Consider the following 144179-nt stretch of genomic DNA (forward strand, 5'->3'; position numbering starts at 1 on the left):
GCCCCTCTCCTGCCCGGCCCCCTCCCCTCTCCCTGCCAGCTCCCCAGGGGACCTAATGGGCTTCTCCCACAGGTCTCAGCCTGGACACCCTCTCCTCCTTGGAGCCTTCCCTGGAGTGCTGAGGTCTGGGCCAGGTGCCCCCATGGCCAGGGGACTTACCCCTCGGCCATCACGCCACCCTGACAGCTCACTGAGCGCTCTCGGGGCGTGCACCTGGCCTAACCCATCCCAGCACTGCCGACAGCGCGGTCAACACCTGTATGCCTGTCCCTTTCACTTGCCAAGCTGGGAGGCACTTTTGATTAACCCGCTTAATAAAGGAGAACCTGGGCCTTGCAGGGGCGGGGGCCAGCTCCAGAGGCACCAGCAGGTAAGTGGCAGATCCCAGCCCAGAGCTCAAGGCCCCGATGCTGTCCCGCCTCCAGCTCTGCAGCCTGCCCTTGGTCTCGCCCAGGTGGCTCGCTGGGGGCTGCTTCGAGTTCTGGCTGGATGTCCGCCCTGCTCAGCTGGACTTGGCCTGAGACCGGCCCTCCCTGCTGTCCTGGGCCCCCCCGGCCCATGCGGTCCTGAGAGGCTCCCCTGTGGGGGATTGGAGGGGCTACGTCCCTCTGTGCAGCCCAGAATTCACAGCCCTCTCCTCTCTGGTTCTCGCGACCCCATTTCTGCAGCCCCTCCTGCTGACCCAGTCTGACAACCCAGTTGTGACCTGGGCTTGGTGGCCAGGAGAGGGGGCTCCCTCTCCACCCGCCCCCAAAGCGGGAGCTCGGCGCTCTGGCCCACCCTCCTCTCCCCACCATCGCCTAGGGGCTGGGGGCTGGGCACGATGAAGTCGTCTCTGACAGAGGAAGCTAGAGATGTAAGCGAGCCCGTGAAATCCCCGGCGACAGCCGTGACCACTGTGGCTCCAGCCATTAAACACGGAGCTTTAACAGCCCCGAAATATACCTGGGGCACTTGTCACAGCCCTCCTCATCACACGTGCGCAGCTGTCAGTGTGCACGCATGCTCGCACACACAGGCCCCACGAGCAGCCCAGAAGGGCAGGACGGGGCCCCTGGAGATGGTGCCTGCCGCCCCTGGGCTTAAGAATGGGGACGCTGGGGCCTGGGGTGGGGACTGGGCGTCCTGCAGCTCGTCCGCCGGAGCCCCCGCCGTCTTTCAGCTCACGCTCCATGTCTGCAGAGCCCGGCTCATCCCCTGCATCCCTCCACAAGGCTTTGACGTGGGGCAGATGCTCTCCAGCACCGCCCTCCGCCCAGCGGGCAGCCTGGCACCTGGCCCGCAGCAGCACCTGAGTGCCGTGTGTTCACGGGTGGCCTCGGCCGTCAAGGAGAGTCCTGACCGAGAGTCCCCCTGCTCGGCCCCAGGCCCCGTGGCCTGGCTGAAAGCCCTGGATGGGGGTCTGGGCTCTGAGTTCTGGTCCCTCCACTAACTCAGACCCTGAACAAAGCATCCGCTCTTTGGGCCTCAGTTTCCTTCTCTGAAAAGCCCCTGCCTGCCTCGGTCACAGGAGCATTCCGAGGCGATCTGACAATGTGAGAGGGTTTGGTGGCCCATGGTCCCTGCAGCCCGGCCGCGGCTGTGGGACTGCAGAGCCTGCTGGGTGCTCAGGGCGAGGGGACCTGTTTGGGGTGCTTCCTCTGGGGGCGTCACTCCTGTTCACGCAGTACTAAGCCCAAGGTACCTGGTGGAGACTCAGGGCATGTTTGTTAGTGCAGGTCAAACGGAGCCCCCCAATTCTCTAAGAGTGAGTTTTCAGGAATCCCGTCTCCTGTGTCAACTCCCCAACAAGAGAGTCCTTTGTCCCGGGTCTTGCTTCACCTCTTCAGCTGTGGGTCTCATCACTCCTGCTTCCCAAACTCTAAGTAATTAAGCAATAACTACTCTGATCTTCCAGTCTCCCACAATCCTGGTGTCTCCCTGGTTCCCTCGGCCAGTCCCTCGGCCTGGTGTACTTGTCCTCCTCCTGCTCTGCCACTTGGCCGGGTGAGCTCCTACCCCACCCCAGGTCTCCAAAAAGCCTTCCCTGGCTCCCCAAGTCTGGGTCAGGGGCCTCTACTGGGCTGCCTCACCCCTGAATGTCCCTGTCCTAGAGCTCAGCTGGCAGATGACCTCTCTTCTCCAGGTGCAGAGGCCTGGGTGGTGTCTTCTCCAAGGCTTGGCTCATGCAGGCATCGGCGCAGGCTTACCCAGCGAGTGAATGATCCAAGGACAGCTCAAAACCGGCAGGTTGCCTGTGTGCTCCTGGGGTGCCCACCAGCCTGGCTCCGTAGCACATTCTGGGGCTGAGCCTCCTCTGCTGGGCGCCCCCTCCCACTTCAAAGCCATGGGAGCAGCCAGAAGCTGGAAGTCAATGGAACCGGGGAGAGAAAGGAGAAGGTGCTGCCGTGCGCAGTGCCATGTGATGGAAAAGCCAAAAACCCCAGAGAGAGCTGGACAGCCAGCAGATACCAATCCCAAGGGAAGCAAGCCTAGCCTCTGAACCCGGGAGCCCAAAAATTCCTATTGTGAAGCCAACCCTTTGTATGGTATTTGCTTTAGCAGCCAGGAAACTGAAACAAGGGGTGATGTCTTGTGCCCCAGATCACGCAGGGAGGAGATGGAGCCCAGAGCCTAACCCAGGCCCCAGGCTCTCTGTTGGGGCTCTTGACTCAGTTCCTGGCCTCTCTTTCCCCATTAGCCCATGGTTTTGGGGGGGGTGCCCTGGGGAGAGGGTGCTGTGGGGCCACGGGATCTAGGCCTGCTGAGACTGGGGGCTGCACCAGGTAGCATGCTCCAGGGGAGCCCCCAAATCAGTCCCACTGGTCACTGGGCCTGTGAGGAGGCTGTGGTTGGGGTAGAGGGTCCCCCATCGGCAGGCGCCGGGCTGGTGGCCCTGCCCAGTCCTTCTGCCACCCTCTCATTTCCAGCAGGGACTCATTTAAGAGCTCTGGCCAGCTTGCTAGCGGACTTCAAAGATAGTATTTGATGAGTTTTAGCAGCTTCAGCAAAACTCTAATTTGAATTCCAGGCGCTGGTGTGTGATTTCCTCGGTGACAGCTCCGAGGGATGCTTGGGCTCGGCTGTCATCCAGTGGGGCCTCTAGCTGGCTGCCGCCGCAGCCGCCCGCCTTCCCCGGGAGGAGACAGTGGAGGCTGAGAGGAGCTGGGCTGCGCTGAAGCTCAGGGAGGAGAGGCATAAACAAGCGACAGGAGAGGGGGCTGGGGGGGACATGAAAGCAGAGACAGAGGAGCGGAGAGAGATGCTGAGACTCAGAGAGGAGGAAGAGGCTGGAAAGGAGAGCTAGAGATGTGGGGGGTGTCAGGGGGGACTGAGCCGGAGCTGCAGGAAGGGGGTGGGAACCATGGGAGGACCCAGAGGGAAGGAGGGAAAGAGGGAAGGGGGAGAAGGAGGGGAGGAAGGGAGGGAGGAGGGAGACAGAGGGACAGGGCAAAGTGACCCAAAGGCCAGATGGAGGAGAGGGCAAGAGAGGCCCAGAGGGACAGAGGGAGGCAGGACCCCAGCCGAGGTGGAGAGCGATGCCAGGACCACGGAGAGCAGGAGGCTGCAGCCAAGGCTGACCTGGAGAGACGAGCCGAGGGCGCTGGAGAGGCCAGAGGGGGGACCTGCCTCCAGCCAGCCCCCACGGACTCCGGGGCGCTGATGCCCAATCCCAAGGCTGTGAGCGGGGAGGGAGTTGACTCCCCACACAGCCGCTCCACCTACACACATGCACACACCTGCACACGCGCACACACCTGCACACGCGCACACACCTGCACACGCGCACACACCTGCACACACCTGCACACGCGCACACCTGCACACGCGCACACACCTGCACACGCGCACACACCTGCACACACCTGCACATGCGCACACACCTGCACACACCTGCGCATGCTCGCTAGCTAGGAAGACGGGAGGAGAAGGAATGAAAGGGATCCAGGAGTAAGGGAAAGGGCCACTTCACCCCTCTGAGCCTCGGTTTCCCCTCTGCAACACCAGGGTAAGAATGTTACACCCTTCTCCTGGCTCTTGGGAGGGCAAAATGCATGGAAAAGGCTTAGCCCAGGCCCCATCTGGCCAGGGGAAGCTGAGCTGAGGGACAGCCCCCCAAAAACAATGGAACCCCAGTTCTGAGATCAAGTTCCCCCTTGACGCTGCCTCCCGGGGAGGGATGGGGGGCTGGTAGTGCCCTGCCCTCCTGCCTTCCTCTCCCAAGCTGGCCGGGGAGGGGAGCCTTACCGTGGCCGTGCGGACCTTCAGCGCCAGCCAGGACCCCGCCAGCCTCGGCTGTGGAGCCCTTGGCGTCCCGGGCCCCGGTAACTGCAGTCCAGGCTGGGCCTCAGCCGGTGGGGAGGGGGGTGGGAGAGACAGCGCGGCCCCCTGCCCCAGGAAGGAGTGTCAGCTGTCCTGCAGGGGTGAGGTAAAGACATGTATTCACCAAGTGCAATGAATGTCTCATGATGATGGAGGAGGTGGTTGTTATGGGGGCAGGAGTGGGGTGAGGGGGTGGGGGGTATATGGGGACCTCATATTTTTTTATTGTAACGTTAAAAAAATAAATGAAGACCAAAAAAAAAAAACCACTCTCTGTACACTTCAGATGAATTTTATGCTTTATTAATATGTAGCAATAAAGTTGATTTGTTTTAAACAAACAAACCAAAAAAGACATGGGCAGGACGAGAAGAGGATTCTAGAACTGTTGTGTTGAATCCAGCAGCCACACGTGGCCGTGGAGCACTTGAACTATGGCTAGTCAGAACTGAGATGATTTCGGGTGAAAAATGTGTCGTATTTTTACATTGGTTCCATGTTCCAGAACACCTGGAAGAACCCTTGGACGTCAGAGACTCCCAACGTTGGGGGAACCCAGAAGGGAAGGGACTGACCAGGTGCCTTGGCCAGAAAGGAACGATCTGGAGCCTGACTTAGGGCTGGGGGCAGAGTCGGCAAGACAGGGACTTGTGAGCTCCGGCGTCAGCCTGGCACACCGTTCACTAGAAGGAGACGGGAAGGCGGCGTTTCTGAGAGTTCCAACTGCTTCTGGGCAGATGAGCAGCTGCAAAGGCTCTTGCCGCAGATCTCAGAGGTCGGGGCTTGAGCCCCTCACCAAGGACGGGGGTGGAGCACTGGCGCGCCGCAGCTCCTGGAGAAGTGCACTCGTTTAAAAAGCCAAATGGGGGGAAGGCAGGCGAAGCTGAACTGTGGACAGTTAGGAGGGCTGCAGAGCCCTTGTGCGGCTTATGAAAGACAGAAGGCAGTACTGCACTCGAGACCTGCTCCACGCCGGGGCCCTCGGGGGCCACAGCCGAGGCCTGTGCCGAGAACAAAGCGGCGGGGAAGTGCCGTCCCCTGCGCAGGCTGGCTGGGTGGCCGCGGGCACGTCTTCCCTCTCCGGGAGCCTGCTTCCTCACGTGTGGCGGGCGATGTGGCCAAGGGCTTTGGAATCGGTCTCTGCCACTACCCATGACCCTGGCCATCCTCTCCGGGGGCCCGTTTCCTTTCCTGGAAAATGCACGTAACTCCTGCCTCAGCGGATTGCTGGCAGGATCCACTGATTGACAGATGCAAACGGCTTAGCACACGGCTTGGCACAGGGCGAGCACTCATCCGCGCAGCAACGATTTACTGGGCACCGACGAGGCTGTCTTAGGCCCTGGGAATCTAAAAAGGACCAGATATCCAGGGTCCCAGGCCCCCCAGGGTCCCAGTCCCCCAGGGTCCCAGCTCCCCAGGGTCCCAGCCCCCCAGGGTCCCAGCCCCCAGGGTCCCAGCCTGGTGGTGCTTACAGTACAGGTGAGGAATCAGACCCAGGAGGAAAGAAATTTATAAAATGTTAGGTCGTGGCAATGGCTATGAAAAAAAAATGCAAGGAGGGTCAAAAGAGGGAAAGGGACGGGTGCAGTTGGAGGCAGTGAGGACGGGGAAGGTGCTGGGAGAAGGCACATGGGAGCTGTGATCTCCACGGTCAGAGCCCGGGAGTCCTGTGCCGGGAAGGCCAGAAAGACCCCTCCTCTTGCTGCGCGTCTCATGGTGCGCCCCCCTGCCCCCTGGGCGCTCTCCCCGCTAGCTCAGGGTTGCAGACCCGGGTGCCACCTCCCGACAGGGCTGGGGCCTCGGGCGAGTTGGTTCTCATCCGTGTAACGGAGCTCAGAGCACCAGGGGGGCTGCCAGTGGACTCGGAGAGTCTCAGGACCACTTAAGGTCCAGGACCGAGGAACGGCTGAGGGGCAGCAGCAGCGCACAGTGGGGCATCAGGGTCAGCGGAGCAGGCCAGGGAGGGAGGAGGGAGGGGGCAGCACAAGCGGGGGCCCAGGGAGCAGGGAGCCACTCTTCCTTCTTGCCCAAGAAGTGGGCCCAGCAGAGGGGAGGGGCGGCTGCTGGCGTCTGCTCCTTCTGGAAGGAGACGTTTGAGGAAGGGCCTGGCAAGTGATGAGGAGGGGAGGCCAGCCAAGGCGCATCCCCAAGGGCCGCCAGGGCCTCAGGCGCTGCGGGGGCTTGGGGCCAGGGCACGGTGAGGGCGGACGCGAGCTCCCAGCCGTCCCGCTGACAGCTGAAACGTCTGGGAAGACAGCTCCGGGGCCCCTGGGCCGTTTCAAGCTTGGGGTCCCCAGGGCCTCCCGCCGCCCGGAGCCCCTCTCTCAGCACGTGCGCTGCTTGTCAATGGCCCCAGGAGGGGGAGAGAGCGGGGGTCTCTGACAGACAGCCCAGGGCCACCACGGGGAAGCCAGAGACCACCCCCGTCCCTGCAGCTTCACCCCATCGGGGCCTGCTTTCAGCCGTGAAGTTCAAACCCTGGCTCCGCACTTACCTGTGTGACCTTGAGCAACTGTCCACCTTCTCTGTGCTTTGGCCAGGTGCCTGTGCGTGTGGGGATGAGCTCACCCCTCGTGGCTGCGGCATCCAACGCCACGGGAAGGGGGCAGGAAGGCATGGGCTTAGCTCCCATTTTAGAGATGGGGAAGTTGGGGAGGCCAGTCGCACGTCAGCACGCTGGGACCAGGACCCAGATGCTTGGGCACCTGGTCTAGAACCCTTGCCGCTCTAGTCGTCTGCCATCAAGACCGAAGCCTCAAGCTGAGAGACGCCGCTGTCACCGGGGCCTCGGGCATCTTCCAGTGGAGAGAAGCTATTGGGAGCCGAGGATGGGGAAGAAGGAAATGCGAGCGTTCCTTCCCCTCTCCTCCCCCACTCTGCACCCCGACCCCCACCGGCTCAGTCCCCCGGGAGGGAGCTGGGACCCCGCAGGCCGGGCTGGCCCCGGCTGTGCTCCCCCAGCCCTGCTTGGCCCAGGCGTGGCACCTTCACGGGCCCCCCCCATGGCGCTGGTGCGGCTCCTGGCGCCGGCGTGACGAGGCCTCGCTTCTAGCTGCCCCCGCCAGTCGGTGCTTCGAGGGCAGTGCTCTGCGCGCTCCGTCCCCGCCCCGGGGCAGAGCCTGCCGTCATTTTTGGCTGAAGGATGTGCTCCAAGCACTGACACTTCTCCCTCCCTTAAATCTTTTGAATCTTCTTTTCATGATCACCCCCCTTTAAGAGCCTTTTTAGATATTTTCCCTCCTAATTTCTACCCCCATGAAGTTTTCATACTGTGGATATACTGTGTATCTGTGCATGTTACTACACACACACACGTATATACGCACATCCATATCCAGTGTACACAGTGTGTGCGTATGTGCGTGTGCTTTGTCTGTGCAAAGAGAGTTGAGGGAAGCGGACTTGGCCCAGTGGTTAGGGCGTCCGTCTACCACATGGGAGGTCCGCAGTTCAAACCCCAGGCCTCCTTGACCCGTGTGGAGCTGGCCCATGCACAGTGCTGATGCACGCAGGGAGTGCCCTGCCACGCAGGGGTGTCCCCCGCATAGGGGAGCCCCACGCGCAAGGAGTGCGCCCCGTAAGGAGAGCCGCCCAGCGCAAAGGAAAGGCAGCCTGCTCAGGAATGGCGCCGCCCACATGGAGAGCTGACACAGCAAGGTGACGCAAGAAAAAGAAACAGATTCCCGTGCCGCTGACAACAACAGAAGCAGACAAAGAAGAACACGCAGCAAATAGACACAGAGAGCAGACAAATGGGGTGGGGCAGGGAGAGGGGAGAGAAATAAATAAATAAATAAACAAATCTTTAAAGAAAAAGAGAGAGCGTTGAGAATGCACGCCTTAACCCTGTCACCTGAGCTCTGGAGGGTGCACGTTTGCTAGGCTGACTTTATTGCTTCACAGGTCACCACTTATTGTGCCACACGAAGGCGGTGAAGGTGGCATCAGGGCACATTGCTGGTCAGGTCAGTGTTGGGAGCAGGCAGGCGGTCGGGACCCCACCCTGCTTCACCCAGGCCACACGAGGTTACGGGAGGTCCCGGTTCATGGGGCCCTTAAAGATGGTCTGGCCCGAACTCCTCATTTTACTGATGGGGAGACTGAGGCTGACGGAGACCCAGAGTGGAGAAGCCTGGGGGGGAGGGAGGACTCGAGAGTGGACTGTGAGCCTGTGGGGAGGCTGCGCCTGCCCACCCGTGTCCCAGCGCTGGCCCCGCGCCGGGCGTGAGGTGGATGTGGAGGGCATGCTGAGGAGTGGGTGGAAGGATGGCAGGAGGGATGGATGGAAGGGAGGCTGACTGTGGCTGGCTGGATAGATAGACGGACAGACGATGGAAAAAGGCAAGGCAGACCATGATGTCTGGTCTCCTCCCCACAGAGATGTGCTGGGACTGAGCTGTTCCCCGGGTCTCCGGGAAAGCTCCAGTGGCACCCAGAAAACAGAATACCGTGCTGGACGCGATGCTCTCCAACATCCGCCTGACTCCAGGCTCGTAGCGCAGCTGTCTGTTGGACAGCTGTCCTTGGATGTTTAAGGGGCACCTCGAACTCAGCGCGCCCCCAGTGAACCCCTCATCTTCCCCCCACGACCAGCCTTCTTGGGGCCCCCTCACAGCACGTGGCAACTTTGGTCATCCACTTTCAGGCCTAAATCCCTGGCAGCTATCTGCGAGTCCTCTCTTTCCCTTGAAGGCCACGTCCAATCCACCAGCAACTCCTGTTGGCTCAGCTTTTGGAACCTGACCTCTTCTCACCGCCACCTTGGCCCGAGCCATGGTCATTTTCCTTGCTTGGCTAAGAAATGAGCCACTAGGAAATGTATTGCGTATTTTATTTTTGTTCATTTTAATGTTGTATTTTTGTGTAATTCTGCTGTGATATTGTGATAGCCCCTTAAGTAATATCCCAGCATCCAACTCTGTCCCCTATATTTATTCTCTCCACAGAAGCCATAGCAATTCTCTGCTCAAAACTCTCCACTGGGGAACTCAAGCAGTTGAGCGCCTGCTTCCCACACACGAGGCCCCAGATCTGATCCCCATTACCTCCTAAAATAAACAAAACAAAAACCAAGAAACCAACTCAGGGGAACCGATGGAGCTGAGTGGTTGAGTGTCAGCTCACCACATACAAGGTTCTGGGTTCACTCCCCAGCCCCAGTACCTCAGGAAAAAAAAAAAGACCTCTTCACTGGCCAAACCCTTAAAATGACCTGGAAGGGGAGTAGGTGTGGCTCAGTGGTTGAGCACACGCTTTGCACATATGAGGTCCTGGGTTCAATCCCCTGTACCTACTTTAAAAAAAAAAAAAAAGAAAATGACCTGGAAGGTTCTGCGTAATCTGGGCATCTGGGCATAATCTAACTTTCCTCCTACTCCTCTTTTCCATTGCCCACTCTGCTCCAGCCACACACGCCCCCTCAGGAGTCCTCAAGCAGGCCATGCATACTCCTGCCTCAGGGCTCTTGCACTGGCCCTTCCTCTGCCAGGAATGGTCTCCCCAGACTCTCCCACTGCCTGCTCCCTCGAAGCCACCAGGACTTGGCTCAGATGTCATTCATCAGCGAGGCCGCTCCTGGCTACCCTGACTGAAACTGCAACATTGCCAGACCCTTCCACCGCCACCCCACTTTTTAAAATTTTTTTATTCATTTTTAAAAAATATTACATTAAAAAAATATGAGGTCCCATTCAACCCCACCGTCCCCACCCCAACACTCCCCCCACAGCAACACTCTCTCCCATCATCATGACACATCCATTGCATTTGGTAAGTACATCTCTGGACATCGCTGAACCTCATGGTCAATGGTCCACATCATAGCCCATACTCTCCCACGTTCCATCCAGTGGGCCCTGGGAGGACATACAATGTCCGGTAATTGTCCCTGAAGCACCACCCAGGACAACTCCAAGTCTTGAAAACGCCTCCGCATCTCATTGCTTCCTCCCATTCCCCGCACCCTGCAGCCACCATGGCCACTTTTCCCACACCAATGCCACATTTTCTCCGTGGACCTTGGATTGGTTGTGTCCATTGCACATCTCTGTCAAGAGGAGGCTTAGATTCCACATGGATATTGGATGCAATCCTCCTGCTTTCAGTTGTAGGCACTCTAGGCTCCATGGTGTGGTGGTTGACATTCTTCAACTCCATGTTAGCTGAGTGGGGTAAGGCCAATAAATCAGAGTGTAGGAGCTAAAGTCTGTTGAGGCTCAGGGCCTGGCTATCATATTGTCAGTCCAGAGATTCAAATCCCCTAGATATATCTTAAACCCCAGCACCAACTACAATTCCAGTAAAGTAGCATGAAAGTCTTGTGAAAAGAGATCTCATCTGTGTCCAGCTCCATCACGCAGAAACACCCGCTCCAAAGAAGGGCCATCTGACATGGCAGTGAACCCCATCTGCCATGACCATAGAACCTGTGGGTCTCTTTAGCCCTCAAAAGAACCAATACCTGGGGTTGTATCTACTTTATCTGTCTCTGAGACTCTGCTCAGGTGTGTATAAGGGCAATCCTTCTGACAACCTCCGGACTCTTTTTTAGAGACTCATAGCAATATAAACTCATTTCTCCTTTCCATTTCCCCCTTACATTAGGTCAAACAGCATTTTAAACTTCTGTTATTATATGTAGACAGGGATATTCTGCTGGTCCGCGTTGAACCTTTAATTCAAGGTCATTTTCTAGTTGCATCATCAGCTGGAACTTGGTAGTGATCCCTCGGTGCCAGGGAGGCTCATCCCCGGCCACCCCACTTTTTAGAGATGTGAGTGGCGTGGCGGGGCCAGCGCCTGTCTCAGGAAGCTTGGGGCCTGGCATTTTCTTGGTTCTTCTGCCTCTTCGTTCACAGTTTTCTCTGTCACTCACAAGAGCACGGGGCTCTGCTGAGACTAGGACATCAACACAAATTCTACCAAGTATCCGAGGAGTCCTGGGGAAGAAGCCACTCTCAGCTGGGCTGCCTAGAGGCCACTTCCTGGAGCGGAAAACGCTTGGGCTGGGCCATGAAGGATGGAGAGAAGCAGGACGGGGAGAGGCTGCCAGGGGGCGGGTGGGGCGCGGGAGCACAGCCTGGGTACGGTCTGGGGCGGGCGAGGGTGGCCCTGGCGTGTGCGCTAGGCTGGGGTGTACGTGGCCCCACAGCTGGGGCCTGAAGCCCAGTTGCCTCCTCCCACCCTTGGTGGTCTGGGTCAGAGCCCCCAGGGGGACCCCTGGGGAAGCTTCTGCCTAGGAGACAGGGGCAGCCCGCGGTATTAGGGGAGTCCCGGCCCCTCAGGCCCCTGAGAGGTGGGTTTAGCAAGTCCCCCCAAGCCTGGGCGTCTGGCCTCGCTAAAGCGTCCTGGGCTGTACCATGACAAGGCCCAGGGGGTCAGCCCACCCTGAAGGACTCGCAGCCCCGCCTGCCAGCCGCAGGCCTTGCCGCTCACGGTCGGTGCTAAGGGCACGGCCTCCCCGAGGCCAGGGCGGGGCTCCTGGTACACTCCCTCCGCCCTGTTGTCCCACAGGGACATGCTACCGCGACAGCTGGCTTTCTGGGGCCCAGCCCAGGGAAGTTACTACCAACCACTTCCGGAGCCCCACCCCCGCTGTCCCGGCACCACAAGAAGGGCTTCGTGGGTATCATTTTATACTCCTAAGACGTAGGCAAGTACTAGCATCCTCCCCATTTCACAGATAAGGAAAATAAGGCTTAGAGAGGTTAGGGGGCGTGCTCAAAGTCACGGCACAAGGTAGTAGCCGGGTTGACGTCTTTTTTCCCAGGAGTTACCAGGGATTGAAGCCAGGACCTCGCACATGGGAGGCAGGCACTCAACCACTTGAGCTACACCCGCTCCCCTGCATGGCATTTGACATCCCTGACTCTGTCCTCGGGCTCTCCTGGGCTCCAGGTTGACTTTGACCAGGGCACACAGGGATAGCCTCTGGCCCCATGCCCCACTCTTCTCCTAGGCCAGCCCCTTCCCTCCCACCTCTGGGAAGCTTCCCTTTTCCACGCCTAGATGCTTCTGTTGCCTGGCCCTGCCAGCTCCTCCACTGGACCCCTTCCCAGGCCTCCCTGGGGCAGAACTTGAGCTGTGCCAGCGGTGGGCACAGCCACCAAGGCCCCAGGCCCTTAAGGTGAGGGGGGCAGTGCTGCGCCGAGATGAGAGCCGCCTGAGAGAGGCCAGTCCTGCTCTCAGCACCTGGGCCAGATGCTCAGCCCAGAGGCCATGGCCCCCTCCCCTCCCCCCCAAGGACAGGGGCTTCTTCCAGCATCTCTGCCCTGAGAGTGGGGTGGTGGGGTGTCCTGGAAAGCTGCCCACAGCACGAAAGCATCCCAGGGCTTTCACTGCATACCCACCACACAGCAGCCTCATGCCAAGCCCTTCCCGTGCAAGCCCCCGCGTGGTCCTCCCAATGCTGTGGGGTGGCACCACTCCTTCCGCAGAGGGAAAGCAGAGGCCCAAGGTCAGCGCACGCAGGGGCGTGGTGGTGGCCCAGAATCCTGGTTTCTCGACGACCCACGCTCTATGGAGGCAGTGTATCGGAGCAGGGTCCTGAGAGGTCACCTAGTCCTCTTGCTGAGGGGCAGGGGGAGGTAAAGAGACTTGTCCACAGTCACACTGCTGATGAGTGACAACAAATTTAGTTCTCATGGCTTCCAATGTAAGTGTGCTGGCATGTTGCCACAAACCCGGCTAGCTTTCAAGACGAAGCACAAATCACACATAGGATCACATGGTTTTTTGTTTTAAACGTGTTTAATTGAGGCAAGTACCTTCTAACAGTTGTCAGAAAGTCACAGTGTCCAGTGAGAGCAGCCACCTGAGCCCTGCTGCCTGTGTGGACAATGGCTTGTGCCCTGGAGGCACGTTCAGTGTGATGCTGTCTTCCAAAAGATGGTGGAAGAGGGGCTTCCTGCCTACCTCTGTGGCATCTTCTGATTTTCAGTTCTGGTGTGGAGTTAGAAACAGGAGCAATAGGGGTTAAGGCCATTCTGCTTATATACCAGTGTGATCCTTCCAGCAAAATCTGGGCAATTTAGGACACGCTTCTTAACTTTCTGGCTTCAGGTGACCTACCTGTGCAATGGATGACAGTCCCAGTGTTGCAGAGTATCGGGAAGTCACGAGGCAGCAGAGCCCCTGCACACTGCCTGGGGGTGACAGGAGCTCAGGCGGTGGCATCGGTGGTGAGGATGCAGGTGAGCGGCGCAGAGCCGGGACTGCACTCACCGAACGCACGTAAAGCAAGGGGAGCCTCAATGGACGAAACGAGGTACATGGACCTTGCAGCCAACTCAGCGCCGCAGGGCCTCTCCCTCCTGCCCTGGGCGCCACTGCAAACCTCGCCCAGGCTGTGGAATCTAACAGCCCGAGCCTCCGACCAGTTCTCTGCTGCCCACTACCGTGGCCACTAGCCACATGCAGTTATTTAAATGGAAAATCAAGTTCCTCGGCCACGCTGGTCATGTGACTAGAGGCCACCATATTGGACCTTGTTCTCATTGCAAGCGTCCTACTGGACAGCGTGGCTCTGGCATGCAGGGCCCCACCCAGGGCCGAGGTTAACAGGTGTCTGCCGTCCCTCCCTTCCTCCAGCACTCTGGCTGAGCGCCGAGCCCCTTGTCTACCTGGCATGTTTTACTTTTCCCTGGAATGTAGTGCCAGGTCCAGCTGCTCTGTCCATGGTCATATCCACTGTGTGACTCTGGCTGAGACTCGGCCTTCTAGAACCTCAGTTTCTTTGTTCGCAAATTAGTACTTCATGCCCTTCCAGCCTCAGAGCACTGCGATCAGAATCAAGCATGTAAATGACTGAAAGCTCTCTCAGCACACAAGGCACCACCCTGTGAGGCGGGAAAATGCCAGAATTGACGGTCAGCAAGCCTGGACTCCAGTTTCCCCTCTCACTAGTGGCCAGTTCTAGGAAAGCCCCCTGCATGAGCTACACAATCTGGTCCTGGAGGCTCTAAGGAGCACTGGACTAGGCATCCAGACCTGGCTCTCCTGATTCAACAGATGTTTCCTGGGCACTGGTTACATGCCAGGCCATGTGCCAGAACCAGATAAATGGGGGCAGAGATGGCTAAGACCAGGCCCTAGCCTCCAGGAGCTCACTGCCCAGCTTGCCCTTAATTTTATTTAAACATTTCCATAATTCATATACACTCTATGCCCCACTAAACAAAAACTCCCCCTTCTCGCCTCCCCTCATTCCTTGGTAACCCCTAATCTACTTTTTGTCTCTACAAATTTGCTATTTCTAGATATTTCATATTAGTGAAACCATAGGATATTTGTCCTTAAGTGCCCTGCTTATTTCACCGAGCATTCGTCTTCAAGGTTCATCCATGTTGCTGCATGTCTCCGAGCTTCTTACCTTCTTATGGCTGCATGTGTCACTGCACATGTGTACATTTTATTTATCCATTCACCCAATGAGGGGCACCTCAGTTGTTTCCACCCTTCTGGCTGTTGTGAATACAGCTACTATGAACATTGGTGTACAAGTATCTGTTCAAGTCCCTATCCTCAATTTCTTTGGGTATATACCTAGGAATGGAATTGCTGGGCCATATGGTAATTGTTTAGCTTTTTGAGGAACTGCCATACTGCTTCCCACAGTGGCTGCATCATGGACATTCCCACTAACTATGCACAAGGGAACCACTGCATTTTATATTACCTTCTGATCCAATACTCTGCAACAAAATAGTTCTGGAAAACTCTTCCTTTAGGAGTCCAGGATGAGGGGAGAGATGACGAAGTCAGAAGCCAGGGAGCTCCCCAGAGCTGCCTGGGCTGGGCTTGGTGCTGGGCTCCACTGGCCTGGGTGCACCCAGGCAGGACTGAGGAAAGGCTCTGTGCTGTCACGTGGTCACTGGGGTCTGGTGAAGCTCTGAGGGATGGCAGGGGTGCAAATAAGTGACAGGCCCCAGGCCATGAGCTGATCTAGTCCCAAAGCAAGGCAAAGGGCACAGCCCTTTTGCTACTGGATACATTTCCAACTGATAAAAGGCAACGTTTTAGGCCAGGCTGGCTCCTCAGGCAGGATGGACAGGAGGGAAGAAAGAAGACAGCATGCAGGGAGACTCGGGAAGAGCTGTGACAGCAGTCCAGATGTGACAAGTCAGGCTGCTCAAGGAATAGGAAGCTTGGATGAGCTGCATTTCCTGGCTGACTAGGCATTAAGCAAGGAACTCTTCAATACCGCGTGGGGGTAAAAGGCAGCTCTGCAGTCTGACAGCCAGGGTTCAAACCCCAGCTGGGCTGCTTAGCTGCACAGCCCTGGGAAAGCAGCCTTACTTTTCTGACACTGGTTTCCTTGCCCCTAACTCAGGGATAATGACCACACTTACATCACAGGGTTGGTGCTATGATTTTATGAAAAAAGAATTACATAAAGCTCTTAGTCCAGTGTACATAGAGTAAGCAATTAGTAACAGTAATTATTATTGAGAATATTTCTAAAAAATATCATTCCTCCCCCCACACATGAAAAAGACAAAAAAGCAAACGTAGCATCTGTAGCTACCGTGAGCTCTAGGGCCAGACTGGCCTGGGTGGTGCTGGTACTTGTTTCTCACACACGTCTGCCTTGCTGACCAGGCTGTCAGTTCTGAAGCAGGAACCATGCTTTCTTTTGGCCTGATACGCCTCCACCCTCTGCTGCATCTGGCATGGGACTCGGCACGGAATAGCACCTCGGAGGCTCCCACCACTCCAGGTCTAGGACAGATGCGTGCAACCAGATACTGGTTGGCTCAGGTCAACAAACGTGCCTGTGTCTGTGCTAACGGCATGGACGAGAGACGAGGTGGGGCAGAAGGAGGGAGAGGAGAGTTAATGAAAAGTCCTTGCCCTTGAAGTGGTCACAGTTTAGTAGGGGAGGATCTTAAGTCACCTGTGGCACTCCGATAATCCCATGCTCTCAACCCACATGCATTGTGACGTGCGTCTCTCACCCCCACACATTCACACATGCATGCGCAGCTACCCTCTTCCTTCATTTAGCTTCGTTTCTCTGGGCTCACAGGTAACTCGAGCCCTGGGCTTCGTGGAAAAGCTTGCTTTGGTCTGGACCCTGTGTGGAGCACAGAGGTTGCAACCTTAAATGGAATGAAAAGCTGCACAGTCCTGCGTCGGCCCCAGGCGCCTCCATCCCCACCCCTGGCCCATTTTTATCAGGCCCTCCTGACAGCAGGTCTATGAAATCTCCCCTGGAGGGGAACTGTGGGTCCCTGGACTGACCTTGTCCTGACGTGTTTGATCAGCTGTTTCTGGCCTGCGCTAGGGGAACCAGTGCAAGAGCAGCCAGCAGGAGCCATGTTTGATCAGAGCAGCTGGGGAGTTTGGGGGCCTGGCTAGCTGCTCTTAAGCTTTCTGCTCATCTCGTCAGAGGACAAAGAAAGGAGGATCTTCTGACAGTCCAGCACACCCAAATACAGGAGAACAGCTGTGCAAGTAGGAGTGAGATGTGGAAGCTGGGGTCTCCCCCGAGTGGGGAGATGAAGGCGTGGAGCAGCACTGCTGTGATCCTGGTCGAGCCTCCACGTGCCCCATACAGTGCTCTGCACTGCTAGAGGGACCGAGACAGTACGATACGGGCCCTGGCCTCAGGCTGTTTAAAATCGGAAAGAAGATGAAGCTGGGAAAGAATTAAGGAACGAAAGATCAACTGCATGCCCTGGAACTCAACTGTGCATAGATGGATTTGGGCACTCTCAGAATGCAGACTTTTGTGCAGAGGAAAAGCCTGGGATGTCCCATTGCCTCCTGGAGTTTAGGATTCCAGCAGCACATGCAACCCAGGCCATGTGCCCTCTGCCCTACAAGGCTGCAGATAGGAGGTGGCTGGAGGGGAGTAGACCGAGTGGTAGCACATCCCACCTGGCAGCACTCGCTGCAGAGTGCAGAGTAAGGAAGCAGCTTCTCTTCTTCCTCTCAATGGAGAGTCCGGTCCTGGCATATAAACGGGGAAGTCAGAAGCCTCAGCCTCCAGCAGCAGGCAACATCCACTAAGTGCACCGCCCAGTACTAAGTATTTGCAGGCGGTACAGATGCCTTAGTGGACAAAGGGCCTATGCTCTGGGAGCACTGCGGACAGGGTGAAAGCACAGAAGGGCATGCAAACGCCTGAGAGCAGGTGCAAGAAGACAATGGGTTTGGTTCCTATGCCCAAGTCTCGGACCCTTTCCATCCACTCAGCAAAACCTTGAGGCCTAGAGTGTTTCCCAAGAAAGAAGATCCCTGGTCTTGGAAAAGTACACATGGAGCTATAAGCTCCTTCTCCTTCCCCCCACACGTCCCTGAGCACGGGCTTACAGAAGGTAGGGAAAACAATGACACTGAATGGCTGAAGAGGCGGAGGACGAAGGACGATCGTTTGTAGTCCCTTCTCCATTTCCCTTGCTCTCACTGAGCGTGTTACACCTGACCTTCAGAAGCTGTGCCCCAACGCAGGTATGACCCCTTGGTGGTGGCGCCACCGGGCTCCAGCCCTGGGAGGTCTTGTCTTCCTCTCATCACCGTCCGCTCTGGCCTGGGGCAGAGGGTCGGGGTTTACTCAGTGCCACCCAGGGGCTGCATCTCACCTTGGTCTCGGGCCCTCCTGCACTGGGACATTGGCATCCTCCTTTCCAGCCCTTGTCTGCCTTGGCTCCTCCCCCAGGACCTTTTAGAGAATTATAAATACTAAAGGCCATCACTTAGGAAGCATCTACACCCAGTCAGGCATTTTGCAAATGTTAACATCTGTCCTCAATTTCATGATTGTTAACGACCCACACAAGGTCACACGGCGAGAAAGAGGTTGAGCTGGGAAGCCAAGTCCATGCCCTCCCCTATCTGCTCTGCCTCGCACAGCCAGCCGCCCTCTGCTAGTCCTGGTCTAGGCCTAAGATAATGGACCACCAGGGAGCGACCCGGCCCGTGTCCTACCCTGCTCAATCACTCCCAACCGGAAGGCAGCGTACTTCACCTCTGCACACGCTCACCTTCACGGTGAGTCCAACAATATGGCTGCCTAGGACACTCGGGATTACTGCCCAAGATATGACAAGGACAACTCCAGCCTCTCTCTCCAAGGAGGCCCAAAGCAGGGCATTCCTTCAGAAAGGCCCTTGTAGGTTCGCGACAACTGTCCATTTGTGCTACCTGAGCAGGGTCCGGGGAGAAGCAAGTGCTGAGCCGCCACCACTGCATTCCCAGCCTCAGGGCCAACCTTAGCTGAGAGGGCAGTGTGATACAATGTGCCTTCTCTGCCTCGCATGCTGGAGTCACCTCCCAGAAATCATGTACATCCTCTACGTGTGTTTTCCTCAGTTGTTTCCTTGTTGGCTGCCAGCACTGTGACATTTTCAGCTGTTCACTGGGAAAGGTTTCTGCTTATTTATGAGTTATCTGCTTAGCACTTTGTGTTTTGGGGGCAGCTGAGATTCAAGAGCTAAATGAAAAGTGGTAGGTGTTATAAGACTCCTAAGGATCAAAGACACAAGAGAAAGAAGAGATGTAAAAAGGTACAGGAAAGAACATTCTCTTTAGTGCAAGAAATTTCAGGATGGCTGGCCTATACTTGAAGGACTTTAGTCATAAAAAGTTAAAATTTTCTACGCTAAATTCATGTAATAATTTTCTCTGTTTTATAGATGGGGGCTGGGGAAGGGAGCTCAGAGATGGTAAGTGACCCACCCAAGGTCACACAGTGAGCAAGCAGCGCAGCTGTCTGGGCCCAGGTCAGATACCAGAGCCTGTGCTCTAAACGCAGCACTACACTCACTCCCTGGGAAAAGGGCCTTAGGAAAGAGACTCTGTAGGGCAGGAAAGCGCTTTTCCCCAGGTCATGCTACATGGCCTGAAGGTACCAATGATCCCTAGGAAACCAGGCCCATCATACCTGCCCAGCTGACAGCTGCCCAAACCAAAGAGAAAACTGTTTCAGGCCTCCTGAAACCAGGCAGCACAATTTTTTTCAAAGTACCTATTTTATTTATGTAGATGAGTACAAGTTGAACATGAATGATGGTTTCTAATCAAATTTATACAGCATCATGTGCTGGCTAGCTGTCCTGACCATGGGGTAGCAGGTGCAGCTGGCCTTGGTAAGGAAACCATGAACATTTTCACAATTTGGATGCAAACAAAATTAGTCCAGGGAATAATTCCCCCCCCTGAATAATGCAGTCCCCAAAATACAGACAGCTTCTCTCTTCCTTACAGGCTGAGTTGTAGGTGTAGCAACGTTCTGAATTCCGTCTGTGCTTCTGAGATTTTGGCCCAAGTCCTACCAGGCCCAGTTTTCCATAGCAACAAGACAATTAACTTGCCACTCAAATCCCTTCAACCCTGAATCTCCTTTTGCTCCCATTTTCTACCTTCCTTCTAAGGATCCCTAGGATATACCAGGCCAACCCAAGCAGGGCCAGGGTTCTCAGAGGAATGGAAGCTAAAGAGTGACTTTAAAGGTATATCCTCTGATCCCAGGGGTATGTCATCAGTTTGTGGTGACTGCAGCATCAAAGCCCCTGGGGAAAGAAAGAAACCCTGAAGGCCTCATCTCGTCTTTCTCCTTGATTCTGGGATTATACCCTATTTAGACGTGAGTTGTCTCCCATTTGCCTTCTGTCTGACCTGACCCCATTTCATTCTTTAACCCCTGATGATCAAACTCTTCCCTGAGGGATAGTAGGCTTTTTGTGGTCAGTAGGAGGGACAAGCTAGAAAGCTTCCTCAGAAGAGACTTGAATCACTAAGAAGTCAGCATTTGCACTGTAGACCTGGGTACTGGTGGGCTCAAAGTTTTCTAAACATAGAGCTTCTAAGACAGAAGAGACTAGGGAAGCGGCTGTGGCTCAATCAGGTGGGCTCCCGTCTACCATATGGGAGGCCCTGAGTTCGCACCCGGGGGACTCCTTGCGAAGGCAGGCTCACCCGCACGCCCCAGAGCATTGCCTACCCTGCAGGCGCCGTGGAAAGCTGACTCAGCAAGGTGACGCAACAAAAAAAAAGGAAGACAAAAACACAGAAGAACGCGCAGCGAATGGACACAGAGAGCGGAGAGCAAGCAAGCCGCAAGGAGGCAGGGGAAATAAAGTAGATACAGAAGAACGCACAGCAATTGGACACAGAGAGCAGACAGCACTCAGAAAAGCCACAGGGGGGGGCGGATAAAAAAAAAATTAACAAATAAAGACCTTTGTCTCTCTCTGCCTCTACTACCCCTCCGGCTCAGGCCTGTGCTCACATAACTAAGACAGCAGGAGAAGGAGTCTCATCTCCCTACAGTAATCCTTGCTCTTGAATCACCTACTCGCTGTCTTAACTTACCTGTGATGGGCAAACGTTGTTCCATAACTGTCCCTATTAATCTCCCTAGACTCGGCTCAGAATCTGACTGCCTTTCCCTCCTCACCAGCTAGTTCATGAGCAATGGGAACAGAGAGGGCAAGCTACGGGGGTTCCACTGAACCAAACGCACATGTTACAAGAAGTTCAGACTCCTGCACACCAAAGCAAGCACCCCAGAGTTCAGGAGGCCACAAGGACAGCACCTCGGTGAACGAGGAAAACACCCCTGCCATCCTGCAAGGAAATGGTACAGCCCAGGGAAACCAAATTAACAACGGCCTCCAAAGGTCTCCTGGCAGAAGAGGGCAAGTATGAACTCAGAAAGTGTCTTGCTACAAGAAAAGTCAAGCTGGGGTTCTCTGAGGAAGCAAACATTGTAAAATCATAGCCAGCAAACACAGCTTCTTTGAGAGGCCTCTTCAGAGTATAGAGTAAATTTGGCACAGGCCCTTCCCTCAGTCTTACCTAAATAAATCAGGCCCCCCAGCACTGGGCTTGTGCCTCCTGAGAGAGCCGCCGTGAGGGAAGGGCACCTCGGATGGGCCTCGGCAGCACGTCCGACTGCTCTATTCTCAGCACAGCAAGCTCTGAGTTGTACTTCTGAAGAAAACAAGTGTCCTGTCAGAGTCTGGGTCTGTCAGAAACCCAAGAAAGGGTTCCTCATTGCTCAAAAGAATCTGAAACTTGGACTTAAAATTTATAGCTCTTTATTCAGAAGACTGTAAAAATCACTTTCTCCTACAAGTCCTCAGCAATTAATTATTTTTTTATTCTGTGTTTTGGTTGGAGGAAGTTTCAGTGACACTCGGTGGAGCGCTGACCGCCATCCTACGGCCTACGGCTAGCCGCGCTCTCATCCACGCGGCCTGGCTTCAAGGCTTGTATGTGCCACTCCACTGCCTTCCAGTCGGTTTTACCTGGTGTCAAAGGGAGATCAGTCCCACTTTGCTACCTGCAGATCAAGAGCTTTCCTGCTTTGAGAGCTCCTAGGTCTGAAAAAACCTAAAGAACTGACAGAGACAGCCTTGGCAGATACTACCAGGTCTTCACACGGAGGTGAAGTCTTAAAGGTTTGAGCACCATCTTCTGGTCAGTTTTTGGCTTGAGGCTGACTCTCCCTTGAAAACTTCATTTACTTCCAAATGGCAAGATCCCTGGACTGACAAGCTGAAGTGACTTACAGACCAAAATGAGGACATACCTGGAGACAGGAGGCCTTGGCTGGAGCGTGCTGGGCCCACTCAGTCCAGGGCTGCCTGCACCAAGCCAGGTGGCCAGCCAGCGAGCACACTGTTCAGCTAAGGCTCCACCCTCTGTCCTTACAGCAGGGCACAACCTGACTGTATGGGAGCAATGAAAGGTCCTAGCGTCAGCAAAACCAAGCCTCTACCTGTTTGTACACGGTGAGGAGAGATGTGCTTACAGGAGGGAATGGCCTTATCCCCTGCCAGCAGGCGGCCTGCAGGTGAGTGGTTGGTTCAAGTGGCCACCACTCTCTGGAGGGGGCAAGCCCCACGATGTGGTGGAAGCCCTGCTCTGCCTGCTGTGTGAACACTGCACCAGCAGACTTCAACCGTTTGGCAACAAGGAATGGAAGATAAAAATGTAGTCCTTCCCTCCAAACAGCAGGAACCTACATCCATCTAATTGCACTTCCTAATGGATTCCATAAACCATTAATTATCAGATTATATTTTAAGAACTTGACATAAAAAGCTCTGTGAAACTTGGACTCCGAAGATCCCTGGCCTGCAGTAACAGTGGCAGCTGGAAGAGCTCAGACAGACTACTCCCAGGCCGGGAAGGCCATGGCAGCAGCAAGAACTGGGGGCAATCGGGCTGTTATTCTACATGCAGAGAGGATGACCTGCCTGGGCGCTAGCTCAGTAGCTATTAAACGCTCAAGGGGAGGAAGCAAGAACACCAGTGTTGGCAGGGCCTTTACGCTTAGGAGGTGAGGTTAACATGGAAAAGTGGCAGGAACAGTCTTCAGGTACTAGGCACCATGAAGAATATCCTGGAAAGGCAGAGAATGCCTTTGCAGTGGTGGCCTCATGTTAAATGCTTCCAGCAGAAACACTCCAAAGTCTTTGTTCTGGAAGAAGCCGACACTTGATCAAGTGGGACTAGGCATGGAAACAAAGGCCTCTTGTAATGTTAACATGATGCTATCTGTCCTGCTGCCATCTTGAGGGGTGCTGGGTCCAGGCACTGGAGGCAGGGGGCCAAGCGGACTGGAGAATGATAGAAGTGAGGGAGAGGCCAAGTGTGTTTAAGGTTGGGGGCTCTGAATGGTCTATTGGTGATGCTCTTTCCTTTTTAAGTGGCCAGAAGGCACTGGTGGCATCTGTGGCTCTACTCTGTGGCTGTAGTCCTGCGTCTAACCGCCACGCTACACCTTGATGGCTCTCTAGGTGCCTTGGCCACCAGTTTCTATCCCAGTGCTCTTCCAGCCTGTGGTTCAGAAGCTATACATCTGGGGATGGACAGTGACGCAGGCCAAGGCTGAAGGCCTTGGGGGAAGAAGCCAGGCCGCTTTCCTGCTGCTATGGAGGGCAGTGAGGTTGGCCATGGTGATTCAAATATTGTTGGTTCTATGAGAACACTGAGGCTTCTATTTTCCAAGTGAGACAGTTTGGCTGGTGCCAAGGCAAAGATGCCGACAACTCAGGGCAGCTAGGGATGGAGGGCAAAGGGCAAGCTGCAGAGCTGTCTTAGGTGCAAATGCAGATCCCTCCAGTGGATGCACAGCCACTCACTTTGCCTCACCACAGATCAGGGTCACGGTACCATCCAGTAAATCCTCCACGGTCACCGCCACGAGCTCTGAGCTGGTCTGAGATGTCTGGGAATCCGGGAGCGTCACAAACACCTGTGACCCATCAAGCTGGGTCTCCTCCAACGTGATCACCTGTTCTGCTGGGGCTGCTGGCTCTGGGGTTTGGATCACCTGAAAAGAAAGACCAAGAAGCTGCTCTGGGCAGTGTCCACAGCTAGCATCCCAGAATTTGCATGGTTTTCATTTCATGCGTAATGATGATATTTATGTTTTCACCTGAGGAGAGCAATTACATGTGCCTAATGGGAAGTGGCAAGTCTAACACACCAGTGATGCTAAAAAGAAGGCAGGCAAACAATTTAAATAACTCTCTGTGCTAAATTGCTATAATTTAGCTCAGTACACTATCTCAGGGTGCTCGGACTCTATGATTACACCCCAGTGAACACTGGTTCAGGCTTCTCACCTGTCTTGAGGATTACACTCCAGAGGTAAGTAGTGAAAAAGAAATACTCCTGTAGGTAGTAGTTGGTCTCATGCTCTGAAATGTAGAAACGTGAGTGATTTCGCCAGAAGCCTAGGCTTGCCATGATGGCATCTCTACACCTCTAGTCAGCCTTCTAGGAGGGCTCATGGCAATGGAGCTGAGGAGGAAGAAGGGGCTGGATGAACTATGACTTCTCTCACCACATTCATTCAGCTCCCAGGCTGGCAGTGCAGGCACCCCCTTCTCTCTGCCAGAGTTCACATAGGCCCCTTCTAAATCTGCATCATCTGGTACTAAGATGACTTTGCCATCTCAGAATGAACGAGTCTGTGGTTAAGCACAGACGCTTCCTGCCTGAGCCTCCAAATTTATGCTTTTGGCCTGTGGACCCCAGGAAAGCTTAACCGTTTCTTGATATTTTCAATCCAGCCTGCCCCCAGAGGGCCTAGCCACCCTGGCTCTTGAGAAGCAGCAGAGTGGAGAATAGGGCTCTAGATTTAAGAGGCAGAGGTGGGGAAGCAATGCTCAGTTCTTCCCTGTGCTACGTAAAGAGAACAATTGTGATGGTTAGTAAAAAATTATCTAGGTTATAGGCTAATGATGCGATGGATGAGGAAGAGGAGCAAGCGGAGGAGGGCTGTCCTGAATTGGTCCCCACTGAAACTAAGAATAGAGAGGAGGAAGAAAAGTCTGGCCCCGGTGCCAAGATTCCAGTTACAATTATCACCGGGTATTCAGGTGCTGGGAAGGCAACAGTTATGAACTACATTTTGAAAGCGCAACGTAGTAAAAGAATAGCTGTTATTCTGAATGAATTTAGGGAAGGAAGTGCAGTGGAGAAATCCTTTGCTCTCAGCCAGGGTGGAGAAATCTACGAAATTGGCTAGAACTTGGAAATGGTTGCCTCTGCTGTTCAGTAAAGTGAGGAATGTGTTGTGTTGTTTTATTGCCAAATGTTTATATATTTTCAGCTTTGGGTTTCTCATGTAATTTAATTGAATTTACACTATCTGCTTCATTGTATTTTCAAAAAGAAAGTAGACTTATTCTTTGAAAAAAAATGATCTAGACAGGCATTTTCAAAAGGTTTTTCTTACTTTTTCTTTTAGCAATGGAACCTTTTCCGCCTCAAAGGACATTTTACTAAGAATCAATATATTAAAAAAATAAAAAGAAAAGCCATTCTGGTTGCTACAGTAGTAGTGTGACCTGGAGTCTGGCCACCCGACTTGCCCTCTGCTCCCCACGGAGCCCTGGAAGACCACGTTCATAGATAACTTTGGGACAGACCAACTGATGCAAACCTCAGTACAGTTTATAGTTCCCCTCCACTCCAAACATACATTACTGACAATCAGAAGAAGTGAGTTCTTTTCCTTTAATGCCCACCCTTTCTGGAGAAGACGGGAAGAATAGTAAAAGAGGAACAGAGAAATAAAGAGGGGCTGGGTGAAGCTTGACCCTAAAACATCAAGAGGTGGGCTTTTCACCAAGTAGAGGGGAGAGGTCCAGGCATGCTGAAGTGGGTACTGTGGCCAGCCCAGAGGAGCTATCAAAGGGTTTCGACTGCTCAACAAAGAGCTCACCTACCCTTCTCCAAGGTTCCTGCAACTCTCACCACACCCCCAGAGTGTTTCTCAGCAGGTGGGAAGGGTGTGAAAGAGATGCACAAACCACAGTTGTTCTATTTCTGAAGTTCCTTTGCCTACAGGCCACTTCAGAGGTGGCCACCAGGAGATGAGCATTTTCTGTCCTGCTTTGGTAAGAGGTAGACAGACTCTTCAATAAGATCCTCTTTGTCTTGAGCGCATTACCCCAGGGAACCCTTTAAGGGCCCAAAGAGAAAGAGCAGTGGTGTAACGCAGCCAACTCCAGAGAAGACTTAGGAATCCCGTCACCCTTCTGTGCATTTAACGGACCCTGAATCACCTGTACCACTGGTGAGGCTGCTGCTGGGGTTTCAGTACCCATCACCTTTGGGTGTTCCAATTCCAAGTGACTGTCAAGCTGGGCCTGGGAGGTGAAGAGCTCCCCACAGAGCTCACAGGGAAAGGTACTTTCTGACTGCTTGAAGTGCTCCGTGGTGACGTGGTGCTGTAAGGCTCCAGGGAAGCGGAAAGTGGCTGCACAATACAAGCACCTGAATGGCTGGGACCCTAGAGGAGGGGGAAGACAAAAGGAATGGGCTGTGGGTAGAATGACAGGGAGAAACAAGGGCAGGGAGTGACAAGAGGAAGGAGCAACGAGAATGGAAATACAGGGGCAGGTCCAGGTTTTGTGGGACCTGCAGCTTATATTTAGGAAAAACAATTAAAAAAATCACAAATACAGAATTAGGTATACAGCCTTGGAAGGATCCCAGGCAAGTGAGGAGCTCTGAACCTAAAACATCATTAGCATCAGATTCAGGCTAAACTGGCCCCTGCTCAAGTCCACTATTTAACGGTAGATGATACTGATGATACTATATCTCACAGCATATTTTAAATCTCTGAAATGGGATAAATGGCACCTGATGAGTGCTACAGGCTAGGTGGCAGTTGGGTGTCATCATCGATGATTTCTCTAGCATGAGCAACAAAAATGGCAGCATCGAGACTTGCAGAATGAGTGCCCATGGCTTAGAACAAAATCCTTATGACAGGAATGATGCACATTTTTAACTCATGGGAATCAAATGACTTGGAAGGATGGGAGGGAAGTGATGAATCAGACATGTTCAGCCATATTCCAAAAGCAGCAATTTAGTAGAGCTAGTTTTAATAAGTCTCCAGAAATCAAGACCAATGGCTTCGAGTTCTTTGATGTAATCTTTTACCATGTACTCCACCCCCAGTAATCTTGATGGCATAGCATGATACTATGTGGAAAAACATCACATTGATGATCTGAATTGACAATCTTAATCAAATTTTTAAAATGTTTTCCTTTTGTGAACACGCATAAGAGTAATATGACAAAAATCTATGTCAAATTAAGTCTACAATAGCACTTAGAATAACCTACAAATTCTAAGTCAGAAAAAAAGCATAGTTTAACGGATAGCAGTTTTCCTTTCTGAATGGTTCATTAAAATGATGCATCTTATAAATGGCATTTTAGATTTGACAAAATATAGCAATAATAGTGATAATCACAGCTAACGCTTGGGTAATAGCTTAATCAGCAGGCCCTTAGTTAAGTGTTTAAGTACTAATATCTTCAATTCTCACAGCTGCCCCAAGAGGTAGGCACTCCGTGCCCATTTTATAGATGAGGACACTGGGGCATGAGTTTGTTAAGCAATCAGCCTGGGTTGCTAGCCATGACTGGAGGAGATGAGATTCACACCCAGGCAATGGAGCTCAGGAGCATCTTGAAAGGGGGACACTGACCTGAATGCTGGCACTTGACATGAACCTGCAGCAAAGCTGGTGTGGGGAAGAGCTCCTTACACTTGTCACATTCATGGAACTTTGTATCTGTGAAGCACACGAGGAAAGAAGTTATGGGAAAAAAACAAAAGAAATGACTCTCTAGAGCTGGGGACTAAAAGGGTGAGGGGCGGGGTGATGGCTAACATTTAGCAAGCATCTACCAAGGGCCAAGAACCTTACACCTTTGCTAAGTGAGTGCGATCTAGTGGTACAGGCCCCACATCTGGACTCACACTCCCTAGATTCAAACAGGGTTGTTGTGATGATTAAAAGAGAAAACGCAGACGGAGAGCTTAGTGCACAGGCAATGCGCCATACCGCTAGCTGCTGTGATTATCCCCAGGTCTACCTGTAAGACAGGCATTCTGCAGAGAAGGAAACAGGCTCAGGAAAGAGACATTACTTGGCAAGGTTATGCAGCCAGTTAAGGCTGGAGTCAGGATTTCCACCCAGACCTGTCTGCCACCAGAGCTGACACTCTTCCCACTGCATAGGGATTGATCCTCACTCAGGGGCTGCTAGAAGCCTGCACAGCTCTGGGTTCCCAGGTCTGATGACCACTGCCATTCAAACTATTGTTACTGATGGACTAGTGCTGTACCTTTCAGGTGTGCTACACAGACAAGGTGATTGCACACCACAATATAGCAGTGGAAGCCAGGATTTGGGGACAGAAACCGGGGATGATATATGATCATATGATTAAGTCATTTCCTCTCAGCAGCTCACACTCCCTGGCTATGCTCCCCAAGCATCACCTGTGTGTTCAGTTTTGATGTGCTTCTTGTGTTCAATGCTGTTGGAAAAGGTTTTGTCACAGGAGCTGCACTGGAGTGACGAGAACTTGGAAGACCGGTGGTTCTGAGCAGCAAACACGTCAGGATGGTGGGTCCGATTGTGATACCACAAACCAGACAATTGCTACAATGGATTTGCAAAGGTTAGGTTTTAGAATATTCCAGGCAAGCTGGAGAGGGAAGAATGTTTTCTGTAAGCCTATGGATCTAGAATTACTCTCTTACCCATCAAACTGAGTGTTTATGTTGGAGGAGAGGCTGGTGTTTGTGGGAATAAGGCAACTGCATATTTACTGAAAGGTCCCTGCAAGGCAGGGCTTGGCAGAATCCTTTACAAACTCAGTCCTCACAGAAACCCTGTGAGGGAGGGGTTACGATCCACCAGGGAGGTGAAAGCTGAGGCATTCAGGGGCTAAATGACTCGTCAAAGGTCACATGATTATTGTGGGGCCAGGATTCAAACCCTGGCCTTCTGACTTCAGCATCTGTGTTCTTCACCACTGGGCTGGATCTCACTGCTCCTCAGAGGCCCGGGAGTGTGGCGGAGCAACGTGCTAGAGAAGGGCCACATATTGACCCTGCTCCATAAGCAAGCGTCCCCCTTGCTCCCAGGTTCCAAAGCAGTATCCAGAATACTCTCCCTATGATTCCATGGTTTCCTTAGAGGTCAAGCCCAGGTCTCATTCAGCTCTGTAACCCTGGTGTTCACAGCACAAGGAATGGAGCAAGGGGAGCTCTCAATGTTTGTTGATCTAAAATTAACTGCTATACTTCTCTCTCTATAACCAAATCTTACAGACACCAACAAGAACCATTCTTTTCTCTGTCGTTTTAGAATTTCTGATAGATGTGGTGGTTTCTTTTTAGTTCTATATTGGGTTTCACTTTAACTGCATATCAAATTCAAAGGTAAAAAAGCAGAACTCTTTTCCTGGAAGTTTAAAAAAAAAAAAGCAGTAATTGTGTTAAATTCTTAGGTAGCGTTACAGTCCTCATTTTCAGTCTCGTGTTGTTTGACACACAGGGTCAATAGGTTCTAAAGTACATGAGCATCCAAGGGGAAAATCAGCACTTGGTTCAGGACAAGGCTGAAATCAGAGAGGGGGAAACAGGGGGAGTGTAAGAACTCTACTCCAATTAAAGCTCCCCCATAGAATTACTCTGACCAGGTCTCCTTGAGAATGTAAATAACTGCAAATTGCATTCTTCATGAGAACCAGATAAGTTATTGTATCTTGGAGACAAGATCTGATCTAGAAGCCAAAATATGCAAATTGAGGAAGACCAAGTGGAGAGTAGCTCAGGCAGTAGAGAAGACCTCCCACCAGAACCTGAGGTCACCTGGTAGGCCTTGTTGCAGATCCCACAGCTGAAGGGCTTCCCTCCAACATGGGTCACCATGTGCCGCTCCAGCATGGAGGGGGCGCTAAAGATCTTCCCACACGTGGGGCAGGGGTGGTACTCCTTGGAGTGCACCTCATGGATGTGCTTCCGGTGCTCCTGCAGAGTGGGGAAACTCATCCTGCATTTCTTGCAATCGTAGGGGTCTTCTATGTCTGGTTCCATGAGTGACATTGATGAGAAGAGAGGTGGAGAAGGAAAAACACCAAAGGCATCAATCAGTGACGTGCCGGCTGTTGTGTGCAGCTACAGACTAAGACTTGAATTAGTTGCTACGCAGGGTCACAGACTCCAGGCACCAGAAGTCAGTGTAGGGATCCTGTCTACCCCCGCCTTTATCCCGAGAGGTGCAGAACCCTCCGAGGCTTCTGGATTAACCACCTCTGCAGCATCATTTCCATATTTTACATCTTACAAGTTAAATTCTATTCTACTACTCTCCAGGGACTGTCACCCTGATTTTTCCTGTACTTGCAGTGGGCACTTTTAGGTTTTTAAATTCTCTATAGAGATTTCTAACACATTCTTCAGAGCATCACTATTTCCTTTACTGTCAGCCGTACAATTGGAGGAATACTTCCCAGGTTACCATTTCAGATTCAACAGTAACATTTTCATAGACAATATTTATTGATTGCTATATGACAGGCATTGTTTTAAGTGCTTTACCTTTCAGTGCTTTACTCATAATCCTTCCAATAACCTTATGTATAGGTTCTACTATCACCTTTATTTTACAGAGTAGGAAAATCAAGATTTGGGGAGTTGTAAGTACCTTGCCCAATGTCACTACTAGGAAATGGCCAAACTGGGTAACAATCCCATCTCTAACTCCAAAGACCACACCCCGAGTTATACGCTTAAAGGGGCAATGCCAACTCTTTGGTGGGATCTCAAATACAAGAACTGACACTAATGAAAAATGCTTTTGCTATCCCTATGTAGGAAACTTTGGCCTTTTTCTTGAAGCAACAAAGCTAGATGTTTCAATAATAAAATCCTTTATCCAAAAGAAAGACCCAGACCACAAGTCAATCTTATTTGTGCACTGATTCAGATTAATTCAGGAATTCTGACATGCAGCAATATTCAGTATTACTAGTTTCCCTGTGGACATGAACTTTTGATTTCTCAGCTTCATCTTGTTGTTTAAGATGCTCTGAAGCAGTTTTCCATAAGCAGTGATGTGGTCTTATGAAATAGGCAAAGGAATGAATGATAAATCAGAGAGAGGAGCCAGGATGCTGAGTGGGCCTCAGTTAATATACTCTAGTAGCATGGCAAAGTAGTTTGGATCCCCTCCATTCTGAAAATTAATAATGTCTTCCTCTTTCCTGATTCCCAAGTAATGCTACTGGGAAAAGAAGGTTGAGGGAAGTGGACTTGGCCCAGTGGTTACGGCGTCCATCTACCACATGGGAGGGTTCAAACCCCAGGCCTCCTTGACCCATGTGGAGCTGGCCCACACGCAGTGATGTGCGCAAGGAGTGCAGTGCCATGCAGGGGTGTCCCCCGCATAGGGGAGCCCCATGTGCAAGGAGTGTGCCCCATAAGGAGAGCCGCCCAGTGCGAAAGAAAGTGCAGCCTGCCCAAGAATGGTGCTGCCCACACAGAGAGCTGACAAAAGATGACGCAACCAAAAGAAACACAGACTCCCGTGCTGCTGACAACAACAGAAACAAAGAAGACGACGCAGCAAATAGACACAGAAAACAGACAATGGGGGTGGGGGGGGGGAGAAATAAATAAATAAATAGCTCTTTAAGGAAAAAAAAGAAGGTTGAAATAGATTGTCATAAAGAAATCAATTGGACATTAAAATTGTGGGACTAGACCCAATCCAAATTTTACAAAACTGAAGTCTATTGTGCCTGGATTTTCAGGACAGCCTTATAAACTCCTGAGGTGCAGGGATGTGCTTTATATTCCTCCTGCATCCTCCAATGTCAGCCACACGCTGGCACACGTAAGCTCCTAAAGTTCTTCTGGTCTGACTGACAACAGACTTCAAAGTATTTATATAAATTACATGTTGGTAATGCCTGTATTTGTCAATGGCTATAAAATGGTGTGTGGGGAAAGAGAAGTGAAGAGGGGAGAAGGAAAGAGGAGCACAGGCTCATGGCATGTAAAAAGACAAGGTTTGATAATGTTAAAGGCATGAGAGGGTTGTTTCATCAATGACCATCACTGGCACTTACTAAGCATTTTATTTTCTATGTGTCAGGCATGGAGCTTAATGCTTTGCATGGATATTTCATTTAATTTTCATGACAATTAAAGATGATAGACATTATTAATTTCTCCAGTTTACAGAAGAGGCATAAGAGGGTTAGAAAAGTAAAGAAGATGTGGCTTAACTGATAGAGCATCCGCCTATGTATAGGAGGTCCAGGGTTACAACCCAGGGCCTCCTGGCCCATGTGGTGAGCTGGCCTACAAGCAGTGCTGCAGCATACAAGGAATGCTGTGCCAGGCAGAGGTGCCCCCCATGTAGAGGAGCCCCATGCGTGAAGAGTGCACCCTGCAAGGAGAGCCACCCCTCATGACAAAAGCATAGGCCGCCCACGAATGGCGCTTTTAACAGAGAGAGCTGACACAGCAAGATGATGCAACAAAAAGAGACACAGAGTCCCGGTGCCACCAAAAATGCAAGCAGACACAAAAGAACACACAGTAAATGGACACAAGAGAGCAGACAACGGGGCAGGGAAGGGGAAGAGAAATAAAAACTTAAAAAAAAAAGAAAGAAAGGTAAAGGAATCTGTTTAAGGTCTATGGAAAGTAAGTGGCAGGGTCGAGATTCAAATCCAGGCCTCTGGAAGTTCACAGTCCAACCTTTTAACTAGCCTTCTGTGCTGGGCTGATTACACTCTTGCTGCAACATAAGAGAGGCTGAAGAAGATGTGACATGGCCATGCAAATACCTCTCCGGTGACTTCCAGAGGATGTAATGACGAATCGCAGAATTCCCTTTTCTTTCCTTTGTGAATACACAGGGATGTGTATTGTGTGTGCGCTGAATAAAAGTGTTTTGTCTGTATAGGGAAGCAAGATGGGGCAGAACCTGCTAATTGAATGAAATATAATGGCATTTGGGAGAATGTTGGGCAGATTTTGAAAGTGACCAGGGACCACTTAAGACAGTATATATTAACTCAGAAAGAGGTTGGGTTGCTCCTATGGGAAAAGATAGGTATGATTATAAAATGAGTTGGGGAAGAAGGGTGTGGTAGTAGAAAACAAGATGCTCAGTGGATTGACAGAAATGTCCCTGTGATTTGTAAGCTTATCTGTTAAAGAGGCTCACACCTTCAAACACAATTTGCCTCTCACAGCCAAACAGTGCCAGGTGGGCTAAAAAAGAAAGACAAGGAAATAGCCTGGACAGAGAGAAAGAAGCATCACTCAATGGAATGGTCAAAAGAGATTTTTCTCGAAAAATCAATGAAGAACTCTGGGTTTTGTAGAAGAACAGGGAAGGGAAAGAGCTCAGCAGGGCCCAGCTCTGGTGAAGTGACAACTTCTGTAATGTTCACTGTATGCTTTCTCAGTGCCAAGCCTGGCGCTGAGCGTCTGACATGCAAACTCAGTACATACTGTGAAAGGTGTGCAGGTGGATGGAGAGGCCATTGGCTTGCCGGAAGCCCTTGCCACAGTCCCTGCAGACATATGGCTTGTCCCCAGTGTGGGTTCTCACGTGGCGAGACAGTTCGATGGACTGGGCAAACACAGCATCACAGTACTGGCATGCATACATTTTTCCTGGAAATACACATGAGTTTATCAGAGCCAGTACTAAACATTTACAGTATTCCTAAAAGCAAAACCACATTCTAGGACAAGTATCAGGGAAATATAATCCAGAAGAGGACATTAAAACACCAGGCAATTTGTAATACACTGGGTAAGCGGTGTTAGTCACCCTATCAGATGGCACCTTACTAACAGCTGATCACAGAGAAAGAGTACAAGTGTGGGAGTCCTACCCTGACAGAATTCTACAAGATAAGCCACAGGTTCGTGGACTCAAAAGAAGGCCAAAGTGGGGGGAAGAGAGCTGGTGAGGGGTGAGAACAGCAAGAGATAAGGTCAGAGAGGTATCAGGGGACTGAATCATGGGGAGCCTGGTAGGTTTTTGTCAAGACCTTGGATTTTACACTAAGATGACAAGGCATTGCAGGGTTTTCAGGAGAGAAGTGATGTGATACAGTTTAGTTTCAAAAGGATCACTTGGGTCTGCGTATCGAGAACACTCTACAGGGAAAGGGTGAGGGCAACGAGACCAGTTAGGAGGTTACTATTACTTAGATACAAATGCTTCAAACCATGTAGTGATCCGCCACAAAGCTTTCCCTGACAGTGCACCAATCCAGCTGGATCAGGAACCCTTCCTTCATGCTTCCCCGTCACTTTGGTATTCATTATTCCAGTGCTGATAACTCTGTACTGGCACTGTCTAGATGCTGACTCCTGCTCCAGATCTTCCCCAGTCCACAAGCTACAAGAACACAGGAATTCCATCGCAGCCCCTCAGCCTCGGGCACTGCCTAATCCACAGTAGGTATGCATCAAGGTTTTTCTCATGCTTGAGCTCCAGCTTGAAGCTGAAGGAATCCCTGACCTCCAGTAATTTCTCTAAGTATCCAGTCACATCACTGTTAGCCAGCCTCTCTTCAGATTCTCTCACAGTAAGACTTTACATGCCTGTGCACCCATGCATTCTTTGTTGTCTGTGTGCCTAGGGATTTTGTTTTTATTTTGCTTGGGATATATATTATACCTAATTTCAACTGGGCGTTTAGGCAGCTTATGCGGTTAAAGTTTGCAGGGGAAATGAAGTTCTCCTGGCTTTACCTTCTGAGTGCTTCTTCTTAGTGTGGTAGGCCAGAGCGGAGGCCTGGGTGAAGGTCATGAGGCAGTGCTTGCACATGAACGGGCGGTCCCCGGTGTGAAGGCGAAGGTGGTTCTTCAGGGTAGAATTGGCTGCAAACTTTGCTCCGCACTCTTCACAGGAGAAAGGCTTTTCATCAAAGTGCTCTGTCAGTTTGTGGTACTGCATGCCTAAGGAAGACATGCCGGGGACCAGAAGAGACACAAGTGATTATGTGATAAATCCAGCATGCGCGTAAAGAAGAGCACTGTCTCTAGAGGAGGCCCAGCATCAGCCACAGGGTGCCAGGCCATGCTGTGCCTCTGCCCGCTGGCTAGCCCTTCCCAGGTTACCTCAGCCCCGGTCCTGGGTGGATCTGATATGAAGTAATTCTAGGCTTATCTTCCCCATCCTCTCTCTCTTTTAAGTAGGACCCAGCCACCCAGAAATTGGGAAACAAAACTCACATTTATATTTTATCACATTCATCCAATATAATAAAAGGGCAAGGGGAAAATATTCTTTATACGTCCCAGGGCTTCCAGTAACTCTGGTTTATTTTCAAGAAATGAGTGGTACATGGAAACCTGAGGCAAGCACTAATAGCTATTAGGAATAAAATAGCTACACTTTACTGATTGTGCTAACTCTATGCCAGTCACTGTACTAGGTGTTTAACTATATTATTTTAAATCTGTACAACAATCCAACAAAGGAGGTGGTATTGTGATGCCTATCTAACAGATAACGCCCATGGTCTTCTCAAATATCTCTGTAGGAACCTGCTCTATTTCCTAAGCCCATACACAGCCCTTATTGCACACAGCTAGGGACAAGGCCCAACATTCAAACTCAACAAGCAGCGTTATCATCCTCTCCTACTTCTTCTTCTTGAATATACCTGAGGCATGAGCAAATTCTCTTCCACAGAGGTCGCATGTCACAGGTAGCCTCTTCTTTTTCTTCTTGGGAACGTCAGGCTCTCCTCCTGCACCATGGGCCTCCAGCTGATGTTTCTCTAGCTCTTTCTTAGAATCCTTTGTCTCACTGCACTCCTTACACTGCACCTGTTTGCTCTTGGCCACACGGCAGCGCTTCATGTGCACCTTCAGGCGGCAGTAGAAATGGAAGCTTTTGTTACAGGCTTTACAGATGAAACTCTTCTTGGCAGAGTCCGGGGAGGCAGAAGTGTCTTTATCTTGTTGGTCTGGCAAGGAACCAGTCTCTCCTTGATCATTCTGTTTTTCAGCCTGGCAGTCTTCTTCAGCTGGCATGGCTTCCTTTTCATCTGCTTTATCTTTGGCTTCAAGGTAAAATTTACTACTCACCTTCCACTTCTCCTTTTCTCTATTCTCCTTAGTAAGGAAACCTGCATAGGAGAAAAATCTCATGGCTCTGGGGATTCTCTATGTTTCTTATTTGCTTTATAACTTTTCTAAAGCATATCACTTCTTAGAGGAGACTGAAGACTACCTGGGATCCTAACAAAACTCTAAAAAATAATATCATTATCATCTTTACTCTCCAAGAAACATAAACAGCATCATTTGGCATTACATTGTGTCCTATTCTACACGACTTCTCTAGGTATAGGTATTGAGGACATATAAAATGAATAAATAATTTAAGATAGCAATGAACTGTTCTGTGAACTGCTGCGTCCTCCCCCCAATAAGGCAACAACATGAGTCTGACAGAGCCCAACACCCCAACCTGTTTCTTACCAACATATGCTAACTCCTGCATGACAGGCTGCAGGCCTGGAAAAGATTTGTGGATGCTGCACAGAAGGTGACATATTTCAATGGCCGAGATCGGTTTTTCCATGGCTCTACTCAGTACTGCTCCTAGGGAAGCTTCAGGGCTGGCTGTCTCTGAGGAAATGCTCAGAATCTAAATGAATACCATGAGACAAAGGTTTGGAGTTATTATCAGCAGATTTTCTCCATGATTTTTAACTTAAAAAAAAAAGCACAAAAACTAATTTCAGGAAGGCATTACTCATCTATAAATAGTTTATACTATTTCTTGTAGTAAAAGTAAAAGAGAACTGTTTTCCAAAGAACAAGAAAATTAAAATAAAAACAGAGACATATGTCAAGACAAATGTGCAAATATAAAGAAGCTGCAAGAAAGGAAGCATTAAGCACTTTTTATGAGAAATATCTTCACAGAAGCCAGAGTATCCCTAGGAACTTCTCTGCATCTTAATACTGAAAACTTAGAAAGCCAATGATTTGGTTGATGGTGTTTCTATCTTGAAGATTAGGATAATTTTTCATAAGTAATTGTCTCAATTCTGGAAATAATTCTGCATGATCAGTGGCTTCATATTTTTAGATTCTTATATGCACCCTTTAAATATCATTTTATTTCATTTAAAAAAAAAAACCCTTAGCTCTCTAAAAAAGGTTCAAATAGGGGCTTTAAAGAATATTATTTCAAAGTCGTCCTCTCAGACTGTTAGAGCTATCAGCAGAAAGAGTCAGCACACTGAGAAAATCAAGCTAAACCATTCACAGATGGCCAAATGGAATTTTCATTTGGGGAGATATTTTATTTCTGCTCTTTTCAAGTCTATCTAAATAAACCTGATGTCCCTGGAGGCAGGCATGAGACTAATTAGTGAGGATAGAATTGATCAACTACAGAAACCCCATCTCTGAAGTACATGGTGCACTGGAAAGCGTCTAGCAGATGAATCTTTCCTTTGAAGCCCCATGGAAATGTGTGCCATACTCTTCCTATATTAGAGTCATGTCAGGGTGGGGCAGTTACCTGTATGGACAGGATTAGAAACCAGCCCTACTGCACACCTTCTAGGCCTACTTGGATCAAAAGGCACTAAATGTGAATTTGTAGTTTAATTTTATGTTCTTTTGCAATTCTTTGCCACTCATGATGCACATAATCCTGGTATGGACATCCATGAATTCCCCACCCCCACCCCACCCCCACCATCCCCACCTGGTTTTTCTGGGATGCTGGCCACATTGTAAGAAGCCCTACAGAAAATGAGTTGGCACTCTCTGCTACCCCATATGGGCAAACACTTTGTTCTATCTATGTTTATCTTGGCTCTTTCTAGAAGCCGGAATAGAGCATGTAATAAGACCAATTTTACGTTCCTTCTTCTGAAAGAAGCTGTTTCTGAGAACATGGCTCCCCTTGAGATTTACCTAGATTCAGACAAATGAAATAAATCCAGGTTTAAGTCACATAAACTCGGGTTCAAATCCTGGCTGTGTTCCTTTCTGGGTGGAACATTATAGGCATGCTACTTAATCTCTTGGATCCTAAGTTCCCTTATCTGTTAAATGTGGACAATATCACCAGCGTCTTAAGTAAGGATTAAATAGAATATTTAGCTTATTAACACTGAGCTTGGCACATAGCAGGAATTCTGCAAATGTTAGTTCCTCTCTTAGGAATATAGATCCAAGTGTCAACTCTGTAAAACTCTCCAAAACTCAATTTGGTTTTATTTCTACCATACCTCTTTCACTGTCTCTGCCACGTGTTCTTCCTCTGAGGTGAAGTACTTTAGTTCAGTCCTTTGTTGGATGGCCTCTGTGATCAATTTGTTATGCCTCAGGATAATTTCTAAGGCAGCACTTTCTGGTGCTGTCACTGGAAAAAAAGGGAGGAAATTGAAGACTCATTAGTAAAGCTACGAGCACAATTTCTTCTCTTCACCCTTTCTCAACTCATACTACAATAAGAACACTGTTAACCCATCTCCTACCTAGAAATGGAAGTGTGGAAAATGGCAAATCACAAGGTAATCAGAGTATAATAATTAATTTAAGCTTAGAATAAACTGTTTTGTTTTTTAAAGGCTAAAAAGCTCTTGTGTCCTTGAACAAAATTGCCACCCTTACTTTGCTCTTTTGATATGGATGTGGGTAACCACCACAAGAGAGCTCTTCCTATTTTCTGGGAAGACTGACAATAATCTCTAGTTAGGGCTAACCCATGGTGGAGGACTGGTAACTTACCTGCCCGAAAGAAAGCTTCGGCACCAGGCTCCCTCTGAACTTCCTCCATAAGTAGGTTCAATGGGCAGGTCTTTGTCTCCTTAGCCACCAGCAGCAGTTGCCAAATGGCTGTTGCAGAGAGAATCTGCTTGTCTAGAACTGCTGAGACCAGAGAACTGAAGCCATCTGAACCAGAGTCATGTTTCACAAGCTTCTCCATGACCTTCCAGATGCAGCAAGAACACGCACATTAGGGACCTTCTAGCCACTGTTACAGCAGCAGAACTGCCTGCAAGTCTGGGTGTTCAGTTACAGTGAACTGTAGTCCCGGGGAGGAGCTTTTCAGCATCCTGCATCTCCTCTCAAGACCTCTCTCAACCTAGGAGATTTCTTATATTTGACAAAGTTCATTTCTCCTTTTGAGCTCCTTTCATTACTGAAGAAATTGCAACTATCCTATATGTTACTCTGTCTTAGAAATTGGGTCACCTTCTATCTTACCTTCTCCACTGTCACCTTCATATTTCTCAACATGGTGTGTATGTGTATTTATATAAAACATAATATAGCTATATTTTCCTTCTCTCTCATTTTATCACCACGCCCCATGCTCTTACCTCTATTTCTCCAGGGGCTAAACTCTTCAAGTGTGAGATCACCCTTAGTAACATCTGGTTGTCTGTGAAAATCTCAGAGAGGTTTTCATGATACCGTCTCAATAGCTCCATGCCATAGTCATCAGGGCTTGGCTGGACTGTAAGGGTATTAGCAAAATAGTAATGTTTGATGCAACAAAACTTCCTTAGAGCTAGCTTCTCCTACAGATGACTATGGAGTGTTGCAAATGAAAGAGGAAGAGAAATACCAGTGTCAGAGCTCTGTCTCCTCTGGACAGCTGAGTTCAACTCCCAGCTTGGGGCCTCATGCACATGTGTTCAGATCTTGCCTGAGTTCCTTTGGTCTACATTTAATCACTTAGTGCTTCAGGGTCACTAAACCACTAACGCTTTGAAAGTTTGAGCCTGGTAGCAGAAGCTAGTGAATGCTCAACAGGGGTGTAATTAGAAGACTGCACTCGTAGGAAATTCAGATGTGTAGATTCAAGGGGTATTATTCATCAAGCCTGAGGTCAAAGACCCATGTGGAGACCCAATATACAAGCAGGCATGAGTTAAGACAGTGGCAGTGAAGCTGACCCATGGTTCTGTTTTTATGGTCTCTGAGTCAACCTGTTAAGTACTCTCTTCTAAGGGATATTTATGTGAAAGAAAAGAAAAATCAAAATTACTAGGTATTTCCCTTAGTTTTACAGATATTCAGAAATATATTCTCTTTTTTGGCCCAGTACCTTCACTACTGGGAATCTAACCTTAAGAAATGATCTAAAGGCAAAAATCTATATACAAAGACATCTGTTATTGCATAATTAGTGGCAAATATGATGATGTGCCAGGCATTGTGCTAAATGTTTTACGTGTATTATCTCATAGTAGCCACATGGCAAATGGCTCTGGAATTCAGTGCCGTGTCAGGTGGCCCTACTTTGGTATTTGTGTTCCTGAGTATGATAGAGTTGGACTCAGAGGGACCTTTCTACACATGCCTCTTCTGTCACTTTTACTGAACCTGTGGTTGGCACTGGGGTTGGTGTATACTCAGGAGACTTGAATCTCTGGATTGCCCATGTGCCAGCTGGACACTGAGCCTCATCAGTCTTGCAGCTACTTCCCTCTTGTTCATTGGACCTACCCAGGCCAGCTAATAGGGAGGTTAAGACGGTCAACCACCACACCAGGGAACCAAGAGTACCTACAACTGCAAGCAGGAGAACTGCATCCATCATTCACGTGGAATCTAAGCCCCCTCTTGATAGAGAGGTAGAGTGGACATAACCGTCCCAGGGTCCACAGAATGGAGGAATAAAATATAGATTAGAGAGGACTTTCTGATATATCTACTACAGAACTATCGTGACTAGTAATGAAAGAAATTTTAGCATTGATGTGGAGAAAATGGCCACAGTGTTTGCTGGGGGCAGGCAGAGGGAAGAAGAAATGTGATGTGTGGGTGTTTTCAGGACTGGAGTTGTCCTGAATGTGTTGCAGGGACAGATGCTGGACATTATATATCCTGCCATAACCCACTGGGTGGACTGGGGGACAGTGTAAACTGCAATGTAGACTGTTATCCATGTGGTGCAGCAGTGCTCTGGTGTGTGTTCGCCAAGCGCAGTGAGTGTGCCGCAGTGGTGCTGGGGGTTGTTGATGTGGGAGGAGTGGGGGTGGGGTGGGGGATATATGGGAACCTCATTTTTTTAAATGTAACATTGAAAAAAAATAAAGAAAAACATCAATGTAATAGGTACCTTTATCATCCCCATTTCACAGAAAAGAAAAAGAGGCTCAGAAAAATTAAGTCACTTGGCTCAGGGTCACACAGCTACAAAATGATGGAGTCATCAGAATGCAAACCCAGGTAATCCTGACTGACACTAAAGCCTGCAGTCGTCACCATTATGTCCCATCTGCTTTAACGGAATAATTAACACATCATATACATCCTTATGAAGAAAATTACATAGTCATCAAAAATAGGATAATGGTAAGTTTTTTAAAATGTGGGGGAGAATATGTTAAAAGGGGAAAATTAAAATGATGAAATATGGTAGTATCTCAACATTATAAAAATAATGTGATAGATAAATATGCTAGTATTGATATGCTGGAGTGGTAGGATGTTGTTTTTTTCTTCTTTATTTTTGGAATTGTCCAAGTTTGTATAAGTACACATCTCTTTTATAAAATAGAAAAATGTTCTCCCATTTCCCAAATATCCTTTTTCTGAAAACTGTCTTAGTCCTAAATGCTCTCCAACAGTGAGTGGAGGACTGGCTAGAGTTGGACTCTCTTTCTAAAGAATGGAATATGGACTCATTTCCCCAAGCCAAACGGACACTCTGGTAGAAATTCTGGAGACTGGTGAAAGCAAACAGCACTCGAATGGGAATTGGAAAATCAAGATTTGAGTTTCTGCTGCTCACATTTGTCAACACAGCTTGTCAAAATTGTGAGCTGTGTGGATGTACCTGAACCTGTCTGCACCTTAGGTATTTACAGGTGGCACCTGATAGCCCTGGGAAAGCCACACATGAACAAGCCCTGAACCACAGGAACATCAGGAGTGAGCCTACTGGAGAAGAGTATCAGATTTCAGCTTTTAATTCAAGAAATAATGAGAATCATTCATTTGCAACAGCTAGGTTCTGTTTTGCAATGACAATCTTAATACTATATTATCTCCCTAGTCAAGAACCAAAGGGCATCATTTTATTTTAGGCTATAATTTTCTGTACCAGTAGTTCTAGTCCAGAGAATCAACACTTAACTAATACCTGTGGTGGTTGGCAAAGTGGCTAATTTCTGCAAATTCTCCAGCAGAAGGCCCAAGTTTGGGAATGTTGTCTCCACAGCCTTAAGGAGCTTTACCAAACTCTCAGCAGTCAGTGTCTTCTCTTCAGTTATTCTGTGCAACAAATTTTCTATTGTCTCCTTGGGTGTTCCGCCCTCACAGCAGTTTAGAATCACCTGCAGTGGCAAGCAATTCACCAGACACTAGTTACTGGCGATTCTGAATTTCTCTGACACACCACTGGGAAACCCAGCAAGATGTCAATCCAAGATATCCTGTTATTACAAGATGGCCTGTCTTCAAGTTCTCCTCTGTTCATTTCTAACACTACTTTTTTCATAGTACTCTTCCTTATTCTGTGTCAATAAAAATCTAAAACATTCTCAAAATAATCCTATGAAAATCTTTCTCAATTGCAGATCTGGTATATTTTTTTGCCTCTAGCAACTTGCATTTTATAAAAGAGTTCTTACACCAGGCCTATATGATGGAGCAAGTAGCTTATACCTAACATGGTTCTTTAGATTTTGTTTGCTCAGACCCTAAGAATGAGAAACACAAAGAACAGTTATTAATTAATCCGGGCAAATTATTTGCAATCTGTCTGAAAAAGTACATGACACTGATAGAGGTTGTAATTTCAGAGCAACTCTATTTTTTTTTTTTACTTCCTTTTACTCTATTTACAAAGCAATGTGAATACTAAGATAGTTTATACATTAGTCAACAGCCTCCAAAATAATACATTTAAAGTACATTTCTGGATCATTTTTCTTGTGAATCCTTTATTGTCTATTCCTTCATTCTCAATGGCCACAAATATTAGTTCTAGTGATCATTCAGTAAGTCTAATCCCTCGTTGTTCCTTGGAATGCTAGAGGATTTTCTGGGTTAAAATCCTTTGCAGGGCAGAGGGCTCCAGCAAAAGGTTGAAAAATAAAGCACATGAGAGATATTTTACAGATGTTTTCCTATTACAATATAACTAGCACTTAATGTACTGCAACTCAATATGCATAAATTGGCTGTTATGGAACTGATAAAGCAGGGGATTATTTCAATATATGTAATCTACAGATTCATAATAACTGAATTTTGAACTTCCCTTTGGGAAAATGCCAGCTCCCAGGAGAAACAGTCAAGCAATCAGTCATGAAAGCATGCCAGAGGCTGCCATTATCAAATTAACTCCCATTTTAAAATAATGAATTTATTTTAGAACCAAATTGGTTTTATATATAAAAAGAAATATCTGTATCACATATATGAAAAGAATATATATATATATAGTAAGTCGGCATATTCCTTGTTAGTACAGAACATAGTCATTATCTTTGTCTAAGGTCTCATACACACTAGGATTGATACTAAATGAATCATAACTTAAAATTTAAGAGCTGATACCTAAAAACCATACTGGTTTCAGTGCTAAATCTTTGTTCCTAAGCAATCACCTGATAAGTTAATGAAGCAGCCAGATACTGGTAAGTGTAGGTATGGGCTTTAGAGCCAGGCAGACCTAGTTTGAACCCCATTTCCAAAATTTATTGCCTCTGTAACCTTCGGCATGTTATTTTATTCTTTGACGCTTATTTTCCTCATCTGCAAAATATGACAACAATATCAACTCTTACAAAGTTATGAGGATTCTGTAGGATGAGGTTGCTGTTGGAGACCCTAGCATAATTCCTAGGTCGTAATCTTTAATAAGTGAAAGTGGTTACTGACACTCGGAGGCAGAAAGCACACTGGCTAAGACAATGTGTTCTGATGGGAAGCTTGGGTCCCAGTTCTGGCCCCACCTCCAAGCAGCTGCGTGATTTCAGGTCAGCTGCTTTAACCTCAAACTTCTGTTTCATCATCTTTAAAAACAGGGAAATACCCATGACTTCATAAAGGGGCTGTGAGAATTAAATTCAGTGATGTTCAAAAGGTCGTCAGCACATTGCTTGGTACATTATAAAGCAACAAATAACAGTTATAATAATTACATTTGTATTTGTTTCTAATCCTAAAGTAAAGACATTCCCATTTACCAATGCTTACAGAACCCAAAGTATTTATTTATAGATAAGGGCTATGGAGCCTACGATTAGCAACATTTTTTTTTAAATATATTTTTTATTTATTTTTAAAAGATATGTAGATTACATAAAATGTTACACAAAAATATGCAAGGGATTCCCATATGCCCCACTTCCCACACCTCCCACTTTCCCCCCACATTAACAATTTCTTTCATTAGCCTGGTACATTCATTGCAATTGATGAACACATTTTGGAGCATTGCCACACAGCATGGATTATATTTTTAACAGAAAAATTCCTAAAAGGCCAGATATACGTTCCACATGATGTCAAAACACTGTGGCTAGTCAACATTCACCTCCACACTCCCACTTTATTATTTTGCTTCAGATTTAGTGAGAATGAGTAGTTTAATGTAGCTTTGGTGGAACCCTAGTCCTAAGAAGTATTTTTGTGATTTATAACTAATTTGAGTTCTTTTGCTTCAGTCCTTTCTGTCAAGTAAACTGAAAGTGACAGAAGAAAATGACAGTGTGGTCTATCTCACTGAGGAGAATGAGGCTGAGTTTGGGCTCTACCTATAAATGCTGTTTTACCGAGATAATGAAACAGTTCAAAGGACACATTCAATCTAGCTAATAAGGAAAAGGTCTGAAGGAGTCATCAAATGAAATCTCAAAATAGACAATCAGATACTTCTAGAGCTATAAGCAATTGACTTAAAACAAATGTCTAAAATTACACTTAATCTGAAATCTAATGAGAAAATGGGCTTAATCTTATTTTGTATATTATCTTTGTCTAAAAAGTTCAAAGTCCTTAAAGATTTTAAAAGACAATTATTTGCAAAATACAATTTTAGTATTAAAGGTTCCCCATTTACAAAAACTAGCAGCATGATATCACTGAGAAAAATAAACTAGTCTTCACTACCAATCCAGTGCTTTCTAAGCATTTTGTCTCAACATGTAAGCCACTTCCTACAGTTTTAAGAATTGATGCCACAAAAGTTCTCTATCCACCTCTTCCTTCCAGATATAAAAATATTTTTAGCACAAAGTTGAAATCAATAACACCAACAAATACAGCTATATAGTTGCCTTGAGAAGTCATGCTAGCAATTTTATGGGGTTTTTAGTAGCTAGCTGGTAGAAGAGTAAATTGGTACCACCTTCCTGAAGGACAATCTGGCAATAAGTATCAAACACTTGAAAACTTTAATGTTCTTTATTCCAAAATTCCACATTTTAGAGAAATTTTTCAAAGGAAATGATTTAAAAAGTATACAAAGATTTATGTGCAAGGATGTTTTCCATCCTTTTAGAATAACCATCATTTATAATAGCAAAAAAAATTGGAAACAAACGCCTAACAATAAAAAGTTAATGAATTATGGTATGTCCATTAGACAGGATACTATACAGCTACCAAGTTCCCTATTAAAGAAATGTATTCACAGCATATTACAAAATTACAAAACTGTATTTTCAGTATCACCCCATCTCAGGATGACTCAAACAGGATGAGCTGGAGCATTTGCTCTGTAATGTTAGCAATGGTCATCTCTGAGCAGTGAGATCATGGGAGATTTGAACTTTTTTCTTTTTGCTTGTTTTCCAAATGTGCTGCAAAAGGTACAAAGATCCTAGCTTTAAGGAGCTTACTCTATAGCATGGACAAAGGTGATGTGTGTCACAGAAGATGTTTTAAAAGTGTTCTATGAATTTGGAAAGGGGGACAAGATACACTGTCCAGTTACCTTTTTCTCAGTGCCAGTCAGGAATTCCTTGTTGGCTGTTTCCAGAAACTCCACAATAGGTCGCAGCTGTGTTATACACTGTATCAGATCCTCTTTGTGTTCTAGTAACAGAACAGACAAGGTCTTTCCTTCCCCTGTGCTCCCTAGGGGAGAAAGAGTTAGAGTCACACAAGAGAAGCTAGTCAATTTGAAGAAAATGACAGCATGGTTTGTCAAGAGAGATCTAATAGAATAGTAAAGTGATTCTCATCTTAGTCTGAGTACCTGAATGCAGAATCTCTTTTAGTAGAGGAAAATACTTTATTATTCTGTTTAAACTCTATGAAAGGAAAAATGTTCATTTATCTGTTGAAACACAAAGCTGCAAAGCCAGCCAGAGGTTAACTTTCTGGTTGGCAAGGCCAATGCTTTGTACCTACCCCAAATGAGAGAAACTTCAGCCTTTAAATGCTGTCAGGGAAACAGCTCACCCTGGGCACTCACGTCATTGACTTGGATGTGTGGCTTTTTGAAGGGCAGTAGAATATTGATGGTATTTTACAACTTCAAGGTGTCAGACTAGCTAACTAAGGGATAGAAATGGGGACTGAAATTAATTTGTATGTATTTAACATGCAGCTTTTGGAATTACTTAGGTGAAAACCACTTAACTAAGCCACCAAAGAAATGTAATGCTGGAATGACCTTCATGGCATCTTCCTGGAAGAGAACGCAGTCCGTCATTCGGGTGGTGGGCTTTCCTCCTACCTCGCGGCTGCACAGCTTGTACTTCTGCTGGCTTTCCGTCTAACAGTGCCATTTTTACTGCAGGATTAGAATCTTGGTACAGCCTCAACAGGGACACAACAGTCTGAACATCCAGGCTCCCAGCTCTTACTTTATCCAGGATTCTCTGGAATGCTGAATGTCCTTCTTCACCCTCAAGACATCCCATCATGGTCTGTAGAACAAAAGTACCAAAAAGAGAGATCAGCCAGCCACAAGAACCACGGGCTCCTTGATTTAGCAATCAAGACCCTCAACCATGAGCTCTCCGTCTAGCCTCTCCAACAGCTCCTCACCACTGCCCTTTCTTCTCTAGCAGTGACAAACCTACTGTCCCACACTTCCGTCCCTGTCCTGTGGAGGACTCGATTCCCTTGTAACATTGCTCAGGGGCTGACTCTTCTAGAAGCCTTTCCCAAACTCACCCCGGACCCCTTTCTCCTTTTAACATTGAAATTATCACTTTACATTGTAATTATTTTTTTGACTTCTTGAGGACCAAGTTTTTTATAGTTCTGTATGCCCAGCAACTAGCACAGCTTGGCACACAGTAGGTGATCAGTGAATTTTAAACGAATGCAATTAGATGCACTTTTTAACTATTTATAACCTTTCTGATCTTTTTTTTAATTAAAAAAAAACTATTGGTTTATCACTCATATATGAATATACATAAACAGTAAATGTATAGTAAAAGTTGTGAACTTACAAAAAAAATATGCATAACATCACACAAGGTTCCCATTCCACACCCCACCACAAATACCTTGCATTGTTATGAAGCATATGTAACAAATTATGAAAGAGCATCATCAAAAGTATTACTACTTGCACTTGGGGGATTATTGCTGCTCCATTAAAAAAAAATAAAGTATTCCTACTATCCTTACCTTATATTTGGTGCGTTTTTCCCCCAACCCACCCTATTACTTTTTTTTTGTTCATAAACCATACAATTTGTCTAAAGTATACAATCAATGGCATATGGTATAATCAGAGCTATACATTCATCATTTCAATCAATATTAGAGAATTTTCATTACTCAAAACAAAAACAACAAAACCATTATCCCGTTCTGATCCTTTATTTTGAATCTTTCTTGGCAAGGATATCTGAATTTCAAACTGCAAGAACTGTAATTTTATTAATTGAGAATACAATTTAAACGACACAATTTAGGGAAAAAAATTTTAAATCATTAATATTACGAATGATTGACTATTTAGAAAGAAATGGGGACTTACTACTTTTAGATAGATGCTATAATGTGATTTAGGCTAATAAAGTGATGGCTTATAAAAAGAAGAGTGTATAATTCAGGTACTGATTATCATCATGTTAATGTTTGCTTCTAACCTGAAGGGGTTTCAAAGTTTCTCCTAAGTGTTTAACCCTTCGCCCTGCTCTACCGACCAATACTGTTCTCACAACAAGCCTACCTCTGGCCATCTGCCACTGTAGCATCTGGCACTGCTACTGCTGTTTTATCACAATTCTCCTTTTGGATAAGAACTCACTTTTCTAACCACTCCTTTTCAACCCTCCTTGCTGGTTCTCCTTCCAACTCCAGAACTATAAGTAATCCTTAAGACTGGTCTCAACTTTTGATTTTTCTCCCTTTAACCTCTTCCAATTGAAAAGCTCTCTCACATAGACAGCTTTAACTGCCACCTTCGTGCATGTGACCCTTAAAATGAGCTCTCTAATTCTGAGTTCTCTATTTAAATCTAGAGTCCTATAGTTTCTGCTTTATCCTCCAGGATCTCAACACCACACACTAAAACTGAACTCACCATCATGACTCTCCTAAACCTAGAATGCTAAAACATCAACAACCCCAGGGGCAAAATACACAAAATTAGTATAGCTTGCTTAGGTCTAGCAGAAGATCCCACACAAAAATGGGAGGAAGTCCATTTGGAAGGCAGGTTTAATACTCCTATTTTAATAATAAAAATTTATTTGAAAAGATTTTGGGAATGAAAACTTAATTTCATATACATAGTCATATGTATAGTCTTTATATATTTCTGCTTGGCAAAACTGTAACCCACCTTCGATGGTTTTTACTGGCAATACTGTATTTTAAAAAATAGAAAAAGTGCTTTTTCAGGGACTTCATAGGGGAAAAAGTTAATGTTTTCCACACACAAAAATAAACCACAAAAAAGGATTTCATAAATGTGTATATTTGCAAAGTCCAGCTAAACAGTTGCTATTATAAATTCAGTAGTAAGTATATGTTAAAAACTTCTGTTTACAGAAATTTTATCTCCCCCTACTCTCTAAAATAAGTAAGAATGATGAATGACTTAGGCCTTTGTGTTTCTCTGCTTTGCTTCAGCTTGTTTTCTGATCACAGAAGGCTTTATAAAGCTAAAAGAAACTTAAAAGTTGTCTGTTTTTTTGGTCATTTCAAAAGTAAATTTAGATATAATACAGTTTAGTAATTCACATTAAAATTTTACTAAAGTAAATTCCATGAACCTAAAGTAACTCATCATATTTCTATCTAAAAAATAATAAACAGGGAGCGTATGTGGCTCCAGCAGTTGGGCGCCTGCCTTCCACATGGGAAATCTGAGGTTTGGTTCATGGTGCCCTTAAGAAGACAAACAATGAGGAGACACTGAGCAGGAACAATGAGAAAAAAACGAGCAGACAATGAGCAAAAAAAAAAAAACCCAAACAAACACGAGCAGGGAGCTGATGTGGCTCAAGCACAATTGGTCGCCCGCCTCCCACATGGAAAGTCCTGGGTTTGGTTCCCAGGGCCTCCTAAAGAAACGAGTAGACAACAAGCAAAAACATTTCAGGTGTGTGTGTGTGATAATAATAATAATAATAAATAAATGAAATAAAAATACCAGTTAACACTTATTCCTCTACTTTGATCACATTAATTCAACTACGAATGCTTTTGTTATGTGCCCTATAATCTCTTTGGAACAACTTTTCCCTGAAAGCACTAGGGGATTCTTTGGTAGGCAACCTCTAAAATGGCTCCTAACAAGCACTGCCTCCTGATATTCCTGCCCTTGGGCTAGACTCATTGACTAACTCTACAACAAAAGTAATGGAATGCCACTTGCAAGGTTAGGATACAAAATGATGTGACGTCCACCTTGCTCTGTGTGTGTGTGTGTGTGTGTGTGTGTGAGCATTTGCTCTGGGGGATGCAAGCTGCTGTGTTGTGACCTGCCCTATAGAGAAGTCCATATGGCAAGGAATTTGATGTCTCCAGCCAATGGCCAGTGAGTAAACTTGGAAGTGGCTCTTCGGAAGCCTGACAGAAGCAGACTCTCGCCTAGTTGAGCCTTGAGAAGACTGTAGCCCTGGCTGACACCTTGACTGCAGCCTTGTGAAGGCCCCTGAGTCAGAGGACTCAGCTAAGTCACCCCTGGTTTCTGGACTCACTGTAGAGATGATGATTTTCTTGCTGTTTTAAGCTGCTCGATTTTAAAGGAATTTGTTACTCCACATAACTAACAGACCCAGTCATTCCTAATACCTTAGTTAACATTTCCCTTTTTATTTTCCCTTCCTTCCTTTCTTTTGTGCATCTTAATTGATACATCATATAACTATTTCATTCTATCCTAAGCTAGGTTGTTTTTTTCACCTGAAGCTCTCCAAATACCTAGAATCTACCTCTCTCGGTATCCAATTTGTCTGGCATTATCATCTGGACCAGTGGGGAAGAGAAGCTATCACCAATGGTGGCATCTGATGCTCTTCTTATTATGCTCTCTGCTGTCTCTCCCTCTGCAGAACTACTCAGCAGTGAAATTAAAACATTTGTTAACTTCATTGCTCAGCAGTGACACTAGGGTGACCATCTGGGAAGAGAAGCAGGCATGGGCTGATGAAAGGGCCAGGAAGGAGCAGTCAGCTGCCTGGACAGCCCTGATCGCCACTCTTTCTTCCAGACCCTACTGAGGACCCGCACCACAACCCGCTTTCTAGCTGCTACTCTAATCAACCCCCTAAGTTGCCTGGGGCTCCAGAGTGCAATAAGCCCTTTTCTGAAACAGTGTATTTGCCAAACAGAAGGGTGTCACACATTGCAACATGCTGGGGGTCCATCAATTGCTGAACTCCAAGAATTGAACCAAAACAAGAGTTTTGTCAAAAGGGATAACTTTTTTAACCATATATTTGGAACTACTTTGATCCTTAAAGTTAAAGTACTTTAATAAATTCACATCAATGCCTGTCAATACATGGTCACACAAGCAATCAAACTACTTTTACCAATGAGTGAAGTATAGATTCATATAATCAAAGATGTTTCCCTCTATGATACATGAAGAAATATTTAACCTTTCCCTTACATTCAAGTCTTTTAGTCTAATTTACTTTTTTCCCAACTATCTGCCTATTGTCTTCCAGTCTGTTTGGTTCCATTATATTCTTTTTCATTCATGCCTCCTCTGAATGCCCAGAGCCAGAAGGTAGCCATAATGATGCAGAGGATGAGAGCCGAGCATGGTCCCAGACACCATGAGTTCAAGCCATCTACTTTATTTTTATTTATTATTTTTTTGTAAGATTTATTTATTTCTCCCCACCCCCTCGTTGTTTATATTTGCTGTGTCTGTTTGTTGTATGTTAGTCTTCTTTTTAGGAGGCACCGGAAACCGAACCTGGGACCTCCATTGTGGGAGGGAGGTGCCTAATTGCTTGAGCCACCTCTGCTCCCTACTTTGCTGAGTGTCACATTATGTTTTCTTCTTTGTGTCTCTTGTTGCATCAGTTTGGTGTCTTGCTCATCTTTTTTTTTTTGCTCGTCTTCTTTAGGAGGCACCAGGAACCAAACCTGGCACCTCCCATGTGATAAGCACGAGCTCAATTGCTTGAGTGACATCCGCTTCCCCATAGCATCTACTTTATACCTCACACCAATCCTGGGAGGTTTTGCTACCCCAGCTCTGGACTGGAGTCAGAGAAGTTAAGTAACTTGGCTAATAAGCAGAAGAGTCTGGAACACTGTACTCATTCCACAGACCTGGTACCCTCTCACTGAGTTCTATCTCCCAAATTTTGAGTGTTTTCTACTCATTTACACTGGGTCCTATTGGACTTACCAGAATCAACATCACTTTGAACACTGGGCAGTATTTAGACAATATATACCTTCTTATTAGCTTCAATGATCAGCATAGACATAGGTATGTATCAGATGCTCAATCCTTGTTTGTTAAACTGAATGAAATTCCCTTTCCATTAAACTACTAGCCATTCTATCTATGGCTGCACATCTTAGACTTAACAATTAACAGAAGAGATCTGGAAATGCAACAACTTATTTTCACCTCTCATAGACTTGTAAATGTATCCTATTCTCTGACATCTCAAGAGGTTTACCCAAGGCTGTCAGTGAACAAAGTGCTTCTTGACAAACCTCCAGAATAGTGAGATGCTTGGAAACATCAGATTCACAAAGGAGAGAAGACTTGTTTGCCTTTGAAATCAAGTTGTAGGAGAAAAAAACGCTACTAGGTCTTCAGCATTAGGAGTCTTGCCAGCACTTCAGGTGAAAGTGGATCAAACAGCAAGGAAATCAATAGAAAAGTTATTCCCTTATTCTAGTCAAATTGCTATATACACAATTAATTAAAAGCAGCATGTGGTTAGGAATAGAAAAGGAACACAAAAGTTCTAGCATAATAGTTGAAAATAAGTATGAGTCTGGGTTTAAATAAAAGTTTTACTCAGCTCAGCAAGAAAGCCTCTTAGGTCAGTACCTGCTTTTTCTAACTGGTAGGGGATAGTCTACTGAAATAAAGACAGGCAGAAGACACTTTCCTATCCCTACACCCAAGAGATTTCTCCTTAATCAATTTGGCTATGGTTTCACACAATTCAAGCAGCTCAGCCTCTCCTCATGCTCCTGCAATCACTGTTTGGGGAATGGCTTTGCCACTTTTCATCATTTATCTCAAGAAATAAATAATCAGGACACTGGTTCATGGTGCCCTCTCTAAACGCAATGTTGGCCAGCTGCACACCCTACATCAGTGTTTCAGAAAAGGAACAAACTGGTCTAAAGAATACTGTTATCGCTCACAAGCTTTAAGAAGCCTCAAAACTACATACTAGAGGTAGATTATTTTTAATGTTAAGCTTACTCAAGTTATGTGTATGTTATAATGGTTAGTCAAATTAAAACCATAAAAAAAACTCCAAAAATACAAAAATCCAACCCAACTGTTCAAAGCTCTTTAGGAGATAAAAATGCACAAACAGGGAAGCAAATGTGGCTCTATCGATTGGGCTCCTGTCTACCACATGGGAGGCCCTGAGTTTGCGTCCCAGGGGTAAAGGCAAGCTGGCCTGTGCCCACGGAGAGCTGACAGTCTGTGCCCGCAGAGAGCTGGTGCAGCAAGATGACGCAACAAAGGGAGACAAGCAGACACAGAAGAACATGCAGCAAATGGACACAGAGAGCAGAGAGCAGGCAAGCAGAAGGGGGGGGGCATAAATAAAAAAATAAGTCTTTAAAAAAAAGCACAAACAGAAAATAAAACAAACATGCAACCTTTAAAACTGTAGATGAAACTTAGAATAATGCTGTTTCTACTGAACAGTTCTTAAATGCTTTCATCACTAAAGCCTTTTGGTGATTTCTGTGCACACTTTCACTGGAAAGTAAGTACACATGTGGCAGGATTTCTCTGCTGTTAAGATACTCTGTGAGGATAGGGATCAGGTCTAATTTACATTTATTTTCCTAGCAACCAGCTCAGTGCCTGGCACAAAATATTTGCACAGTAAAATTTGCTCACTCAAGGGGAAAGCAAGGAGTAGCACTTGAGGAAAACATGTAATCTGTGGCCCTTTCCTGAGCCCCTTAAGACATTTAAAGGTGCTAGCACAGACATTGTGTCATCTGCCGTCACTGATGAAGGAGAAGAGTTCTATTAGCCATTATCTTCTCTAGCTTTGCGTCTCAAAACACGGGCTACAGATATCAAAAAAACAGCAACTCATGGACAACTTGTTTAAGGCGTAGATTCCCAAGCTCTACCACAGACCACAGGACTCTCTGGAAATGAGGTCTGGAAGTGTACATTTTAAAAGGCGCAACAGATGACTTTTATATACACTATATTATTCTAGAGACTGACTGCTTTCCAGTAGCTTGACATCTACGGTTCAGGGAGTTACTTCCAAGTAGATAACAGCACCTATGAAACAGTAAACCATCTCATGGGTCAGACATGGCACTAGGATATTATAAGGCATTTGAAAAAAAGGTGAAACTAAGGTGAAAATGATAAGCCAAGTCTAAAACTGCTTAGTTAACATATAAACAATAACAGCAGCTCCTACTTACTGAGCCCCTACTATATACCTGTTTTTTCATTTTACCTAAATAATCTTAATTAATTTTCAAAATGACCCTATAATGTAGGTGACAACATCCCCATTTTGCAAATTAGGAAGCTAAGGCATACAGCCTAAGATCACAATGCTAGTAAATGGCAGAACTGTATAAATATGTTGTGTCATGTCCACACAAAGGAATGCTACTAGGGAATAAAAAGGAATGAACTATATTAACACATGCAACAACATAGACGAATCTCAAAATAATTAAGGTGAATGAAAGAACCAGACAAGAAAAAATACATACTATATGATTCTACTTTTATAAAACTCTAGAAAATTGAAAGTAATCTATAGTGACAGAAAACAGACGACTAGTTACCTGTAGATGGGTGAGTGGAAGGGGAAAGAGGGCGAGATTACAAAAGATATGAGGAAACTTTTAGGATTAATGAATATTTACCATCTTGATTGTGGTGATGATTTCAGGGCATATGTCAAACTTATCAAAATGTATACTTTAAATATATACAGTCTTCACTTTTAATGGATTGTACAAAACACGGGACTTTATAACACAGGGAATCCAGTGGTGTATGATGGACTGTGGTTAATAGGACAGATATGAGAAACTTTCCTCTGAATGGTAACAAATATCTAATACTAATATAGGGTGTTAATAATTGGGTGGGTTAGGGGAAAACACACCAATGTAAGATATGGACTATAGTTAGGAGTAAATTTTTTTTTTAGGTACCGAGGCTGGGGATTGAACCCCAGACCTCATATGTGGGAAGCCGGTGCTTAACCACTGAGCCACACTGGCTCCCTTGAGTTGATTTCTTTCATTTGTTTGCTTGTTGTCTGTATCTTTGTTCCTAGGAGGCACCGGGGACTGAGCCTATGACCTCCCTGGTAGGAAACGGGCACTCAACCGCTTGAGCCATATTCACTCCCAGTAGTAATATTTTGAGGATGCTTTTGCAGACTTTGTAACAAATGTTTCACAACAATGCAAGGTGGTGGTGGTGGGGAGATGTATGGGAGCTTTGTATGACAGATGGATGTTTATTTTGAAAATTCACAAATTTTACTATATATTTATTGTTCATTTATGTTCATGTATGATATACTTCAATAAAATTTTATTTTAGAAAAATATGCACAGTCTTCTGTATGTCAAGCACACCTCAATAAAACCATTTGAAAAAAAAAAAAAAAAACAGGTGGCAGACTTGGCCCTGTGGTTAGGGCATCCGTCTACCACATGGGAGGTCCGCGGTTCAAACCCCGGGCCTCCTTGACTCGTGTGCAGCTGGCCCATATGCAGTGCTGATGCGTACAAGGAGTGCCCTGCCACGCAGGGGTGTCCCCTGCGTAGGGGAGCCCCACGTGCAAGGAGTGCACCCCGTAAGGAGAGCCGCCCAGCGTGAAAGAAAGTGCAGCCTGCCCAGGAATGGTGCCGCCCACACGGAGAGCTGACACAAGATGACGCAACAAGAAGAAACACAGATTCCCCTGCCACTGACAACAAAAGCGGACAAAAAGAACACGCAGCAAATAGACACAAAGAACAGACAACCGGGGTGGGGGAGGGGGAAGGGGAGAGAAATAAATAAATAAATCTTTTAAAAAAAAAACAGAAAAAAAGAAACAGAGTGTTGGAGTGAGAGGAGGGAAGGGAGAAAGAAGAAACAGAGGGACAAATACAAAGTGGCGTCTCCCTAACTCTAAATTTATTTTAGTCTTATGTTAACATTCCTTCTCCCTTTTTCTTCCTGGACTTGAGAGATTTATTATGGAATATAGCAAAATAGGTTTTAAATACAGCCACCAAGTGGCTCTTCCTCTGACCTCAAACCCAGTAAAAACTAGCATAAGCCTGTAATGATCTCCAACAGTGTATCGGTGTTCTTTCAAAGTACTGTTACTGTTATAAAATTAGAACAAAAATTGGCATTAAAGAAGAAATAATGAATGAATGCATATATAGGAGACATTTTTTGAACACCTGTTATATGACAGACACCTTTAGGCACTAGTGTTTAAAAAAAAAATCATTCAAGCCAGTACGGAGGTAACGATAATAATTTGAGTATAGCAGATCTAAGTAATAGTGTCTCTTCTCTATAACCAAAGAGGAGAGGAAGTCTCAAAAGGGAAAATGAAGAGGTGTGTCTGTAAGACAGCAAAGTAAAAAACCAATAACAAAAATGATGGAGTGAGTGAAGTGGCTGTGGCTCAATCAGCTGGGCTCCCGTCTATCACATGGGAGGCCCTGGGTTCGGGTCCCAGGGCCTCTTTGTGAAGGCAAGCTGGTCCATGCGCCGCAGAGAGCTGACAGCCCGTGTGCCGCGGAGAGGTGACGGTCCACGTGCTGTGGAAAGCTGGCGCAGCAAGATGACGCAACAAAGGGAGACAAGCAGATACAGAAAAAATGCACAGTGAATGGACAAAGAGAAGAGACAGCAAAGAAAGGAACAAGCCACAAGGGGGTGGGAATAAATAAATAAATCTTTAAAAAAAAATGATGGAGTGGTTAGGAGAACATCCAAGTGCAAAAATGTAGAACCATAATATCCTACAGCATAACCAGTATGAAGAGTACTAAGAAGGATTTACAACCTGAAACCTCTCTGAGACAGTCATCAGGATTAGCCCAGCCTTATAAATAGCTCATTTTCCAAGAAAACAATTCATAGTCAGTCAGCTGTGGATTAACCATGATTAAAATAAATACTACCCATTAAAAATTTTTTAAAGTAACTTGCTATGAATCAGAAAAACATCTAAATATTAGAAGGCATTTACTGTTTGAATTAACAGACAGTGAACTGCCTACAGTAACATAGAAGACACCCCCACCCTCTCCACCAAGCAGAGGCGCAAGCTTGCTGAGCTAGTCCCCTCCTACTCTGCCAACAGCCTCCCCTCATGGGAGTTCTAACATGGTGGGAGTCTCGCCCCTGCATGGTCAGGGCAGTGAGGAATCAGGTGAGGGGGGGAACACACAGTTCTCAACAAGATACTGAAAGAAAGAAAAGGTCAGCTGAGAAAGAGACAATGATGAACATCTGGCACTTTTCTGTCAGACAATTTCTAAATTTTTATAATATGTATCATCTTCACTCTGTTGGGAGGCAATATAATTGAGTGTGTAAGAGAACAGCTCTAAAATCAGAATGCTTGGGTCTGAATTCTGGCTCAGAGTCTTCTAACTCTGCATTCTGGCCACAAGTTATCTCTTTGAGATCGTTTTCTCATTCATAAAATGGAACTGAAAGTAGTACCACCTCAAGGATTTTTTTGAGGATTAAATGAGCTAACATATGTACCATGCTTAACACAATGAGTGTTCAATAAATGTTCAGTGTTACTGTTTTTGTATATCTGAAAATGGTCACTGTATTCCTAAACATTGGGTGCAATTCACTAAATAAGTTTGTATTAAATCCTTTTGGTACCCTGTTTTGAGAATTTGTTGCTGTTTTGATTGTTTAATCTCTGATATGGGTTTATCCATGATCTTTCTGCCTTCCTTTATCCTTGACTACATCAGGAGGGAATGGTATAGTCAACTAAGTATCCTGAATTGAAACTGGTAGTAAGCTGGAATTTGCCAGGTGATCAAAGCATAGCTTCATTCTGAAAATGTTTTGCAGGAGTGATCTTTGGGGAATAAATGCCAAAACAACAACAAAACTGCAAACCCAGGGTAACTGGTATTTTCATATTTCTGCCCGGTATGAGAAGTTGATATTGAATCCTGAAGATACTAAATTAACAAACATATAAAAGAGAAACAGGAAAAAAAAGGAGGTACTTACCTCCTTCTGTGGGCCTTTAATTTCTGAACATTCCTCTAGCCTTCTTAAAACATCTTGTGTAACAGAGAATACATCTGAGAAGGTACGTTCATTTTCCAGAAGAAAACTCAGTTGACAGTGTTTCCTCTCATGTTCTGAAAGTAAAATTAAAATTAAATAAATAAAAAAGTTTAGCTGTTCATTACTTGAAGTGATTAAAAGTTGAAGTTATCTGAAAACCTTCAGCTCAAATATTGCACTTAACTGATATTTAGCACATCAGTTTTAAGTAATAGACAACACATTTCTCATGGATTACTCTACTGTGCCATACTTGGTCTGATTACAGTAATGGCTAATTATCAGAAATGGGACACTGCTAGTTCAATACTGCTTTTCTGTTCTGTAGTTCATCTTCAGATTCTCAACACTCAAAAACACAGATACCTTCACAAGAAGAATGACGCAGCAGGAGCACCACACTGGATTTTCATTTCCTGGCTAGCAGTGGTCTTTGGCAAATTTATCAACGAAACCAAAAAATTCATAAAGATCATTGCATAGAGTAACTGGCAATGGAAGGCTAGATTACAAAACAACTATTAAATGGATGTTACCTTGTTCTGTTCTTGCCTTCTTTGCCTCACTGGCGATTTGTACAACAGGGGAGGGGGAGCAAATTTCGGCTGTATTAGGAGTCTCCGCTGGTGTTTCTGTATTGCTCTGAATCTCCTGGGCAATGAAAGAATTTACACTCATCTCTTGTGCAACAGTATGGACTGTTTCCTCGGTCTCAGCTTTCACAGGGCCCCCTTGAAGCGCGGAAATCTCCGGGGGAAACTGAGGCTCTCCAGTACACTCAGAGGTCAGGATTTCTATTTGAGGCTTCCTGAATGACTCTGTGGGTGGCAGGGAGACATCCCTCACCACCTGACCCTGAACAGAGCAGTTTACAAGGCTGGTCAGAAGATTTTTACAACTAACAGCTACATCAAACATCTGTAGACTGTCAGCTAATGAGATGATCTTGGAGAAGTTGTGCTTGCCCACAGGTAGTTTGCCAGTGTACATCATTTCTAATAAGAGGGCAAACTCCTCGGGGCTCACCACAGACGCGTCAATGGAGATGGTGTCTGTGTTGTCCAGCAGGGTCTTGAACAGGAGGCTGGCAGCAGCCAGGACCAGTTTGTGTGCCCTGAAGTAAATGGAACCAATGGAGATGGTACAGTCACAGAACTGCTGCTCCTTGCACAGAGTGTAGAGCTGCTGCAGCAGCTGCCGGCTATAGTTGGGGAGCTCCATTGCTTCAACTCTGCCCTTAGGATTTCTCTTCTTCCAGTCTACTTGCAGAGGGTCGGCACTAGAGAAAACTGAAAAATGCCATGTTACTACTTCAAAACCACAGGGAAGTGCATGAATGAAATGCTAAATAAGCAAACAAACACAAAGGGCAACTTACTCATTCACTCAACAAATGCTGCTCAACAGGAAAGACAAAGTGCCAGGTATATTAAATTAATAATAATGACAATAATTACCATGTGCCTAACTACATGAACGGGACTCTGTTTAGTACTTTGCATGGGTGATCTTGTTTAGTCCTCACAACTCTTTGGAAAAGATACTATATCCTACCCATTTTACTGATCATACTGAAGATTAGAGGAGCTGAGAGAATCTGTCTAAGGAAAACATTACACAGAATGCTCATCGTTCACTGATTTCACAGCTGTAACTACACTGCTGTGTGCTATTCCTGTTCACAAGCAGCTCTCACTAAGCTAAACAGAGGAGACAAATGTTTAAACAAATATTTAGAATACAAGCAACTCATCTTATTCAACTCATCTGCAGCTTCTGACACAAGTATCATTCTCTCTTAAAATGCATTTGACACTCGGTCATTCTCTCTTGGTTCTCTGGTTCTCCTCCTACCCTACTGGCCAGGCCTCCTTAGTTTCCTTTGCTGGTTCCTCTTCATTACTTTGGTCTCTAAACTTTGGAGTGCTACATGGCTCAGTCATCCCACCTCTTTTCTTCTCTCTCATCTGATCCCAGGAATTTAAAATATCATCTAAATGCTGACAGCCTTCTGATTTGTATCTCCAAATCAGACCTCTCCCCTGAACCCCAGATGCCCATCTTCAGCTACCTACTCAACATCTCCAACTAGACACCTGATAGGACCTTAAAACAGACCCAAAACTGTCTTGCCATCTGTAGCAGTTTGATATTGTTTATGACTTCCAAAAGTAGATACCCGTTTATGTTTGTAAACTGATCTGTCTGAGGTTTCACTTTTACTTGATTAAATTATGATTAGGGCTTTAATTGGGCCATAGCAGTAGGGCAAGAGGCACCCACCTCTTGGTGGGTGGGGACTCATGGATAAAAGACATGGCAAAGAACAGAGTTCGGAGTTTTTGAGGTGGAGCCCAGGAAGTAAGCACACAGAGGAGCTTGGTCATGAGGAAAGAGAAAAGGCCCTGGGAAGAGAAGCAAGCTGGTCATCTGACAGTCTACAGCTGGCCTTGTGGAGATAAGAGAGGAGCTGAGCCTGAAGAGAAGCAAGCCAGAAGCAAGCCAGAAGAAAGGAACCCAGAAAGCCCAAACCCTCACAGATGTTGGCAGCCATTTTGCTCCAACATGTGGCAATAGACTTTGGTGAGCTTTATGGACTGGTAACTCTAAGCTTCTACCCCGAATAAACACCCTTTATAAAAGCCAACAGATTTCTGGTATTTTCCATCAGCACCCCCTTTGGCTGACTAAAACAGCATCCTCGTCTTCACCCCCACAGCCATTCCATCCTTCCAGCTGTTCAGACTAAAGTCCCAGATGTCACCCTAGACTCCTCTTTCCTCTCATACCCCATTATCAAAACCTTTATCAAATTCTGTTGACCCTATCTTTAAAATATATCCAAAATCTACTCACTCATCACTACCTCCACTGGCACCACTCTGGTCAGTTCATGTGTCCATCATCTTCTACCTGGATTATTCCAATGACTATCTACCTGGTCTTTATGCTTCTCTTCCCCACTCATACCACTATTCCCACCCTATCTTATTTTACCCAGTAGTCAGAGGGGACTTTATCACACATAAGCCAGATCTTGTCACTTCATTGCACAAAAGCCTCCAATGACTTCGTCTCAGAAAAGACCTTATAATAGCCTGCAAAGCCCTTTGTGATCTAGCTTGTCATTTATTCTCCTACCTCATCTTCTACCACTCCCCCTCTCACCCATTCTGCTTTAAGCACGGCTCTCATTGCTGTTTCTGGACATACTACACATGCTTCTGCCTCAGGGTCTGTACATTCGTTTTTCCTCACCTATCTGCTTGCCTTGGTCTCTCACTTCTATCAGGTCTCACCTCAAAGGCCAACTAATCAGTAAGGCCATCCCTAACCATGTTCTTTAAACAGCAATCTCCCCCTCCAAACCTCAGAGCATCCCATCCCCTTTACTCAGCTCTACTTTGCAGAGTAAAGTATGTCACCCACTGGAATACTTCGTATTTTTTACTTGTTTATTATCTCCTTTCACGGGGATGTAAGCTCCATAGGGGTAGGAACTTTGTTTTATCATCTGCTGTATCCCAGTGCTTAAAATTCTGCTTAACATAAATATTGTTGGTGATTTGTTAGAATGGACACATGAATGAGGAAAATGTATTGATAGACATATTTGCACATAGAAACCCAGTTTGGGGGACAGGAAGTCCAGGAATTAGAGTAAGGCTTTGAGGCAGCAGACCTGTGTCTTAAAAGACAAATATGTAATGATAAAGTAAAAAAAGGTAGGATAAAAAGGTATTCCAAGCAGGGAAGCCTGCACAAGCACAAGAACAATGATAAGAAAACACCACATGGTGGAAGGGAGAAGGGTTGAGAGGCAGGATTACAAGGAATCCAATGGTACTAGAATATAAAGCAGGGAATAGGGAGTGTAAAGAGATGAATCTGGAGGAGCAGGAAGGGTCTTGGCCACAGAGAGATATATACGCCATGCTATGGAGCTTGGAGTTTATCCTAAAGGCAATGATGAACCATTGAAGGGCTTTAAGTGGGAGAGTCACATGGTCAGATATGCCTTTTAAATGTTACCTTAGTAATATTTGTACATGATTTTACAGGAATAATGCTAGAGACAGATTCAATTACTGCTGAAGTTTAAGGGAGAATTAATGAAGGCTTTAACCAGAAGCAATGGTAACAGAAGAGAGAGAAGGATTCAACAAAGGGTGCTGGAAAAACTAGATACCCATATGTAAAAGAAGGAAATTGGACCTTTACTTCATACCATATACAAAAATTAAGGCAAAGTAAATCAATGGCCTAAATATGAAAGCTAAAACTATAAAATTCTTAAAAGAAAATATAGGTAAAATTCTTCAGGATTGTATTAGCCAATGGATTCTTAATTATGACACCAAAAGCATGAGCAACAACAAGAACAACAAAATAGATAAACTGTACTTTACCAAAGTTAATACCTTTTATGCATCAAAGACCATTATCAAGAAAGTGAGAAGACAACCTACAGACTGGGAGGAAATATTTGGAAATCATATATCTGATAAGGGATTGATATCCAGAATATATAAAGAACTCCTACAACTCAACAATAAAAAGACAACTCTACATTACAAAATTGGCAAAGGACTTGAATATACATTTCCCCAAAGAAGATACACCAGTGGCCAATACCACAGAAAAAGATGTGCAACATCATTAGCCATTAGAGAAATGCCAAGTCAAAACCACAATCATACCATTTCACAGCCAACAGAATTGCTATTACAAAAAAAATGGAAAATAAGTTTTGACAGGGATGTAGAAAATCAGGAACCCTCTTATATTGTTGGTAGGAATGGGAAATGGTGCAGATGCTGTGGAAAACAGTTTGGAGGCTGCTCAGAAAGTTAAACACATAATTATCTATGACCCTGCAATTCCACTTCCAGGTATATACCCCCAAGAATTGAAAACAAGGACTCCAACAGCTATGTGTACACCAACATTTTTAACAGCATTACTCAGAATAGCCAAAAGGTGGAAGCAACCAATTGTCTATTAACAGATGAATGGATAAACAACATGTAGTTTAGCCATACAAGTGAATATTAAATATTATGCACCCGTAAAAAGGAATGAAGTTCTGACATTCTGATGTGACAACATAAGTGAAGCTTGAAGACATCATGTTGGGTGAAATAAGCCAGACAGAAAAAGACAAACATTGTATGATTTTACTTATATGAAATACCTAGAAAAACAAATACATAGAGACAGAAAGTAGATTATAGGTTATCAGTGGAGTTCATGCTCAAATGGGTACAGATTTTTCTGTTTGGGGAGATGAAAAAGTTTTGTTAAAGAATAGTGGTGATGGTACCACAATAATGTGAATATAGTTAATATTACTGCATTATACATATAAAAGTGATTAAAGTTGGGTATTTTGTGTTTATTGTTACCATAATTTTTTTAAAAACTTAATTAAAAAAAAGAAAGATAGAGGAATAGATACCAAAAAATATTTAGTAAGTACAATTAACATGATTTAGGGCCTGAATGGACATGAGGGAAGGAAAGAGATAACCCTCACATTCCTGGTTTGGTGAGTCAGTAGATGCTAGCATCACTATCCAGATAATAAAAGAAAAAATATGTTAGGGAAGGAGATATCTAATTCAGTTGGCATTTGAGGTTGTTACGGTAATATCGCTTATATAAAGAAAAAATACACTAAGGGAAAAAAATGGAATCACATATGTCAAAATAATAACAGTAGACTGCCTTTGTTAGCAGGATTATGGACAATCCCTCCCCCACAATTAATTTTTTCCAACATTTGAAAATGACAGATAAAAAAATAAAAATATTGCCTAAAATGCATACAAATTTTTCAGTTCTAATCACCTTAAGGCCCTTCTATATCATACCTAACATTTTGGACATTCATGAATCCATATAATTTTGTCAACATTCTCAAAGAGGAAGCTTGAGAACATTCCAGCCTTGCTGTTTGAGCAGTTTGTTTTAATATTTGAGCCATTATAAAAGTGCATATATTGTTGTAACAGATTAAGAAACTGAGGCCTTGATGCTAAGTAACGGTGCTTGCTGTAATAGCAGCAGCAGGAGGAGCAGGATTGGAATCCATTATCTCCTAGTACTTGTGAAAAACAAACAATAAAAAAGGTCATAATATTTAAAACAGGCAAAAATAAGAGTTATCTTTAGGAAAAAAAGGAATAATTGCTTATTAAAGATTAAGTTATTTTAATAGAGAAAATATCAAAACAAGAATTCAATGTGCAACTATCACAACTCATATTAGAAGAGAAAATAATATATTTAGCAGAAAAAGCAATTAAGCAAGGTTTAAAAAATTAAGCAGGATTCTGGGGCTTAAAAACATGGTTATAAACTGGGGTCAAAAAAAAAAAAGAATGGGGATAGTTAAGGCAGAAAACACTCACGGTGGCCAAGGACTTCATAATGAAAGTAAGCTGGTAATGTTGGAAGTTACAAATTTACCGAGATTAAAAGGACTTAAGAAGTAGACTTTTGGTAAAATGGCATGTTGAGTCAATAGGTCTCTTCTCCCACTACAAACACATAAAAATGCTGGATTAAATGTAATAAAAATGCTTTAAAAATATGTAGTCAAGCTTTAAAAAAAAAAGTAGTCAAGCTAAATAAAGAAGGAGAAGAAGAAAGGAGGAGAAGAAGAAGGAAAGAGGAAATTTCCAGACTCCTGAAATCAAAGATACCTCAAAAATCAAAACTAGTAACAAAGTGAGTTGGAGCTGAGACGATGGTGTACCTTAGGGGTTTCAAACTCTAATACAGGCCTTGGGCTTGGCTTAATGCTTACATAGAGACTGCATATGTAGCTTTAGGCAGGTAGATGGTGAAGGACCTGGAACTGAGACATTTACATAAAGCCAGAGTCTCAAATGCCGAGCCCTCCTTGATAAGGCGTCTAGAAAATCTCTTTTCACTGGCTCAGGGAAGCAGCAAAAATAGTTGCTAATTATCTGGGCCTTGAGTAGAAGGAGAAAAGGCACCCAAAAGAAATTTTAAATTTTAGCCAATGCCATACAGAAGTATAGAATCCAAATTTAAACTCTGAATTACACAGGAACCTCCAAGCGAAGAAATTAACATAAAAACCGGTCTCTGGCATGCAGCCAAAATTTTTTTTTTAAAATCCCAAATACTTTCATAACTCAAAGCACAGGGACTCCCATGAAGAACATAAAAAGGGTTACAAACCATGTGAAGAAGACCTGAAACTGAATGGTAAAACTACAAAAGGTAATAATAGAAAATGTCAAAGGATATCTATAAGGCAGGCCTAGAGAAAAACTTTATAATGCCCTAAAAGGGGGTGGGGTGGGTGGGAGGGGAGATAAATTTGACTACATCTATATTAGGATTCTGTCAAAGAACTCCATAAACATGATTAACAGATGCATGGCAGAAATGGGAGAAGATATTTACAAAGTTTAAAGTCAAAAGGAATACCTAGAATATATAAGAACTCCTACAAATGTTAAAAGATTGAAACTGAAGGAAAAAATGGGAAAATGATATAAGATGGCAATTCAAGGAAGGGAATGCTTACTTGGCTAACAAATAGTAAAAACAATTGTTGTTTTAATAGTAGTAGGAGCAGGTAACATTTATTTGATGCCTATTATATTCACAGTGTTCTATATGCTTTACATGTATTAATTCATGCTATCATCTTAACAACCTGAGGAGGAAGATACTGTTACTATCTCCTTTTGCTGAGGGGAGACTAAGACCCAGGCATTGTAGGGCACCAATGGTGAGACTATAAATTGATATAGCTGTTAAGGACAAGCAATCTGGTAATATTTAGTAAAATTAGCTGTGCATATGCCCTGTGACCACAGAATCATACTCCTGGTACAAACTCCAGAAAAATTACCATATAGGTCTGTAGCATTTTGGTATTATTTATGAATTCCAAAAATAGTATTTGATTATGTTTGCAAACTGGTCTGTTCCTCTGAGCATATTAGATTATATTAATTTCAGAGGTTTTGCTTTTACATGATTAAATTATATTAGGACTTTGATTGGGCCACATCAGTAGGATGTATAGAGTCCCGGCCCACCAAGGAAAAACAACACAGCAGAGAAAAGAGTTTGGTGTTTTTGATCCTGGAGCCCTGGGAAGTAAACACATAGAGAAGCAGAAACATGAGGAAAGAGAGAAGGCTCTATTAGACATGGCAGAGGCCCGGGGAAGAGACAAGTCATTTGCTTGTCTCTTAACAGCTGGCCTTGTGGAGAGAGCAGAGCACCTGAGCCAGGACAGAAACGAGCCCTGGGAAAGAGAGGCAAACCTTATGCTAACTTACAGCTGACAAAGGAAGGAGCTGGGACCATGGAGCCTTAGAAGGAAGAGGAAGGCTGAACCCTCACAGAGACCAGTAGCCATCTTGCTCCAACAAGTGGCAACAGACTTTGGTGAGAGAAGTAACTTACATAAAAGCTTATGGTCTTGTGACTGTAAACTTCTACCCCAAATAAATGTCTTTTATAAATGCCAACAGATTTCTGGTACTTTGCATCAGCACCCCTTCAGCTGACTAATATAAGGTCCATAAGGAAAAATGGCCAGAAAGATCACTAGAACACTGTGGTGGCAAAATTAGAGGTAATTTAGTTGTCCATCACTAAAAAGATGTAAAAGTAAATGTGCAGGATATATATTATGGACCATGGTGCATCAAAAAGCAACAAATATAGCCAACAACATGAACTGACTTTAAATACATAGTGTTGAGTGAAAGAAAAAATAAGAAATAAAATGGGATGGAGAACATAATATCATTTACGTAAATTAAAAACAGATTCAAAACAATACTATATATTAGATATGGCTACCTATGTAGTCAAAGACATTTCACCGAATACCTTAGAGTGGGGACCTTTATGGGGGTAGGGATTGAGAATGAGGGAGAAAAACAACACGAGGGGCCTTGCCCAGATGGATAAATGTTAGAATGTCACAAGATGAGGAGGCTCCCCCCGAAAAAGCACGTAAGGCAGATGAGGAAATGAATCACTACAAAGGAAAGTGACTACATGCAAGAAACAGAAGAAATACCATCTCCAAAATTGAAAACCATAAAATTTACAGAATACTCTGAAAAATGCTAAAAATTGTGTTTCATTTTAATAAATAGACAAAATGAGAAATCATAATGAAAGAACCAAACAATATGAAAAAAGAAAAGGGAATGTGAAAAGGAACCAAAAGAACTTCTAGGAATAAAAAATTAAGTCACTGAAATTCATCCATTGATGAATTAAATAGATCAGATATAGCTAAAGAAAAAATTAACGATTAGGAAGAGAAATCTGAGAAAATCCCTTAGAAGGTAGCAAAGAGTTAAAAAGACAGAAAATATGAATGAGGTTAAGAGACAAGGAAGATAGAATGAGAAGGCTGAACATGCAGGTAACAAGTGTTCCAGGTGGAGACAATGGAGAATATGTGAGAGAGGCAATTTGAAGACATAATCTGAGAATTTTTTAGAATTAAAGACAGACATAAGCCTTCAGAATAAAACATCAAACTATTAATGAGAAAGAGACAAAAACATTTTTTAAATCAAACCAAGAGAAAAGGTATTACTTACAAGAGAAGACAATTGGACAAATACAGACTTCTCATTAATACCATTAGATGTCAGAAGGAAATGGAATAACAGTTTCAATATTAAGGGAAATACTAGTTAATCAAGCATTCTATATACCCTGATAAATTATCATTTGAGAGTGAGTTTGAACAAAAATTATTTTCAAAGCCAAGAGACTCAGAGACTGTCATTGAAAGAATTGCTAAGAACTGTACAAAAGTAAAAGGAAACTGAACCAGCAAGAAGGGAAAAAAAGAAAAAAAAAATAGCAAGTTAAATTGCTAAAAATCATATCCACTTGAATGATTAAAATCAGTAAGAATGACAACACCAAATGTTGGTGAGGCTATGGAGTGAACAGTATTCTCACATATTGCTGGTGGAAATGCAAAACAATACAACCACTTGGGAAAGCTCCTTGGCAATTTCTTATTAAAAAATAAATAAACTACTGATACATGCAACAACATGGATGAATCTCAAAAGCATTATATAAGTTAAAGAAGTCAGACACAAAAGTATACATACTAAATGATTCAATTTATAGGAAACTGAAATAAGGCAAAACTGATCTATGGTGATAAATATTAGATAGTAGTTATGGAGGTGGTAATACAGGATGTGGGGAAAGGAAAATTGGAAAGGGACACAAATGAACTTTCTTCGACAATGGAAATGTTCTACACCTTATTTAGGATAGTCATTAGAAGAGTAGATATTTTCAAAACTTTTCAAAGAGAATACGTAAGATCTATTCACTGCATTATGTATTAATTGTATCTCAATAAAAAAAGAAACTATTACATATGTTAGTATTCTTAAAAAGAACCAAATGTTCAAAAAATGGATGTGGAAGGAGAAGGTTATAAACAAGGAAGAATAATGACAATTACATTAGCTAACACCTATTGAACATTTACTATTTGCCAGGCATTCTTCTAAATGCTTTCCATATATTAATTGCTTACAACAACCCTATGAAGTGGGTACACTTTATTTTTCCCATTTTATAGATGGGAAATTGAGGCACAGAGGGGTTATATAATGTACCCAGGATCACTGGTGTGTGGCAGAGCTGGGGTTCAAAATCAGGCAGTCTGGCTCTGAGGTCTGAACTCTTAAACACAGGAAAAGCAGTACAGCAAGTGAGGCATGTTAGTACAGGAAACGAGGGGAGGCATTCTGTCACAGCTGGGACCTGGCAGAGAACAAGGGGCAGTGAGACCCCACCCAGAAACTCCGAGAGAAGACAGCTACTTGACAGCAAAGCGGGAAAGGACCGCCAAGACCCTGGTCCCATTTGAAACTCCCAGGCTCAAAAAGAAGCCCAGATAACTCCAAACAGAAAGGCCTCCCCATTTGTCCCCTGAGAGCTAACAGGTGAGGATACAAAGGCAGCCAATCAGAACAGCAAAGAGCTGGGGCCCCTCCCCAGCATGAGGAAGGGGAGCAGGGAAGGCGGGCTCTAATAAAGGCAAGCCCCAGGCTCCAGGTGCATCTCTCTGTCTGGAGGACGCCCACACTCACACTTCGGGTTCCTACTAGCACTTACTTTTCTCTCATTTCTCAACAAAATTTTTACTGGCCCCATTAAACTGGGGCATCTCTGAATTCTTTCTTACAATGAAGCCAAGAACCTAGAAACCTAGAGCATTCCTGTAGCACAAACAGGAAAAGAAAGGGAGATTAACAAAGTGTGATGAATAGAAAACAAATTAAGATAGGTAGAAATAAGCCCCAATATATTAGTAATCCCAATAAAGAACCATTAAGCTTTCTTATTAAAAGGCAGGGATTCTGATTGGGTTGTTTTTGTTTTTTTAATACTTAAAACTGTGCCTAGTGTGTAGAAAGCACTGTATGTATTAGTTGCTATTGTTGTTACTGCTGTGAGACTGTGAAATCACATTAATTAAACAGTTTTGAAACAAGCATCTGACTTGATAGTTTAATTATCTACCTGCAAATAAACCAACTATATATTCTTTGTAGACCACTTTCAGGTACGGAACTCAGTTATTTAATAAACGTAACATATAATCATGAGGGATAAATTAGACATTTGGGGACTACTGAAGTATACTATAGGGTAACTATACTTTGTTGATCTCACAACTAAAATTTAAAAGCCTCTAACATATTTTACTGTGTTTTCCTTAAATCCCTTTGCAAGGAAGTTAAATGGAGGAAAGAATATAGCACTAGACATGATGCAGTGAAAGTATACTTAATAGAGGCAAAAACCTATACCTCAACACTATGTTGGAATCTGCAAGTGGAGTCCATACATTCATGTATGGAAGCAACCTCAATTATGTTATTAAGTACTTAGTGAAATTGCTAGGCTTGGGAAAATTGTCAAAGGTCTCTTGGGAAGAATGATTAAGCAACAAAAGAGCACCAGAAAGATGGATGTTCCTCAAAGGGACAATATTAAAACCTCAAAAAAGACTATACTGATACAGAATAAAGATACTTAGAAAGGAGAAACCTAATTGGCTGAATCAAGTGCTGTATAATGATCCAAAACACCAATGGGAATTCAACACAAAGTGGAAACTAGGCCAGCTTTCTAAAAGAAGCACAAAGAATATTTACTTATTTATTTATTTCATTTAAATTTTCATGCTATTTTCAAAAAGGATTTGAGAGGGTACGGATTCTTTGAGTTATAAGGGAACAACAGTCACACACAGAAGAAAAGTTAGAAAAGCTAAAGTAGGAACTAAATCTCAGTTTGCAGGAAACATGGGATCCCTTTAATGAACAGGTAGAAGAGTAGCACTAAAGGCTAAGTCTCAATTTACTTTGCTTAACTAAATAAAAAAGATGTTGTGAAATCTACAACTGCTGGCAAGGTCCCTACCAAGGACTCAAGCAAAGGCCTTTGCTTCCACTACCAGAGGGCAAAGTGCTCTTTTCTGAGGCTCCAGGGAACTTGATTTGCCATTCCTCAATTTGTTCTTATATTCCCAAAACTCTCCAGCCAGCACATCTCAATCAATAACTATTTATGGGTCGACTGCCTACTCTTCACTCAGCACATTGCTAGATGCTGTGTGGGAGCCAGGTGAAATATAAGACAAGATCCTTGTCCATGGGGAGTTTGTAATAAACTTGATCTCACACTAGAATAATCAACACCAGACTTCTTTAAAGGACTGGATCCACAAGAGACAAAAAGAGGGGAAGGAAGAGGGAAGGGAGAGGGAAAGGAGAGGGGAAAAGGAAGGGAGAGGGAAGGGAAAGGGAAGGGAAAGGGAAGGGAGAGGGAAGGGAGAGGGAAGGGAGAGGGAAGGGAGAGGGAAGGGAGAGGGAAGGGAAGAAATACATTGTTTCCAATAAGTGGCAAGGAAGGGGAACCGGCCTGAGCTGGTAATTAAACATTAGATAACACTGCAATAGGCAGAGGTGAAAGAGTAAAGAACTACATACAGGAGAGACATGAACCCAGTTCCAGAAGAGGCATCCTTGGCATGTGTGCTGAGAATAATGTATGTACACAAACAATGGGCACAGTGCGGGGCACTGGGAAGGCAGCCAGCAAGGAGTTGTCATCAGTATTACGGACACTGGGCAGGCTAGGATGGGTCTCCAAAAACCTCCATGTAAGAGAAAGTGTGAAACACAAGGCTACCTAGGTTGGGGAGGCCAGATTAAGTGATGCTTGAAAATTAGCAAAGGAATTGACACCTACTTTGAGGGAGGGGTAGGGAAGCCACTGTAAATTTCTGAAATAGGAACTGCACAAACTAAAGTAGAGCTGGTCTGACCAGTGACAGTGGGATGAGGGTGAAGAAACTAGTATGGGAAAAGAACAGCTGGCATATATATATATTGGCTACCAGTAAATAACTGGAGGTCCATGGAGAGGAAGCTAGACCCTTCTCTGCCTGGATTTCTACAATCCAATATCCAAAAGAGAAGAGCCATTCTAATTCTTGATCAAGGGTCCTTTATTCTAGCTAACAATTCTGTACTCTCCTTTGGCACATCCTCCCCATGAACTGGAGATCTCTTTTATTTTGTCTGGTTCTACACCAACTTTACCTGCCTAAAGTATTTTTTTATTGTTATTGGTAACTTCTGTCTCCAAAACAAAATTTTTACTTCCATCTTGATGCCTGGGCTCTGCTGGAGCCAGAGAGTTGGAAAGGATCTCGGAGAGCCCTATTCATTGCTTGCTGCGAACAGGGGTTCATTATTTTATTTATCACATACTCTTGTCTCATGACCCACTGACCTTAGTCCAATCTCCTCTCTTTATAAAAGAAAAAACTGAGGTCCTGAGAGGCTGAGTTGCTCTTTGATCCAACTCTGCTTTAACCCCATGGCTACTGAGTATCTCACAAACAACCAGAGTCAGGTGAAATAACAGGCACTCTCAACATAATTAGAGCAAAGATCACACATTCAGAGACAAGAAATGGGGCACTCACTACACACAAAAAGATGATTTAAAAATGTAAGGTATCTAAGGAATCAGCCAAGTTAAAAGAGAACCACTAGCAATTATTTCTGAGAATGCAAGGAGGATTGGTGAGGTTAGAAAAGGGTGACCGAGGCTTTTAGCAGTCCCAGGTTTCTAAAGTTCAAAAGCAGCTGTTAACTAATCTTTTATACACTGAGGGTCTAAAAGGCAGCAATGTATAAAGGCTGCAGATTTTTGTATTTGACACTCCAGGGTTCATGGCAGAACCTTTCATATGTATTATTGTTGTTTATAAAATAATTATCATCACCATCATAATCATTCCATACCAAATGCTACTCTCCAAATCCCCTAAATTTGGAACAATACCTGAATAGCCCGTCAGCTTTCCTAAAGTATATCCTGGCCATTGGGAAATTCAGGTAGTCAGGGCAACTCTGAAGAACCCCAGGACTGAATATTCTAAAGGGGCTGAATCAAGCATAAAGATCACTTCTGGGGACATAGGAGGCCGTCTGGTGAGCTATATGATAGAAACCAGGTAGAGACAATGCTAAAACAACACCTTGCTTCTGTACTGGGATTTACAGTCCATTATTCTATTTATCCTCATTTTACAGATGAGGAATAAGGCTCAGAGATGTTAAATACCTTGTTAAGGGTCACAGGACAAATAAGGGGCAGAATCTGTACTTGAGCCCATGTCTCCCAATTCCCAAGCCATGTTCCTTCCTCTAGAACACGAAGGCCTCCCTCACCAATGCAGAGACGTAGCTACCTTCCACTTCGGCAGATAATTCTTCCTTCCAAGAGCTCAGCAACTATTAAGAAGTATAGCTGTCAACTCCTAGTTACTTAACAAAAGCACTGATACTCTCACTCTGAGGGCCAACCACATCCACTGCCCCATTCCATCTGCATCAGCTCAGGAAACCATATTTTTCTCAAATACCAATTCATGTCTCATGACTGAATTAGTGCTAATGATATCCTGCTTTCTTTTCTACCAAATTATACTAGGATAATATTTATCAAATGCCCACTAATAAGAGCTACTAATAATTCAACACTTTACTGTGTTTCTAAGTATTTTTTTACATATTACTTCTTCTAACCCTAACAACCCAGACAATTAAACCCAATTTGCAAATGAATCTCCTCACAGAAGAGGTTGAATAGTAGGCCCAAGGCCACACAGCTAATCAGCAGAGGCACTGAGATTTGAATCTAATCTCTCTGACCCTAAAGCTCATGCCCTTGTATCTAGTGAATCAGTTTCAATTTTTAATGTGCATGAGAATTACCTGTGATCTTGTGAAAGAAAATATTCTGATTCTGTAGGTCTGAATCTCAGGTGGAACCTAAGATTATATACTAATAAGTTCCAGGTGATAGTGAAGCCGTCCAAGGAACGCACTTTGAGCAGCAAAGTACTATGCAAGACTGCTGGTTCTCCAATCACATTTTCTCACATCTAGTTATTATTAAATATATATTACACAGCCCTTCACCTCTAAAAACAAAAATCACAGGGCATCCTCAAATCAAACCTCTTTTGCAGCTGCCCTTGGTTCCACTCATAAAAACTCCAGAGAAGCTCTGAGAATAAAATCTAAAAAGTATCAAGAATTCGAATAACCAGGCCTTGGGCAAATAGCTCTACAGTAGGCTGGCACCAACCCAAACTCTTTTAGAATGCTAGTCCAGCTTCCCTGGCTGCTACCAAAGTAACTGGACCCAACAGGCCCCCGAACCAGGTCAAAATGCTCCTGATCTAGTGTGAAGGGGTTAACTAAACCTGGTTAAGCCTTGGAATAGCCTAGCACAGTACAGCCAATCAATAAATGTATGCTGAAGTGATTGGAATGCAGTGAAAAGATCCTGGTTCATGGCACTACGTATGACCTACTAATGACCTTTCTTTTCTAGTCACTATCCCATCATATTCCCCACAGAATCAGAAAGCTCCATTTCTATTCCATAGCCTCCCACCCAGATCCCCTAAAAGCTATATTAAACAGCATTTCAAGGCCAAAATTCTCTACCTTGCCCAATCCACTGACCTCGGCTCTTTTTCAATCCTTGAATCTCTCAAATGCCTTTGGCAAAGGCATCACCTGCTCTACCAAGGTAATGAAGCAGGCTACTAAGATAGGGAATCAATAGATGGATCCGGAAGCTGGCAGAGAGTCCACATGGACATCAATAACCCCTGAGATGGCTGCTGGAAGACCCTCCCCCACCACCCCCAAGATTCTGCCATCCAGAACAAAGACTTCCTCTGGAAGCCGGAGAAGCCCCAGATATTCCCTGACGACTTTATCATTGGACCCTCCTGGGGAACTGATGGGTGGGGCAATCAATCAAAAGAGCAAACAGCTGGAACTCCTCCCCTGCCATTAGAGTAAAGGGGTGGAATAATTAACAGTTCAAAAGCTAAGCACGAGGCCTGAACGAGCATTCTCGCTCTTGTGCTCTCTCGCCTGTGTACCTCTCCTGCCCTATGTGCACCACTCTCGCTGTTTTTCCTCTACCAGTGGCCATGCAAGTAAAACCTGGGGATTTATAATCTATAATGGACAATTGTAGCCTATAAATCAACCTGCTTTACCACTTTCAGCCCCCTTCCTCTCTACCTGGGACCCCTGATCTGTTATTTTCTCCCATTTCTTGTCCTTCCCTGCCTGAATGAATTACTGGCCTAACCCAACGTGCTCTTGAAATTCACTTCTGCAGCAGAGTCATACAACCTAGATAAAATCCAGTAACAGTAATAAAGTCAGGTATCATGCTAAGCACTTCCCATACATTTTTCCATTTAATCTTCCTAACATCCCTATGAGGTAGACATCATTATTAGCCCCATTTTGCAGATAAGGAAACTAATGGCCAACAAGGTTATGCAACTTCCCCAAGATCACACAGCCAGTAAGTGGAAGAGCTCAAAATTTTTTGGCTCTATGGCCTTAATTATCAACAGCCTTTCTGGCTAACAGGATTTCTGGGCTCACTACTATCATACCCCAACCCAGCTCGCAGAAAGAGATGGACTGCTGGATGACCTGCCAGGAGCGCCTACATTTGAGGCTTCTTGTTTCTTTTGCTGGCCTCTGCTGGAAGATGGATGGAGATGTGTATCTAGGAAAGTGTACTGCTGGGCCAGGCCATCTGGCCAGCAGGCTGCCAAGATATTTCCCAAGATGGCTTGAACTTAATTTTCCAAAAGACCTAGTTTGGTTGTTAACAAAGCAGAAACAGAAATCTTATCCTGTCAAAGTCTCACAGTTAACTGGTCTTGGGGAGGAGGCTATCAATAAACTCAGAATAAAATCAGAAAGTCAAGTTATTAATTCACAAGGTGAAATATGCCTAGACTTTGCAGCTATCTGTGAAGAAATTCAAATGGCAAGTCTCATCCAAAAGAAATTCAAATGACAAGTCTTAGGAATCAGAAGAGAGCAAAGGGAGTTAGCTGTATGCTACCAATATTTAGTGGAAGCTTGGTACATCTCTCTTTGCCATGGAAATAACTGCCTGGCCCCCAGAAAAGGTTATAGAGCCTTAGAGTCAATGTACCTTGCATGGTCTCTGCCAGCTGACATTCTAACTTGTCCCTTCCATTACTGAATCCCTGGACTGACTCTTCCAAGGCTCCAGTTTCTCTTTTGGTATTTGGATTGCTGGACTCGACTTTGCTTTGAGGTAACAGTTGATAGGTATCTACCATTGTCCATCTGCTGATTTTACAGTCTCTCTCTATGGGGCCTTTGATTAGATTACTTGATAAGACAGATTTTGGGTTTTCGATTGGACTTTATCAGGGGTTGGATTCATCTTCAGTGTCAGCCCTTTTGCTGGGTCTGATAAAAACAGAGACACAGAGAAAGACACACACAGACACTGAAAAAGGAAGCCACCATTTTTGATCCTGCCATGTAAGAGAGGACTAGAGGATTGCTTAAAGCATAAAGCCCCCAAGGGGCAACTCAAGAGAAAAGACTGATATAGGAAGCCCAGAAAGAGACAGCCCTTTGCCTGGTTTTTCTCAACTGAGCTCAAACCTTGGCAGAGATGGGCAGCCCTCTTGCTTCAATACATGGCAGCTGACTTTGGTGAGAAAGCACCTCTGGTGGTGCCTTAATCTGAATATTTCACAGCCTTGGAACTGTAAGCTTTTACCCCGAGAAAAGCTCCTTTATAAAAGCCAACACATTTTTGGTACTTTACATCGGCAGTCCTATGGCAAATTAAACCACCAAGTCTGGAGCCTAACTTGCACACTTAACTCAGTGATCTTGGACAAGTCACCTTAATATCCTCAAAATTTTGGTGAGAAAATAAGAGAATGCATCTTGGGAAGTGGATTTGGCTCAACTGATAGAGCATCCGCCTACCATACAGAGGGTCCAGGGTTCGATACCCAGGGCCTCCTGACTGTGTGGTAAGCTGGCCCACACACAGTGCTGCCATGCACAAGGGGTGCCGTGCCACGCAGGGGCGCCCCCCCATAGGGGTGCCCCATGCACAAGGAGTGTGCCCCGCAAGGAACAGCTGCCCCACATGAAAAAAGCACAAGCCTGCCCAGGAGTGGCACCATGCACATGGAGAGCTGATGCAGCAAGATGACACAACAAAAAGAGACGCAGTTTCCCAGTGCCGCCTGATAATCTAAGGGTACGCAGAAGAACACACAGCGAATGGACACAGAGCAGACAATGGAGGGGGCGGGGAGGGGAGAGAAATAAATTTTAAAATCTTAAAAAAAAAAGAATAATGCATCTAATTCCTTTAGCAAAGTACCTGTCAAAAGTAGAAATTCATTAATTGCTGTTATTATAAAAATACTACTTGCATTATTAATGCAGAAGAGGGAGCAATGAGACAGCTTGATGGAAACAGAAATGGGTAAAATCTTACAGGGAAGTAATCTGGTACTGTTTATGTAAAGCCATAAATATGTCCTTGGAGAGAGTCATGACATTTGGGTGGGGATGGAGGAGCGGGGGAATATACTTTACCTGTACTATTTCAATGTTTTACCAGAATGTGTTTCCATGTCACTTGTATAATTACGAATAAATAAAAAAGAATGAGAAATAAGTCCATAATAAAAGGAAAAATATTTTTTTAACATTCATGCCCTTTACACCCACTTCTAGGAATCTATTCCTACAGAAATGAGATGCAATGAAGTATTTATGTACCCTGTATTCAAAGCAATAGTATATTAATGGTAAAAACTGGAAACAACTTAAATATATAAGGAACTCATAACTCAACAATAAAAGAGCAAATAACCCAATTTTAAAATGAGCAAAGGGCTTGAATAGACATTTCTCCAAAGAAGATACACAAGTGGTCAATAAGCACATGAAGCTGTTCAACATTATTAGCCATTAAGGAAATGCAAATCAAAAGCACAATGAGATACCACTTCATATCACTAAGATTGGTATTTAAAAACAAAAACAAAAAACAAGAGGTAGTAAGGATGTGGAGAAACTAGAACCCTCATGCATTGCTGGTGGTAATTTAAAATGGTGCAGTTGCTGTGGAAAACCGTTTGTCAGCTCCTCAGAAAGTTAAACATAGAGTTACCATATGACCCAGCAATTTCACTCCTGCATATATGCCCAAGAGAAATGAAAACATATGTCCACACAAAAGTATGTATACCAGTATTCATGGGGAGCATCACTCACAACAGCCAAAAAGTAGAAACAACCCAAATGTTCACCAACTGATGAACATATAAACAATATGTGGTATACACATACAGTGGAATATTATTCAACTATTTTAAAAAAAGGGAATCAAATTCTGATACATGCTACAACATGGATGATCCTTGAAAAAGTTATACTAAGTGAAAGAAGCCAGACACCAAAGGTTACATATTGTATGATTCCATTCATATGAGATGTCAAGAATAGACAACTCCATAGACAGGAAGTAGATTAATGGTTACCAAGGGCTGGGGTGGGGGGACTGGGAAGACAGGGAGGAGGAATGGGGGTGTCATTGCTAATGGGTATGGGGTTTCTTTTAGGAGGGATAAAAAATGTTCTGGAAGTAGAAGGAGGTACAGTCTTGTGAACTGAACTCTTTAAAACAGTCAATTTTATGGTCTGTGAATTATATCGCAATAAAAATGTTTTTAAAAATTAGGCTCTTCCAAAACCTGGAAATAACCAAAATGTTCCTCAATAAGTGAATGATTAAACAAGCTGGGGTACATCATACCCCATATTCAGCAATAAAACAGAATAAAATATTGATATATGCAACAACTTGCATGATCTCCAGGGAATTATGCCTAGTGAAAAGGTCAATCTCAAAAAGTCACATAGTGTATGATTCCATTTATATAACGTTCTTTAATTGCCAAAATTAAAGAGGCAGAAAACAGATTCATTTTTTCCAGGGATTGACGGGGAGGGGTTGACTATAAAGGGGATAGTGTGAGGAAGATCTTTGTGGTGATGGAATAGCGCTGTATCTTGACTGTAATGGTGGTTACACAAACCTAGATATGTGATAAAACGGCACAGAATGATACATACACATTGTACTAATGCCAATTTCCTGGTATTGATAGTATACTATAGTTACATAAGATGTAATCATTGGAGGACCCTGGGTAAAGTGAACATGGACTGTCTCTGCACTATTTTACAACTTTTGTGACTCTATAATTATTTTAAAATTAAAAAGCTTAAAATTTTAAAAATTAGACTCTTGAAGGTTTTTAATTATGTGGGGAAATAGTCTCAAAATATTAAGAGGGAAAAAAACAGATACAGCCATAAATATAATTCCAGTTTAGTTTAAAAATATATGTGCAATGGCAAAATGTTAAATTGGGGGATATGGATATCTGGAGGGGGAGTAGAGTATATTGGAGTTCTCTATATGGGCTTTGTATGATACTTGCAATCATCCTGTTAGTTTAAAATCATTTCAAAATTAAAAGTTAAAAATAAATATATATGCATTTGCATGAAAAAAAATAAAGAAAATATACCAAAGTGCTAACAGTGGTTATTTGTAAGTAGTGTCATTATAAGTGACATTTTCTCCTTCAGACTTCGTGTGTGGGAAGCCAGGGCTCAAGCACTGAGCTATATTGGCTCCACTGAGTTGGTTTTATTGTTCATTTTGCTTTTTTTTTTTTTCAAGGAAGCACCAGCAACCAAACCCAGGACCTCCCACACAGAAAGCAGGTGCTCAACGGCTTGAGCCACATCCACTCCCCCACAGGTTTTTATATTTCAAATTTTCTATGGTAAGCAGGCAATATTTTCATGAGGAAATTTAATAGAGACCCATGTAGGTCTGTCTAGTTTCAAAGCCAGTGTCATTTCCAACATATTATTTACTAATCAGACATTTATTTAGCTCCTACTATGTACCAAGCACAGTGAAATAAGAGAAAGTCTCTGCCCACAAGTAATTTACGTAAGTCTAGAGCAGGGTTCCTAACCTGAGTCCATAGACTGTGTGAGGGAAGAGGACTCCATGAGCTCTTTAAATTATATGCAGTCCTGTCCAACTAGTGCATTCTCTGGGGAATAGGGCTCACAGTTTTTCATGAGCTTAGTGTTTAAAAGCAAGGGTTGGAACCAGACTACCTGGGCGTGAATCCTGAATGTCCAGTTACTAATTGTGTGGTTTTGGGCATATTACCCAACCTGTAGAGGGCTCATTTCCTTATTTACAAATGGGATAGTACCTACCATAAATGGGTCATTGGGTAGCTCAAATGAGTTAACACACCTAGAGCCCTAGCTCTATATACCAGGGACACAGTGGCACAGTAAGTGCTCCATAAATTAATGAACCACTAGTCATCATCGTCATCACCATCACGACTATCTCATCACCAGATTCTCAGGGAGGCAGAGACTCACAACAGATTAAGGACTGCTAGAAAGGTGGTTTTCAGCTTGGATAAAATTTGTTCCTCATTTCAAAATTGGCAGCTAGGAAGAGATTTTTAACGGGCCAATAATAACCATTCTATTCAACTAATTTCTTTTTCCAGGTTCTCTTGATTTCTAAATGAAACTCTTCTGAGGCATTCTAAAAAATACAATGAGACAAAACAACAAAATGTGCAGCACAACAAACTGCTTATGGCCTCTTAAATTCTGACTAATTCATAGGAACAAGCAATTTTTAAAGGCTGTCATAATAGAAGGGACCTTTGAGAGACTTATCAGCCTTTCCTCTGCCTTTCCAGGCCATGCTTCTCTGATCCAGTAGTTCATCCAAGATGACTCTTCACAGGCCAAACTCAAAATCTCCTGAGCAGCACATTCATCTAATGAGTGACGGGGGACTGTGACTGCATTACACTTAATACCGATTCCCCTACCCAGTAGTCAAGAGTCTCAACAAGCAAGCATCGCTTCAGTGATTTCAAATCCAACCTCTTGGGTGTTTTTTTTTTTTTGGTTTTGTTTTGTTTTTAAAAAGACCCTTGGCTTTGTCATTTGTACTGATAGCTATTTTGCTCTGACCTGCAAGTGTGGATGATTTCTCAGTTTTCACCGATTTGATTATCACAATACACATTACTTCAGCAGAGAATAAATCTGGACCACACATTAACAAAGTACCAAATTCCTAATTCAAAGATACCTGTTTAATATAAAAAGGCAAGAGTCCTGGTAACTAAAGAATACCAAACCAGGCAATGTGACTTCAGAGGTCACGTGCTTAACAGTAAGAGCGGGGAGCACAGGCTCTAAAAACAGACACTCAAGGGTGTAGGTCCTAGTTCTGGCCTGCTCAGGAGTTATTTGACTTTAGGCAAGTTGCTTAACTCTCTGAGCCTCAGTTTCCTCATGTGTAAAATGGAGATCTCAGAGTGGGGTAGTTGTGAACATTAAGTCACTACATGAGTCAATGAACATAAAGAAGAGTTCCTTTAACATTGTAAAAGTTCATTAAATGCTAGTTAATATTACGCACCACACTATATCGCCTTCAAAAAAGGAAGCATGAAAACACACCTGCCAAAATATTGATTTTTAGAGTTCTTAGGTTAGGTGATCAGTTCATAAATGTACTTTTGTCACTCTGCCTCACCACTTCCATAGTTACATATATATGTGTCAAAGATTACATCACTTTAAAAAAAGGAAAAAAATTCATAGACAACCACATGGTTAAATTATGGCCTAGGATGGGAATCAGCTGAGAAAAGGAGAGAAAATGGGGAGGGTAAGACCTCTTAGAGCACCAGGCTATAGAGCTGAGAGATTTTTACACAAAGTCTTCAACTCATTGAAAACCAGGAGGTACAAAGAACTTTTGATATCACCTAGCCTAACCCCCACATTTCAGAAATGAGAAAATTGAGGTCTTAAGAAGTAATATGCTTTAAGATCTTCCAGTTCACTAACAACAGAAATGAGACACTTTGTTACCTGTGTCTTAGATATGTATTCTAACTGAAAAAAAATCAATGAAGAAAACGTTTTGGAAAGGGGAAAAAAGAAAGGTTGGAAGGGTGAAGGTAGTGACCTGACAATTATAGGTAACATTTTATTAGCATTTATTATGTGCCAAGCACTTTACATGGATGACCTTGTAGAATGCTTGCAAAACCTGTGCACGGTTACTACTATTAACCCTGCTTTTGACAGAGGGAGTGAAGGCCTAGAGAGAAACCCGCCCCCAAGTCACAAAGCCAGTGAGCAGCAGGGTCTGTGAATGAACCCATGCTGTCTGATTCTGGAGCTAGAACTTTTACCACTAAGTTATTTTGCCCAAGCTAAAGAATTTTAAATAAATAAATAAATAAATAAATCCTATAGTCTTTTTCCAGCCTTAAAAAAAGGTGGGGAACGGATATAGCTCAAAAGTTAAGCACCGGCTTCCATATGGAGGTCCTGGGTTCAGTCATCCCCAGGGCCTCCTAAAACCAAAAAAAAACAAACAACAAGCAAACAAATGAAAAAATCAACTCAGGAGAGCCAATGTGGCTCAGTGGCTATGTGCTGAAACTTCATCTGTTCAGAGGCAGTGTGAAGATACACGGTAAAGTGTTTGGCTTTTTAAAAAAAAATAAAAGCAGATAATATTTGTTTAGAATCTACCTGTTATGGAGCACCACGCAGACATTCAAGCCCCTGACTTGTCCAACGCCACACAGTGGGTAAACAGTGTGGCTGAAGGACATAGGGACCTATAATAGTTAAGTTCATGTGTCAACTTGACTAAGTTACAGTGTCTAGTTGTTTGGTCAAGCAAGCACTGTCCTGATTGTTACTTTGAAGCTATTTTGTGGATTTAAATCATTAAGCAGTTGATGCAGCTATTGCTGATTACACCTACAATCAACAAAGGAGAATGCCTTCAGCAATGAGGGAAGTCTCATCCAGTCAGTTGAAAACCTTAAAGGGAGAACTGATTGCCACATCAGAAAGAAAAATTTCTCTCTCTACTTCAGCCAGCCAGCTTCTCCTGGGGAATTCATTGATATCTTCATTGGTTCACTGGAGTTCTCAACTTGCAGCCTGCCCTAAGGAATTTGGGCATAAATTCCCCATACTTGCTAAGTCAATTCCTATAATAAATCTCGTAATATTATATATACATGTGTGTGTGTACATATATATACATACATATATATACACATTTCCAGTCAGTTCTGTTTCTCTGAAGAACCCTAATTCAGGGGCCATGTAGCCCCAGCATGTTATCCAGTCAATGGATAGTGTGTACTATCGTTTACTGAGCTCAGCCAAATGCCCTTACCCTGACATTACATGGAGAAGAAATTCCGCATAATACCTACTCTTAAGGCAAGCATAGCTCGCAAGAAGAGACCACTTTAAGCTTAAAATCCTCTCTTTTTTATACCTTAGTAGATACGTATCAGAAGCACTGAAGGGACTATGAACCCTCAGCTTCCTATTACACTACTCAGATCACCCCAACATTCAGTGCACCTCTCTATGTACATTTCACAGGTGAACTCCATTTCTCTCTTCTCTTAGCGGTGTAAGTTTTCCTTTTATCTTTGAGGAAGTGGGAATTATTTTCATCTCTATCTTCCTCTCCTCAACCACCAGGGAGTATAACAAGAGGGTTTTGCAAGCCGCTAACCAAAAAAAAAAAAAAAAAAGGCAAGAGAATAACTTCTCTACTGCCTTTAGCTTTGGGAAAGAGCCTATGGGATTCCAAAGTATTTGCTCAAAAATGTTCAAAGACAGACATGAAAAACTTCATTCTCGACATTTTGCTGCCCAGGGAAATAAAAGAGAACTCCAGGGGCCAATTATTCTGTCTTGGACTCTGACCTTAGAAATTCTCCCTCTGGTTTTAACGTGACTGAAACTGAGGGCAGCTGACAGCAGAGTGCCAGCTGAAGGAGCAGCTTGTGTCTATGGTGGTCAAATTTAATGACTGCCAGGGCTTATGAGCAATATTCCAAAGTTACAGTACAAGGCTTGTGGGCTTAATGAAGAAAATCAGCAAATTTTATATTTAATTTAAATTTTTTAGTTCCTACTATGTTCCCAACACCACGCTAGGAGCTGGGTACTCAAGAGTGTCAGGCCTTTGAAAATCAACTGGTATCTAATTGGACTAATAAAAAACTAATGAATGGGAATAAGAAGAAGAAAGAGTAAGCTGAGTACAAAGAAAAGCAATAGAGGGAAGCGGATTTAGCTCAAAAGATAGAGCCGTCTGCCTACAACATGGGAGGTCCAGGGTTCAAATCCAGGGCCTCCTGACCCGTGCGATGAGCTGGCCCATGCGCAGTGCTGACGCACGCAAGGAGTGCCATGCCACACAGGAGAGCCCCACGTGCAAAGAGTGGCCCCGTAAGGAGAGCTGCCCCACACAAAAGCCTGCCCGAGAGTGGCGCTGCACAAACAGAGAGCTGATGCAGCAAGATGATGCAACAAATTCCCGGGACCGCTGACTGCCCGAGAGTGGCGCTGCACAAACAGAGAGCTGATGCAGCAAGATGATGCAACAAATTCCCGGGACCACTGACAAGAACACAAGTGAACACAGAAGAACACACAGCAAATGGACACAGAGAGCAGACAACTGGGAGGGGGGAGGAAAGGGAAGGGGAGAGAAATAAAAAATAAATCTTAAAAAAAAAAAAGAAAAGCAATATAGAGACAGGAATGCTTACTGTTTGTAAACAGTACTAATGAAAGAAGTATTTGGGATATGAATTAGGAAGAGGGAAGTCTAAATATATTACTACCAATTGGACTTTAGAAGAGTAGCTCTTGACTCTCTCCCCCTTGCTTCTGCTCTTCCCTGGCCCATTGGAGCCTAAGTTTGAAAAGCAATCTTAATAAGAAGCAGTAAAAAGTTGTGTTCTAAACCTTGAGTTCCTTGACCTTTCACAACCTGTTTCCCTCAAACATAAAATGGTGTTAACATGCATATTGTAATTCATAATGCTATTCTTACTACATTTTATATATTTGAAAATTTCTGTAATAATGTTCTTTAAATGAGGATGATAGTACCTATTGCTTGGTTTTTGCATTACATGAAATTACTATGTAGAACACCTTGCACAGTGCCTGGCACTTTGCTGGTGTTCAATAAATGGTAACTATTATTAACATTGCATTTTTTAAAGTTCTGGGATGGAAGTAAGGAGGACAAAATACTATGAATAAGTGAACTAATGACCACAGACTGAGGAATACCTGGGCATCTGTACAAGAGGAACCTTTAAAATATAGGCTTAGAGCTATCACTCACTCTCATTTTCCTCTACTGCTACATCCATCTATTCAACATATATGTTCTGAAGACCTACTGTAGGCAGGACACAGTGCAAGGTACAGCAGAGTACTAGGCTGCTCAAGCAAATGCCATGAAACGGGTCAGGTTAAATAATGGGAATTTATTTGCTCAAAGTTTTGAGCTAATAGAAAGTCTAAATCAAGGCATCATTAAGGTAATGCTTTCTTTCCGAAGACTGATGTTCTGGAGCTAGCTGCTAGTGATCTTGGTCCTTAGTTTGTCACATGGTGTCACCTGTTCTCTCCTTTTGCTCCCAGGTTCTGCTGAATTTCAGCTTCTTGCTTCCTGTGGCTTTCTCTCTCTGTCTGAATTTCATTCCGTTTAAAAAGAACTCCAGGAACAGGATTAAGAAACTTCCCAATCGGGCTGGATGGGACCTAACTGAAGTAATCTCATCAAAGGGTCCTACTAACCATGGGCTCACCACCAGCAAGAATGGATTAGATTTAAGAACCTGTTTTTCTGGGATACGTACAGCTTCAAAATACCACAGAAGTAGAGAAAGACAGACTATAGAACAGGTTTTAGGAGAAATACAATGGGATAGGCTTTGTGGGGAGGTAGGGCATGAACCACCTAAGTCATATTCAAAAGGTTTTGAGTGTGCAGGTATGTACAACTTCTCTTAGAAACTCCAGAGTAATTCCAGGAGGATTTTTTTTCTTTTAAAGATAAGAATGAAGGCCTAATAAACGTAAAAAGTATACAAAATTTAAAGAAGAAAAATCATAAAACACTCCTGAAAAATCTCGTAAGTAGCCTTGACCAAATGGAAAGACAGACCACGATTCTGAATAGGAAGACTCAACAACATAAAGACGTCAGTTTTCCCTAAGTTAGTTTATAAATTTAACACAATCCCAACAAAAAATACCATCAGATTGTTTCCCCCTGAAATTAGACAAATTGATTATAAAGTTCATTTGGCAGAATAAATAAGAAAAACAGCCAAGAAAACACTGGAAAAGAGCTATATAAGAGAAGTGGTCTTTCTAAGTATCAAAACAAATTATAAAGCCTCTAAAATTAAGATGGTTTTGTAATCACATATGAATTGACAATCAAACCAATAGAACCAAATAGAAAACCCAGTAAGAAACACAAGTGCATAGAGAAGCTTAGTATTCAATTAAGACAGCATCTCAAATCAGTAGAGAAAAGATAAAGCATTTTTAATGAACAGTGTTGAGACACCTCACCAGCCATTAGGAAGAAAGACAAAACTGGATCCTTCCTTAAACCAAATACCAAGGAAAATTCCGAATGGACCAGATCTAAAAGAAGAAAGAAGAAAGAAGAAAGAAGAAAGAAGAAAGAAGAAAGAAGAAAGAAGAGAGAAGAGAAGAGAAGAGAAGAGAAGAGAAGAGAAGAGAAGAGAAGAGAAGAGAAGAGAAGAGAAGAGAAGAGAAGAGAAACCACATGTATTAGAAGAAAACAATGAATTCCTAATAAATTGAAATGAGGCAAGCTTCTTAACTATGACTCAAAATCTAAAAGCAATACACGGTAAAGTTAAAGATGTAAATTTTTTATACAGCATTAAAATAACATATGAAAAGTCAAGTATATAACAAACAGAATAATAATTTTTTATCAGATTGGCAAAAATCCAAAACTTTGACAGTATCCTTTGTTAGAAAGTTTCAGGTGAAATGGACACTTTCATACACTGCTGGTAAGCATGCAAAATGAAGCAATCCCTATGGAGAGAGAGTTTTAAGCAAGACAGACATGGTCAGATTTGTGCTTTATAAAGATCGCTGGTTACAGTATACCAAATGGATTGGAGAGAAACAAAACTGGAAGAAGGCTGACTAGCTCGAAGGTTATTGCAGTAATCTAGGACAAGAGATTACAGTAGCTTTAACCAGTGAAGGTTAAGGCTTGGAGCCTAACTAAATGTGTGCCGTTTGGAGGTAGGTAGAGGAAGGAGGGTTTGGAGGAAAGAAAAGAAAATGGACGATTCCCAGGTTTCTGCCTTTGGCAACTCTATGGTGCTATCCACTGAGACTAGGAACCAAAAGGAAATACCAGATGGAAGAAAGATGTCAAATTCACTGCTGCCAAAACCTCTGCCACCATTTTCTGGAGCTAGTGAGGACAAGGAGCTAAGGAGTCAAGAAGGAAGAACCAATAATCAGGCCATAGTTCTGGAACGTTGAGAAAAGGCAAAAGAAGTAGGTCAGATTACCTCTCGCAATATTTTCTCAAAGTTAGAAACAGAATCCCATGCTGCTCACTTTTGTTACTGGACAAAAATACCATTCAAGTAACAAATACTTGGAGACTCAAAAGCTATTATTTACACCTGTAATCTGTTCCTTCTAATCTCCCTCATCCCCTTTGGGCCTTTTATAAGGCATCCACTAGGGTTTGGGCCTGTCCCAGAAGCAGACTCTAAGGCCTTTAGCAAAGGCCACTCAAGCAAATGACTTTGGGTCAAACAGATATGTAACTGAGTAAAAGGGATTGTAGAAAACAGAGTGCTCCTGTGTGGCAGTTTGATATTGTTTATGAATTCTAAAAGTAGATACTGGATTACGTTTGTAAATTGATCTGTCCCTCCAGGCATATTAGATTATATTGGATTCGGAGGTTTCACTTTTACTTGATTAAATAATACCTGAGGCTTTGATTGGGCCACATCAGTAGGACATTCAGTCCCCGCCCACCAAGGGGACTCTGGGAAGACAGACAAGCCATTTGCCTGATAATCTACTGCTGGCCTTGTGGAGAGAACACAGCAGCTGAGCCCGAAGAGAAGCAAGTCCTGGGAAGAGAGGAACCCAGGAAGGACAAACCCCTGGCAGATGTGGGCAGCCATCTTGCTCCAACACATGGCAATAGACTTTGATGAGGGAGGTAACATGCGCTTTATGGCCTGGTAACTGTAAGCTTCTAACCCAAATAAATACCCTTTATAAAAACCAGCTGATTTCTGGTATTTTGCACCAGCACCCCTTTGGCTGACTAATACATCCTGTTAGTTCCAAAAAGGAGTAACTGCTTACTCAGCTCTGCCCCAAAATGTCATGGTAGCAGGACTTCCAATGTTCTCAAGAGAAACTGGAAATCTTGATTTTTATGAAAAATCTCTAATGTTTAAATGTAAGCAACTAATTTTTAAAATGTTGTTTAAACACTTTATGGGCCAAACTTCTGGCCTATAGCAGTTTTCCACTGAGATCCCATTTTTACAAAATTTCCTAAGACAAATATTTTTAAAGGTTATTTCCATCCTTTTATTTCCCTTCAGGTACTAATAAAACCAGACATTACATCTATGAATTGACTTTTGGAATTAGATAAGTTCAGAGATAAGTATGGGGTCAGACTAGAAGCTACAAAATGACTGCTAGACAGATGCAGAGGAAGCCTATTCTTTACTTCTCTCTCTCTGCTTCCTTGACTCTATCCTTCTCCTTTTTTTTTTTAACATTTATTTTATTTATTTATTTCTCTCCCCCCATTTGTGTTCACTGTCTGCTGTGTCCATTCATTGTGTTCTTGTCTTCTTTTTTTTTTAGGAGACACCAGGAACCAAACCAGGACCTTCCCTGTGGTAGGCAGGTGCCCAACATGCTCGAGCCGCATGCGCGTCCCTCCTTTTTTCTTTTTAACACTACTTTCCTGAGCACAAGGAACTGATTCCATTTGCAATAAGTTAGTACCTGGAGCCAAAGTACCGGGCTTCTACTACCTCTACACCTGTCAGGAAAAATAAACATGGTGTCCACTAACAAGGATGCCGAGACAAAAATGCATCTGCATTTCACCAATCTCATGTAAAACACTCAATGAAATAATGACAATCACTAAGGTATTTCTGAAGCTCTGTATAGCAGTTTGATATTATTGATGAATTCCAAAAAGAAATATTGGATTATGTTTGTAAACTGGTCTTTTCCTTTGGGCATATTAGATTATATTGGATTCAGAGGTTCACTTGAGCCCTTTGGTAGGTGGGGACTCACAGATAAAAGACATGGCAAAGGACAGAGTTGGAGGGTTTTTAATGTTGGAGTTTTGATACTGGAGTTTGATGCTGAAGTCTTAAGCTGGAGCTCTGGGAAGTAAGCATACAGAGGAAAGAGAAGCAAGTCCTGGATGAGCAGAACCCTAAGTCCAGAAAAAAGCAAGGTCTGGAAAGAGAGGAACCCTGACCCTGGAGAGGAGCAAGCCCTGAGAAGAGAGGAACCCAGGAAGCCTGAACCCTGGCAGACGTCGTCGGCAGCCACCTTGCTCCCACAGGTGGCAACAGACTTTGGTGAGGGAAGTAACTTATACTTTATGGCCTGGTATCTGTAAGCTCTTACTCAAATAAATATCCTTTATAAAAACCAACAGATTTCCAGTATTTTGCATCAGCATCCCTTTGGCTGACTAACATACTCTGCATTAGGCAGATACTTATATTATCCACAAACATTCAACTATGCTTGACAACTTTGGACAGGAAACAAAGCCTGAAAAGACAGTTACAGAAGTCTGAGGTCAAGGTCATAGAGCAAGAAAGTAACTCATTTCAGGGTGTTTCTTATCAGCAATTGGGTTCATGGTGTTATACGTGATGTTTCATTGTTGCCCTTGAACGTTTTGAAGGGTCAAGGACCACTCTGGGCTCTCTCCCCAGAAAAATGACATTCACACAATTTTGCAGGCAACTTCAAAGGATTCATGGATCCCATGCAACCCAACCATTTACCCCACTTAACCATCCCTGTCTTATGTTGATCAGCTATATAATGCTTACTTTAAGGAAATGAAATACTTGGTGTGTCATGATTTTGAGGATTTGGAATTAATTAACAACATTAGGGAAAGTAAGGAAAGCATGCTTGCTTTTCTCTACCCTTTTCTCCCTTGAAGGCTGCTGGAGTCTCAAAAGTCATGCTCTCTGCAAACGAAATACTGCACCCTCGGCATGACTTAACAAAAGTGACAATCTCATCTAAGGAAAATGACAATCTCATCTTTGAATTTTAATGTCCTTAATATTTAATTACTTCCTCTACATGGTTAGTAGCTTGCTTTTTCCACACTATCAAGACAATGGCTTTAGAATGCAGGCTATATTAGAGGTCCAGAACACCATATAATCCCAATTCAATTTCCTTGTGAAAATCAAAGGGTTCACTCTCTTGAAGAGGTGAAAGAGGCTGAGGGGTCACTGCCTTCTCCCAGGGTGGTGATACAGGCAGTACTCCAGAAGGCTAATGTAAATACTCAGTGTGAGGCAATAGGGCATACCAATTTGTTTTTCAATCTATTTTATTTCAGTTCAAAGCATCATTGCAGACAGTCCAATGAAAACAAGCCACACCTCAGGTTATATACTCAGACTTCCTCAATCTCCAAAAGCAGTTGAGCACTGCCAAAGTGTAGCTTGTTTTCCAGGGCTGCCTATCTGCAATGATGCTCTGAACTGAAATAAAATAGATTGAAAAACAAAGTGGTATGCTCTGGCTCTTCCTGGAGTTTTATATTATCCTTCAAAAGTAGTGTTACCACCTACTCTTTACTGGAACACAACAGACTCAAATCACAGTGTAAAACTGCTATACTTTAAATGTAAAGGTCCCAGCCAAACCTAAAATAGCAATTTAATTCGGGGCTTGTTGTTTAACATTGTATTAACATGCCACTCTCTGTGTGGTTCCTTGCTCCATTTACTGGGCTGGATTACATCTTCTGATGACATGTACAATATGGTTACTGGATACGGTTTAAAGCAAAACTTGACATTGCTATTCTTCCTATAGAGTTCTTTTGATTTATTACTGCCTCTGTAAATTTTCATGCTCATAAGCCTAAACATCATCCTATTTTTACCTATTCAAAAATCTGCTATTTACTATAAAGCATTCAATACTCCACTTTAAAGTATGAAACATTATTTTGAAACCTTTTAGAAAGGAATCCAAAATCATTTGTAAACAAAATTATAAATGACCACCTGCTAGAAGTAGCCTACCATTTTCTTAGCATGCCTTAAGAAAATGCAATAGCTGCAATGGAGGAACACAAATGGTCTCAAGCTTAACACTCTAAAATGCTGAAAAATACTCAGCACAAACAATTGTATAACTGGTTAAAAAAATTTTTTTTTAATTCCATTTGGAAAAGTTCCTTTCTAACAGAATTTTTTTTTACATGATTTTTTCCCTTCTCCCCAAAAGAGAAAAACACTCCCTCTCCAATTTTGTCTGTTGAAGTAACACATTTCTGGATTTATTATTACTTAGCACTTTAAATTTCCATTTGGGGCCAAATTTGGTTAGCTTTCTCTAATTGGAATACTACAAAATGTGTAATAAGACGAAAACACTGAAACCATTACATTTTCTCTTATTTAATCTGCACAACCCTCGGAGGAGGTACCATTATCGACATTTTTACATATTAGACAACTAATCTGTAGCTTGCCCAAGGGCATACAGCTCTACCAGCAGTAAAGCCGGGTTCAGGGGCAGGGATTCAGAATACAGGATCTTAATCACAGCTCAATCACGAGCTTCTTTCAGTTCTCCACGCCCCCAGTTCCTGCCTACCTCAGAGTCTCTGAACCTGCTGGAAGGTAATCACTCCCTGCTTCTCTCCCATTTCCCTTCTTGCTGGACTGGCTCCTCATCACTCAAGTTTCATTTCAACTATTCTCCTCAAGAGAGGTCTTCCCTGACCATGCTGGTTAAAAGTGGGTCTCCGCACTGTCTTGTTTCCTTTATAGAAGGTGCTACATTCAGAGGTAATCACCGGACATTGTAAATCCTCACAGGGCCTACATGATGGAATAGAGGAGAGTATGGGCCATGATGTGAACCAATGTATATGAGGTGCAGAGGTGCCCAAAGATGTACTTACCAAATCCAATGGATGTGTCATGATGATGGGAACGAGTGTTGTTGGGGGGGGGGGAGAGGGGGGGTGGGGGGGTGGGGTTGAATGGGACCTCACATATATATTTTTAATGTAATATTATTACAAAGTCAATAAAAAATAAAAAAATTAAAAAAAAAAAAAAAAAAAAAAAAAAGGTGCTACAAATTGGGATTATTTCATTTATTTCTATACTGTCTACACCACCAAGGTTTGGCTTCCAGGAAGCAATAACGCCCAGGTCTATCATGCTCACTTTGGAATTCTTAGGGCCTAGCACGAGATGTCTGTACACAGCAGGCACTTGAACATATTTTCAATGAATAACCTGAATTTGTTTATTTAGTATTTACCTGGAAACACCAGGCTGTGGGTTCCAGCTAGCAGCTGAAGATACAAAAACAGGTAAGGTGTGGTCCCTGCCCCTGAGGACCTTCCAACCTAGTAAGGAGACTGATAAACAGCTGGAAGAAACTGTGGTGTGATCAGTTTAGGTTCAGATCCCAGTTCCTTAATGCCTTAGCTCTATAACCGTGGATATCACTCCTCTCCTCACCTTGGTTTATCATCTGTAAAAACGGAATATTAATGCTACCTAAGTCATAGCGTTGGAGTGAGGACTACGTGACAATCCACATAAAGCACTCAGAACAGTAGCTGACACACAGGCATCGCTCAATGAGTAGTAACTACTAATTTTATTATGAGGCTATGACAGCTGTTTTGAAATGATCTTTGTTTACCTGTGTACCATCTGTTCATGTCCCTCTAGAATTCAAATTCAGTGGAAGGGCAGGGATCATATTGGTCCTGTTCACCACTAAATTTCCTGAGATTTGAACCATTTCTGTCTGGCACATAACAGATGCTCAACCAATATGGAGTGATGAACACATGCATACAAGCATGGGGTATTCTGAAACCACTTGGCAGTTAAACTAGTGATGTATATCTAGATTTCTTCTTGGCTGTAGCCAGAGAAGAAAGGCCACTAAGTTAGAAGGAAGGCAGAGGTCCAAGGGTGGCATCAGTTTGATGATTTAACCAAGCAGGAAAAAAATTTACTTTGCGGCTATTATAAAAATCTCCATATATCAGACACAGATTTGGATACAATTCCAGGGAAGAAGCAGTAATTCCAGGATGAAGAGAGAAGACTTGAAAGCAATATGAACTGGTCCACCAGGAAAGGGGGATTCCCAGGGATGGGCTCAATTTGTCAACCCTTAAAATAATAACCTCTCAGAACGTCAACACCTACTTTTAAGCGTTGTTGGCACAATAACGTTATGCACAAAAATAAAACACTGGTTTATAGCATTATTGCTATTCAAAGCAGGGGAAACAATACATCCTTGAACAGTAAGTCACTGAGACTCAGAGGGGTAATGGAAGGCAGTGTTTTGTCAACTAAAGAGCTCTAGCGCAAGGAGCGAGTCTCCTTTTCTGTGAGAAGTGACAGGAGGAATATCAGAAAGACAGAACTGACTCAATCTACTTGCGTCTAGAGCAGGGGTCGGCACACTTGCTCTGCAAAATGCCAGACTGAAATATTTTCGACTTGCTGAGTCAATCAAAGCCAGGTGACCTCGGTGGCAACTACTCGAGTCTGCCCCTGTGGTACGAAAGGAGCCATTGTCAATACGAAAACGAGTGAGCATGGCTGTGTTCCAATAAAACGTTATTTATGGAGGTGACAGAAATTCCCCCCAACTATTTAAGAATGTAAAAGCCACTCTTAAAAGTCCCGGCAGACAAAAAGGCGGGGCGGGGCAGGAAATCTGGCTCAGGGCTGTAGTCTGCCGACGCCAGGTCTAGACACCTGGGGAGAGGACGAGGGAAACGGCACGAAGCAGCCGCGAGTCGACGCGGCCAAGTGAGAGGCGCGGAGGGCGCCCGCAGCCCGTAGGCGGGGGCCAGGCCGGCGCGAGCGCCCTGGACCGGTCCCCGCGGCCTGTCCTCACAGGGGAGGGCAGCGGGGCCTGCGCTCGGGGGGTGGGCCGCCCTTGGGGTCCACACCCCAGGGCAGCGCGAGGCGGCTGTGTCTTGAAGCAGCCCCGCGGCGCCCGCCACGCGGAAGGGTCTCTGTGCGCCTTCGTTTAGGGGGCCTCTCGGGCCTCAGCCGAAAAGGGGGTCTCCACGCAGAGCCCCAGCCCCGTTTCTATGGTTACCTGTTCAGCACCGATTCAAACTGCCGTTCTTTATTGACAGCGCCACAGAGGACACGAACACTCCTGCCCGAGGGGAACAATAAAGCTTTCTTCATTCAACAGCGCCACAGACACCAGAAGGCGGCCATCTTGATGGCGGCGCGGAAGGGGTATAAGCCGGGAGGAGGTGGCCGGGCCTTCCGCGCACACCTGTCACGTGCTGGGGGCGGGCCGCGCGGGAGGCGGGGCCCGGGTCACGCGCTCGCTTTCCACCAATGCTAGGACCCGGGGCGAGCCGGTGGTTAGCCTCTTCTCTGACCTCTGACCCTTGACCACGCCCTCCCCCAGCCCGATCCTGCTAGGAAAGTTCTAATGGAGTTCCACCGCCCTTCGCTGGGGCGGCTCTGGGATTAGGCTCTTATTTCAAAGAATGGCAGAGAAGTAGACACAAAAGGCTTCTTTTCATTTTCCAAAAAAACATTCTCCCGTGCAAGGCGGAGATGTGACCTTAGCCTCACCCCAGACGCACTCTCGTTCGTGGACAGGCTGGGTGCCAGTCGGATGTGGTAGGCGGGCAGACCGAGTATCCACCAATCTTGGTGCCTTGAAGGAATTTTGGTCCGCCTCTCCCTCCTAGTTTTAGAATTTAGGGGTTGGGGAAGAAAACGTTCATAGCTTTTCTTTTGTTCCCTTTCCCTCCCTTTTGTCGCACACTGTGCGCTTCACGTAGGAGCCCGCTTGCCACCTTCACACAGCCAAACAGATCCAGACGGTATCAGACAAATTAAGTGACATCAATGTGGCCCTCTGTCACACTGTCACTCTTGTCACTGACACGGAACCACTTATTCTGTCCCTGCCAATCATGCCTTCCAAATCCAGTCGTCTCGCTGAAATGTCGAGCTCCGTCTGTGGTTACAGCCAGTTACATCCACAATGTCAATATTCAGTCATTCAATATTCAATGTCAAACTGACTCCCACTCAATCACTGTTTTTCATTACAAACTCAATCCACTGGGCAGAGCTGTCATTCTCATCGTTGTCACCCGGTCGATCATTTTTACTGTCGTTATCTGATTTTTGACCACTGTCAATGACCACAATATTCAACTAATACAATCTAGCTCTCAGACTGTGCCCAAGCTGTCACCCTTTCCATTTTCACTGTCATTGTCGCTCAGCTACTTTCACTGCCATACAGTCAAGCCAATATTTAGCAGGCCCCTAGGGAATGCAGCTGTTTCTGTTACTGCCGAATTTGTCACGTTTCACTACTATACTAACACATCACTGTCACTTTCAGGGTCAGATTTACTGTAGCTAACATTCAGTCACTTTTTTTTAGGAGGTATGGGGGATTGATCCTAGATCTCATACAAGGGAAGCAGGTGCTCAACCACTGAGCTATTTCCTCTCCCCCACATTCAGTCACTTTTTTAAAAAGATTTATTTTTTATTTTTACTTATTATCCCCACCCTGTTTGAGCTTTCTGTCTGCTTGTTGTGTGCTCTCTGTGTCTGCTCATTTTTTTTCTCCAAGGTACCAGGAATGGAACCTAGTACCCCCCATGTGGGAGGGAGGCGCCTAATCCCTTGAGCCCCTCCCTGCCTGACTGCTTCTCTCATTGTGTTTCCTCATTGTCTCCTCATTGCATCAGCTTGCCACGCCAGCCCATCCTGTCAACTTGCTGTCTTGCTCATCTTCTTTAGGAGGCACCGTCAACTGAACCAGGACCTCTTATGTGGTAGGCAGATGCCCAACTGCTTGAGCCACATCTGCTTTCTATCAGTCACTTTTTTATTTATTTATTTATTTATTTATTTATTTATTTATTTATTTATCTCCTCTTCCACACTCTGCCCTTTCCCCCCCGTTGTCTGCTCTCTGTGTCCATTCACTGTGTGTTCTTCTGCGTCTGCTTGCTTTATCCAGTGGCACTGGGAAACTGTGTCTCTTTTTTGTTGCGTCATCTTGCTGCATCAGCTCTCCGTGTGTGTGGTGCCACTCCTGGGTGGGCTGCACCTTTTTCACGTGGGGCACTCTCCTTGTGGGGCATACTCCTGGCACGTGGGGCACTCCTATGCGGGGACGCCTCTGCCTGGCATGGCACTCCTTGCGCGAGGCAGCACTGCACATGGTCCAGCTTACCACACGGGTCAGGAGGCCCTGGGGATTGAACCCTGGACCCTCCATATGGCATGGATGCTCTATCAGTTCAGCCACATCTGCTTCCCCCATCAGTCAGTTTTGAGGTCACTAGGGCCACACCAATAGCTGCCATGTCTCCCAATCACTCATTTCTGCCACACCCATATTTTCCTTTAGTGAGAGCCTCCAATGTATGGTTGCCAGAATTAGCAAAAAGCAGAAAACTTAGAATGGTGCTTAACACATAGTAGATGCTCAAGAAATATTTATTACCTTAATGGATTTTTTTAAAAATAGCATTTATTGCCAATGTACTGTATATGAACATGGATAACTTGAGGCTCATTCAGTCCCAAACAATAGGAACAAGTTGGCACAATCCCTCTGTCTCCTCTTCTCCTGCCCCCCACATTCCACCTAACAAGGTTGTATACTACAAGGACTAAAAGGAAAACGCGGTGAGAAATGTGGTCACCATAGAAATGGAATTCCTGGGACCATGGTTATGAAGACTAGTTGAAAAAAGAAGAGGAGGAGGAGGGGGCAGCGTGGGGGAGGGGGTGTGGATGTGGATGTAGCTCAGTGGTTGAGCATCTGCTTCCTGCAGGTGAGGTCCTGGGTTCAATCTCCGCTATGTCAGAAAGAAAGGAAGAAAGGAAGAGGGAGGAAGGAAGAAAGGAAGGAAGGAAGGAAGGGAGGGAGAGAGGGTGGGAGGGAGGAGAAAATTCATTTTAAAAAGATTTTACTTCTTATTTTAAAAGGAATACATGTTTATTGTAAAACATTTGGAAATATAGGAATGAATTCTTCCTTTCAAAGGATTGTTTTATTCTCCACCTCCCCCCATGGCTCTCTTGTTTGTTTCCTCATTGTTGCTTTTTTCCCAAATATTTATTTATTTATTTTTCCCACCCCCGCATTGTTTGCAATTGCTATGTCCTGTGTATTTAGGAGGCACCAGGAATTGAACCCGGGACCTCTGATAGAAGAGGGAGGCACCTAATCACTTGAGCCACCTCTGTTCCCACTTTGTTGTATCTCTCTCTCATTATATTTTTCTTCTTGTGTTTCTTGTTGCATCATCTTGTGTCCGCTTGTGCCGCCTGTCACTCCAGCTCGCTGTTTTCTTTAGTAGGCCCCAGAACTGAACCAGGGACCTCCCATGTGGGAGGGGTGGCACCCAACTGCCTGAGCGACATCTGCTCCCCACTTAAAGGATTGTTTTTGACATAAAGAATGCCATCCCCAACATACCCACTACACACATTCGATGGATCTCTGGCTATGGTTTCCCTCTAATTGTCCACTTGAGGTTTTACATTATTAGAAATTCCACTGGGACTTACTTGATTACAGTTCGTTATCAGAGAATAGGAAAACAATGAGGTCCGCCCTCTAAGCACCTCACTTCCTCGAGACCTCAACAAATTTGGAAAAATGATGTGTAAGCATAGAAGGACCACAAAGACCCAAACCTTGACCTTGAAGGGGAAGGTACTTGAGGACTTTTCAACCTTTTTTCTACCTTGACAGAGAATGGTCATAGGCCACCTCCCCATGCAAATTATCTCAGGTGGGGCCATCTAAAATACCAACTGTTTCCAGAGTGACCACTACATTCCAGGAACACTGAGGTGAATAGAACTTGGTCCCTGCCCTAGAAGGAAATGGCGTGGCCACAGCCACTTCTACTGCTAATGATAGCAGTTGCCATTTATTTAGCTCTTACTCTCTGCTAGGTTGTACATCAAGCTCTTTACCTAGATTATCTCATTTAATTCTCACAACTCCCCAACAAGGGGGGTAATATTATTATCCTCATTTTATACAAGAGCAAACAGTCTCAGAGAAGGTAAGTAATTTGTTAGAGCTCACACAGCTACTAAACAGTGGAGTTGGGATTTATACCTATGAAGTTTGACTCAAGAGCCTGTACTGTTTCCCCACATAGTAATGGCTTTTGGTTTTTATAAAATATGTGTTCATTATAAAGAATTCAAGGTTTACAAAAAAATACAAAGAAGAAAACAAAACCAGAATCATTCTGAGTCTTAGCGGTAACGTATCATTATAGATGAACATGTCTCCTCCATCTTTAGGCATATTTTTATAGGTTGGTAGATGAAGAGATAATACTGAGAATAATGAGAATTTCCAAATGGTAGGCACTATGTGATGGACAATGTTTTAAGTGCTTTCCATCAATTGAAACAATTAAATTTACTTAGAAATGGATATACATACTTTTATCAAAATGAGATCATTTAACATATTCAGGGGTTCGTAACTGCAGCTAACCACCTGGTGATGTTGTCCTTCCCAAATCTGGTTCTTTCCTCAATTTTGCTGTCTTCGCTGTGCCTTCCAGTCAAATCCTAAGCCCAGAACCTGCAAAAACTGAGTCTTTAAATAGCAACCTTTGCACAGCTGCCGCCTGGTCAAATATCTCTGTTGTTTCACAAGACAGTGTTATTTGTAGAAAGGAAGTTTGCTAGAAGCCTGACATATGCTTTTTATTTGTTAGGGTAGGTGTCTGGGTCTCGGCATTCTCTTTTCTGGCTTTCTAAGTGTTAGAATTTCACTACCCTTCTCCAGTACAAATGGAGCTTGGTCTTCAAATCTTGCCCAGAGGTGACCAGAAAGTCTCAGATGAGGGTGCTGTTGGAATTTGCCAAATGATTCAGAAAGGTCAGCTGCCTGCTCATCCATCTGGATGACAAAAGACGAGGAAGAAGGAGACACCTAGTTCCAACTAGGCTGCCCAGTCACTGGGAGTTTGGAGCACTCCTGTGGGCCTGTCCCTACAGATACTTTATATTATAAAGTACATAAAGTACAAGTTGTTTGCCTCAGTTTCCCCAGAGGCAAATGCTTAATGGATGCAGAGTTTCTGTTTGAGGTTATAAAAAAGTTTTGGAACTGGATAGTGGTGATGGTTACATAATATTGTGAATGTAATTAATACCACTGAACTGCACACTTGAAAATCGTTAAAGTGGGCAGGTTTGTGTTCTATATATGTTACCACAATAAAATGTTATTTTTTTAAAAAGGCACTCTCAAATTTAAAATGATGGAAAATGAACAGCTCCACTGAGATGGTTCACAGTCCTTCATAGTCATCTAATCCAAAAATGAAGCAATGCTTTTCCACGCAAGTCTGCTTCTTCCCTTGGGCTCCCAGGCTGAGAGAGGATGGCCCACCCACCATTCTTTGACCCACTACTGAGACCAAACACTGGGGAGTCATTCCTGACATACCTCTGTCCCTTGCCCTCATCCAGTCACCAAGTATTGTTGCTTCCCGCTCTAAATATATTCTCTCTGTGTTCACTGCTAGGGTCTAAATGCCTGTACCTTTAGTCTACTGTGATATCCTCCTCCTGTAACCACTTTTAATGACCTCTACTTTGTTCTAAAGGCAGCAAGACAGGGTAATCTTTCTTTTCTTTAAAATCAACTTTACTGATTTCTGTTTAACTAAGATGGCAGCATGAAACGTTGCAGGGTGCCATACCCTCACAGAATTTTTGAACAGCTAGCAAAAACTGGTGGCCCATCTTCCTCAAAACTCCAGAAAAATTAGTTAAAGGGTTCTAATAACTGGGTAAGGCCAAGTAAAGAAAAAGCAGCCTGAAAAATGGTACATGAAACTCCGGGTGCCTTTGCTAGCACTTTCCCCAACCCCTCCCTGGACAATGTGGAGCCAGCATGTGCTCCTGTCATGGGTCCCTGGGCTGCTTCCAGGGGGAGCAGAGTAACCATTATGCACATACTGAAGTCCCCGTATGTCAGAGTCATTCTGGCTGGTGGAAGCCTAAAAGACTGAACCAGGAAACTCATCTTGGGTTCACCCTCCCAGAATTTGCCCTGAGGCAGAGAAGCAGATTGCAGATGGCTAAAACTGGCAAGAATTAAGTTGAAGTAGACTGGGGTAAAGGACTACCTGTATGAAGTCAAATAATAGAACACCCAGGAGATGGTGAAAGGTAATTTCAAAGGAAGTAGAGGGGGCATTTAAACTACTGTAAACTGTAAACAGGGGGAATTCCTAAGACCAGGAGCAAGCACAAGGCCAGGAACAAAAGCAGGCTCCACTTAGGCTAAGATGAGACAGAGAGGACCCTGAGCTTCACATTCACCTGAGGCTGATCTTCTTGATAAGAGGGCTGAGTTCTGAAGGAAAACATCAGCCAAACCAGAGCCAGTTTGCAAAGACAGTAAAAGGTGCTTTTTGTTTGGTTTGTTTGTTTTTGTTAGCTCCTGGAACACAAAGAAATCTCTGTCATATCATTTTCTGGATACAAACATAAGGAACAGACAGCTTAGGGGACAAAATCCCAGAGTCAACACTTGAAAATATTAAAAGTACAGTGTGCAAGAAAAGATTACAAGACAAATAAAGAAAAAGGAAATGATGGCCCATCCAAAGACACAAAATAAAACTCCAGAAGCCATCAATAAAGAGGACCAGGTTTTGGACATACCAGACAAAGACTTAAAAAAAAAAACCTCAATATGGGAAAGGAGATAAAGGAAAACATGGAGAAAGAACTAAAGGATATGAGGAAAACAATGAATGGGAAAAAAAAGAATTTCTTTGCAACTCTCAGTGAGAAGGAACCAAACAGAAATACTGCAGTTGAAGACCACAATAAATGAAAAGTTCCCCAAAGTGTTACAAGAGCAGACTGGAGCTAGCAGAAGAAAGAAACAGTGATCATGACAATTGAAATGATTCAGGCTGAAGAGCAGAAAGAAAAATGAATTTTAAAAAGGAAACAGAACCTAAATGATCTGTATAACACCATCAAGCATACCAATATAATACACCTTATGGGAATCCCAGAAGAAGAAAGAGAAACAAGGAAGGAAGGAATATTCAAAGAAAAAATGGCAGAAAACTTCCCAAACTGAAGGAAAGATGTGCATATTCAAGAAGCCCAATTTGGTCTCTTTCTAAGCCAAACTCAGCACAAAGCACACTACCTCCCCCCACCCCACCTCCAGCACAGGACATGACTCCCAGGAATGAGCCTCCCTGGCACTAAGAGATTATTACCAAGGGCCAACTAGCAAGGCATCTGAAAAAAGAACTTGACCAAAAGGGGGAAGTGGTATATACAAATGAATTTTTATGGCTAAGAGATTTCAAGTCAGGAGGTTATTCCAGAGGTTATGCTTATGCACATCTCAGCAGGATCTCATTGACTGCCACAGTAAACAGTGCCTCAAATAGCAGGGCTCCTGAGGGCTCTAGAGACATCCAGAAACTATAAGCAGGGCAGACAACTCAGTGAAGGAATTTGGCACCCTGTCAGTTAGTCATAATTTGGAATTTATGTTCCCCAGTGTAACAGAATTAGACTCACTTATAGGTTCTCTACACATGGCTTTTCTGTTCCTTTTATTTGAACCTATAATTAGCACTATACTTGATAAATATATGTCCTGGAGACTTAAAATTTTGGTCTGTCCATGTGCCAGTTGAGCCCTGAATCTCAGCAGAGTTGCCACACCTACTCTCCAGTTCATTATACTCACCCAGGACAACTAACAAGGGGATGATGATGGACAATGCCCATCCTAAAGAACAGAGTGTATGAACCTGTAAGCAAGATAGTTCCATCCATCTGTCCTATGGGATCTAAGCTCCTCTCAATTAGAAGCAGACTGGGCATCACCATCCCCAAATCCTCAAGATTCAGGAATGAAGAATGGACTAAAGTAGACATTATTATTCTACTATAGACTTATTATTATTCTAGCAATGAAAGTACTCTTACTGATATAAAGGCAGTGGCCACCAGAGATTCTAAGGGATGGGAGAGGGAAGAAGAATAGTATGGAGGCATTTTGGGGACATTGGAGTTATCCTACATGACATTGTAGTGATGGATACAGGCCATTGTATAATTTGTCATAACCTACAAAATTGTGCAGGACAGAGTGTAAAGTATAATGTAAACTGTAGTCCATGGTTAGTAGCAATGCTTCAACATGTGCTCATTAATTATAACAAATGTACCACACTAATGAAGGATATTGTTAATTGGGAAAGTGTGGAATGAGGAGAATGGGGCATATGGGAATCCCTTATTTTTTAAATGTAATATTTATGTAATCTAAAGTTTCTTTTTAAAATTTTTAATTAAAAAAAGAATCCCAATGAACCCCAAACAATATAAACTCAAAGAGAACCATACCCACACATTATTGATCAAACTGATCAATATCAAGAATAAGGAGAGAGTTCTGAAAGCTTCAAGAGAAAAGCAACAAGTTATGTTCAAGGGAATCCCAGTAAGACTAAGTGCTGATTTTTCATCAGAAAGCATGGAGACAAGAAGGCAGTGAGATAAAATATTTAAAGTGATAAAAGAAAACAATTGACAGTCAAGAATTTTTTATCTGGCCACACTTTTTTAAAAACTGAGGAAGAGATTAAGACATTCCCAGATTTAAAAAAGTTGAGGGAGTTTGTCACTACTAGTCCTGTCTGACAAGTTGTAATAAAGGGAGTTCTTCAGACTGAAAGGAAAGAGCACTATTCAATAGATCAAAGTGGCATAAGGAAATAAAGACCTCTAGTAAAGATAAAGATGCCAGTACTACTATATTGTATTTTTGGTACACAACTCCACTTTCTACTTCTTACAGGTTCTGAAATACAAAAGCATAAAAAGTATGATTAATTTATGGTTTGGGACACATGATGTAAAAAAGATATAACTTGTAACAACTATAAGAAAAAAGTGGGGGGACAGAGGGATATAGGAACAGTTATGTGTATGCTATTGAAGTTAAGCTGATAGCAATTCAAATATGATTGTTAAAGATTTAGGGTATTAAAATTTAGCCCCATGGTAACCACAAGGAAAGTATATGAAAAAATTTTCAGAAAGAAATGAGAAGGGAAACTAAATGTTATAATTTAAAAAATCAAATAAATATGAATGTGAATTAATGGAAGAATTGAGGGTCAGAAAAGGCAAAATACAAAGACAAAATAGCAACTTGATGGAAGAAAGTCCTGAAGTATAAGTAGTTACTTTAAAGGTAAATGAATTAAACTCTCCAGTCAAAAGGCAAAGATTGGCAAAATCTATAAAAAGCATGACCCAATTATATGCTGTTTACAAGAGATGCACCTTAAATTCAAAGACAAGGCACAGTAGGCTGAAAGTGAAAGGATGGAAAAAATATACCATGCAAATAGTAACCAAAAGACAGATGGGGTAGCTATACTAATATCAGATAAAATAGGCATTAAGTAAAAATTTTATATGATGGATAAAGAAGATCACTATGAACCGATAAAGGGATCAATTCAACAGGAAGATATAAGAATTAAAAATATATGTATGCACCTAATGGCAGAGATCCCAAAATATATGAAGCAAATGCTGAAATATTTGATAGGAGAAATAGAAGTTTCTACATTAATAGTGGAAACTTTAATATGTCACTTTTGATAACTAAAAAAATTCTAGACAGAAAATCAATAAGAAAATAGAAGACCTGAATGATACTCTAAACTAACTAAACCTAAAAGACATATATAAAACACATCACCCAACAGAATCAGAATACAAATCCTTCTCCGGTACACATGGATCATTCTCTACGATAGACCATATGCTAGGACACAAAAGTCTCAATAAATTAAAAAATATTGAATTCATACAATGCATCTTCTCCAATAACAAAGGAATGAAGCTAGAAATCAAAAATAGAGGGAAAAATGGAAAATTCACAAATATGTAGAAATTAAACAATGTACTCTTAAATGACCAATGGGTCAAAGAAAAATTACAGGGAAACTAGGAAATATCTTGAGGCAAATGAAAATGAAAACACAATATACCAAAACTGATGAGATGCAGCAAAGTCAGTACTGAGATTTATAGTTATGAATGTTCACATTTAAAAAAAGAAAGCTTTCAAACCTAACATTTCAATGGGAGGATCTAGAAAAAGAAGCGCAAACTAAATACAAAGAGATTAGAAGGACGGAAATAACAAAGATTAGAGAGGAGCTAAATGAAATAGGAAATAGGGAAGTGGATTTGGCTCAACTGATAAGAGTGTCCGCCTACCACATGGAAGGTCCAGGGTTCAAACCCAGGACCTCCTGACCCATGTGGTAAGTTGACCCATGCTCAGTGCTGATGTGTGCAAGGAGTGCTGTGCCACATGGGTGTCCCCTGCATAGGGGAGCCCCGCATGCAAGGAGTGTGGCCTGCAAGGAGAATCGACCCATGGGAAAAAATGCAGCCTGACTAGGAGTGGCGCCGCACACATGGAGAGCTGACACAGCAAGATGATGTAACAAAAAAGAGACACAGATTCCCAGTGCTGCTGACAAGAATGCAAGCAGACACAGAAGAACACACAGCAAATGGACACAGAGAGCAGACAACGGGGGTGGGGGGAAGGGGAGAGAAATAAATTAAAAATAAATCTTTAAATGATAAAGGAAATAAAAATAAAAACAATAGAAAAAACATTAGAATCAACAAAACCAAAAGTTCATTATTTGAAAAGATCAATAAAATCAACAAACTTTTAGGTAAACTGATAAAGAAAAAAGAGAGGGAACATACATATCTAAAATCAGAAAAGAAAAAAATGAAAGTGGGTACATTACAACCAGCCCCACAGAAATAAAAAGGATTATAAGATGATACTATGACTAACTGTATACCAACAAATTAATTAACCTAGAAGAAATGGGCAAATTCCTAGAACCACACAAACTATGTACACTGACTCAAGAAGAAATAGAAGAGGGGAAGCGGACTTGGCCCAATGGATAGGGCATCCACCTACCACATGGGAGGTCTACAGTTCAAACCCCGGGCCTCCTTGACCCGTGTGGAGCTGGCCCATGTGCAGTGCTGATGCGCACAAGGAGTGCCTTGCCATGCAGGGGTGTCCTCCGCATAGGGGAGCCCCATGCACAAGGAGTGCACCCCATAAGGAGAGCCGCCCAGCGTGGAAGAAAGTGCAGCTTGCCCAAGAATGGCGCTGCACACATGGAGAGCTGACACAAGATGACACAACAAAAAGAAACACAGATTCCTGGTGCCACTGATAAGGATAGAAACAGTCACAGAAGAACACACAGTGAATGGACACAGAGAGCAGACAACCAGGAGTGGGGGTAAGGAGAGAGAAATAAATAAAAAAAAGAAGAAGAAGAAATAGAAGATCTCAACAGACCAATAATTAGTAAAGAGATTGACTCATTACTCAAAAAACTGCCAACAAAAGAAAGACCAGAGCCAGGTGGCTTCACAGGTGAATTTTACCAAACATTCCAAGAAGAATTAAGACCAATCCTACTCAAACTCTTAAAAAAGAAGAAGAAAAAGAAGAAGAGAAAGAGGCAGGACACTACTTAACTTATTCTATGAGGCCAATTCAACCCTAATACCTAAAAGCCAGATAAAGATATCATAAGAAAAGAATATTGCAGACCAATATCTGTTATGAATATAGACACAAAACTCTTCAAAAAAAATTAGAAAACTGAATCCTGTAGAACATTAAAAGAATTATACACCAAGATCAAGTGGGATTAATCCCAGGGATGCAAGAGTGGGACAACATAAGAAAATCAATTAATGTAATATACTACATTAATAGAATAAAGGAAAACAAACAGACGTGATCATCTCAACTGGCACAGAAAAGGTATATGACAAAATCCAGCACTTTGTCTTGATAACGAACAATTAGAAAACTAGGAATAGAAGGAAACTTTCCCAACAGGATAAGGACATATATGAAAAACCCACCACTAACGTCATTCTCAATGGTAAAAGACAGCTTTCCCTCTCAGATCAAAACAAGGCTAGGTTGCCCACTGTCATCACTTTTATTGAGCACATACTAAAAGTTCTAGCCACAGCAATAAGGCAAGAAAATGAAATAAAATCATCCAAATTGATAGGAATAAGTAAAACTGCAACGAAGAGTTAAGAATTAACAAATGATTATGATTACTCATTCATCATACACATGCTTTTTTTCCCCAGTGTATTATAGGACAGCCAAAAGTTAATACCTGAAATTACTGAAACTTGATAGATTAGGCTCATTAGGCTCATCATTTTTTATATTTACTATTGTGATGGTTATTCTAGACTGGTCTCACCCATGTTTATACTTGCTGTTTATCTTAGTTTGCCACAGGGCTGCTGATACAAAGTACCAGCAATGTATTGGCTTTTATAAAGGGGATTTTCTTGGAGTAAATGCTCATAGTTCTGAGGTTGTAAAATGTCCAAATAAAGGCATCATCAGAGATGCTTTCTCAGCAAAGTTATCTACTGGTGATCCTGGTATACTGCCTTGTGGTGATCAGGCAAAACTGTGGGTCTGTCTGTCTCTCTACTTTCTTCATGAACTCAGCTCTGGCCAATCAGTCATCTCTCCCTGGGCCTTGGCTTCCTGAGCCTCTTGGAGCTTCTCTCTTTGAGCTCAGCTATGTATGGGTAAACCTGGAATCCTCTCTCTCTACTGTTTCCTTTCTCTCAGATGACAGGATCAAAATGCTGACTTCCTTTCTCTGTGTGTCTCTTCTTCTGTGTCTCTGTTTATATAGGGTCCAGCAAGGGAGTGGAGACCAAGCCTGAGTCATTCCTCCCTGAGGTAGTCCAATCACAGTGCTCTAATCAAAGCCCCTTCACAGAATCTAATGCAATCAATGGGTCCCACTGCAATAGATTAGTTCAAAAACATAATCCCTTATTGGGATTCAACAAATTCAAATTGTTACACTTCTGTAAAGGTAACCACTCTACCTTCCCCTGTCTGAATCCATAAAAATCCTAAACTCTTCAGATGCTAGGAGATAGATTTTAGGCTGATAGATCCTCTGATCGCCTTGCTATGTGCTTAACAATAAGCTTTTCCTGCCTTTGAAACTCCAATCTCAGGAACTGGTCACTGAAGCACATCAAGCAGAAAAACCGCATTTGCTTGGTAACAAAACTTTCTGTATTTGCAGGTGACATGATCCTATATACAGAAAATTCCTAAAAACCCACAACAAAGTTATTAGAGCTTAAAAAAAAAAAAAAAAGAATTCAGCAGAGTGGCAGGGAACAAGTCAACATGCAAAAATCACTAGCGTTTCTGCACACTAGTAGTGAACAATCTGAATAGGAAATCAAGAGAAAAAGTCTACTTACAATAACAGCTAAAAGAATCAAATATCTAGCAATAAATTTAACCAAGGACGTAAAGGACTTTTACACAGAAAACTATAAAACATTGCTGAAAGAAATCAAAGAAGATCTAAATAGTGGAAGGACATTCCCAGTTTGTGGATTGGAAAAATAAATATTGTTATGATGTCAATTCTACCCAAACTGATTTACAGATTCCACGCAATCCCAATACAAATTCTAACAACCTTCTTTGCAGAAATGGAAAGGCCAATTATCAAATTTATATATAAGGGTAAGGGGCCCCAAATAGCCAAAGTCATCTTGACAAAGAACAAAGGTGGAGGACTCACATTTTCCAATCTTAAAGCTTATTACAAAATGCAGTAATCAAAACAGCATAGTACTGGCACAAGAACAGATATATAGGCCTTGCAATTGAGAGTTCAGAAATAAATTGTATGGCTAACTGGTTTTTGACAAGGGTGCTAAGTCTACTCAATTGGAAAAGAATAGTCCTATTAACAAGTGGTGTCGGGAAAACTGGATGTCCACATACAAAAAATTGAAGGTGGTCTCCTATATCACACCATATAAAACATCAACTCAGAATGAATCAAAGATCTAAATAAAAAAACCAGAGCTATTAAACTCATAGCAGAGAACATAGGGAAGCATTTGAGGTCCTATGTTAGGCAATGATTTCATAGACTTTATATCCAAAGCATGAGCAACATGAGAAAAAATAGATAAATAGGACCTCATCAAAATATAAAACTTTTGTATGCCAAAGGTCTTTACAATGAAAGTAAAAAGACAACCTATAGAATGGGAGAAAAAATTTGAAAACCACATATCCAATAAGAATTTAATATCCAGAATATAGAAAGAAATCCTACAACTCAACAACAGAAAGTCAGCCAGTGAAAAAATGAGCAAAGGACTTTAATAGTCATTTCTCCAAAGAAGATATACAAATGACCAAAAGCACATGAAAAGATGCTCAACATCATTACCATCAGGGACATAAAAGTCAAAACCACAAGGCACCATTTCACATTCACTAGAATGACCACAATTAAAAAAACAGAAAATTACATGGAGAAGATTTGGAGAAATATGAACACTAGTTCCCTGTTGATAGGAATGTAAAATGGTGCAGCCACTGTGGAAGACAGTATGGCAGTTCCTCAGATTTTCTATTACTATATAGCTCCACTTTTAGCTATATATCCAGAAGAATTGAAAGCAGAGACTTGATTCATATTTACACATCAATGTTCATTGCAGCTTTATTTACAATTGCCAAAAGAAGTGTCCCAACTGATGACTAGATATACAAATGTGGTGCATACATACAATGGAATATTATTCAACCTGAAAAAGAAATGAAGTGCTGATACATATGATGACAATATGAATGAATCTTGAAAATATCATGTAGCATGAAATAGGCCAGATACAAAAGGACAAATACTGTATGATCTCACAAATATGAGATAATTAGAATAAGCAAATTAATAGAGCCGGAAACTAGAATATAGGTTACCAGGAGCCAAGATGGGAGTAGGGAATGAGAAGTTAAAGCTTAAAGTTGTAGAGTTTCTATTTGGGGTGATGGAAAAGTTTGGTAATGGATAGGGGTGATGGTAGCACAACATGTTGAATAATAACTAACAGCACTGAGTTATATATTTGAATGTGGTTAAAAGGTAAAATTTTAGTTTGTACATTTGTCAGTAGAATTAAAATTGAGATTAAAAACAAAATCATAGGACTGTACAGCACATACAGGAGACCCTATTATAAACCATTGAAGTAGGATAGTTTAGGGAATGAGAAGATGAATCTGGACCTGGCAGAAAACCATGGCTGTGAAACATGTGGCCATGGAACCCACCTGGAACTTCTCCCCACCCCAGGAAAAAGACCCCCACCAAAAGGCGGCTAGAAGAACCTCGGAAGAATTCAGCATTTGAAATGGAATTTTGTCCAGAATCAAAGAAAAGCCTTGGGATATTCTCAAGGGGCCTTGTCATTGCCTCCCCTCCTCCGGGGGATTGACGGGTGGGGTAACCAATCAAAACAGTAAACAGCTGGGACTGCTGTCCCCTGAACAAGGGGAGGAGTAATTAATGGTTTAAAAAGCAACCACACAAGCTTTCTCTCTCTCTTTCTGCTTGGACCGGACTGCAAGTATACCTAGGAATCATAATCTATTTTCTCCCATTTCTATTCTCTTCTCTCAGTTCCTTAATAAACTGCTGGCCTAACCAAATAGCAAGTTCTTAAATTCTTTTATGTAACATAGCCAAGAACTTAGAGGAATATGGTTACACCATGGCTTATAGTTAATAATACAATTATAGTACTATTCTTTCAATTGTAATAAATGCACCACAGTAATTAAGGTGTTAATAACAGGATGAGGGTCTGTGGGAACACTGAATTTTCTGCATGAAATTTTTCTGTAGACCTACAACTTCTCTAATAAAAAAATGAAACATAGTTTTAAAAGCTAATTCTGGAAGAAATGCACTCTGGAGCTAGAGTACGTTCATTCAAATCCTGGCTCCATCATTTTTAGCTATGTGACTTTGAGCATGTTACTTAACTTCTTTTTTTTTCCTTTTTTTTAAAGATATATTTTATTTATTTCTCTCACCTTCCCCCCATTGTCTGCTCTCTGTGTCCATTTGCTGGGTGTTCTGTGTCTGCTTGCATTATCCAGCAGCATTGGGAAACTGCACCTCTTTTTTGTTGCGTCATCTTACTGTGTAGCTCTCTGTGTGTGCGGCACCACTCCTGGGTGAGCTGTGCTTTTTTCATGTGGGGTGGCTCTCCTTACGGGGTGTATTCCTTGTACATGGGGCACCCCTACATGGGGGCGCCCCTGTGTGGCAAGGCACTCCTTGCATGCAGCAGCACACACATGGGCCAGCTTACCACATGGGTCAGGAGGCCCTGAGTATCGAACCCTGGACCCCCCATATGGTAGGCAGACGCTATCACTTGAGCCATATCCGCTTCCCTATTTAACTTCTTGATGCCTCAGTTTTCATATCTCTGAAACATGAGTAATATAGACTATCTACCTTATAATGTTGTTGAGAATTAACATATGTAAATATCTATGTAGAGAAATTCAAGTTAATCTATGTAAAGCAATTAGAATGGTGACTGGAACCTTGAAAATATTCAGTAACCATTAGCTATCATTAAAAATCCACACACACAAAATCACATTACCAAGGTATAATTTCTCTACAATAAATTATAGTCATTTAAAGCAAAATTTTGACAAATATATACACGAGTGTAAGCACCACCATATCAAGAGAGCAAATAACTTCCATCTCTTGAAAAAAGCCCTAGTGCCCCTTCCAGTTCAATCCATCCCCTCTTCCCCAGCAACCACTGATTTTTCTGCCACTACAGATTACTTTTGCCTGCTCTAGAATTCCATCTAAAAGAAATCATATAATATACCGCATTTTTGCCTGGCTTTTTCACCTAGCATAATATATTTGAGATTCACCTGTGTTGATACATTTATTTTTAGTTCATTCCATTGGTATGGGTACAGCATAATTCATGTATTTACCCACCTGCTTATTTGGGTGTTTTCAGCTCTGAGGGAATAAAAAACCTCTACAGTTTCCAAAGACGGCTTCTGAAACCAACCGGAAATACTGCAGTTACCCAAGTCAGATTCAACTCTGACTCCACCCAGTGTTAGGCCAGACTGCACAGGTTAAGGGCAATTGAGGGCTCAGGCCACCTGCTCCTCTGACCAACTGGCTTCAAATTTTTTTTTTCCTCATTTTTTATTTTTTATTGACTTTGTAATAATATTACATTAAAAATATATATGTGAGGTCCCATTCAACCCCATCCCCCCACCCCCCCCTCTCCCCCCCCCCCAACAACACTCGTTCCCATCATCATGACACATCCATTGGATTTGGTAAGTACATCTTTGGGCACCTCTGCACCTCATATACATTGGTTCACATCATAGCCCATACTCTCCTCCATTCCATCCAGTGGGCCCTGTGAGGATTTACAATGTCCGGTGATTGCCTCTGAAGTACCATCCAGGGCAGCTCCATGTCCCAAAGACGCCTCCACCTCTCATCTCTTCCTGTCTTTCCCCATACCCTTCGTCCACTATGTCCACTTTTCCCATTCCAATGCCACCTCTTCTATGTGGACATTAGATTGGTTGTGTCCATTGCACCTCTATGTCAAGAGGAGGGTCAGATTCCACCTGGATGCTGGATGCAATCCTCCCATTTTCAGTTGTAATCACTCTAGGCTCCATGGTGTGGTGGTTGTCCTTCTTCAACTCCATCTTAGCCGAGTGTGGTAAGTCCAATAAATCAGATTGTAGGTGCTGGAGTCTTTTGAGGCTCAGGATCTGGCTATCACATTGTCAGTCCAGAGATTCAAATCCCCTAAATATATCTTAAACCCCAACATTAACTGCACCTCCAGCACATTGGCATGAAAGTCTTATGGAGGGAGATCCCATCTGAGTCCAGATTCATCACACATAAACACCATTTCCAAAGAGGGGCCATCTGCCCTGGTAGTTAACCCCATCGGCCATGACCATAACTCCCATGGGTCTCTTTAGCCCTCAAAGGAACCAATATCTGGGGGTTGTATCTGCTTTATCTGTCTCTCTGACTCTGCTCAGTTGTGCATGAGGGCAAACCTTCTGCCAGCCTCCAGACTCTTTTTTAGAAACTCGTAGCCATATAAACTCATTTCTCCTTTCCATTTCCCCCTTACTTTAGGTCAAACAGCATTTTAAAGTCATGGTATTTTATGTAGACATGGATATTCTGCTGATCCGCATTGAACCTTCCGTATAAGGTCATTTTCCAGTTGCATCATCAGTTGGTAGTTGATAGTGGTCCCTCGTTGCCAGGGAGGCTCATCCCCGGGTGTCATGTCCCACGCTGGGGGGAAGGCATTGCATTTACATGCTGAGTTTGGCATCGAGACTGGCCACATTTGAGTAACATGAAGGCTGACAGGAGGAAATTCCCAGGCACAAAGTTGCTCTAGGCCTTGTTCTTATTTTGGGTTTATCAGCTCACAAGCATAGTCATTAGCATCAGGGGCTCACTGTTGAACCCTCACTCCCTCCCGGTCCCCGCCACTGTACCTGGGAGACTGTCGCTGCTCCCCTAGGGACCACGACAGAGCACCACTGGCCAGGAACCCAGTACCCCCCCCTACTGTGGTTTTTAATTGTTGCCACTATGAGTATATCCAAACATTACCATGCACCCTGGACATATGTTCTGTACAGCTCCCTGTCAGCCATATATCACCTGTCATTGGTACCCCATACCAGTATCCCTCCATTGCCATTGTTGAAACACTCTGTGATCCAGAACTCCCCGAAATTTGAAGCCCAATATAATTTCATGGTCCCTTACTAGGGAATGGCATATAGCGATGAGTTTAAAGGATAGATAAAGAACTTGGATAAAGTTAGATAAAGAACTTAGATAAAGAATGTTGACTTGAAAAAATTCCACATACTATCTTTTTCTTTTTTTTTTTTTTTTTTTCCCCCCCCTAATTATTCAGCTTTTCTTCACAGGAGTCCTAGACCACAGCAATGTATATATAATATACAGCACTCCCACACATCCACCAGAAAACCTTTTCCCTTCCACAGTGATACTCTTACGCCCTATTCATATCATATTTACTTAAAGTGATGTACAGAGTCTGAGACATTAGCTTTCTAACAAGGTGACATCTGTGCTTACATTGTGGTGCATACTTTAGGATACACAGTTCTTTACATTTTTAGTTATCCTATGTTTTACATTATGGTTTACATTATTAGTCTGTCATCTCCTATATGTTAGAGTGTAATATTACATGTTTTATATCCATCCTTGTGTACTCTCAAGAAACTCCTCTCTTACCCCCCATTTACTTTGGTTCCACACATTTAACGTCCATTTTCCCTTCCACCTTGGTGCCCTCAGTGATAGCCAACCTCTGTTTCCTGAGGAGCCACTTCCAGAGATAGATGGAATAGTGTTCAGGTCCTAACTTACTCAACTGCCCCAATGCCCTGGGAGCCACCCTTTCTCTCGAGGGATACAGTTCCCTCTATTTGATGGCATTAGTCCTCCCCAGGATGTGGGTCCACCCCCACTCTCACTACTTGGGTTTCTACCCCATGGTGTCACCCACTCTGGCAGAATAAGCATTTAGACATTCCCCAGGAGCCCGTCCTGCATCAGACCCTCCCCTCCGAGCATTCTAAACAGGTAACCCTCTTTATTATATTTTGATATGATTTTCTCGGCATTTTACTCTCCACCAACACCTGACCCTCTCCTGGTTCGTATGCTACCCCTCCCTCCCCCCACTTTTGGGCAACGTTACCCATCCGTCCCTCCCCAGCCACCCTCAAACCCGCAAAGCCCCAAGCAAAGGCAACCCCTTGCCCCCCTTTTATCTCTTCTTTGTGTTCATACTTACCACCATCTCGTCTTAAATTCGACCCCTGCAGACATCGGCTCATATCCTTCCTCCACCCTCCGATTTCCTGTAAGCCTATCGTTCAGTCTCTTGCTATCTAGGGCAGCTTGTTTATTTCATATCATTGAGGTCATGTAGTATTTGTCCTTCAATGTCTGGGTTGCTTCACTCAACATAAGGTTCTCAAGATTCATCCATGTTATCACATGTGTTTGTAGTGTGTTTGTTCTTACAGCCGAGTAGTATTCCATTGTGTGTATATACCACATTTTATTGATCCACTCATCTGTTGATGGGCATTTGGGTTCATTCCAACTTTTGGCAATAGTGAACAATGCTGCTATGAACATTGGTGTACATATATCGGTTTGTGTTCTTGTTTTCAGTTCTGCTGGGTATATACCCAGCAGTGGTATTGCTGGGTCATATGGCAAATCTATGGCTAGTTTTTTGAGAAACCGCCATACTGTCCTCCAGAATGGTTGGATCCTTCTGCATTCCCACCAGCAGTGGATGAGTGTTCCCCTTCCTTCACATCCTCTCCAGCACTTGTATTCTTCTGTTTTTTTCATAGCTGCCAATCTTATGGGTGTAAGATGGTATCTCATTGTAGTTTTGATTTGCATTTCCCTGATAGCTAGAGATTTGGAACATTTTTTCATGTGCTTTCTTGCCATTTGTATTTCTTCTTCGGAGAAGTGTCTGTTTAAGTCTTTTTCCCATTTTTTAAATGGGTTGTTTATCTTTTTATTTTCAAGATATAGGAGTTCTTTATATATGCAAGTTATAAGTTTCTTATCAGATATATGGTTGCCAAATATTTTCTCCCACTGTGTGGGCTCCCTTTTTACTTTCTTGACAAACTCCTTTGAGGTGCAGAAGGCTTTAATTTTGAGGAAGTCCCATTTATCTATTAGTTCTTTTGCTGCTCGTGCTTTTGGTGAGATATTCATAAATCCATTTCCTATTACAAGGTCCTGTAGATGTTTCCCTACACTGCTTTCTAAGGTTTTTATGGTCTTGGCTCTTATATTTAGGTCTTTGATCCATCTTGAGTTGATCTTTGTATAAGGTGTGAGATGGTAATCCTCTTTCATTCTTCTACATATGGCTATCCAGTTCTCCAGACACCATTTGTTGAATAGGCCACTCTCTCCCAGTTGAGAGGGTTTGGTGGCTTTATCGAATATTATGTGGTTGTATATGTGAGGTTCTTTATCAGAGCTTTCAATTCGATTCCATTGGTCTATGTGTCTCTCCTTATGCCAATACCATGCTGTTTTCACCACCGTGGCTTTATAGTATGTTTTGAAGTCAGGTAGTGTGATTCCTCCAATTTCGTTTTTCTTTTTCAGTATGTCTTTGGCTATTCAGGGTCTCTTTCCTTTCCAAATAAATTTCATAGTTAGTTTTTCTAGTTCCTTAAAGAAGGCTGCATTGATTTTTATTGGGATTGCATTGAATGTGTAGATCAGTTTTGGTAGGATAGACATCTTAATAATGTTCAGTCTTCCTATCCATGAACAAGGAATAGTCTTCCATTTATTTAGGTCTTCTTTGATTTCCTTGAACAACCTTGTATAGTTCTCGGTGTATAAGTTCTTTACCTCTTTAGTTAAATTTATTCCTAAGTATTTGATTTTTTTGTTTACTATTGTGAATGGTATTTGTTTCTTGATTTCCTCCTGATCTTGCTCATTATTGGTGTACAGAAATGCTACTGATTTTTGCGCATTGATCTTATAACCTGCGACTTTACTAAACTCATTTATGAGTTCTAGAATCTTCGTTGTAGATCTCTCAGGGTTTTCTATGTATAGGATCATGTCATCTGCAAATAATGAAATTTTGACTTCTTCCTTTCCAATTTGAATGCCTTTTATTTCTGGTTCTTGCCTCAGTGCTCGAGCAAGTACTTCTAAGACAATGTTAAATAGGAGCGGAGACAGTGGGCATCCTTGTCTTGTTCCTGAGTTTAGAGGGAAGGAGTCTAGGATTTCTCCATTGTAAACAATATTGGCTTTAGGTTTTTCATATATACTCTTTATCATGTTCAAAAAATTCCCTTGTATTCCAACCTTTTGGAGTGTTTTTATCAAGAAAGGGTGCTGTATTTTGTCAAATGCTTTTTCTGCATCAATAGATATAATCATGTGATTTTTTTCCTTCAATCTGTTTATATGGTGTATTATGTTGATTGATTTTCTTATGTTGAACCATCCTTGCATACCTGGGATGAATCCCACTTGGTCGTGGTGTATAATATGTTTAATGTGTTGTTGAATACGATTAGCAAGTATTTTGTTAAGTATTTTTGCGTCTAGGTTCATTAGAGAAATTGGTCTGTAATTTTCCTTTCTTGTGATGTCTTTGTTTGGCTTTGGTACTAGGGTAATGTTGGCATCATAGAAGGAGTTGGGTAACGTTCTTTCTGTTTCGATGTTTTGGAATAGTTTCAGCAGGATTGGTGTCAGTTCTTTCCGGAATGTTTTGTAGAATTCACCTGTGAAGCCATCTGGCCCTGGGCTCTTCTTAGTTGGGAGATTTTTAATAACTGATTCTATCTCTCTGCTTGTGATTGGTTTGTTAAGATCATCAATTTCTTCTTTTGTCAATATGGGCTGTTTATGTGTTTCTAGGAATTTGTCCATTTCCTCTAGATTGTCATTTTTGTTGGAATATAGTTTTTCAAAATATCCTCTTATGATAGTCTTTATTTCTGTGGGGTCAGTGGTGATATCGCCTTTCTCATTTCTTATTTTGTGTATTTGCATCTTCTCTCTTTTTTTCTTTGTTAGTGTTGCTAAAGGTTTGTCAATTTTGTTAATCTTCTCAAAAAACCAGCTCTTGGTCTTGTTTATCTGTTCAAGTGCTTTCTTATTTTCTATTTCATTTAGTTCTGCTCTTATCTTTGTTATTTCCTTCCTTCTTCTTCCTGTTGGGTTGCTTTGTTGTTGTTTTTCTAATTCCTTCAAATGTGCAGTTAGTTCTTCAATTTTTGCTCTTTCTTCTTTTTTGATATATGAATTTATGGCTATAAACTTCCCTCTCAGTACTGCTTTTGCTGCATCCCATAAATTTTGGTATGTTGTGTTATCATTATCATTTGTTTCAAGGTAGTCATTGATTTCTTTTGAGATTTCCTCTTTGACCCACTGTTTTTCTAAGAGTGTGCTGTTTAATTTCCAAATCGTGGTGTGAAATCTGGGCTTCTGTCCCTTGCAAATCTCCAGCTTGACTCCACTGTGGTCAGAGATAATGTTTTGTATGATTTAAATCTTTCTGAATTCGTTCAGCCTTTCTTTGTGGCCTAGCATATGATCTATCTTGGAGAATGATCCATGTGCGCTTGAGAAAAATGTATATCCTGCTGTGTTTGGGTGTAGCGATCTATATATGTCTATTAGATCGAGCTCCTCTAATATGCTATTCAGATGTTTTGTTTCTTTGGTGATTCTCTTTTGAGATGTTCTGTCCAGAGTTGATAGTGGTGTATTAAAATCCCCCACTATAATTGTAGATGTATCTATTCTTTCACTTAGTTTTTCCAGCGTTTGCCTGACGTATTTAGAGGCACCCTTGTTAGGGGCATAGATATTTATGATTGTTCGATCTTCTTGACAGATTTTCCCTTGGACTAAAATGTAGTATCCTTCTTTGTCTCTCACAATTGTTTCACATTTAAAGTCTATTTTGTCTGATATTAATATAGCTACTCCTGCCTTTTTTTGGTTATTGTTAGCTTGTATGATTGTTTTCCAGCCTTTCACTTTCAATCTCCATGCGTCTCTGGGTCTAAGATGTGTCTCTTGTAGACAGCATATGGATGGGTCATATTTCCTTATCCAATGTCCCAGTCTGAATCTTTTGATAGGTGAGTTTAATCCATTGACATTCAGTGTTATTACTATCAAGGAATTATTTGTGTTAGCCATACTTTGATTGGATTTGTGTTTGTCATATTTTGTTTGTATATTTTTTTTTGTCTTTTTTTTTGTTGTTGTTGGTCTTATACTCTCCTCCAACTTTGCCTTTCCTGTTTTTTCCTTTCTTCCTGCAGCACTCCCTTTAGAATTTCTTGAAGGGGAGGTTTCTTGTTGGTATACTCTTTCAGTTTCTGTTTGTCTGCGAATATTTTGAACTCTCCATCATATTTGAATGCTAGTTTAGCTGGATAAAGTATTCTTGGTTGGAAATTTCTTTCCTTTAGTACCTTGACTATATCATACCACTGTCTTCTTGCCTCCATGGTTTCAGAAGAGAAATCAGCACTTAATCTAATTGAGCTTCCCTTGTATGTGATGGTTTTCTTTTCTCTTGCTGCTTTTAGGATTTTCTCTTTGTCTTGAGCATTGGATAATTTGACAAGTATATGTCTTGGGGTGGGCCTGTTGGGGTTTATGACTTGTGGAGTGCGCTGTGCTTCTTGGATATGTACATCTGTCTCTTTCAGTATATTTGGGAAGTTTTCAGCCATTATTTCCTGCAACACTCTTTCTGACCCCTTTCCCTTCTCTTCACCTTCTGGAATGCCTATAATACGTATGTTTGAGTGTTTTGCATTGTCATTCAGGTCCCTAAATCCTAATTGGATTTTTTCTATCTTCTTATTGACCCCTTCTACTATCTGTTTGATTTCTGATGTACTGTCTTCCACATCACTAATTCTCTGCTCTGTCTCTTCTAGTCTGCTGATATTTGCTGCAAGTGTATTTTTGATTTCTTGAACTGTGGTGTTCATTCCCATCATATCTGTTATGTTTTTGCGTATGTCTGCAATTTCCCCTCCAAGTGATGTCTTCATGTTGTTAACCTCTTTCATTACTGCATCAAATTTGTCGGTGATAAATGTTCTGAGATCTTTCATTGCTTGTGCCAAGTTTTGCTCCCCTTCATGATTATTGGTTTGTTGATTGGATTCAGCCATGTTTTCCTGATTATTGGTTTGGTTTGTAGATTTTTGTTGCTTTCTGGTCATCTCTTTATTTTGACGAATTTAATCAGTTCCTTAGCTTCTTTGTCTGCTCTTGGAGGTTAATTAGTTGTTATTTTTGCATAGGTGTTATATCTTCTCTTTGTCAGATTTTTCTTCTTATTCTAGTTACTTGCTGTTGGTTAAGTTCACTTTAGAGGAAAGTATTAGTGTTGGGGAAAGGCAATTGTGTAAGCAAGGGAAAAGTGTAAAGTTGTATTGGTGATGTATGTTAACAAAGCAAGAATATGAGATCTGGAAGGATGGAGGTTAGATTCATGTAGATTGTATAGAGTTATAGCTGTAGGTAGAGTACCTTTTATGAAGTAGATGACTGAATTTGGGAGGAATATGGTATGAACTACAAAGCTATTGTTTTCATGAGAGAGGGAGAAAGAAAGGAGAGGTAATAGTTTCAAGAGTGGATAATAGACAGAAAACAGAACAAAGGTATTAGAAATTAAGAGTTAGACACTTTGTGGATCAAAGAACGGGAGGTGGGGGGTGGAATATAGGAGAGACAGTAGATGATAGTGGATATCAAGATGCAGGGGAAGGGGGATAGTGTAGGTAGCCTAAATCAGTTCACACAGAAATGAGGCAGTGGAAGATCGGAAAACCCAGCAAATGTGAGGTGTTCCCTGTAGCAGCTATTGTATACTTGAATTAAAATAAAAATAAGTGGAAGATGAGGGACAAGAGGGAAAGAGAAAACCGAAAAAAAAAAAACTAATTATAATAAAGAAAAAAGAAAGACAAGAAGAAAGGAAGAAAGAAAAAGAGGATGGGCAAACGGTGGGGAACGGATAGGGAGAAGAGAGATACAGGTATACACGTGTCACAATTGCAACACTATCTAAAACAACAACTTCCCCCCGCTTTGCCCTAAAACCCCCCGTCTGTCTGCCCAAATGGGTCTGCAAGCACCTCCCTTCCCACAAACCCCCAATAGGCCGCCCAGGGCCCACGAACTCCCCAGTACTGCAGATGCTCCAAAAAAAAATAAAATAAAATAAAATAAAGTAAAATAAATTAAAAAAAAAAAAAAAAAAAGAACAGAAACCCCTCCGCAGGCCCGGCTCCGCCCGCCGCGGAGGCTTGGACCGGCTCTGCCCGGCTCCTTACGCCGCCTCGGCCTGGCCTGGCTCCGCCCAGCTCCGCTCGCTACAGCGGCCCAGCCGGCTCCCGCGTCCACCTCCCGCCACCGCGGCCTGGACCAGCCCCGCCCGGCTCCGTACCCGCCGCGGCCTGACCCGGCTCCGCCTGGCTCCGCTCGCTACAGCGGCCCGGCCCAGCTACAGCGTCCGCCTCTCGCCACTGCGGCCTGCACCGGCCCTGCCCGGCTCCGTATGCCGCCGCCGCCCGGCCGCACACCACCGCGGCCCGGCTGGGCCCTGCTCGGCCCCGCCCGGCCCCGCCCGGCCCCGCTCGCCGCCGGCGCAGCCCGGCCCGGCTCCGGCGTTCGCCGCTGCGGCCCAACCTGGCTCAGCCCCACCAAGCGGGGCTAGATGCCTCGTTTCCGCCTACCCAAGGAGGGAATCCTCTACAGGTAGCTGGGATCTCCGTGTATCTTTCACAGACGAATCCTCTCTGTTACCTTCCCTCCAAATCGATGTCCAGACACCTCTGGACCAGCAAAAATCCCGAAACAATCCGGTCCCAAAGAGTCTCCAACGCCGCCCAGCCGATTCCCTGCAGAAGACCCTAACAGGGATGTTCACTCAGCCGCCATCTTGCCCCTATCTCTGGCTTCAAATTTTAAGGTTCCCATCACCCTCTCAAGTTCAATAATGTGCTAGAATGACTCATAGAACCCACTGAAAGTGCTATATTTACAATTATAGTGATTTTTTTTTTAATATAGGAAAAGAAGACAAATAAACCAAAAGAAGAGACACACAGGGCAAGGTCTGGGTGGGGGTGGGTCTCAAACACAAGCTTCTGTGTCCTGTCCACATGGAATTAGAACGGGTCACCATCCAGGCACAGCAGATACGTATTTTCTGTATTTTCTCAATCATAAAATCTTATCATGGCCCTTTGAGTCAATCACAACAAGCACGTAGGTATGATTTACAGAATCAATGTCCACATGGTTGAACTCAATCTGTAGCACCCCTCCCCTCCCAGAAGCCTGGGAGGTGGGGGATTGATGCTATGACTTGGCTCAAAGCCCCCTAATCACACAGTTGGTCTCTTGAAGGGGGAAGGGGGGGAGCCCAGCCCCCACCTAAGATGCAGGTGTGGCTGTCCCTCCCTGTCATCCTGTTAACATACGAACTATCAGGTGTGATCTTGGGCCACCATCTAAGGAAAAAGACACTCCTATCACAGGAAATTCTAAAGATTCAGAGGTTGCTTCCCTAGAAACCTAGGACAAAGACCAGACAAGTTTTTCCTTATACCGTATCAGCTTTAGGGTATTATCAATAAAGCTGTTAGGAATATTTGCACACATGTCTTTGTGTAAGCCTATATATTTTCATTTCTCTTGGATAAACATCTAGGGCTGTAATGGCTGGGTCATATGGTAGGTGTTTATTTACCTTAAAAAGAAACTGCCAAACAGTTCTCCAGTGTGGTTGTCTCATTTACACTCCCCGGGTAATGTATGAGTGTTGCGGTTACGCCAAGCCTCATTATCACTTGGTATTGTCAGTCATTTTAATTTTAGTTTTTAATAGATGTGAGGTAGCATCTCATTTTGGTTTTAATTTTCATTTCCCTTCAAGTGCTTTTTAACCATAAATATTTTTGTTTTGGGGGAATGACTGTTCAAACATTTACACGTTGCTTTGGATTTGTTTTGTTTGTTTGGTTCTGCTCATCTTGACTTATAGGAATTCTTTGTGTATTTTGGATATAATTCAGCCTATGTCAAGTCAGTCTTTGTCAATCTTTTGTTTGCCTTTTCATTTCCTTAATCGTGTCATTCAAAGAGCAGAAATCTTTAATTTTGATGAAATCCAACTATCAATTTTTTCTTTTAGGAGGAAAATCAACAGCCCAGTGCATTGCTCTTAGGGAGGGGAAACGCTGGTGCATTGCCTCTAAAAATTATGAACAACGAAAGGATGCCCACCCTTGCCACTTTTTTGTTGTTGTTGAGGTACTGGGGGTTAAACCCAGGAGAAATGAGAAATGGTTTTTTCATTCGTTTGTTTTTAGGAGGTGCCAGGGATCGAATCTGGGAAGTAGGCACTCAGTCACTTGAGACTGCACAGGTTAAGGGCAGCTGAGGTCTCAGGCAACTTGCACTTCTGGACAACTGGCTTTGAATTTGAGGGTTCCCACTGCACCCCTTACCACTACTCATTAACATTAATTTGGAGGTATTGTAACTGGATTTTGCCTAAGTTCTTGATATGCTGCAGAAATGAATTTCAAGGGAATGTTGGGTTAGTTAGGCCAGTAATTTAATAAGGTAGGGAAGGAAGAGAAATGGGAGAAAATAAGAGATCATGGATCCCAGGTAGAGAGAAAGGGGGCTGAAAAGTGATAAAGCAGGCTGATTTACAGACTGCAATTCCCATTGTAGATTATAAATGCCCAGGTTTCACTTGCATGGCCATCATGGCAGGGTGCAGAGGGCAGAAACAGGTACATAGACTGGCACCAGGACAGGCACCAGGACAGGGCAAAGGCAAGAGAGCACAAGAGAGCAAGAGAGTAAAAAGTCTTTGAGCAGCTGTAGACTCTCTCAGTTCCTTGGTGTGGTGGTTGTCCATCCTCACCTCCCTGTCAGCTGACCTGGGTAAGTCCAACGAACTGGAGAGTAGGTGCTGCAACACCACTGAGGAACCGAGAGAGTCGACAGCTGTGAGCATGAGAGGCCCATCCACCAGCCGTGTGGGATTGAAGCCCGCTCTCAACTGAGAGGTGGAGTGGGCATCGCCACCCCAGGGTCCTCAGGATGGAGGAATTAAATATGGATTAGAGTGGACTTACTGGTATTCCACTATAGAAATAATTGTGACTCTAGCAATGGAAGAAATTATATCACTGATGTGGAGACAGTGGCCCCGGGAGTTGCTGAGGGCAGGGAGAGGGGAAAAAGAGGTGTGATATGAGGACATTTCTGGGACTTGGAGTTGTCCTGAATGATATTGCAAGGACAGATGCAGGACATTATATATCCTGCCATAACCCACTGAATGGACTGGGAGAGTGTAAACTACAATGTAAACTGTAATCCATGCTGTGTAGCAGTGCTCCAAAATGTACTCATCAAATGCAATGAATGTACCACACTAATGAAAGAAGTTGTTGATGTGGGAAAAGTCAGGGGTGTGGGAAGTAGGGTATATGAGAACCTCCTACATTTTTTAATGTAACATTTTGTGTGATCTATGTATCTTTTTTAAAAAAACATGTATATATATATTTAAAAGTCTTCACCCTTTTAAAAAAAGATTTATTTATTTATATATTTCCCCCCTTTCCTTCCTTCCACTCTGCTGTTTGTGTTGTCTTCTCATTTTCTCTCCTCTAGACCTCTGATGGGGAGAGAGATTCCCTGTCAATTGTGCCACCTCAATTTCTGGTTTCTGCTGCACTTCACCTTAACTCTCCCCTTGTCTCTCTTCTGATGCGTCATCATTTCGCTGCATGACTCAATTGTGCAGGGCACTGGCTCACCATGCGGGCACTCACGCGGGCACTGGTGCAGGCACTGGCTCACCACATGGGCACTTGCACAGGGCACTGGCTTGCCACACAGGCATGTATTCTCTTCTTCTTTTTCATCAGGAGGCCCCAGGAATTGAACCCAGGTCCTCCCATATGGTAGTGTAGGAAAAGGTTAAGTTTAGCTTTCACAAAGGGGAAGCTGGAGCTGGCTCTGCCATTCCAGGAGGGAGGGAAAGGGGTTCTAGCAGTTTTGGAGCGCCAGGAATTTGAAAAGTGATGCCAAAACGAGGGGTAGCCAATGGTGAGTAGTGAGGGTGGGGCCAAGCGAGAAGGGCCAATGGTGAGAAGTGGGGGCGGGGCTAATAGTGAAAGCAGCGCCAAATTTGAAAAGCGCGCCAGGAATGAAAGTGGCCCAAGCCTGCCCAGCCTACCAGACTGTAGAGAGCACAGGAATGGGACTCCGAGAGGAACTGTGGAACTTATTTAGACGATTGGGATAGGCTGTAACCCCAAAAGTACCCAATCAATGGGGAACAGGGATGGGACCTGCATGTTAGGTTTGGGGTATAAATGTCAGTGTTTCTTACTGTTTGGCCTGCCAGCCATTTTATCCAGATCATGCGCCTGTTCTTGCAAGATAGTTAATAAAATTCTTTTCTCCTTCACAATCGGGTAAGCTTTTGTTTTCTTACGGGTGTAGCTTTCTTTCTAACAGTAAGCAGAAGCTTGATCACTTGAGCCACATCCACTTCCCTTGCTAGCTTTTTAAACCACTAATTATTCTGCCTCTTTGCTAATGATATGGGAGGAGTCCCAGCTATTTGCTCTTTTGATTGATTGCCCCACCCATTAATCCCCCAGAAGGGCCCAATGATAAAGTCCTCGGGGAATATCTGGGGGTTCTCCTGGCTTCTGGAGGAAATTTCATTCTGGATGGCAGAATCTCACGAGGGGTCTTCCAGCAGCCATCTTGGGGTATCGATGTCTATGCAGACTCCTTGCCAGGTTCCAGATCCATCTATTGGTTCCCTATCTAGCCTGCTTAATTATTACTCAACACAATCAGGTAAGAGAATTTAGAGATAATATGATTCTATACCTGGAAAACCCTAAAAAATCCACTGAACAACCTATCAGAAAGAGAAAAAAAGGGGGGATTTGTGGTGGTGGTAAGATAAGGTATTAAACAAATAATACAGAAAATAGAAGACACGATGGAAGAAAATACTATATTTACAATAGCAGCAAAAGATGAAATACCAATGTATAAACTTTAAAATGTTGATGAAGGCTGCAACAGAAAACTTCAACAAATGGAAAGACATACCATTTCTTGAGCAGCAAGAAACTTAAACAGCATAAAATGTTAATTCCCAACAAAAATACCAGCAGCTTTTTCCTGAAACTAGAAAGGCTAATTAAAAGTTCAAATGGAAAAATAAACAACAGAAAGTAGGGAGAAGCAGCCCTATCAGATGTTGAACTACATTTTAAAGACTCAATAGTGAATAGACAAGGAGAATGATGGAACAGAATAAAAAGTCCAGGAATAGGCCACAATACATATAAAATTTTCGTATGTATTGAAGGTGTGATGGTAAAGAGAAACTTTATAATTAATGGTTTAGGGAAAATTGGGTCATCATCTGAAAAAACAGTTTTACCTATACCTCATACCTTCTTTTTTTTTTTTTTTTTTTTTTACTTTTTAAATTGTCTTTAAAAAAAATACATAGATTGTTACATTAAAAAATATAAGAGGTTCCCACATACCCCCCACTCCTCCCACATCAACAACCTCTTTCATCATTGTGGCACATTCATTGCATTTGGTGAATACATTTTGGAACACTGCTGTACTGCATGGATTAGAGTTTACATTGTAGTTTACACTCTCCCAGTCCATTCAGTGGGTTATGGCAGGATATGTAATGTCCAGCATCAGTCCCTGCAATATCATTTAGGACAACTCCAAGTCCCGAAAATGCCCCACATCACATCTCTTCTTCCCTCTCCCTGCCCTCAGCAACTACTGTGGCCACTGTCTCCACATCAATGATATATCTTACATTGCTAGAGTCACAGTAGTTCTATATTAGAATACCAGTAAGTCCACTCTAATCCATATTTTATTCCTCCATCATGTGGACCCTGGGAAGGAGATGTCAACTCCACATTGAAATCAAGAGGAGACTTAGATCCCACATGGCTGATGGTTGCAATTCTCCTGCATGCAGTGCAGGCATTCTCAGTTCCCTGGTATGGTGGTTGACCTTCTTCACCTTCCTGTTAGCTGAACTGGGTAAGTCCAATGAACCGGAGAGTAGATGTCACAACTCTGCTGAGGCTCAGGGTCCAGCTGGCACATGGATAGTCCAGAGATTCAAGTCTCCTGAGTATACACCAACCCCAGTGCCAACCACAGGTTTAGTAAAAGTGACAGAAAAGGCATGCATTGAGAGGTCACATCTGAGTCCAACTCCGTTATACTCAGGAGCACAAATTCCAAAGTAGGGCTCACAGGCAAGACACTGAACTCTAGAGCCATCTGCCATGACTGTAGAACCTGTGTGTCTCCATAGCCCTCAGGAGCACCAGTACTTGGGGTTGTATCTACTTTGGCTCTCTCTGGGATCCTGCTGAGAAGTGCATAAGTGCAACCCCTCTGATGACCTCCCAACTAATTTTGAAGTCTCTTAACCATATAAACTCATTCGTTTTTACCATTTCCCCTTTTTATTCAACATCTTTTTATAGTTGCATCATCAGCTGGTGATTGGTAGTAATCCCTCAGCGCCAGGAAGGCTTATCCCTGGGAGTCATGTCCCACACAGGGGGAAGGTAATGCATTTACATGCTGAGTTTGACTTAGAGAGTAGCCACATTTGAGCAACATGGAGGCTCTCAGGAGGTAACTCTTAGGTACCCTGCAGCTCTAGGCCTATTTCAAATTTAGGAGCACAGGTTCATATCTTATGCTAGGAAAAACTAACAATAGATCAGAGTTACATAAAAAAATTTGTAGACTTTAAAATAAAGTATTAGGAAAAATAGGCACATTTCTTTATAACTTTGAAGCTAAGAAGTCCTTTGTAATTGACTTAAAATCCAAAAGCCATTAAAAAAAGATCAATCAATTCAACTACTAAAAACAGCAGCAGTGTCTAAATACATCTTTTTATTGGGAGGTACCTGGGATTTAACCTGGGACCTCATCTATAATACATGCAAAGCAGGTTATCAACCACTGAGCTATGCCGCTCTGCAAAGTCTAAATGCAAATGATGACCTTGGAAAATACATTCGCAATTCATATTACAGACAAAGTGTTTATTTCCCTAATATATAAAGACTTTCCAGAAATTCATAAGACAAAACCAAAAAATCAATAGAGAGAAACAGGAAAAGACAAAAATAGCCATAAAAATAACCTTAAAATACCCAAAAAGATGCTCAATCCTTTAAAAATATGAGCAGTGCAAACTAAAACATCCTGAAATATCTTTTTTTTTCACCTATCAAATAGGGGGAAATTCTGGTTGTTTGACAATGTGATGGTAAACAGACACTCTCAATCACTACTGGTTGGAAAGTAAGTAGTACAATCCGTATGAAGATTAATTAAACAATACCTATTGTATTAGTCAGCCAAAGGGGGGCTGATGCAAAATACCAGAAATCTGCTGGACATTATAAGGGGTATTTAGTTGGGGTAGGAACTTACAGATACCAGGCCATAAAGCGTAAGTTACTTCCCTTACCAAAGTCTGTTTGGAACAAGATGGCTGCCGACGTCTGTAAGGGTTCAGGCTTCTTGGGTTCCTACATTCCTGGGGCTTCCTTTTCTCTGGGTTCAGGGTTCCTCTCTTCCTGAGGCTGGCTTCTCTTTCTTCTGTGAGTTTACTTCCCAGGTCTCCAGCTTAAGTCTTCAGCATCAAACTTCAACATCAAAACCCCAACATCAGAAAAACTCTCAACTCTGTTCTTTGCCATGCCTTTTATCTGTGAGTCCCCACCCACCAAGGGGTAGGGGCTTAACGCCCTAATCATAACCCAATCATGCCCAGGTACAGATTAGATTACAAGCATAATCCAAAATTTCTTTTTTGAATTCATCAATAATATCAAACTACTACACCTATCTAAAGTAAAAATGTTTTTCCCTCCAATCCAAAAGTTCCACTTCTGGGCATTTATTTTATATATACCCACATGTGCACAAAATGATGTATATACAAAATTACTCACTGAAGTAATTCTTAAAATAGAAAAAACATGGAATTTAAACCAAGGGACAAGTTTAAGTATAATAAAAAAAACTTCTCATACAATTTAAGATCTCACAGCTTTATTGAGCAATTCATGAATCAGGAAGCATCTCATTCAGAAAGCAGAAGGGAGCTATACTGGCAGGGTGGGAAGGGAAGCTCATATAGGGGAAACGAAGGAGCAGTGAGGAAATGTTCTGATTGGCTGACATCAAGTTTCCATTTTACTTAGGGAGGGTCTTACAAAGTGGGGCACATATATATTGATTAGTATTATATGCTTGTCTATTCTGATGAACTCTTTCTACTGAAATACAAAACTAGTTTTATCACCAGGTACTGCTTATCAGGCACCCTGTAGGGTGTGCTCCATTTTCTCAGAAAATCTCTGCAAGTCACTTGTTTTTGTCCTCTGCATAAGCCTTCAAAGTAAGGAGTGTGTTCCCTGTTAAGCCAAATGCAGGCAGCCAATGCTTAACAAGTATATTGTGGTAAATCCACACAATGAAATATTATACAACTTAAAAGAAAAGTGAGGAAACTTTTTTTTTTACAGATTTATTTATTCCCCCCCCTTCCCATCTTGCTGTTTTTGCTGTCTATGTCCATTCTTTGGTGTGATCTTCTGTATGTTTCTCTTTTTGTCTTCTCTTCTCATTTTTTCTCCTCTAGGATTCACCGGGTTTTGATCCTGGGGATCCCTGATGTGGAGTTTCCCTCAGTTCTGGTCTTGCTGCACTTCACCTTGACTCTCCCCTTCATCTCTCTTTCTGATGCGTCATCATCTTGCTGTGTGTCTCACTTTCATGGCCACTGGCTCACCACGCGGGCACTTACGTGGGCACTGGCTCACTGCACAGGCACGCTTTCTCTTCTTTTCACCAGGAGGCCCCAGGGATCGAACCCGGGTCCTCCCATTTGGTAGGCAGAGCTCCTATCACTTGAGTCACATTCGCTTCCCATGAGGAAGCTCTTGACACCTTTATAGAAAAAGATCTCCAAAATATACTGCTAACTAAAAAAACAAGATATGCAACAGGTATCAACAATTTTTTTCTGTTAAGGGCCAGACAGTAAATATTTTCAGCCTTGCAAGCCATACAACCTCTGTTGCTACTACTCAGTTTTCCATGTAGCTGGAGAGCAATCAGACAATACATAAACAAGTGGGGCCAGATTTGACTGGATTTAGCCAGCTGGAAGTAGCTTGCTCACCCCCTACACTGTATATATGGTTTGCTACTTTTGTGTAAGTAGGTAGGAAGGTTAGGAATAAGAATATATATTTATATTTGCTTATATTTGCATAAAGACATCAAAAAGATAGATATGAAATATGGATAATTTATCAGTCAGGATCTTAGGGAGACAGAAACAAGGGAAATCTGAGCTGGGAATTTTTTTTTAAAGTTATTGGGAATTGAATCTCAGACCTTGTACATGTGAAGCATGCACTCAACCACGGAGGTACACCCACTCCATGAGCACGGAAATATTCATATAAAGAATATTAACTAGGCTTCACATTGTCGAAACTACATTCATTAGCAAAAAAGGGACTGTTTCTTCCTCCCATCTTGTCAAAGAATAAAAATCTTACCCCAAAGTCCCCTCTCCCTCTCTGGCACACACACACATACACACACATGTACGTGCACTTGTCCTTTCTGCCTAATATACCTACTGCTAAGCCAATCACTGACAAGAAAAGTAGACTTCACAGTTGGTATATACCAAATTCAAGTCTCTCCCCAAGGCTGGGATAGGGCCATATGATCAAGTGGAGAAAAGTGGTGGAAATGGGCAATAATTGTTGGGGAGGCAGTTGACAGTGCCTGCTATTGTTTATGCAAAAAATTTTGAGAACCTAAGTAAAATGCATATATTTCTTGGAAACGTTATGAAATGCCACATTGGAAAATATGAAATGCCAAAATTGAAACAGAAGAAGAGAAAGAAAATTTGAATAAAACATTCATTCATTCACTATTTATTTAATGAGTCTCTATTAAGTGCTAGACACTGTTGTAATTGTTATCAATAGTCACCACCATTACCCTCTGCCAATAAAAAATTTACCAGGCCGATGGTTTTGCAGGTAAATTCCACCAACTTTTAGAGAATAGCTAAATCCTATCTTATTCAAGTTTTTTCAAAGAGAAGAGGAAAAACTGCCCAACCAACTTATGACTCTAAGATAATCTTGATATTATAACCACATATGGGCAAAATGAGAAAAGATAATTACAGGCCAGCTTTATTTATAATTACAGATGTAAAATTCTTAATTGACAAAATCTAAGTAGGGTTGGTTTTAAGAATGTACAGATGGTTTGGTATTGGATAAATCTATCGAAGTAATTAACAGTAGAGTATTGTCAAATTAAATAAAATATACAATATTCTCAATAGAGGGAGGAAAAGCATCTATTTGTGACTAAAGTTAATAGAAAACTGGGAATAAAAGGGAGGTTTATTGACCAGATGAACGTTCTCTTTCAAAAATGTATAGCTGCTATCATACTTAGTGAAAAAAAAAGATTTCCCGTTAATACAGAGACTAGGCAAGTATGCTTTCCATTAACACTACTGTTCAGTGCAGTACTGGGAGGCAGGGAGACGGTAGAGATGGCATCACAATTCAGGAAGGAAAGAATGGATTATTTAACAAATGGTGGTGGGAGAATTCGCTTATAACATGGAGAAAAAGGAAAGTAGACTCCTGTCACACACTCTATAAGAAAAAAATCAAAATTCCTCTAGGTAGATTAAAGACCAAATGTGAAGAAGTAAAACTGTAAAACTATTAGAAGAAAAATGTAGGCAAATGCTGTTGTGACTTGATTTTTGCTTGTTAGTTAGATTTTTAGGTCAAGCTCTGAGAGAAAGAACCCCAAATAATGATAGCTTTAAAAGATTTTAAAAAAGAGATATCAACAAAGATTACAAGTAAGCAGTCTGTGTTTGGTATCAGAGATGGGACTGGGGCCAGGGATTGAACCTGAGACGTTGTATGTGGGAAGCCAGTGCTCAACCACTGTGCCACATCCGCTTCCCTGAGCTGGTTTTTTTCATTTATTTTGCTTTTCATTTTTTTCAGGAGGCACCGTGAACCAAACCAAGGACCTCCCATGTGGGAGGTGGGATCTCAACCACTTGAGCCACCTCCCCTCCCCATTTCATTTCATTTCATTTCATTTTTTCTTTAATTCTTTTATTACTTTATTTTAGACTCAGTCCTTCTATCTTTTTTTAAAAATATTTATTTATTTCTCTCCCCTTCCCTACCCCCCTCCCCCCCCCCGTTGTCTGCTCTCTGTGTCCACTTGCATTCTCATCAGCGGCACAGGGAATCTGTGTCTCTTTCTGTTGCGTCATCTCGCTGCGTCAGCTCTCCGCGTGTGCAGTGCCACTCCTGGACAGGCTGCACTTTTTTTTAGCGCAGGGCAACTCTCCTTATGGGGCACACTCCTTGCGCGTGGGGCTCCCCTACGTGGGGGACACCCCTGCGTGGCACAGCACTCCTTGCGTGCATCAGCACTGTGCGTGGGCCAGCTCACCACACGGGTCAGGAGACCTGGGGCTTGAACCCTGGACCTCCCATGTGGTAGGTGAACACTATATCAGTTGAGCCAAATCTACTTCCCAGTCCTTCTATCTTGATGTTTGCCTATCCTCAGCATATGACTCTCACCTCATGATCCAATATTCCAGCCACTAAGGAAGGAGAGAAGAGGAAAGAGGGAGGCTCCTTCTTTTCAATAATATGTCCTGAAAATTTCCCATAGTAGTTTATCTTATATCCCACTTAGTCACATGGCCGTACTTGCAAAGTATGCTGGGAAATGTAATCTTTATGCCAGAAAGCCTTATGTCCAGTTAAAACTCAGTATTTATTGGTTCAATTAAGGAAGAAAGGGAAAACAGTTGTTGGGGTACAGCTAGTAGCTATCAAAATAGAAACACCATAGACAGAGTTAACTGACAATTAACAAATTAACAGACTGGGAGAATATATTTTCAAAATATATGACTGAACTTAATACCTGACATGCACAGTAAATTAGCAAAACAAAACAAATAAAGAGACGCTTAGCTTCATAAATAATCAGAGAAATGTAAAATAAAGACACAAATGGGTACTACTTTACACCTAAAGATAAAATATAGGATAATATCAAACTGTCAAGGATGTGAGGAAAATGGAACTCTTATGCACTGCTGATAGGAGTGAAAATTGGTGCAGCCATTTAGAGAGCAATTTGGAGGCATTTAGTGATATGGATAAAGGGCCCATCACTTTACACTGCAAATACCATCTTGTGTCTAACCCCAGAGAAATTCTTGCTTAAAGATACAAAGAGATACATGTAAGGATGTTATTGCAGCATCACTTACAATAACAGATAACAGAGTTGGAAATAACTTAAATGTTCTTCAGTAGGGACTGATAAACTACAATACAATATCTGCAAATGATGGACTACAATACAGCTGTCAAAAGGAAGAGACTAGATCTACATTTGGCAATATGACTAGATTTCAAAGAAGCGGAATGAGATGGTAGCAAAGTATCACATATGTAACATTAAGTATACAAACATAACAATGGCATATGTTGTTTACATAAATGCATCTATATGAATTTAAAATGTAAATACATTATAAGTGTAAAACCAAGTGGACAGAAAGGACTTGAGAACACTTCCTATGGGGGAAGGGGAGTGAGACTGGAAATGGAAAATGAACAGAACAAATTAAATAAAAAAATAATAAACATGTGCCAACCTGGGGCCAGCCTGAAGCTCCTTAAGGGTAGATCATGGCTTGATTTATCCTTCTAACCACAAAACATCCAGTTTCACAAATAATCGGTACTCAATAATGTTTCTTGAATGATTGGATGATTATTCCCCAAGCAAAACATTGTTGAGTCTGATGCCATACAACATGGGATTTGTGTAATGATTCATAGGAATATTTTTCTCTTCGGGGCTTGCATCATTTGCCTCCAACTGTTTAATCTCATCAAGCAGTGCACTCACAATTTCAAGTTATTTCTTGCGAGGCCATTACCATTTCTGTTGTTTTGTTTTTCTTTTGGAATTGTATTTCTAAAGCATCTCTTTCCCTGCAGGTTTTGAGCCATCTGCGATAAAGGTGGTACTTAAGATTTCAAGAACAACCAAAACAGATTAACTAAAGGTTTGCCTTTCATGCTGACTATGTTTCTGCTCAGCTTTCAGGTGATGCACTACAAAGAGGCTTTATTTCGTTCCAGTCGATTGAAAATGAGGCCTAGGTACTGGATGAAATGCACTTGTTCTCTTTTCAACTGTCTCCAAGTGTGGAAATCTCTTCCCTCAGATGTCCCCATGGCTGCATTTGTGTCGCTGCTCAACTATCATCTTTTTGAGAAGTTTTCACTATTTAAAGTGGCATCTCCATTACTCTCTAGTCCTTTTACTCTGCTTTTTTTTTTTTTTTTTCTCATGGCACTTATTATTGTAATACATCTGTCTCCCACACTAGAATGAGAGCTCTGTGAGAACAGGGACTCTGTGCTGGTCACTGCTCAATCCCCATGTCAGGAAAAGCACCTGGAACAGAGAAAGCGCTCACTAAATAGGTATTGATTGTGTGAATGATGGACTTTCTCAAGAGTTTGTAAATAACCTCTTCATTACACTTCTATTCAGTTCCATCTAGCCCTTATAATTAACCCAAAAAGCATATCCCCCCTTAGCTGTTCATCTTTCTGCCCTGCCTATGTATTCACTCATCTACTTTTTTGGAGCTTCTGTTCTGTGCCTGGTACTGTTAGAGGTGCTGGGGGATTTTTGTTTTTGCTTTCAGCAATGTCAGGGACCTCACGTTTCTAAATCAGCACACACCTATTAAAAGCTTACTGTGGGCGCGTCTCGCCCTATAGCATGCCGGCACCCGTATCTGGGGTGTGCACTTTTTTTCTTTTCCCTTCTTTCTCAATAAACTCTTTACTTTCTTGGGGTGGGCCAAGCACACTGTCAATCCTTACACCCATTATCTTTTTCTGATCTCCCACCAATCCCACAAAGTTGATATCATTAGAGGACCTTAAAGTTTCTTTCCTATAACCATGCAGTTTCTTGGCAAAAAACACAAAATAAGATTATCTTGCAAAATTCAGCCTTGGATTTTCGGTGACTGGGAACCATCTTCTTGCAAGTTCCAATGCAGCTGTGCCACCAACCCTTGGGTTTGGAGGTAAGTAATTTACAACGAGCTGCTTTGCCTTTGCCCCGACGCCTCAGATTTTTGGTCATGAATCATTGTCCTTCTTAAAAAATAAAAAGTAGCCAATAACTAAAACAAGGTAAAGTGTGACGCTGGGGCCATATGCCGGAGCTGGCAGAATTTCAACCCTATACACGTCCTAGATTTTCACGAGTCAAACAATTCACGAGCTGTAGCACTGTCTGGTAGGGCTGGGGCCATTTTGGGTTGGTCAAAGCAGATAGAGGTTTCCAAAGAGCAGCATTCAGGGCACAACCCTGTGGGAAATGTGCAGAATCCCTGCAAAAGCAACGCCCCTCCCACCCACGTACACACACTCCCCTCCACCGCCCGGTTTCCCAGCGGCTCTTGCCGCTCTGTGCTCAGCCAGGCACAGCTTTGCCTGCAACCCCACACAACTGTTTCGTGACTGTCCGCTCACTCGAGGCTATTGTCCTGAAGAAATGCGGACATACACGGTCATAAGGCCTGCAAAACGTGTTGAAGGTGATACCAAACATATTTGTATACAATCACCTTGTCCATTACACATTCTGCACTGCCCATACATGACAGAGGACTTTTGAGACACATTAGTATTTTTTTTTAAGATTTGTTTTATTTCTCTCTCCCCACCCCCTCATTGTTTGCACTTGCTGTGTTTGTACGTCTTCCTTGTTTCTTTAGGAGGCACCGGGAACTGAACCTGGGACCTCCGATATGAGAGGGAGGTGCCTAATCGCTTGAGCGCTTTTTGTATCTCTCTCATTATGTTTTTCTTCTTGTGTCCTTTGTTGTGTTGTCTTGTTCCGTCAACCTGCTGCACCTGCTCATTGAGTCAGCTCGCTGCCTTCTTTAAGAGGCACAGGGAACTGAACCAGCAACCCTCCATGTGGTAGGTGGGAACTCAGTTGCTTGAGCCGCATCCACTTCCCACCTTAGTACTTTTTATATCATTTTAGAGACAAGGAAATTGATGGTCAGAGAGGTTAAGAAGCTTACCCAAGGTGAGCACATGGTCGATGTGGGTATCCTACCCAGGCCTGTCTCCCAAATCCACGCTCTCCTCCGTGAGCTGCACCTATTCCAATGTGACCACTTTTGCCCGTTGATGCCTCCACTAATTTCCTTTTCTTACTTCTCTCTGAGAGGCAAGGTCACTGCCTGGGAGACAGGAGATATGGATTCTACCCCTGACTCTGTCCCTAATTTACCGTGTGACCTTGGGCTGTGTCATGGCCCTTTCTGACCTTCAGCTTCCTCAGCTGTAAAACAAGAGAGCAAATCTGAGTCCTTTTCATATTTTTTAACAGCCCCTTTCTTCAAATAAAATCGCATATAGGAATATCATATGCAAATATGTAAAATAGGTGAGCATGGAGCTTTTCCAGTCTAATTAGGGTGGGGGTACTCAGAGCTCTGCCCATGTGGGCCTCCCCCACCCTGGGTAAGAGTCATGGGTGGGCTTCCGGGGATCTGTGAACTCTCCAAAATCTTGTGATGAACGTGTGTGCGTGCAGATTTCATCAAGGGGGTCTGTGATTCCCGATAATGACGACGATAGTAATAATACTAATAATTGCTAACATGCCCCAGGTGCCCCGCTAAAACACTAAATATGGGTGAACTCGTTTCATCCTTACAACAATCCGATGAGTAGGTCCTCATGATATCGTCTCCATTTTATAGATGAGAAAACCCAGGGATGAACAGCTAGTAAGTGTTTTTCTAAACATCGACATTTTTGTAAGGATGGCCAACTTCCTCTTTAGTTAAGTTCCATACACTCAGAAAATGTTATACTATCTCCTAAAGGCTAGTTTTTTTCATTGATTATAGTGTTTTAGGGTAATACTATTAAAAATCAGGTCGTTACACTTTAACAGCTTCGATTTCCCCAGAGCTGTCCCACTTGACCTTTGCCTTCTCTAGTCCGTAAGACACTGTTTTTCAAAATTTGGTCAGTGGAACTCATCTCAGAATCACCTGAGGAGCTTGTATAAATAGATTCCTACAGATCACCTCTGATCTGAATCAGGCCTTCAGTGCATGTGTGTGTGCATTTTTTACAAAAGAAGTTATTTTTCATCTTCCCAGGGCCCTGTGGTCACCTGGGGCTCCAGGATGCTGGTGGTGAGGTCTTTGAAAGAAGGGAGTACAGAGGTTGCCTGGCTCCTATTGTGAAACTCTGCTCCTGACTTCCTTGCCCCAGGGAAGCCTTTTCCCAGCCTCAGCGGGTGGGTATGAAGGTGGAACTCTAGTAGCAGCACCGGAGAAAGGGAGAGAGGCAAACTGTTTTAGTTTGCTAGGCTGCCCAAATGCAATATGCCAGAAAAGGGTTGGCTTTTACAATGAGGATTTATTAGCTAGCAAGCTTAGAGTTCTGAGACCAAGAAAAATGTCCAAATCAGGATATCATCAGGCAATGCTTTCTCCCCAGGGACTGACTGCTGGCGATCCTGGATTCCCCTGTCCCATGGCAAGGCATGTGGTCTCTCCCTTTCCTTCTGGGTTTCCCTGCTTTCAGCTTCTGGCTTCATTGGTGTTCTTTCTCCTCCTGTGGCTTTCTTCTGTTCTCTCTCTCCACAATCATCCCATTTATAAAGGACTCCAGTTAGAGGATTAAGATCACCCAGGGCCATGCCTTCCTGCAGTAACCAAATCACTCGGCCGTCACTCAAGTAACCTAATCAAAGGTTCCCACCCACAAGAGGTTCGCACCCATGGGAATGGACTAGCCTTAAGAACATGATTTCCTGGGATACATACAGTCTTAAACTCCCATAGTAGGCTTATCCAGCTCTGAGTCAAGCTCTGTGCTAAGTATCATGTTTGCTATTTTGTTTGGCCTTCACAATAACCAGAGATGGGTAATATTGCCCCGTTTTACAGAGGAGGAAAATAAGGCTCAGAGTGGTACAGCTGGTAAGCAGTGCTTCCCTAGCCTACCGCTGGGTAAGGCTTTGAAGGCAACAGGTGCATGCCAGGCTATAAGTGGAATCCAAAGGTTGTCCCAAGAATACTTTTGACTCTGCTGGATTTCCTACCCCACTCCACCCTTGGACATTCATCCCGCCTATGCAATGTGTCTTGTTTGCCACAGGCTGTTCCCACTAGAATGCCTCCCCCCCCCCCCCCATGTATGCTATTATCTGCTTCTGATGGCAAATATTTATTCTTTTCTTAAACATGTTTAGCTTTACTGCTTTTTAAAAGTTATTTTGAAAGTGCAGCTAACTACTCTCTAACATCTTGAAAGAGGCACAGTAGCTTACTCTTTGACCATCCTTTTATCATATTTTAAATGCATTTCTGTGCTGGTCTGGCTCCATTCATTCATCCAGCAAATATTTACCGAGTTCTACTGTGTGCAGGTCTTGTGTTAGGTACTGAAGAACACTGATCCAGTTCTTGCCCACGGGGAATTTACACATAATTTGGGGCTGGCTGAAAGTAAATATTTACTCCAGTGATGATTTAAATGGATATGGTGTCATGCAATGAAGAAAAAGTATGGGTTAGTTTTAAAACAGGGGGTAAGGAGCCTCTGTTTGAGACAAGAACTCGTTCCCAATGGCCTTTTCTTTACACCTCTTTTAATTATTTCCATTGTGGACTCAGGAAAAAGGAGGAGTCTTTATAGTGTGCGTTCAGCCCCATTCCTCCTTCTGTTAATAGCATCACCAATTTCTTTTGTAGAGTATGTCATTCAAGACCTAGTTAAGAAAGCACTAGCCACTCTATGCAGTTTAAATAGAGGGAATTTAGTATAGATAATTGGTTTCACAGGTCATAAAAGAGCTGAAAGAGCAATAAGGTAGGGCGGAGTTGCCCAGAGATCGGTAGCAGTGGGAAGCCACCACCATTCCTGGGACTGCCAGCACAACAGGAAGAGATGGTCCTAGCAGGGGCTATGAGGTGTGAGTTGGAAACCCAGCAGGAGCTGCAAGGTGGTGGCTGGGACCACAGAGGGAGGGGCTGTCTGATGGGCCCCAGAGTTCTGTAAGAGATACAGCTGTCCCAAGAGTCTCTGCCTAAGGCAGAGGGCCCTCCCCTCTCCCTACCGCCCTCCTCCATACCCCAGCCTCTGGCAGTGCCTCCAATTGGCTAAACCTATGGAGAAGCAAGCAGGTAAGGGAGCCTGGAAATACAGTTTCCTCTGATATGGAGCAGAACACAAGGAGGGCAGGGAATGGGCTTGAAAGCAAACAGGCAAATGAAGGGCACAGGGAACCACTTTTCTCCACGGAGTGTGGCTTTAGTGGACTTGTAAATTACGGTTCCCCTTCCTCCTCGACCAAAAGCTGAGTGGATGCCTCAAGCCAGGCCAATCAGATGCACTCTCTGGAAAACCGAATCTCAAGAAGGGAGATCCATTGGCCCATTCGGTAACGGTTAGAGCTGATTCATCTGGACATCAAGACCCTGGAGAGATTGTCCTAGACTGACTGTTTTCAGGTCCCTGGGATGGCCTCCATTCTTGTCTTTCCCAAGGCCCATCTTTTTAGCTTGCTCTTCCATTCTGTGAGCTACCCCATATCCTTTGAGTGATTTTTTTTTTAATCAATCAGTATTGGCTTTGAAAGCTTACAATCCAAGAACCCTCGCTCACCCAATCGTTTGCCCATGTCATTGCTTCAAGTTTTTCTTGTCTGTTATTCTATAGATAAACACTCAGAGATGCACTTGTGGGTCTAACGAGGCACATGTGAGCCAGGGCAAGGCAGTGGTTAGGAGCCAGGCTTTAGCGTTAGGCAAGGCAGACTGAAATCTCAGGTCTGATACTTAAAAACTTTGTCCTGGGCCAAATGAATTTCCTCTCTAAGTCTCAGTTTCTTTCTCTGTAAAATCGTTACAGTAATGCCAACCTTTCAAGTTTGTTGTGAGGATTCAATATGATAGTATATGTAAAATACCTACACAGTAAATTCCCAATAAATGGCACCTGCCTTTATTATGTTTTTGTAGACAGATTCCAAAATTTTCCCACCTGTGGGCCTCATTCTGCTTGCTTTCTGTGTCATCCTATTTCTGAGACAAAGTCCAGCTTCTTTTAAAATATTACCTCTTTTAGATATAGTAAGGAGAGGTGGTGGCATCTAAAATTTTAAAACCTTTTTATTGTAAAATACGCACATGTATAGAAAAGTACATAACAATAATGTACAGCTCAGTGATTTATCCTAAAGCAAATGCCCATGTCACCACTTCCCAGGACAAGAAATAGAACATTTCCAAGAATGATTTGGGGTGTATTCTTTTGTGGCTGGCTTCTTTTACTTAACCCTAGTTTTGTAGTTTTGTAAGATTTATGCAAATATCTCTGCACGTGTGGCTGTAGGTCTTTTGTTTTTATTGCTGCGTGGTATCTGTATTAGTCAGGCAAAGAGGTGCTGATGTAAAAGACCAGAGTATTTATTTGGGGTATAAGCTTACAGATATCAGGTCCTAAAGCATAAATTACCTCCCTCACCAAAATCTTTTGCCACATGTTGGAGCAAGATGGCTGTCAATGTCTGCCAGGGTTCAGGCTTCCTGGGTTCCTCTCTTCCCAGGGCTCGCTTCTCTTTCCTCACAACCAAGCTCCTCTGTGTGCTTACTTCCTGGGGCTCCAGCTCAAGATTCCAACCTCCCTTCTCTGCAGTGCAGTTTCTCTGTGAGTTTCCGCCCATGAAGGGGAACAGGGGCTGAACATCCTACTGATGTGGCCCAATCAAAGCCTTAATCATTATTTAATCAAGTAAAAGTAAAACCTCTGAATCCAACACAACCTAATATGCCCAGAGGAAAAGACCAGTTTATAAACATAATCTAATATTTCTTTTTGTTGAGTTCATCAATAATATCAAACTGCTATAGTGTCCCATTGTGTGGTGTATACCAAAATTTATTTATCCACTCTACTGTGGATGGACATTTCCCCCGTTTCTGGTTATTAGATATAATGCAGCTATGAACACTCTTGTGCACACTGGCCAGTGCACCTTACCATGTATTTCTGTTTGGTATAAAACTGGGCATGGATTGTGGAGATATAGTATGTGAGTGTCTTCGACTTCAGTAGACAATGCTATACTGTTTTCCAAAATGATTGTACCAATGTACTACTGGTTGTATATGAGCATTCCACTTACTTTATTTCCTTGCTAACAGTTGGTACCATAGGTCTTTTTAACTTAGTCAATCTGGTGGATGTGTCTGAGAGTGTCTTGTGGGGATATGGTGAATTTATTTGTTCTTCCCTGATGACTGATGAGGTTGAGTGTCTTTTCACATGTTTTGGCCATTTGGATAGCCTCTTTTTTGAAGTGCCTCTTCAAGTCTCGTTTCTATTTTATTTTTTTAATTTTTTGCCTTTTAAAAAATTATTATTGTCTTTTTTTTAAAAAAAAGATAAATTAACCACACAAAATGTTACGTTAAAAAACGTAAGAGGTTCCCATATACGTTCCTCCCTCTAACTCCCCCCCATCCCCGCTCCTCTCACATCAACATCCCCTTTTATCAGTAAGGCACATTCATAGCATTTGGTGACTACAGCCTGGAGCACTGCCACACCACATGGACCATAGTTTACATTATAGTTCACACTCTTCCCCCAGTCCATCCAGTGGGTTATGGCAGGATATACAATATCCTGCATCTGTCCCAGCAATAACATTCATGGACAACCCCAAGTCCCGAAAATGTCCGATATCACACCTCTTCCTCCCTCTCCCTGCCCTCAGCAACTCCTGTAGCCACCATCTCCACATCAGTGATACAATTACTTCCATTGCTAGAGTCACAACAGTTCTATAGCAGAATATCAGCAAGTCCACTGCAATCCATATTATATTCCTCCATCCTATGGACCCAGGGATGGTGATGTCCACTCCACCTCTAAATCGAGTGGGGGCTTAGATCCCACATGGCTGATGGATCCCACATGGCTTCTCCTGCTTGCAGTTGTAGACACTCTCAGTTCCCTGGTGTAGCAGTTTGATATGGTTATGAATTCCAAATATAGGTATTGGATTATGTTTGAAATTTGATCTGTACATGGGTATGATTGAGTTATGATTGGTGGGTGGGGACTCGCAGATAAAAGGCATGGCAAAGAACAGAATTGAGGGTTTCTGATGTTGGAGTTTTAATGTTGGAGTTTGATGCTGAAGTCTTAAGCTGGATGCCCAGGGAAAGAGACAGAGCTGTTCACCTAATAGTCTACAGCTGAGCCCAGAGGAATCCAGGAAGTCTGAACCTTTGCAGACATTGGCAGCCATCTTGCTTCAACATGTGAAAATAAACTTTGGTGAGGGAAGTAACTTATGCTTCATGGCCTGGTAACTGTAAGCTCCTACACCAAATAAATACCCTTTATAATACCCAGCAGATTTCTGGTATTTTGCATCAGCACCTCTTTGACTAATACACCTGGTATGGTGGTTGACCATTCTCACCTCCCTGTCAGCTCACCTGGGTAAGTTCAATGAACCGGAGAGTAGGTATTGCAACTTTGTCGACTCTCAGGGCCCAGCTGGCACATGGACAGGTAATGCAATTACCTGAGATTGGCTTAGAGAGTGGCCACATTTGAGCAACATGGAGGCTCTCAGGAGGTAACTCTTAGGCACCCTGCAGCTCTAAGCTTAGTTGAAATTTCAAGCACACAGGCTCATAAGCATAGTCATCAGTATCAAGGGCCCATCATTGGACCATCTTTCTTCACTGGTCATGTCCTTGCACTTGGGGGATTGTTGCTATTCCATTGGGGAATGTGACAGAGCTCCCCAGGATGGGAACTCAACACTCCCTCAGTTGTCATGTGTAACTCTATGCACTATGAAAATATTTAACGAACGTCTGAACATATCTATATACCCTATATGTATGCCCTAGAGAACTCCTTCCCACCCATGCATCCCCTATCAATGACATCCCACACCAGTGTTCCTCCTCTGCCATATTTGAACCCCTCTATGATCTAAAACTTCTTCAAAAATGTAGCCTCATCTATTGCCAAATTCAATTAGTAGGAAAACAAAATAGTATTGGCAGGTTTAAAGATTAGAAATACATAATAATTTAGAAAAACTAAAAGTAAAAAAATAAAATGGGGTATTAAAAAATGAAAAATATCATAAAAACTTTGTTTTTAATGTTTTGCCTTTCGTTACAGTAATAGGTGTTGCCCTGCATGTACAGTGGCAAGGCAATCTCCTTCATTTCTTCCTCAATGTCTATATACTTTTTAAAAAATTTTGTCTTCTAAAAAGTTTTAGATTACAGTAAAGTCACATATACAAAATAGGGGCTCCCATATACCCAACATGAAACCCTTTTCCTATTTCCCCAGCAATGATCTTTTTACATGTGGACATTATTTTGCTACAGCTGATGTACAGATATTGAAACATAGCTACCAATTATGATTCCATTATGGCTTACATTATGGTTTATATTTTAGACTATACAGTTTTCTAAATTTTTGGTTGCATTATGATTTACATTTTAGACTATACACTTATAAATATTTGGTGAAATTTAACATGGCTTATATCCATCATTGCATGATCTTGTGGAACAATTCCATTGCCCCCCAGTTACTCCCACTTCCATTTATTCTATTCCTCTCTCCCTCTCCCCTCAGAGCCCATAGTGACAGCCAAGCTTCACTGCTGGAAGGACAAGATTTATAGATACTTGCAGCAATGCTGAGGGCTTGAACTCTAGTCTGCTCTCCCCCATTGGGAGCCACCCATGCTCTCAAGAGACACCCTCTCCTTTATTTGAGAACATCAGTCCACCCCAGGATGGGGGTACAACAATTTCCCATTCACTGTATGTCTCCACCCACTGATATAACACAATATGATGAGATGAGCACTCACACACTCCCTAGAAGTCTGCCCCAGGTGTACCCTGTGCCAGATGTACCCTGTCAAACACCTTAAACCAGTAACCCTTTCTTACTATATTTTCTAAAGAGTTTTCTCAGCTTTACAGTTTCAACCATGAACCTGACAATCTCCCACATTCACCTGCTCACCCCAAACCCTTCCCCCTATTCCAAGGACCATCTGACCCATCCTCCCAACCCTAGCGCCCCCTCAAGCCTGCAAAGCCCCACCCAATAGGACTCCTGTGCCCCCGTTTTATCCCTTCATTGCACAACTACTTACCTCTACTTTATCATAGATTTTGCCCATGTAGGCATCAGCTCATGACCTTCCTCTCTCCTCTCATTTCCTGTTTTATTATTTTATTTATTTTTAGGAGATACAGGGGATTGAACCTGGGACTTCTTACATGTGAAGCATGCACTCAACCACTGAGCTATACCTGCTCCACTCCAATTTTATTTTATTTTCCCAATTTTATTTTATTTTGGGGGGAGGGAGTACTAGGATATGCCCTTCAATTTTTATTCTTTATATTGTCTGGATATGTACAAATAACTCCTTCTCTGTGACTTCCTTTTTCATTTTCCCCCCATGGTGTCTTTTGATAAATAGATGTTCTTAATTTTCATGTGGTTAGTGCCTTAATGTTTAGAGCTTCTTGTATTCTGTGTAAGAAGTCTTTTGCTGCAAGCCTCCCTTTGGACCCCACATTGGGTGCCAGTTGCTGCAATCAGCTCACAATGGGTTTGCACGAAGGGAAGGCACTGAAGAACTTAAAGAAATAAAGGGACAGAGAGAGACAAGAGAGGAGATAGGACCAGGGGACTCACTGCTTTTGGAACTGAGAGCCTTGACCCTAGTTTCCACCTCATATTTATTGGAAACTACTAAGCAGCTGTCTGATATTAGAACTGCAACATCATCTATAATAATAGGGAACAACTGCAACATCTACAGAACAGGTGGAACAATTACAATAAGGAACAGGTAAGCCAGTTTCCCACATTTCCCCCTTTCTGTTTTTGCAAAGACTACGCAAATGATGTTTCACTGATTAACAAAGCTACCTGCATATTTTCACTTTTGGGCTTGAACAATGCTCATTAAATTTTTTCTCAATACATGCGGTCCCAGGATTGTTCAAACTTAAAACAAGAGATTTATATATTCAACACAGTACATATAGATATCACTTACAGTTCTTCAAATCACTTAAGTACAATGTTTCATTATTAAAGTTCTGATTCATATTCAAGCATTTTATACATAATCCATAACTGCGACAACAAACAATTAGACTTCCAACCAACAGACATTTAATAAATAGACTTTCCTTTCTCATGGGCTTAAGATTCCCAACTAACAAGGCTATATAGGCCAGTACTTGATATTAGCACTGGCCACATCCAATTCACAGGCTACGTCATTACAAACTGCATTAACATGAGAAAACACTGTATTTATCAATTACAGCAGAGAATATAGTTTTGTCTTACCCAAACATTTAAGAATTTGAACAGCAGGAACCTTACAGCTTGTCCCAATTGTTTGCCTTTCCAGGCCTTTGAAACACCATTGTCTCTGATGTTTTTTTTAGTAGAGTCACTGCCACAGATTTCTTCTATGCAGATTCATTGCCATCAGGCCAGGGCAGAAAGCCTTGAAGAACTGCAAAAGTCTATTTTGCTGACCTGTTCACACAGTTTTTGCACTTTTTCTTTCATTCACTCAGGTTTGTTTTACGTTTACAAAACACATTATAAATTTCAGTAAGCATTCCCGCAAACCTTTTACCTTTCTCAGTATTCGATTAACTTATACAGCTTTCATTTTATCCTTCCTTTCTCTTTTTTTCCTCTTTCTTTCTGGGCACTCGCCTTTCTTTGGGCACCCACTCTTTTCT

At 43.2% G+C, this 144179-nt stretch overlaps 1 protein-coding gene across 4 annotated transcripts; it reads right to left on the reverse strand.

The window, feature by feature from the left end:
• Positions 1-15662: 15662 nt before the first annotated feature.
• Positions 15663-93637, reverse strand: ZBTB40 (zinc finger and BTB domain containing 40). Of its 4 annotated transcripts, none has more exons than XM_058304153.2 (18): positions 93442-93637; positions 58087-58839; positions 57491-57624; positions 46250-46505; positions 45566-45708; positions 41762-41954; positions 38988-39124; positions 38392-38593; positions 37890-38023; positions 36118-36286; positions 35295-35762; positions 34378-34584; positions 33121-33285; positions 29461-29675; positions 28081-28243; positions 27281-27367; positions 25836-26062; positions 15663-23590 (listed from the first exon to the last, which is right to left on the reverse strand). In XM_058304153.2, exons 2-18 carry the CDS (start codon positions 58769-58771, stop codon positions 23396-23398), a joined length of 3780 nt encoding a protein of 1259 aa, XP_058160136.1. In that variant the 5' UTR covers positions 58772-58839; positions 93442-93637; the 3' UTR covers positions 15663-23395. The 4 variants fall into 4 exon arrangements, with proteins under 4 accessions (XP_058160136.1, XP_058160138.1, XP_058160137.1 ...); XM_058304155.2 differs by having other exon boundaries at positions 46313-46505; positions 93442-93631; XM_058304154.2 differs by lacking the exon at positions 93442-93637 and adding an exon at positions 92760-92862.
• Positions 93638-144179: the final 50542 nt, after the last annotated feature.

This window comes from Dasypus novemcinctus, chromosome 9 (genome assembly GCF_030445035.2).
Source record: "Dasypus novemcinctus isolate mDasNov1 chromosome 9, mDasNov1.1.hap2, whole genome shotgun sequence".
NCBI classification, from domain to species: Eukaryota; Metazoa; Chordata; class Mammalia; order Cingulata; family Dasypodidae; genus Dasypus; species Dasypus novemcinctus.

What these genes read in the sequence shown, in the direction of transcription:
- ZBTB40 (XM_058304153.2), bottom strand. Translation starts at nt 58,771, where the DNA reads ATGGAGCTCCCCAACTATAGCCGGCAGCTGCTGCAGCAGCTCTACACT. An exon ending in TGACTGGCACTGAGAAAAAG is followed by an intron (nt 41,955 to 45,565) that starts GTAACTGGACAG and finishes TTGCCACTGCAG; the next exon opens with GTGATTCTAAACTGCTGTGA. An exon ending in TGTCAAGTGCCAGCATTCAG is followed by an intron (nt 26,063 to 27,280) that starts GTCAGTGTCCCC and finishes CCCCTCCTCTAG; the next exon opens with GGTCCCAGCCATTCAGGTGC.